The sequence below is a fragment of the Neolamprologus multifasciatus genome, chromosome 18, assembly GCF_963576455.1.
Source record: "Neolamprologus multifasciatus chromosome 18, fNeoMul1.2, whole genome shotgun sequence".
Taxonomy (NCBI): Eukaryota; Metazoa; Chordata; class Actinopteri; order Cichliformes; family Cichlidae; genus Neolamprologus; species Neolamprologus multifasciatus.
The window spans coordinates 22,827,657-22,971,835 of NC_140456.1; the positions used below are offsets into that span (position 1 = coordinate 22,827,657).

The 144,179-nt window shown below is 41.2% G+C and overlaps 1 protein-coding gene across 3 annotated transcripts; it reads left to right on the forward strand.

Annotated features, from left to right (window-relative positions):
- Positions 1-1,646: 1,646 nt before the first annotated feature.
- Positions 1,647-80,049, forward strand: LOC146497926 (ephrin type-A receptor 3-like). Of its 3 annotated transcripts, XM_085139428.1 has the most exons (21): positions 1,647-1,852; positions 5,022-5,027; positions 7,316-7,380; positions 15,565-15,629; positions 21,131-21,331; positions 22,458-22,565; positions 22,681-23,032; positions 40,743-40,898; positions 43,160-43,495; positions 44,291-44,403; positions 45,590-45,752; positions 48,202-48,310; positions 60,967-61,034; positions 61,751-61,876; positions 62,020-62,205; positions 69,732-69,793; positions 72,376-72,585; positions 74,017-74,166; positions 74,358-74,551; positions 75,467-75,607; positions 75,788-80,049. In XM_085139428.1, exons 1-21 carry the CDS (start codon positions 1,734-1,736, stop codon positions 75,885-75,887), a joined length of 3,030 nt encoding a protein of 1,009 aa, XP_084995554.1. In that variant the 5' UTR covers positions 1,647-1,733; the 3' UTR covers positions 75,888-80,049. The 3 variants fall into 3 exon arrangements, with proteins under 3 accessions (XP_084995554.1, XP_084995552.1, XP_084995553.1); XM_085139426.1 differs by lacking the exons at positions 5,022-5,027; positions 7,316-7,380 and having other exon boundaries at positions 1,647-1,848; XM_085139427.1 differs by lacking the exons at positions 5,022-5,027; positions 7,316-7,380 and having other exon boundaries at positions 1,647-1,848; positions 75,470-75,607.
- Positions 80,050-144,179: the final 64,130 nt, after the last annotated feature.

Genomic DNA, 144,179 nt, shown 5'->3' on the forward strand with positions numbered 1-144,179 from the left:
TCACCTGAGATTGCTTTAGTTTTTCTCACTGGGAATTCACAGAGGGAAACGTGCCAAGAATATGTACACAGATACGCTATTTAAGGAATAGTTAGTCTGTTTTGGGGGAAGTGTGGTAATCTGCTTTCTTCGTAAAAGGGTTACATGAGAATACCGATGCGACTCTCCTTTCTGAAATGTAACCAACAGCACTAGCTCAGCACAAAGCCCAAATGTAAGGAAAAACTCTAGCCTTTCACTGTCTGACTCGAATCCATAATTATTAGGAAGTTTTATATTCTGAAAGCTCACATAACAAAGTTAGGTTGATATAATTGAGAGTGCCATCATTCTTATACCTCTTAACAATAAAGTAAATAAGCATTTTTCTTGGGATACTGCATTTAGTAGTTCCAATTAAGCCCTATTGCTAATAATATGATTTGAATGGTTCAGAATAATCACAGGTCTCATTTAACTGTTAGTAACTTTAGCTTTATATGTGCCATATTCTCGTGAAATGATGTCTGGTTTTCAGGGAAATAATTTAAAACCATGATTCAGATTCTGTATATGAATACAAACATAAATGGACACTCTCAGGAGGTGAAATGTCACAGAAAAACTGCTATTTTTTTAACTTCAGGGGCACGTCCCACCAGCTCTGACAGTGGGACGTGCTAAAAAGTGGAAGATAGAAAGGTCGACCTTGCACACTCTCAGCTCTTCCTCAGGTTTCATATGACAGGACAAACACATTATTTATTCATGTTTAAGGACAGCTTGCTCAAGACTTACCAACACATATACCCAGCCCACACATACATGTAATATGGGCTGAATAAATCTCCATAAGGAGATCTGTTGTGCATGACAATGCTGTCTACTGCTGGTTGCTTCCAAAGCAACAATACCAGGAACTGGGCAAAGACACATGGAGAGAAAGAGGCCGAGCTGATACCTGTACAGTAATCACTGTGAGGCCACGACTCTTAACAAAATAGTGACAGCATTTCCTACAATGTTACCCAAACAGTAATGAGATGACTGGCTTTGTAATAGTTTGCTCTGCCAAGGACTATTGTTCTGGCATTTTCCATAAGAAAATGATCTGGCATCATTTTTAATAGGCATAATTCACCCCTTAAACTAGGCCTCTTTGGGGTTTGCCAATTTGCTTCTGTTTTTCAGTGCTTACAGTTCTCATTACCAACATAACCGGTGACAAATGTCAAATTATGCATTGCTATTAATATAAATGAGCTAAACAGTGAGCTAGATAAAAGTGTATTTGCTATAAATACATAATCTTTGAAATGTTCAAGATCTACGAAGTTGGATTTACAGAAATGAATGACGTTTGGTTTTGCTGTGACATTTCAGCCAATAATTATTCTTCAAGCGCAACTATGAAGGGTACTGCGGTCAGTTAGCTTTGAAATTTTACTCTGTCACTCGGCCGCTTGTAATGTTTTTTCATAAAAGTCAACATGAAGCCAAATCACATTATCATATGTTGATTTTTTGCAGTGTAATACAGAGTCTCCACGGGCCTTTTACATCACCCAAAAAGCCAGGCGGCTGATTGACAGAACTTGGCTGACTGTGGACCCTCCTTCCCAGCGTCTCCTCCTCTCTCTCTGTGCTCTCCCGTCCTCTCCTCTGCTCTCTCTCCCTGCCTCAATTGCAAGGCTGCGCTCACCGACTCGACACGGCGAACAGGGATGCAGCGAGGGCGCAGCGCAGCCTGAAAAATGGCATCACCACGCGTACTGTGGATCTATCCATCCCTTTCCCTCCTGTCCTCTCTGCTTCTTTTCCACGCTTTTCCGCCCTGCCGAGCCTTACGGAATTACCCGGAGAATGAAGGTGGGTTTTTGCCCCCGACGTGTTTCGTGGAGCTTTAAAGTCGAGTGAGTTTAGATGACTTGGTCGTGCGCTGAGTTGTTGGTTGGGGAGCCCCATCCCGCGGCTCTCCACTCGCCGGCGAAGGAGCGGAGCGCAGCGGCGGAGACTCCCGTTAAGTGCTGCTTATAAATCATGCATAAAGGAAAGCGGAGAGAGGGAGCAAGAGAGACAAAAATAGTGTTCGTCACGTTTTTTTTTCTTTTCCGAGCATGCTGACATGAAATTTTTATGACATATAAGCGCAGGCAAACCTGTCGTGTATCATCCAGAGAAGGCTGAGGTCGACTTGTCACTTTGTGACATTTTATTAATCAGTGGACTATTTTTCCCTGCGTCAAAGAATACTAACTTATAATGATTATGCCAAAGCAGCATTGGCATCTCTGTCAAAATTCTTCTTAATTATAGATATCTTCATTATTATTACAGACTGATAAATGTTTTCTTCTCTGCCGTGGACTGTTGCCACTGCCTCAGTCTGCAAATGAGGAGCAGCAATTACATTAAATTTGTCACACGCTGCTGCTGAGCCTCTCTCGGTTATTGTATTAACATCGATGCTCAGCCTGAAATTAGCCAATGTATTTACTTACTAACTACTCCTGACTGCTTGCTGGGTTGAAACATGGGGGCTGGCTTGTTTAAAGGGAAGTTGAACTTGCACTAAATGGAGAAAACAGCAGATCAATGTGCTAAAGTCATAGCCAGAAAAACAAAAAACAAAACAATTATTAGTTTATGAAGCAGGTTATTTGGATTCAATTGGAAGTCTGTGGTGTTGTTTTGCTTGTTGGCTGTCAGACAGTCTGGCTGGAGATGATACAGCTGTGACTTGTCATCTTGTGAATCATTTTGTTCAGTGTTCCCCCAAAAGCTCCACTGAGTCTTGTTTTGAAGCTCAACAAAGCTTTTCTGTCACTATGAGTTGCCTTTCATTGATATTATTTTTCTCTGTATTTTCTCAGTCACTATCACACACATACACAGATACGGACAGACCTCAACTCCAGCCTTACATAGATTAAACAGTGAGCTCTGGGACACTCATACAATGACAGGCCCCACTGAGGTTAAATGGGATCTCCTGTCTCCGGCTGACTTAACAGTATAAGCTGCGTGTACATAAATTGCTGCTAAATGTATGTCACAGGCCGGAGGAGTTCACGCAGAACAAAGGCTCTGAAGGACAGAAAGGCAGCGGACGAGAGGGAGAGTAGAGATGGAGTGGAGGAGCAGGAGGGTTTTTTAACTGCAGGAGACAATGCATGTGATGGAGACACTAACACACTGCTGAAATATTCAGTGGAAAGAGCACGAATGATGAAACCATCTGGAAGCCAAAGGAAACTCCTGTTGATTTCGATAAATAAACACAGAAGCATGTGAGCCGCTGTGAATGTTTGCAGGCACATGTGGATCATGTTCATGTGGGGTGACTGATGGGTCAGAGGGTTTTCATTACTTATAAATGCACTTTTTAAATAATGTGCTACAAGTTAGTCATCCTCCAGCCAGTTCCTGCTGTTTCAGACTATTGGCCTAATTGGCACCTTTAAGCCCACTGCTCCATGTGCCGGTATCTGTGTGTGTGGTGTCTGGTCTGTGTGTGTGTATACGTTCACCAGTGGGACAGTAATCCAACGAAGCCACTTTTGTCAGCTACTCTGTGGCTCGCTTTTACCTTTTGGCCTGCCAGTTTTCCTGCTGTGACCGCACGTGCTTAGCTAAGGGATTGTGCTTCTTTGTGCCAGTGTGTGTGCCTATGTGTGCGTGCGTGTGTGTACCCTGTGTTTGCCTATAAGTGTGCATACTCTCCACCCACGCCTCTCGGTAGTCGTGTTATTCCAGGAAATCTTCCCTCTGAGTCTGTCTCGTACTAGAAGCGAGGCTGTCATAAAAGGAGAGATACAGCTCTCAGGGCTCAATTAAGAACACAATCCCTTTGATAGAGATGATAGCGTTAGCAGGAAAAATAGTGTTAAGCTGTCACAAAGCTTAGTTTACCACCAGAGCTATTGATCCGCTCCAAAATTGGTTGGCATTTACAAGAAATTCGGTTGTCGTAACAGAGAGCTTTGGTAAAATTGAAAGAACCGCTTGAAATTGTTGCTGTAATTGCATCTCCATGGGGCCCATAAGACTCTGCAGAAATGGGTTCATTCATAAATTGTGAGATAAAGAGCGAGAAAACCGGTCTGAAGGTCTTTGTTATCACCAGTGAACGGAGGAAAAGGACTTTGTGAGTTATTGCGCACCAGCAGAGGGAGCCCTCCATTCCCTCTGTCTGGACCCCGAGGGCATACTGATGTAACAGCAGGGTGGATGCTCACAGGTTTCCCCCCTTGGTTGCCGTACCATCTCCCACCCTTCTTTGCTCTCAGTCTGTATCCTCTCTTATGCAGAGGTACAACATGTCTTGTTTCTTTTCTCTGTTGCTTTGCACCTAGTTCTCCCTGCGACTTTTTTTTTTCTCTCTCTCATCCTTCTTGTGCCGAATCGTGCTGGGGAAAGGAGCAGACTATCACACCTTTCTATTTTTGTGTCTTTCCTCTCTGCCTCTAAATTTACCTCCTCACTCCTAGAAAATAAGGAACCCCGTGCTTCTTTCCATTCCAACTCTGGATGTTGATTTAATTTCATATTAAAGCGTAAATCCCTGTGCAAGTGGATGCACAGATGAATTAACTAAGGGGTTTTTTTTAGTCTCGAGGTTTACTGTAATCTGTAATTGCTCATGGGAACGCACTTGAATCTTTTTTTAAAAATTGAATTGACCTTAGGGTGCTGCGGGAGATTGCTGTATTGCTTCTTAAGGTTAACACGGGGGTGAGCAGTTAGTGCAGAGGCAAGCATATGTAAAGCATGCCCTCTGCTTCGACACACACACACATCCACATTATGATTCACACAAGATCCTGACTGTGGTATAATGTTGGGTCAAAGGTCTCATCTGGTTTAATTGCTTTAATCTATAATGGCTGCTTGTAGTTATCGGCAGAACCATACCTCACAATGTGCGTGTGTGTGTGTGCACGCGAGAGTCCATGAGATTGTTCTGCTCCCATGTAACAGCCATGACCTTGGACAGAAGAGGATATAGATCTCCTTTCTCATCAGAGAGCAGCAGAGGAAAGCAGCAAGTGCGAGCGCCCTCCTGTTTTTCTTTTCTGCCTCCACTCCGAGCTCGCTCTAATCCCGGTCTTTTATATCTGCCCTTCTCTCCTTTCTATCAGCCTCCCTCGTGGCCTCCATCTCTTTGTCCCTGATTGTTTTTAATCTTTTGTTTTCTTCTCCTCTTCCTTCTCTATTTCTCTGACCTCCAGTGTAACAGTAAGGTGGGAGCTCCCGTACGCCTTCTGTAATCAGGTGGAGCTCCTACAACTGCTTAACAAAGGCTCACGCGCGAGTGCGAATGGATGTGTGTGCACTCGTGCACACACGCGCGTGCACACACTCTCCCACACTCTCCCACACTTATCCTATCTTAATGCATGGCTGGGGGGCAGTTTGGTGGTCTCGGTCCAGAGAATAGTGGCACATATTCCGGGGGCTGGCTGATAGATGGGGTTATAAATACAACTCAGTGACAGAGAATGATTCTGCTGTGCGCGCTTCACCTCATGGACTCATTGTGTGTGAGGCTGTGTGTGTTTAACTGTGTGTGTTTAAGTGTGTACGTGAGTGAGAGAAAGGCTGAGAGACTGGGACTTTTTAAAAAGTGTAAGACAAAGCAAAATGCATAAGGAGAACAAGAAGAAAGACAGATATTATTGTGGAGTTTCAAAGGTGGAGGGGTTAAACATTCTTATTTGCCTTTTTGATGAGAGTCTGACGAGAAGACTGAAATCAGTGTCATGTCTCTGTGCCAGACATGAAGCTCAAGCCAGAAGCTAGCCAGCTTAGCTTAACTCCACTCCGGTCTGACCCCCTAAACTCCCCAAATTAATGCATTACGTCTGTCTGTATTTATTTTGTTTATTTTGTCTGTGTGTGTAAAGTCTAAAAATGGCTATGCATGGTACAGTAGTGTCACTGATGGTCTCGGTCTCTTAGTTAGGTCACTGCCAACATGTAGTCCACCATCATTTTTATTTACTGGGATTTATGTGTGTTGTACAGATGTGAATGTGGCAGATGTTCTTCAATCTATTCCTTTAAAGACAGAAAAATAATATTAAGTATTCATTGAGTTTCCATTCATGTTACAATTCAGAACAATATCACTCCCCCAAAAACAGACATACCTTCTTTTAGCACTCGGGTTAATTCATGTATGAGAAACAAGATATAGATCTTTCAAGCAGCTCTTGAAAAAAAAAGACAAGATAAGGATCTAAATTATGAATGCCATATGCATATTTCCTGTGTATCCATATGTTTATTTTCACTTTTGGAAACGATAAGGGCTGTTTTTGTATTTTATATTCAGAAGTGTTGTGAGACAGGAGTTTATTTTTATCTCAGTTCCCACCACGGGGATGAATATGTGCAAGTCTCAACCAGCTGAGGCTTGAACATGAACAGTTTTTAGGCTTGAATGATTCCCTTCGGATGTCGAGTTCATTAATGTCAAAGGAAACCTTCCTCGGCTTGCGATGTGTGATGGCTGTAGTGAAGTTTGGCTATGTGGCCCCTCCCCCATTTTCTGCCACCACCACATCTGCTGACCCCTTCCCCCTCTCTGATATGAACAAGCCCTTAACTGCTGGTCAAATTACTGATCACTGGGCCTTGACTACCATCTACCCACCACCCTCAAGCTCTCCTTCTTTTCCCTCTAACTGTCCTTCCTCACTCACACACACAGCGCACCCCTGGCGTCCTTCGTCCCGGATATGTTCGTTTTTGCTTATTTATTTATTTTTGGCTAAATTGAATTAGGTTGTTTCCGTGTCTCCTCACTCCTTTCTCTCTCTCATATTCTGTCTTTTTTGTGGTTGTTGCTGCGGCTGTGAAAGCCTACGTTAACCAGCTTTGCAAGCAAACATCTTAGCATTTGGTTCAGTCGTTGATGTAACATCTTTACTGGCCAGTGCTTCAGACTTTTTTCCTTTTTATTTTCTTTTTTGTGCAGAGGAGCGGCTGAGGAGCAAAACACCTGGAATGCTGACAGCTACCCTTGAATTTGAAATGGATCAAATGTAGTTACAGTGTCTTTCCCTGTTTTAAACGTCAAACAACATTTGCTGAAGCATTTTAACTTCAGTCATTTTTTTAGCTCCATCTGATTTTTCTGTTTGTCACATGAAGGCGCTGTAACAGATACGCAATCTGCTGGGCATCTACTGTGCGTGTGGTAAAGACAAACAGTGATGTGTGTGCATGTGCTGATAGTTGGCTGGGTTGCAACATCAGTAGAAAACCTGGGTGAGCACGCTTTAATCTGACATGTGATTTCCTCTGTCTCGACTGCTGAGGATCACCCCAGAGATTCCGGGCCAATTTGCCCTCCTGTGACCAACCACTGTGTGACAGCTGCCTGTCTCTGTGTGTGTGAATGTGTGTGTTTGTGCTCTTGTCTGATCAACAGGAATGTCTTTAAGAACTAACAGGGCACACATACGCAATAAAAAAAAAAAAGATCAGCAAGAAGCAGAAAAGCAAAAAAAGGAGAGAAATAAGCATGGAAGCGTTTGCAGATGTTGTATTTTATCAACAACAAAACAGAAGAAAAAAACGCATTTTTAAATCAGTGCCACAGTGTCAGTGTGTGTGAGACACATGTGGAGGCATACAGCATGTGTGGTTGTTTCTGCTGCAGGTTATTTCTGAATTTTCAGGGTCTCTGGTTTACGTTTGTTTGTGTGTGCACATCACTGTGTGTGTGTGTCTGTGTGTTTGCCGTTCCTTGCCCTTGATGAGTTGTTGGCATACTGGTGGAAGAAGCTTATTAAAGAAAACAAGTGTCTGGATCTGACTGGGTGTCACACTTCAACCCCGTAAGCATTCGACGAGCATGCACAGACGAAGCCGTGCCCTCACGCTTGCACTCCAGAGCCTCTTCAAGCGACAAACTAGGGCAGTGCTCCTGTCATAGTCTGTCAGAATATCATTGTTTCTGTTCTGCTACTGTTTCCAGTTTGTGAAATAGCAGAGTAGGCTAATCTGCCCTCTGCTACAATGTAATTCCAAAAGTGCAAGCTGAACAAGCCGAAGTTTATCACATACTTGAATATTTTAATATTTTGGGGGGATTTTGCACGATATGCCTTTTAGGTTTTTCCCATTCAAATCTCCCCTTTTTAAAAATAAATTAAAAAAAACTCATTGCATTGAATTGGGTTTTCTAAAACATTGTTTGACCTTATTCCTGACCTCCTCATAAAATGTATCTCATGGCTGTCATCTCAACCTGCTGGCTCACTTGTGTTCCCCAGAATTTTCCGAAAGTAGAACAGGAGGCAGAGCCTTCAGGTTTCAGGCCCGTCATGTGGAACCAGCTCCTAGTTTAGATTCAGGAGACAGACACCTTCTCTACTTTTAAGATTAGGCTTACAACTTTCCTTTTCATAAAGCGTATCGTTAGTGCTGGATCGGGCGACCCTGAACCCTCCTTTGGTTATGTTGCAATCGGCTTAGGCTGCTAGGGGCTTCCCATGATGCACTAAGTGTTTCTTCTTCACTCTTTTCTTTTCATTCCTTGTGTATTTATACACTATTACTATATTTCTAATTAACAGTTAGTAAAATTTGGCTCTTCCTCCCATAGTTTGCCTTTTGTCCCATCTTCTCTCTTCTCTTTTCTCCCTCCCATCACTCCCAGCAGCTCGTGGCAGATGGTTGCCCCTTCCTGAGCCTGGTTCTGCTGGACGTTTCTTCCTGTTAAAAGAGAGTTTTTCCTTCTTACTGTCGCCAAGTGCTTGCTGATCGGAGGGTCATGTGATTGTTGGATTTTCTGTGTAATATTGTAGAGTCTTTACTTTGCAATATAAAGCACCTTGGGGCAACTGTTGTTGTGAATTGAAGCTATATAAATAAAATTACATTTAACTGAATACATTTTTACTTGGCAAAAGGTGATTCTGTATTATGAAAAGTTCTCCCTACAAATGATGTAGGTTTTCTGTCCTTTGTCAGGTTTGTTTTTCTACAGATGGCTTGATTTGAATGCAACAAGCCTCTGTGTTTGATTTTGCTGAATCACTTTAATAGAGAAATTGTTGCAGCTTCACGATAAAGACAGAGCGAATGAATGCTTTTGACGACATGGCTTTGATTAAAGCTGACTTAATTTTGCGCCTGTTGAAGTGTAGTAAACCAACATAAGTTATTTGAACAGATGCATAGTGGGAAAGCAGCAAGAAACAGAACTGACTTAATGAAAGATCGGGATTAGAATTTAAATCAAATCAGCTGAATTATTCATAGATCCATTCGGTTTGCAGACAGTTATAAAGAAAATATAACATTCTTCTTCTTAGGATTCTTTCATAAAAGAAATAATTAAACGCCACATCCATAAAGGGCACATAATATTGCCTGAAATGTAGTAAAAACTTTTCCATATGTGACATAATGATGTTCATGTGTCTGAGTTATAAAAGGAAAACTGCTTTTAGCTCATAAGGTTAAAACAGACCATCGAAGCTATGAGGTAATCCATTAAAAATTTATAGTGAACGTCAAGTGACTTAATGTCTTGTCATTGCTGATTATATAATAGAGATATTTTGAACGGCATCCACCACAACAGAGTGCTGCCTTCCCAGCTACAACTTTTATCTTAACATGCTCTGCATCCAGAGTGCTCAGTACAAATAAAGCTATAAATACTTGACTCTATTCACCGTTGCCTCCGTGTGGCATTCAATGGAATCATTAAAACACGGGAAAGGGATGTTGTGTATAACAAAATGCCGGGAAGTCACTGGAGATAAGGATACAAAGGATATACTGTATCACTCAGTTTTAATAAAATGGCATGAGCACAAGGATGAGAGAGCAGATGGAGAGAGAAAAGCACAGGGCTGATTGAGAACCTCTAGTGGTTTGTGAATGACTGGAGAGAGGGCTGATGAAAAGAAAGCAAGGGTGGCAGTCTTGGTGTGGCGCCAGTGTATTCCTAAAGTTCAGGGCTCAAGTCTTCCCACTCCTTCATCCTGCTCTCCATCAGCTCATTTGTTGCCCTGACAACGCTCTTACTCGTTGAACTGCACCCTCAGTGGAGTGGAGCGTGGATAAAGGTGTGTGTGTTTTGTGTGCATGCTCTTTTTTTTTAGCTGTTTGATGTGTTGAGAAATTTGTCCTGCATTCTTAAAGCCTATTGACATTTTGTTGAACTCAAAGGAATGGTCCTACATTCTTGGCTAGCTGTTTCCCTGTTTCCACAATTTTTGTTGAGCTAAGGTATAGTTATTACCCCTTTATAATATAGCTACACGGCAACCGATTATGGAAGTTTTCTACCGGCGAAAACACTATCATTCAGTCATGTGGGAAATATCTAAGGCAGACTATATATAAAAGATGGAATTAGTCAGTTTACTGTTGGTGCTACGACCATACTGTTTGTTTGATTGCTTGTTTTTTAAGCCTGTGATGATCATATTGGATCTGGCTGATTTTATGCAAAATTCTAAAAACTTCATTCAAGTGCAGCCGCTGCTTGCGCTTCGCAGCATCTCATTTATCTCCCTTTAGATTTTTTTTTCTAATTTGCAATTGAATTTATCAGGTATGTTTGAATTTGCAAGTTGTGAATAACATTTTTATTGTAACACAAAACAGAAGCATAAAAGCCTGAGTTTTATATTTATAGAAGGAGAAGACAGTGAGATATCAGCATATTTAATGCAGTGTCAGCAGGACTCTTCAGGATCCGCTAAGCCTACTCATTTCAGTTTAATATGATGTGTTCTGAGATGAAAAGGATCTTATAAACTCATTATGTAGTCACATATTGTCCTGTAGATTGAGTCTGTGTGGTGGTCTTATTGTGCAGTCTCTGTCTTTGTGGCACTGGCACAGTCTTAAGGTGTGTGTGTGTGTGTGTGTGTGTGTGTGTGTGTGTGTGTGTGTGTGTGTGTGTGTGTGTGTGTGTGTGTGTGTGTGTGTGTGTGTGTGTAAGCATCCTGGTCTCTTTGTGCACCAGTCTGGCTGTTGGCAGTGCTGTTTGATTCTTGGCAGGTGGATCACAGCTTCTTGCAGCCCAGCTGAAGCGGTGGATACCATCCAGAGAGCGAGCGGTCGAGAGACCTAAAAAGACAGCGAATAAGAAAGAGAGAGGAAGACAGAGAGAGACAGACACCACAGAGGGAGGAAGCGGGAGTGTGAAGGAAAAATAGACAGACACAGAAGGAGATGAAGAGACAAAGAAACTGAAAAAAAAAAGTTTTTGCACATTCTCCGCATTGTTCTATAAGTAGTTGCAGTTTCAGTGTTTTACTGCTTTTGTACAGGAATTTCTAATTCACAAATTCACACCCTCCACCCCCACCCCCACCTCCTCCTCATTTTTCACTCTCAGAATGTAAACCTCACAGTCTGGTGTTGAAAATCAATACGACAGCTTGTTTCTCTGTAACAAAACAACTCTCACAGTAATCGGGTCACATGTGCACGACTACGGATCTGTGCACTTGTGTCCTCTGACAAAGGCCTCAGGCAATTAAAGTAATGTTTGGGTGTCCGTGAGCGAAATTGTTGGGTCCCCCGGAAGGCGTATTGTTAGCCAGAAAGGTTGGGAAAAACCTTCTTAGAAGATGTCTCTTTGCTTTCACATGGTCTCTCCACACTTGGAAGATGTTCAGCTGTCATGTTTAGCTGCTCACGACCTGGAGATTGCCTGTGCATGTTTGTGTGTGTGTGTATGTGTGTGTGTGTGTGTGAGAGAGAGAGAGACCAGTAATTAGATCAAATATGAACCTGGTCTGAGTGACTGAGTGATGAGCTTTGGGTTTTTATTCTGGGCCAAGGCAGGTCTTGACCAGGCTTAGTTTTCACACTCAAACACAATTCAGGAAATTTCCCCTGAGAAGGGGAAGAAGAGATAAAATGAGACATGATGAAAGTGTTTAGATAGACTGAGGTGTGGCTTTGTGTTTGTTTGGGGAAGACTGGAATGTATTTACATAATTTCTCTGCATCTTTGTCTTTGACACATATCACGTACAGATACACAGCCATGCATACATTATAGTCTGTGCATGCTGGCTGTGTCAGCAGCCAGGAAACTATACCTAATACATTATTGATGTGTCCAGTCAATAATTACAAGTGATAAGCGGTATTGACAGGTGTTGGGAGAAAAGAAAAAGTGTTGATCTGTAGGTTTATGTGGTTGTGTTTTCCCAGTGGGCTGCAAAATGGCTTTAAAGTAGGTCTATGTATTGACCTAGTAATGCTTTAGCTGACTAGACAACAATAAGACATATTTTGCTATAATGAGAAAAAAACAGCAACTACAAAAAACAAAAAATATTTTTTTTGAGCCAAAATCTAAATTGGACATAAAAAAGGATTCGTTACTGCGGATATTTACAAAGACAGAACATTTCAAGAAGTTGGATTTAATTATGTTTGCTACCTGCAATTTAATGCTAACTGCTAATACCAAAAATGCATATCATTTTTTGTGCTTGAAATAAACAGACTCTGGCTGTGTTTAGAAAATAGTGCAACTTCTGTAAGTTGCCTGTAAAACGACCCAACACTATGAGCACTGTTTGGATATTGTGCTTATATGCTATATAAATCTGGCCCCTAAGATGTTAACTGGTAAGTTTTAGCAGTTAGCTGTTTGCTAGGCTAGGCTAATTCCATACACTAGAATAATAAAAGTGTCTTAAACCTGCTGTCTTTTTCAAGGTCACCAGGTTATGGAAGTTTGCTTCCACCTTTAAAACTATTATTCAATGGTCATTATCTCACAATTTCAAACTACATATCTCAAAATTTTGACTTAATAATGCTAACTTTTAAGAAAAAAACTCAAAATTTGGATAATGACATGAACTTTAACTTATCTGTGGCAGAATCAAGTTTTAGACTAGGGAGCTTTTACAGGACAGTTTGGCTGTCAAATTCCACAAATTTCAGGTATATATTCCACAAAATATTATCAACGTTTTTTATTCAGACAGTTCCTTTGGTCGAAAGCAGTTGTGAAAGAAAATTAATACAAAGTGACCTGTATTTTATTCAGACAAAGTAACTTATTTATAGACAGACACGGTGATTCAGAAGTTCAGCTGAGTTAATTTAAAGTTTTAATCTTCCAATCATCTGCACTGTGTTGTGGAGATGAACGTCTTTTTTGTAATTTGGGTGAATTGACCCTTTATAACTGTCAAAGGTACTCAGTTATACTCTCTATGAAATACATGAAACGGTACTAAAAGAAGTGAATCACAGAGAATATCACATAATTCATAATTGCTTGTATTTGAAACAGGCAATTTTGCTAAATTCCTTGTTGATAGGAAGCTTTTATCTTCGCGCAGAGATATGAGAGTGTGGGGGGAAAATAATGTGTGTGCCCGTGTGTGTGTGCATGGATGTGTGCCTCTTTGTTGGATTCTGAAATCATATATTATTATACTATTATGTCCCATTTCTCTGTGCCACTCCAAAGCCCATGAACTGAGCAAAGCAGTCTAAATGGTCTTTAGTTCCTCTAAATACACCATGGGCTGGAGGCTCCGTCTGACCTTTCGCTGCGCAGCACCTCTCCAACACTGTTTCTGTCTCATCCCTCTCATTTAATCTATCTCTCTCACCCCGGCTCCACTGTGCAGCGCCTCTCTCTGCTTCATTATACCATGCGCACTGCTTTCTTTGTGGCTGTTTTCTCACTCGAATACCGCTTTGTGCATGTGCAAGCAGACACACGCAGATATGTGTGCTATGACACGCGCACAGTGCACATATATATACACGCATTATTACAGCATGACACGCCTCCCTGCTGTCACACAGTGTGCTGAGCTGAGGGGAACGGCTGGGTTTCAGTTAGAGCTGATGAGCAGCATGAGCACAAGAAGAAGAGAAGGGAAGGAAAAGAGGAGGCTGGACCAATTTTACAGTCCCTTTGTTATACCTACTAGCAGTATGGATACACAGAGGGCCTTGTAAACAGACACGTTCAGCCCTTTTCAATTGAGCGATTAGCCTCATTTGCATTCAGGGGAGCAAACTTTACAGTAGCGGTAAATAGTTTTTCCAGGTCACTGCTCCTACCTTATAAAAATTGGAGTGAATATGAAAGTGCGCTGCTTAAAAGGGATGCTTCTTGTTTAAATTGTGGCACATCAACGACTCACACAGTTGATCTTGGATCTGTGGACTGAAAGCATACATTCAAACCTTTTCGCAGAGGAAGGATAACCTGTGAAGCACACACAATATGAGAGAGAGAGAAGAAAGAGCAAAGCAGAAGTCTCTGCAGATGGATACTGATTAAATATTGATGGTCAGCAGTGTTGAAGGCTTGATTAGGACCTGAGTGAGCCAAGAATGAACAGTGCCACACATCTATAAATGCACTAGCAAGTACCACGAACATATATCTGTGGTATTAGCAATTTGGCGATACATTGGTATCAGCCAGTATCAGCATTTATAACAGTTGATAAATTAAAATTAGAAACATAAAGAAGAGGCACCCTTCAACCATGTTATGAGCATTGATGTTGCATACTTTGCCTGCAAGAGGGCATGCTGCAACTTCTCTGCAAGTCTGGAAGAGTTTGGCACCGCATAAAAGAGCAATCCATGAAATGTTGTGGCATATTTTCTTAATAGGAACTCCTAAACAACTGCACATTACAAATGTCGGGGAAATCTGCAGGAACGTGTCTAGAAGAAACAAAAATATGATAAAAATGTATCAGACTTTGAAATAATTAAATATCAGTATGAGCCTTAAAAGCCCTATATCGCTCAGGCTCCACTAACAAGTGATAAAACCACACAGGTGCAGAACCGTGCTGTGCAATCTAAACAGGTTTTCATTGTGCCTCCCATAGGTCAGCCTGCCACAGCGTCTTCTCACTTTTCACTCTCACCTTCCTGCATCCCCCCTCTACTTCCTCTTGTTATGCAGAGACCACACACTGGAAACAGCACGTTAAATTCAGAGTAAACCAGGCATGCACACGTCTTCAATCGACAACTAATGTACTTAAAATAGTGCATCAAAAGGCAAGCAGATTATTGTTGTACTATTCCTGCACTTAACAGCACAATAATCTCCTTCTAGCCACCGACTGAACTTAAAAAATGAGCCTTAAAAAAATATATATATATATATAACATGTAACCAGCATTTTCGTCTGACTACTCACTATATTGTCTGAAGCCAATTTTGACTGTAAATACAGTCTTTCTTACGGCTTCATTGAATGACTTTGTGTCCCCTTGAACTGGAACAGCTGCAGCGCAACCACAGTAATCTTGGAGTTTAAATTATAGGTTCACCAGTGCTTCTGATTCCATTGCTGGTGTACTCCAACACAACAAAAGATGCCCTTGTGGAACACATTTTGAAAGTGTCTTTGTGGAAAACTTACAATGCGACATAATGTTATGTTATACATTCAAGAGAGAAACATGCCGCACCATGTCTGAAAAGCATCAGTCGTTCTTTAAGGAGGCAGGGATCAACAAATGCCACAAAAATGTCCTGTATGTGTCTGTTAACATTTTCTCTTTTTTTTTATCTTCCTTGTGTTGTCACAGTTACTTTGCTGGACTCAATGTCAGCTTTGGCCGACCTAGGCTGGGAGGCTTATCCTAATGAGGGGGTGAGTACCTGCAGTGTGCAACACACACACACATGGATATATATGATCTGGCACAAAATAAGATCTGATGGCATGTTATGTTGGCTCGCATTATTTCAGGGGAAGAGGCAAGGACTCAAAGCTAGCAGGAGGACTGGAGTGTGTGTTTTAGAGAGCACTGGGTTCATAAGCAGTCCTTGCTAAATCGGGAGTTTTCAGTGGGAATTTACAAATTATTTCTGCTACGCTGAAAACGCTGTGGTGCTGGAGCCTGCATTTATTACAGGCTGCGATTTTTGGGATGGAGTGAAGGGACACGATGGGGGGAGTAAATATTCCTACATAAGAGGAGATGGCATATGCATCCTAGTGTTTCTGCATTGTGTACATGCGACTGCAGGGTGGGTGTGTTGCATAACTAGACTTTCTTGGTCATGGGGGACCACGGGGGTTTGGAGTGCAGCTATCATGAATCAGAGCAGTGAGAAGAGGAAGAGCATATAGAGGAAGAATGAAGAAGTGCATTCAATAGAGCGGATTCTGTATGTCACTGTAGTGCAGGGGCTGTTGAATGGCACTGAATTAATTCTATTTCCTCTTGAGTCACACTTCTCTCTCGCTCGTCTTCCCTCTCCACTATTCAGCATCAGTGTGTTAAATTGCAGGATGCCACACGCGGTTTCATGGTTGTGTGAAGTGGAGAGGCAGCTGATGTGTGCAGAGCCAGGCAAAGTTGTTTTCTCAGGCAATCAAGGGTTTCGAGTTCGCTTAATTGAAATGCTCTTATTGTGCGGTCATATTGTAGATGTTTGTGGATGTTTTTATTTTTTTTGCGGTCCCTGCAGAAAGAGCAGAATGTGTTCCATCTGTGGCTAAACTAAGCAGGTCAATCTAATTTAAGTTACTTTTATTGAATATGTAGTTCAGGTTGGGGTGAACACGTGTTGTTAGTTTACCCTCAAAGAAATGTGTTGGCTGGAAAGTGAAGCGTACCCCATCCTGAATATCTTTTTTTCATGGACTGTCAGATAGGGAGACGCTGGTCTCCACACAATACCTCTGTGAAATAAATACTATAAATATAGCCTCCTTTTATCCACCCGAGACTTTGCAAAAATAAAAGTGTTTAGAGTCTTTGCTTTTTATCAGCTTCTTTAATCAGATCACGGAAATTAGTTTATAAAATCTTTTGCTTTCATTGCCCATCTCATGCGGTCGTTTGATACACGGAGCCGACGTTATCTCCCACCTGGATCGCTCTTTTTCATCTGGTAATTTAAGAAAATATACAAGTTTCTACAGTGAGCTATGATGTTGCCACAAAACGAAAAATCTATTCTTTATTGACGTTTGAGGGTAATCAGGTACAGAGCAAATAAAAGGGAGTGCAACTGAAGGACTCCTCAAAAATTAAAAAACGAGAGACTTGCGAAGTGTAAAAACTATAAATCACCCGAAATTTAACAGTTTAATTGTGGCAAACTTTTATAATTGATAAAAAGTCATTTTATTTGAAGCCTCTGCCTCACATTACTTTTCATCCCACTTTGTACTTATCCACTTAAGCACTAAGCAAATGAGCTTGAAACATAACTCATGTAAGCTCTTTATGATTTTGTTTTTTGTTACTTGTTTTAATCGGTTTTCTGTTTTTTCTAAATTTGTTTGGTTGAGAAAAACTTTTAAGACAGGCTATGGGCCAAATTACTACTTTAAACCTTTTAGCCCAAAGTTTTACAGTTGCTGAATCTTTACTTTTCTATTTCATTGTGATGGTCCTTGGAGTAAAAAATGCATTTACCTTGCCACCTATCCTCAGGGAAACCAATACGTCAGCACTGTTTAAGTCTTCACAGTAGCTCCTGGCACAGTTTGGCCTTCTACTGGAAGTTTATTAAGATCCAATAAAGCTAAAAATTTCTTGCCACAAGATGTTACTGCTTGCAATTTCTGCACAATTCAAGTCATGGACTGTATCTCTATTTGTAAAGCTGCAAACTATCTATTTAATTTTTTCAGCTGGTGTCATTCAACATTAAAAAAAACAGTATAGAGACCAACAAGGGCTGCCAATCGTGCTGGCAAAAGTGCTGTTTGTTTATGATGATTCTGCATATATCTAAAAATGAATGTCGTAAAGATTTACTAACTTGTGTAGAAGAGAAGAAATAGAGCGATAAGAGACTCAGAGAGAAGAGAAAATGTGCAAGGGTGGTGAGAATGCCTTGTGTTTTATATCAGGGGGATTATCTAGTTGACCTTTAAGCTTTAAACCTGAGGATTATTCTCAGTGAGAGGCAATTCCCACCAATATCAGGCTAACGTCTACCTGAATTAGTCCAAAATCACACTTGACCCTCACGGGTCACGCTTAATCCGAGCCGTGCAGGGCCGGATGTGTCTGAGACTGAGTGGAGCGACCCATTTCTGTCACCACAAAGCAGTGAGGGACACAAAACAGATATGTCTTAATGATGTTTGAAAATGGGAGGCCCAACTGCCTCTCGGCTTCCCCAGAGGCTCCCCAGCCCTCACTGGTCCCCTGCCATTTTTTCTCAACTTTTTATCCCCTACCCTGTCATTTGTCTTTCTTTTTTTTTTCTCCCCCTCGCTAAGCCAGAGCTTGTTCCAGAGTTTGGCGGCCAATTATGTCCTCATAGGTGTACCCATCAGATGATTGCAGAAGGAGGGATGTTATGTTAAGCCAGTGAATGGTTGAACCTAAACTCTGAGCCGACGTCTCTGCTTCACTTCAAAGCAATCAAGCTGGCTCTGCGCTGATTGGCCGAGGTGATTAAGAGTTCAGGGAGGAGGGTTTCGATTTGAGCCAACAAAGCCCTGGCAATAGTTATAAGTTGTGTGTGCATGTGTGTTTGTGTTTGTGCACTTGCGTCTTAAACAAGATAGCTGAAACCCTTGAGCCTATCCCAACGTTTCCTCAGTTGTATTTTTAGGAGACTTTCTCTCAGTTGTGTGACGTATCATTAGCAAATTAGAAAAGCCCGGTTGTTCTCAACTTCCTAAGCACACCTGCGTCTCACACCCGGCAGAAGTGACAACGAGCAGACTTTGCGAGCAGGGAAATAAGTTGCTCAACAGGAAGTGGCAGCAATCCAGCCACTCCAATCTCTGCCTACAAAGAAATAAACAAAGACATTATAAAGCCCTTTTTATCCCTCAATGACTATTCCCATAAATGCTTTAATCACCCCTCCCCGGGGACTCAGCTTTGTGTGTTTGTGTGGGTGGGTATGTGTGACCGTCCTGTGATGTCCGACTGGTCTCCGCTCTGCACAGATGGATCTATTTAGCTGCCAGTCGTGCCTGTTATTTACCAACATTCATTCCTCTCTCTCCCTCTTTCTCTCACCGTCTTTCTTCATTTTTTTTCCTCCCTCAGTCTTACGTTTTTGTTCTTTCAGTTGAATCGAGTGCAGCTGATCAGAGCGAGTCTCAGCCGCTGCGTTTGTAAAATCGGCGAGCAGTAATACGTCCTTTATGCTGTGTATAATCTCCAAACTCTTAACTGCCTGTCAGGGACATTTGTGTCAGCTGACTGTAGCATCTTAAATAATCCTCTGCCTCTTCTTCTTCTTTTTCTTCTTATTCTCTTGTTTTCTTCTTCTTCTTCGAATTTCTCTGTCTGCTGAAGTACTGTTAAGGTTAGGATCAAGAGAGAGCTGGTTTTGTTCAAGCTCCAATTCATACACAGTAGAAGAGGCTGTGGAGATTAAAAGCATCTGAGCGCATAGGAGAGCTGGCGAGTGAGCGCAAATGTGTGTGAGAATGTGTGTTTTTATGTGGCTCTGTTTTAGTGCTCAGGACTTCGAGGTGAAATGCGTCAGGCTTTTGCCGGGTTGTTGGGCTGTCACATCAGATTAACCTCAAGAATTCAACCTCAGCTTGGACTTCGCTTGTCTGAAAGTTTCTCTTTGCATTTTTGCTGCTTACTCGGCTCTTTCCTTGCCCGTCTCTTCTTTATTTCTCTGGACTTTTGGGACATGTCAGAGATAATTGGTGTTTACCTTGGTGGGTCGTGGTCTGGGTCCACTGTTGTTTGATTTTGCACAGGTTAGCGTATTTGTGTATACTGTAGTACGGTGCAACATGGCTGGGTAACGAGAACATGTAAGGAACTCTGTGCTCGTCACTCTGGAGCTTAAAGGCTTCAGCCTTAAGATGATGACAGGAGCTCAGAACAAAGACGGTGGTCTCTTCATTCCCAGCCACAAACTAGAGCCTATCCAGTTTGTGTGTGTGTGTATGTGTGTGTGTGTGTGTGTGTCTGTGTGTGTGTGTGTGTGTGTGCGTGCGTGCGTGCGGGTGTGTGTGTGTGTGTGTGTGTGTGTGTGTGTGCGTGCGGGTGTGTGTGTGTGTGTGTGTGTGTGTGTGTGTGTGTGTGTGCGTGCGTGCGTGCGTGCGGGTGTGTGTGTGTGTGTGTGTGTGTGTATGTGTGTGTGTGTGTGTGTGTGTCTGTGTGTGTGTGTGTGTGTGTGTGTGTGTGTGTGTGTGTGTGTGTGTGTGTGAAAGAAAATTGAGTTAGCGTCCTCTTGAATGGATCAGATATCTTGAGACACTGAAACCACATTGGTTTATTTTCCTTTTCTTTAAGGAATAAAAATGTTCTTTTTCTTTGTGTGTCTGTCTGAGAGTGTTATACGCATGTGGGTGCTTGTCTATGTGTGAGTAGATAGAAATGTTTTCCTGCTCATGCGAGAAGTGTTCTCAATTACAGCCGTAGTCAGAAGTGGAAACAGATGGTAGTAGATGATGGGAGACAAAGTAGCTCTGTCCTACCTACTCCTTCTCTTTCTCCTTCTCTGTCTTTCTCTCTCTCTCTCTGCACGTCTCACACACACGTCTACCTCTTAAGCATTAAATCGCCCGTTCACTTCAGGAAAACATACCCACTTTGCGAACACGTGCAGCATAGACAAAGACAGTCCTTCAGTGATCTTGACACACATCATCACTCATAGTCACCCATACATGAAAACAGAACTTGCAGAGCAGTGTTGCTTTGCACTAAACCACAGTTCATTGAACTTAGACCCAGTTTCCCTGTAACCGGTCTTTAAACTGAGATCCTCTTTGTCCACGCGCTAACGATGAAAGGGAGGGGTGCTGTTGTCAGCCTGGGCCCAGTGCTGCTGAGCGTCACCCTGACTCAGTTTCACGTTCACTTGCTCTTTGATTTGAAATTTATGCTTTAGTTAAAGAGATTTCCCCTTTAACACAAATACTTCTCAGCAGCCCTCATCACTTCTCTTTTCCTTCCTCCATCCCCTCATCACTCATCCACTTACTCCCCCTTTCACTCTCTCTTCCTTTTTTCTTCCCTCCCTCTTCTCTGAAGTTTCATGCAATCTTTCTCCTTTTACCCTAATTCTTTCTTTGCCCCCAAGCTAAATAATTTAATTATTTTAATATACAATGTCCCAAATATGCTTGAAAAAGCTAAACTAGCAAATAAAAACGTCATTATAAATCATCTCTATTTACCTCCTGTTTCTTATTCTCAGTGGGAGGAGATCAGTGTCATGGATGAAAGGAATACCCCGATGAGGACCTACCAGGTGTGTAACGTCATGGAAGCCAACCAAAACAACTGGCTGAGAACGCGCCACATCAGCCGGGAAGAAGCGCAGCGCGTCCACATTGAGATCAAATTCACCCTAAGAGACTGTAACAGTCTACCCGGGGTCCCTGGTACCTGCAAAGAGGTTTGCATCACACAAGCATAATACACAAGCAAGTTTCATAAACACATGATCAGCATGTGGGCTTTTCGGTTAGATAACAAATGCCGATGCAGCTGGTGTGTGTGTTTGTGTTTAAGGCCTCCTGTTGCATTTATGCTGCTCGTTTGCCTACTCGTCCTGAGCAAAACATTGAGTGTTGATAGGCTCCATGGCTTCTGCTGTGTAGCTGTCTGCTCTTTGAAATATTTTTGGTGTGAAGTAAGAAGAAAAAATAATACATTTCCTTAGTGTTTTTTTTTTTTTTTTTTAGATCAATAGCACACGGGTAAGTTATATTTCAAGTTGAGTGGTTTTTTGTTTGCAGTTGTTGTCGCAGAATATTCTCTGACTATCCACTGTGCTCGGCAGCATTTGCAGCATCTTCTTTAACTCCTCAAATGTGTGACTTAGTAGATACATCTTAATTAGACACATTAAATGCAGTTTATTTATTGCTGTGCTGTAAACTTTATGAATGGAAGCACATTTAAGGCATATTTAAGACCATCGCTTTTCCTGTTCTTATATGAAGGTTGTTAACATGTGTATTATCAACAGGTCTGTCAAAAGGAGGTGTGTGTAATCTAGTTACTGTAATGTAGTTAAAAAATACAAAAGAACTTATTTTTCATCTGTTTCCAGTCAGAATACAAAACACAAACAGGGAAACACAGAAAAATAACACGAAGCAATAGCTGGAGAATAAATCAAAGTTTATTCTACAGGCTTTTTTCGTTCTTTTTATTAATCTTTTTCCCGCCCTCCATTCTCTTATAACACTGCCCTGTTCTGTATACATTTCAATTCGTCTGTCCCTTATATGCCTTTCAGTCTTACTACATCTCTAGAATAAATAATGGGCTTAATGTGACAGTTTAGAGCTGCGCTCTCATGAAGCTGCAGACAGCGTTGCTGACTTTCAATCCAGACAGATGCACTGAGATACGGAGACAAGCTGCTGAAGAGCTGCAGAACAGTGGATGGCTTGTTAAAATTTCACATTGGATGGACCCGCTCATACTTTTTATCTGTCTCGGTTAACTGTGCGTCGTTCTGTCTTGTGTGTGATCTTTGATTTTTACTGCCTGAAAACTGTTTGTTTTTGCAGACATTCAACATGTACTACTATGAGTCCAACAATGCAAACCTGTGGTTTATTAAGGAAAGTCAGTACATCAAAATTGACACTATTGCAGCAGATGAGAGCTTTACACAGGTATGGATACTCACACAGAGAGAGCATAAGAACACTTTCAATTGCTTTCAGTTTGCTAAAGATTGCATTATCCCATTCACCAAACTCACATGTAAAATATATCTTTTCTTCACAGGTGGACGTTGGCGACCGTGTCATGAAGCTAAACACGGAAGTGCGGACCATCAACAACTTGAGTAAAAAGGGTTTCTACTTGGCCTTCCAGGACCTGGGCGCCTGCATTGCTCTGGTCTCCGTGAGGGTCTTCTACAAGAAATGTCCACTCACTGTGCTAAATTTGGCCCAGTTTCCTGACACAATAACGGGTGGAGAAACAGCACTGGTTGAGGTGCATGGTGTGTGTGTGAACGCCTCTGAGGAGTTTGAGCCTCCCAAGATGTACTGCAGTGCAGACGGCGGATGGCTGGTTCCCATCGGGAGGTGTGTGTGCAAACCAGGCTTCGAGGAGAACAAGGACATTTGCCAACGTGAGTGGGGCTGGGGTCCTCAGGCATATAGGGGACAAAATGTAAGCATGCAAGTGGTTGTGCATTTGTGTGGGAGAGACAGACAGAGACAGGGCAAATGAGGAAAAGGTGTGGTGCTGACATGTTTTGGTGATTAATTCAATTCAGTTCAATTCAAGTAATTTTTATTTATATAGCAGCAAATCACGACAATGTTTCCTTAAGGTGCTTTATATTGTAAAGTAAAGACCATACAATAATACAAAGAACACCCCGACAATCAGATGACCTCTATGAGCAAGCGCTTTGGCGACAGACGGAATAAAAAAAACTCCCTTTTAGCAGAAAGACACTTCCAGCTGAACCAGCCTCATGGAGGGGCACCTCTGCCATTGGCTGTGAGTGGAGGAAGACAGGACAAAGACACACTGTGAAAGACAGACAGAGATTAATAATAACTAATGATTAAATGCAGAGAGATGTGTCTGTCTCCCGAATCCAAACTGGGAGTTGTTCCACAGAAGAGGAGCCTGAAAGCTGATGGCTCTGCCTCCCGTTCTACTTTTAAATACTCTAGGAATAACAAGTAAGCCTGCAGTCTATGAGTGAAGTGCTCTAAAGGGGGTGATACGGTACTATGAGGTCTTTAAGATAAGATGGGGCCTGATTATTCAAAACCTTGTAAACAATGAGAATTCTACATTTAAAAGAGAGCCAATAAAGAAAAGCCAGTTTGGTAGAAGGATGCTTTCTCTCTTTCTAGTCCCTGTCTGCACTCTCGCTGCACCATTTTGCTGCTACTTTCAGTCCCAACTTTTTTGAGACACGCTGCTGCCATCAAATTCAAAATAAGCTCATATTTTTCCCAAAACACTGAAGTATCTCACTTTCAAAGGTTGTACTGTGAGTAGTTTTAAAAGATTTACAGTTTATTTTATTGTTTTTATTCACATTTTTCACAGTGTCCCCACTTTTTTGGAAGTGGTGTTGTGTATAAAAGTGTGTACATATCTATGTGGCTGCCTCTGCGTGCAGATGCACTGTAGTAAATTTTGCAGTGAAACAGAGGATGGAATGACAATGACTCTATGTATTTAGGTTAGGGACACACTTTGTGTGAATGTGTTTTTTTTTTTAACTGCGTGTGTGTGTGTGTGTCATCCTTCCCAATACAGCAAAAACAGCTTTTGTAGAGGAAAGAGTAGAAGTTGCTTTAAGGCATCTCCTCTTTTGTGTGTGTGAGTGTGTGTGTCTGACAGAGTTGAACGTCTCATTTTCCCTTCTCAAGTAGAGGCGAGTGTGTGTGAGAAACTGCTTATTGATGTGTGTTGTGTTGCAGGAGGGGAGGAAAAGGTATGCCTTAGGAAGCAGATTATTGAGTTGTAAAACTCCCCAGATGGTGTGTGCAGCATGTGTGAGTTTGTGTGTACATACTGTGCATGCATGCGTTTGAGTGAGCAAGCTGTATTAAGCTCATGCTGTCACCTGTCCCTACGGGCTCACTTCCTCGCCGAAAAGAAAATGGAATCGTAGATATTCATCACTGCAGACTTGAAATCGGTGCGCATAATGCAATTTCAGTTGTTTGGGAGAAGCAGCAGCCAAGACGCCCAGAAAACTTGGCAGTTGGGCCTTAGAGACAAGTGAATAAGAACAAGCTGTACTCTGCAGTTTGCAGACTGGTAATGTGCGCAGATTGTGGCAGAACTCGAGCTGCATCTCAATCATGAAACGCAGACTGTTGAGCTACATGCCTGTCTTGTAAACGTACACACTGTAGTTATTAGACAGGCGAGCTTGCTGGCAGATGTTTACACTACGCAGGTCTTTGTCACAGTACTAAAAACTATTTAAAGTCAGTCTGACACAGCAGGGTGCTTGACCTCAGTGATCTCCATGACCTCGTCGGCCAGATTCTTGACTCTTCTCACTCCAGAGAGAATAAATAGAGTAATAAAGGAGCATTTAACAAGCTGGCTTAAACTCTAAAGTCTAAACAGTCTAGTTTTTGTGTGTGCACGTATGTGTGTGTGCTGCAATTGTGTGCAAAGGTAATGATGGAGTCTTATTGGCAGTCTGAGGTCACATGTCAGGAAATATATACAGCCCATGTCTAATAGGTTAGGGTCACCAGAGATGCAGGGAAAACAGGTGTCCACTGTGTTCAACATGGGAAGGAAAGCCAGGTTTCTGTATTCAGTTCATATGTAGCAATTATTCTGGGAACAAAAAGAAATAAATAAATAAATAAACATTTTCAATAGATTTTAATTCCTTTGTGGTGAATTGAATCTTCCCACCCGCAGGGATGTCTGCGCCACCTACTCGGTATTAGGAAAAACATTTTTTGTGGGATCATGGGAAGGATTTGCATAGCAATGAAATTTCCTCATACAGCAGGAGAATTCGCTGTCCCACCAGTGTCAGCCAAACATATCAGCCAAACATAATAATGCCAAAAATTCACTCCCTGGAAACCGGCTTTCTTTTGTTTTGAATAACTTTGTGCCTGTGCTGCATTTGCATGAACACGCTTCTATTTTCATACTATCACCTTACCTTGTCAGAATTCACTTAGCCAGCTAATGCGGCTGCATCCGTAATCAGCCTCATTTTAGCAAGCGGATTCACAAAAGACATGAGAGGACACACAACAACAAAAAAAAGTACATCAACTCAGTACGTTGCACTTTAATGTGTTCCTGAGAGAACAACAGGCAGGCTTTTAAAGGGTCCTCTCAGCGCTCTGCATCAGCTCCAAACAAAAGGTTCCTGGCCTGAAACAGTCTGGAGGTCTGGAGGTCTTCCATAGGGAAAACACACTCTGCTAATGCATTTAAATCATCCGCTCCCGTTTGCTGTCACACAAAGAGATGAAGAGGTGAGGTTTGGGGGGAGAGCTGCAGGAGGGCATTTTGTAATTGTCATTGTAGCACAAGTGAGCGAGCCATTTAATGGATGTCTTCAATTCTCTCCTTCCTTCTTGTTCCTTTTCTTTGCTTGTTTTTTTTTTCTTTTCTACCATTTAGCACCTTTGACATTCACTGTTATCGTCCTATGTTCTCTGTGAATCTTTTCCTTGTCTTTGGCTTCTCTTTCTCTCTCTGTCATTCTTTCCCTCTGCCTTCCTTTCTCTTTGTTTTTCTGTCTTTTCTTTCTCACGGTGCAAAGCGCTAATGGAATCATTACTAGCCCCTCTGTGTTAGACAACCACCAGGCACCTCCAATTACAGCTTTTTTTCACAGTTTCTGTCTCTTTCCCCTCCCCTTGTCGATTTTCTAACCTTTTTTGTGATGTCTCCTTCTATTATGGGACTGTTCTCCACCTCTCGTTTTCGACAAGCCACCCATTTTGCTCCCCACCCGCGTCCTCTGACATTGTCTTCTTTTTTTTTTCTTCCACCTCACCATTTTTCTTTCTGTCTCACTTCTCCTCCTAGCAGCCCTTATCTCCTCTGTCTGCACTTGTTAAACATTTATAGATCATGGGTTCATCTTTCTCTCCTTCCCTTTTCCAACCCAATGCTTCCCGTTCCCCGGACAGAGTGTGAAGCTAAGTGTGTTTAAATGTATGGATATGTGTGTTTTGATCTTGTTAATCGAGGGCACTGTGCTAGATTAAATCCGACGGGTTGTTTCATGACATATAAGGGGAAATACATTGTCCAGGATAAACAGCGCACATATCAACAGACTGTGGAATGGGATACAGCGGTATTCATGGGAAATGTGGTCTTAATTTTGAATAACATAAGCAAAAACAAACCACGAGGTTGAGATGTAAACAGTCTTCTGTCATCTTGATATATTTTTACTGAGTTATCATAATTAATGCGACAGTGATGATATATGACTCCATGTTCTTTTTATTGCCTGGAAATCTCATTAAAGGACCAAAACAAATTAACGGTAATGCTTTTTGGCTTTTGCTAACTTGCCTGTGGCACTCACTCTTATCCAGTCCTATTAAAGACAGTCATTAAAATCAAGGACAAAGATTTATTTGCTTTACTATTACAGGTCGAATAATTTCTTCCTTGACCTTCTGTTTCTGAGAAAGACCCAAAAAAACAATACTTTTAGAGGTATCAACATTTTTTTTTCATAGACTAAATTATTCTATGTTGTGATAACCAATACGATGAATGAAAGTTTAGTCTTGATTGTTCATTCTTGAAGATGCTGTCTTATACCCCCTCTACTTTTTTTTTAAATAAGAAACTTATGGGGCTTTTAATATAAAGTTTAAAAACAGAAGGGACCATCTACCAAGAAGGAACTGACTAACCTTTAGTACTGACCTGGATCACCTTCATTAAAAATTTTGATTCATGCTACTGGCTATGGCAGTAGATGCACTCTGCTAATGCCATTAGTTGTGTTTTCAGCCATGCACTAAAAGCAGTGTTACTGCAATGGCCTTTAACTCCTTTGCTCAGTCTCAAGAAATCATACTCATCTGCTTTGTCACTACTGAAGTTGCATAATCGCCCTCTCTCCCCTTCTCTCCCTCTGTGTAGCTTTTGCACTACCTTGTCAGTTCAACTCCGTCTCTCTTCACCCCATGCAGAAGTCTCTGTCTGCGTAGCCAAAGCCCCGCTCCTCCACTCCCTCCTCTTTCCTTCTCCTGCTTTCTTTATTCTATGTGCCTTTGTCTCTTGTGCATTCTAGTCCTGCTCGTCCTTTCTGTTTCTGTCTGCCACTGTTTTCTTCTATCCCCTCTATTTTCACTGCATACTCCCTTGCCCTCTCCTGTTGTCTCTGTCTTTCATAGCTAGTAGGGGATGTAGTGAATACTCCTCTCAAACCTCTCCTGCTTTAAGCCCTAGGGGTACATGCTGAAGGGCAGGAGCGTGTGTGGGTGTGTATGTATGTAGCTGTGTCACCTACGTGTGCGCTCGTGTGTTCTGTCCTTCTCTGTGGGTCTGACAGCACCAATTAATGCCTCAGATGTGGAGAGATGGAGGAGACGAATTGAAGGAGGGCAGACACATGTCACCTCAACACAAGTTTTCCTCCCTTCCTCTTCTCTCCTTCTTTCTGAGCTGAAAATAATATGGGTCAGCATCACACGTCTGTCCGTCCACTTGTCTGATAGTCCTTTTTTCCCCCTTTTTCTTATTCATTTGCTGTTTCGATGCTGCCATGAAGTAGTTTACAAGAGGAACTTTTCAAAGTAACACCACATTCCTCATACTGATTCCACTCAGCTCTCCTGCTGTTCTTTTCACTTCTCCAATTGGATCGAAACCAAAGCGCGAAATACTGAGGAACGAGACCAATGTGCATCTGATTTGGTGTGAATTATCTGATCGCTTATCACTACAGAGACACTGGGTTGCTACACAGAATATTTTAATAGTTAGACTCATTAATAAAAGAGTATAAACTGTTTAACTTAGCATAAAGACTGAAAAATAATCAAAGATAATAAAATCCCCTACACGAGCTTCTCAAACTCAACAAATAACTTGTTATATCTCTTAATGCACCACTTCAAAGCCTATCCCAGGTGTCCTGGGGGTTACAGTGGATGGATGGATGGATGGATGGATGGATGGATGGATGGATGGATGGATTTCTTACAATCAATGCATAAATAAAATAGTGAAACATACAGAGTGTTATGTAGGTGGTTATATGCAAAGATGTTTGTTGTTGGGGCATTTTTGAATGGAGGTAACCATGTTCGGTATCATTGAGGATGCAAAGAGATCAAAACTGAAATCTTTGCTCAACGACTGAATCCTACAAACAAAAGCTTTTTAGAAGTGCTTGTAATAAAGACAAATTGTTGTTGATCCAATGACAAATTTGTCCTTTCATACATAGTGTACAAAAGTCAGTCAACGTAGAAATAAAAATCCCCCCGACTCAGGCGCTCAGTGAATCAGACAAATCAGGTGTTTGGGGAAACATGGAGATATTCCAAGACTTTTGGACATGCAAAAGTATCAGGAAAACGCATAATGCTCAGAAGCATATGTACAATAGAATTTTACACTTTATATCTCATAAGAGGATTTCAGTCCTCCCTTCATAATGAAAGGTCTAAAGAGGGAGCAGACACAGGGAAAGGCTAATCTTCACACCTATGAAAGAGACTGAGCTTTTGTGTGTGTGTGTTTATGTGTGTGCGCATGTTTATGCTGAAAGCTCAGTAGGAAACCTACCTCTTTTTTTTATTCCCTCTACCCTCAACAGCAGAAGAGTGGGTGTGTGTGCATGTGTGAATGGCTAATGTGGACAGTTGAAGCAGTGGGTAAAGCAAGCATTTTATTTTGATCAGATACAGACTTTTGAAGGTCAAGAGCTCCCTACTGTATGTTATGTCTCACACACATGTACACACACAAACACACGCACACACCTCTTATTTCATTGCTGTTCTTGTGCTGGCAGCTCGGGGAGCTTGAGAGCATGTAGGTGTGGATAGAAAGGTAGTGGGCGGCTAACAGAAGGATTTAGACAGCTAGTCAGAAGATTTTTGTGTGCATACAGTATATGAAGTGTACGTGTGCACGCTGCTGCAGGCACGGGGGCAGCAAGCTACTGAAGTGTTAGGAAGCAGGGTGTTATTACGATCCAGATGTTCTTAAAGGACAAACGGATACATGTGCCAAGTGGAGGCCAGTTTTCTGTCCCTCTACCTGTCTGTGCGAGTGCGTGCCTTTCTGCTGCACTGGCTGTCTGACTTCCCTGTTCATTTATTTGGTTAATGACAGCCACATTTTCCTTCATTACTCCTTTATTCTCCTTTATCTCCTCTCTCTCACATGTCCCTCCTTAACTCCATCCCTTTTCCCCTCTCCCTCTTTCTCATCTCCTCTCTTTTGTGTTTGAATAAATGACACGAAATCACAAAGGCTTAGGCTCTCGCTATATCCTCCATACACACGTAGTCCCCATCTACATACCCACACAACACTGACCCAGATAATGTCTATTCATGCACAGTCACAAAGCTCTTCTTCTGCGATGGCTGATCACTCGCCACACATAAGACGAGCTGCCAAATGCCACCTTAACACCAAGGTGGCGTTTGTGCCTTTTGAAGCAACAAAACCAGAGGACACAAAGGTGGCTTTGAAGTGACGGGACATTGTATGGCTGAGTCTGGTGCAGTGGGTTGAACCGTGTGAACAAACCCTAAGAGGAAAAGAGAAAAAGCAGGCCAAGGACTGAGAAACTGTTAACGCATGTTTCAACTCTTCACGTCCTTATTTAGCACTATTCCCCACAGACTGAAGCAGTGAGAGAGAGAGGAGAGGTATAGAGGGGAGAGTGTGTTTCCTTTGGGTACAGTTCCCATTAATTGGCATCTTCCATATGCCGTTGAGTTCCAGTTAGGGATAAACATGTGTGCACTCATGGGAAAGCTCATAATTTTCACATTTCTATAGTCTCGAATCAGTCTCCAGTTTTCTCAGTTTAAAATCAAAGGCGCCTGAATGTAGCCAGTGGGTTTGTTGAACAGGAAGCACAAGAACAGGAAGGCGGCCATTGACCCTTTCCCCTCATCCCTCCCTCTTTCTCTTTCTAGTTTATGGATTACTTCCAGATGTACGATCAGCCTGTCAGGTTGATAGGTCTGGCACTGCACAGGCCTGGTTGTTCAGCTCCAGTGTACAGATGTAGTTCAATTCGCTGCTGCTTTTCTATTTATTACAGCTGTGCTATTGTTTCACAGCCAGAAGGTAACATTCACAAAGATTCCAAATGACTTTTCAGCTGCAGCGTTAGACGGAACAAAGAGCAAGAACAAAGCGCATAGTTACATCATTAATTTTCTCTTTGTTATAAATATTGCTTTCCAGACCAGCTGCTGTAGTGGTATAGGTAGAATTTTTCAGCGATGCCTGTAGGCTTGAAGGACGCCTTGTCTAGGTAGTAAAAACAGTTTACTGGAAATGATTTGCCTTTTTCTGGGAAGAGATGCGAGGCAAAGAATTTGCAGAGAGAGGTGAATGTTAGTGGTCTGAAAAGGAGAACTCAGTATTTTTTGCCTGCTTGTCAACATTAAGAAAAAAAATACTTTTTCATGGAGTCTTGGCAAAACTGGATACAAAGACATTACTGTCTTATACCATTTACTAGAGTTTCTAAAAGTCAAATAAGAAGTAGAGCCTTCAGCTATCAGGCCACCCTCCTGAAAGAGACACTTTACTTTTAAGATTAGGCATAAAACTATATTTAGTAATACATTCCTTATCGTGATAGTTAGGGCTGGATCCGGTGACCTGAACATCCCTACAAAAGGTTTAGGCTGCACTAGAGGTGTGTGTTTATTACTATGTTTAAACACTCCCTCCCATAGTGTGTCTATTATCCTGTCTCCTTCTGGTCACACCCAACTGGCCGTCACAGCAAATGGGTGTCCGTCCCTGAGTCTGGTCCTTCCACAATCTTTTTTTTCTGTTAAAATGGAGTTTTTCCTTCCCTCTGTCACCATGCACTTGCTCATAGGGGGTCATGTGATCATTGGAGTTTCTTTATAATATTGTAGGGTCTTTACCTAACAATTTAAAGTGCTTTGAGGGGACTGTTGTTGTAAAGTGGTACTACATATTGTAAATGAAGCTGAATTGAACGCTACATGATAGAGTCTCCATAAACCTCTAGAACTTACCCAATAATCACACCTAAATGTTTTTGTCGATATTATAGCTGATCAAGTTTTGAAAAACTTCAGTATATCATGTGCACATAGCAACCTTGCTATGCTAAACTTCTAATGGTGTCTGCTTGTCTATTTTATTTTCCAAGAGCAACAAGGACAACCGAAGGACACTGTTTCGTTGTACTCGTGAATGTATTATAGGTTATAAAGAATTATTGTTGAAGAACAAGAGACTAACATCTCCAAACAAACAAACAAACAAACAAACTGCAAACATACAATTTGAGTCTAAATCATTTAAATTAGGCTGAAAATAGCAGCATGAATCACAGAGTCCTCTCCTTATGGCTTCTTGCCACCCAGCTGCATTCCCATGCTAAAAGGACATCATTTAGGTCTACGAGTGTCATTAGCTTTCAAGGCTGCTTCATTTGTTGATCTGGCCGGAGATCTAATTGTTTTGTCGATATTTATTCAGATAAAAAGCTTCTGCAGGACTGAATTGAGCATTTTTTTGTAATGTAAAACATGCATTGGTATTTTTCCCGTGGCAACCTTGACTTGCTTTACCTTGAGTAAGGGGCATACACATAGTAAGGGGATGTATTTATGGAACACTTTACTCTTAACCAGGCAACTCTTTATCTCTCAGATATAGATTGAAGCACAGACACACACACACAGAGAAATAGAGGTATCATAAATAAGCACACACTTAGAAACTAACTCTAAATACTTTTGATCCAGTGTGACCTTGAGGAAGGCAGGAAGCTTAAACATTGTTTTTCTGCTGCTTTAGTGTTAGCTCTTTCTAAATCCTAACCATGTTGCGGTCTTCAACTTTGAAAGAGATTGAAACATACAAGTGCAAATTTGTGCTATCTCAATTCGATTTGCTGCGAGTTTGGCTGACAAAGTCATCCACTGCCCACACACAGATTAAAGGCAGTGAAAATATGGCGTCCCACATGACAGGTACATCTGGCAGAGTGTGTTTATGACTGACACAGAGAAACAGCCACAGGGCTCTCCTTTCCTTGCCTGCCTCAGAAAATGAATTATTGAGAGTGATGAACTGAAAATAACGTGGATGAGTAAAGGAGGCTCACTGCCCCTCCTACACACACTCTTCTGGTCACGGGGCCGGCCGATGTGGGCACGTTTACTGTCGTGTGTGTGTAATGTTTTAATGAAGATATTTAAGCTGCACGTGGCTACTGAGGCAAAAAGTTGTGTGTTAATAGTAAAAGTTTGTTCTTTGTGTGTGTTTTTGTGTCGGTCTGGTGGGCTTTGTTCAAAAGGAGATGCTGTGTTCCTACAGCCTTTTATCTTGATGGCAAAACAGACAGAAGAATAAGTTATTCAGACTGTGAGTCAAACTCCCAGCAGACTTCTATTGGCCTGTCATGCTTTCTCCCTCTCTTTCTTTCCGTCCCTCGCCCATGACCCCGCTCACACAGAAACACACATGCACCTGGGATCTATTTTATCTGTTTTTAGACGGCAAGATAATCACCCAGGCTCAAAATTAGCGTGCCATCATCTTGGGTTACCACTAGAAAAGTGTGTTTCTGTGTAGATGTGGTTTGCTTTAATTGTACTGAAATTGAGCTCTCTCTTTTTCGCTCTCTTTCCCTGATTTTTTTTTCTTTTTTCTTTTTTTTTTTTGAGCGGTTTGTGTATGTGTGTGTGCCTGTCAGCGAGAGAGTAAATATTTGTGCAAGAGCTCTGGAGAAGGTCAGGGTCAAAGTATGACAGACAGCCCACTGGGAAATAAAGACACACATACATACGCGGCCTTTCTTTTGCTCTCTCACTCTCTCTCTCTGACACACACACACACACACACAATGAGAATCAAATAGAGATGGTGAGAATGGAAGTAAAACATAAGTAGACAGACAGTAGGGGACACAGAAAGTTAGAGAAAAACAGAAACAAAGAAAGGCAGAAAAAAGACAGATATGGAGAGAATTAGGAAGAGAGAGAGGGCTTCATCCTGTAGTTCCCCTTGGCCGCTCTCAGTAATTGGCTGATGTCCAAGGGACAGAGAGTAGATCAGAAATCAGCCTGGGTGTACTCATGTGCTTCATGTACTGGACATCACAAACCATTTCATATCCACTGTGGTCTTGTGCCTTTATGCGCACGCGTGTCAGAGAAGTTGTAAGACGCCATAAATAGAGTAGGGGTCTGTCCAGAGGCATCAATCATAGAGGTCTATGACTTCCATGTGGTCACGGCTCATGCCCGCTCTGCAAACATGTGATCCTAACTTGCCAGAGTCAGTTAAAAGCGACTGCTGCTATACATCATGTGCTTCCAAAGAAAACATCAGAGTTTTAAGAATAACCCCACTGTGAGCTTCACTCACATGTGTTGAGCAGTAGCAGCTGAACTAGGTGTCAGTAATGTAAACTCACTGTACACTAAAACCTCAAGGCCCGTGTCTTTAACAGCAGAGCATTTCCAGAACTGTCACTCACAGAGAACAGATATGCTTCTGATTAATTATGAGGTGTTTTTCTATAAGCCATATCCCTCGTATTCCCGCACAGTCCTACATTTGTAAATAAATGGATTCTATCATAAACATCTTGGCAGTGTATTTTAACACCTTTTCTATGGTGGGATGGACTGTCTATACACATAGATTTTCAAATCAGCAAATATCCCTTGATACTGGCAACGTCTGTTCTGTTTGTTTCCTATTTGCAATATATTGTTTTTTTCAGTAGCCTTTCCTGCTAGAACAAGTAAATCTCTCTGATGTTAAAATATCAGAGTCTACAAATATTCGAATGAGTCATTAAAATGTATTTTTTTAGCGCACTGAATCCCAGTATGCTAGTGAACAAACATTCACATTAGCGTTGCTGTCAGCTTTAGTGTGTTTGCAAATGAGCCTATGCACTCTGCAATGCAACTTGTGGTTTGCCAATAATTTCATATAGATTTGTGTCAAACTTGACTTTAAAATAAGGCACATACCTTCTTTCTTGGGGATATTTCTTAACCCAGAATGCTTGCACAGGAATTGTGTGTTTGTGTGAGCGTGCATGTGTGGGGCAGGATTAGTAGTAATGGGGAATATTATGGTGTTAAATGTTGTTATGAACTCCGATTAAGGATTAGAGGATCTCAGCAGGGGGTTGGACTCTGGATGCTGACATCTCTATCTCACACAGATCTCCTCATTACTACACACACACACATACACAGAGCTCCACACACACTTTACTTGGGTCTCTATAAACAGAGCTCTACACCGCACACAACACCTCTTACGCTACTTCCACTTATTAACGTTTGAAATCACTTACGTCACCGGCACATTTTCAGTTAATAAAGTCACATGGGTTATGCTCCTCTGCCGCTGTTAAAAGGTACACACTCTTTGCTGTGCTCCAGTTAATCAATTAATCAAAATGATGTGTTTATATAGTGAAGCACCATTAAGCGTGTAATGGAACTGTGTATTTTATTCTGTGTATCACACGTTTGGTGTAAACCTGGCTCGATGGCCGCCATTTTTATTCATTTCTTTTTTTTGCGCATAATTTTTTTCACGTATGCTATTTTTGACCATCTTCCTGAGGTTTGTTTTGTGTGACAACAATGTCAGTTCGACCGAAAACACGTTTCACAGGCATGTACGCATGAACACAAACAAACCCACCTACAGATGTGACCCCGGTGGCCATAAAGGACGTCACTTTCAATCTCGTCAGATTTCTCCACTGACGCTTGATGTATCAATTTTTAAGTAGCTGGCTTCAACTCGGGGATGTGTATATATACACACGCACTTACACACAGACACACACTCTCACTCCAACACAGACTGCTCTGTGCTCGGGGAGCTGTGGCACTTGAGGGGTACTCGAAGGGTTCCATCTTGAAAGGCTGTTGCCATGGTGACAATTATGGAGCTCATCTCCCATGGGCCAGCAAGCTTTACACAACTTTCCTCCCAGCTGAACACGGCCTTTCACACACACAGTGTACCCCCCACCTATGCACACACACGCACAATTTTCTCCTCTTTTCTGCCCTTTATGGTAAATCCGGCCGAGAGCCAATATTTGACTTGAACCGAGCGCGACAGTAAGCAAAAGAACGGAGCAATTAGCTCTTAAACTTTTGTAAGGGAAGTGAAGAGGAGGAGAGCGCTCACCGTCATCAAGAGGAAGTGTTTGTGTCGGAAGAATGCAGCGGAGGTGATTTTGCATACATTCAGAGGCGCCTGGTTGAATGCAATTAGCGCGTAATGATTCTGACGGTGAGATATCGGGCTCGCGTTCTTGTGCGTACACTTGCGTCTAAATCTGTAAAGGCCCTATTGAACATTAATGGAACACGTTTCCTGAACTATTGCAGTCAGCAGCTTCTGTTTTTTGTGTAAGCATTTAATCACTGCTGAAGCATAGCGGTTCATAGAGAAACACAGCTAACGTGTTAGAATGTATCCTGAACTGGCTCGAGGGGTCATCAAAGCTGCCAGGAATCATTAATCACGGCATAGGTCAGAGCTTTGCTCACAGACAAAGTTAACCAGCTCCATACATACCTGACCCTTGAACAGAATAATTTAAATAGACTGTACTACGTGTGCAGAAGTGTAGGATGAGATTGTAATATATTCATCCTCGAGGGAAGGAATAAAAAGGCTGTGAACCACTGTTCTAACACAGCACGTTAGTTTTATGCCTACTAAAAGGAGGAAAGAGACTGGGAATAAACGCGCATGTAATTTGTCAGTAAAGAGGACGTTAACTGCTGTTTTGGTGACGATTTGAGTCGTTTGTCAAGAAAAAAAATGGTCACAAACTGTCACAGCTTCTGGCATGTGAACATTAGCAGTTTTCCTTTTTTCTCATGAGATTCAAGGAGCGTTTGCTCAGGTTTAATCATTAATCCTCAAAAATCTGTATGAAAAGAGTCTCATATGCTGAATGCAAACACGAGAAAAAATAATTCAAGAATCTGATCACCTGGTGAACTCTTGTAGCCGAACATTTGCGTTTCTTTTCCCTCCAGCGATTCCTGAGGCAGGTGTTTGCTATTTCATCTGCTAAATGCTTTACTGGCTTTTTTAGCTGCTAACTGTCTGTCATTTGGTGTTGAGCAATGGGTTTATAAAACCCCATTGTTATACACTACCTCGCACTACCTTTTAACTGAAAACAACTGTCTCCTTGGGCTGAAAGTAAGGCTGATGGGTGCTGGGAGTGAACCAGAACTGTCAGACTGTGAGGAAAATAAACCTAAACCATGGGTTAATAGATACTAAAAAACTCAAGAGGATGAAAATTCTTTGTTGATGAATATATATTTTGCTGAGTGCCTATAAACACCATATAGATGATGGACCTGTTTGTTTATTGACTCCTGCGTTTCAAGTCTGAAGTTTTGAGCTTTGGCTATAGTTTGTGAAGCTGTAATTTAAGAGAAGAAGTGGCTCTGACTGAGAAACTGATGACACCACAAGCTCAGATGACAACGGCTTATCGATTGCAAGGTTGCCATCCCATAAAAAACACCCTGTTTAATCACCTATTTTATTCTTGGGCACTTGAGGGGTACTCGAAGGGTTCCATCACTGTGTATATACAAAATGAACACTGTGTATATTCCATAAGATTTGAAACTGGGTACTGGGACCACAAAAAAACTATAAATGTATTTACTGAGGTATTAAATCTGAAGACGTAACGTCATTTTGTCATAGACTTCTCCACAACTGGAAGGGAGTCACTTCCTGTGCATAATTGCAGGTTTAAGGCACTTCGGCAACTCTTTTCAGACCTGGCAGCTAAGAATAGCTTTTCTATGGAGTTTGTGTACACACAGGACTTCAAAGGGCCCTGGGAAGCTGCAATATGTTTATTTTATTTTCTTCTGGCATTTTATAATAGATTTATAGAACTAATCAGTTTTTGCGGTCCTATAAAACAATAAGATGTGGAGTGGAACAGAACTCAATCATCTCTTGTGTACAGTGTTTTTCCCAAAGGAAGAAGTTGTGCTGTTCCCATCTCAATCAGTGCATGGTGACTGAGGGTGTGTCTTGAGTAGCAGTACTATATCATATCTAAGAGCTATCGATTGGCATAAATACACCGACTCTCTCTAGTGACCACATGAATAATTAATAGGACACTGGATCTGAGGCCACTCTTTATCATACGCAGAAATGCATACACAGATCTGAAAAACACGCGCGCGCACACACACACACACAACACCGTCAGCTGAGGAAAATGTTAATTTGGAGTTAGCTCATAGTTCTACGACATAGTTTTTGTGTCTAAACTTTTGCTCTTGTGTGCATCTGCTTTGTGTGTATGTTTATGCGATCACTGTCTTACTGCTTCAGGCTTCTTGTCCCTTTTTTTTTTATATCTGTGGTAAATCATTAATCATAAGGGAACCAACTCAAGTAACATATTTCCCATGGGGCAGACTCTGGGAGTAGCTTGAGAAAAGTAGCGAGAGAAGCAGAGAGAGAGAGGAAGGAGAGAGAGAGAGAAGGAAAAGGGTTACTAAGAAAGTAAAAGAGGTGGGAAAAGGGAGTAGAAAGCAGCACATGAGGAAGCTCTACTCATACTGGCCAAGTCACCATTCTTGAACAAAGTTTTTGATCAGGCAGTTGTATGTGTGCCAAGGCTGGCATAGGGTGCCCTGTCTGTCCTTTACCGCTGAGGCCCTTTGTGCCTCTGTGGCTGGCTAGCGCCTGTAGCCAGGACTCTCCGGATGCAGCGTCCCCCCAGGAGAAAAGACGCTTTTCCACCGTGCTCCTACGGCCCAGCCAACAGGAACACACACAGTCACCAGCACAGCACATAGGCACCCATTACCTTAAAGGCTGACAGGAAGGAGGAAAGAGAGCAGAAACCCTCTGAGAATTACTACTCCCTTTATTTTCCTTTCATTTCTTTCTCGTTTTCTTTCTCTCATTTTTACACCTACACACCCACATCCCCTTTTTTTTCTCTCAGTGTTCTCTCAGGTCTTTTGGGGATTGTGCCAGTGGACTTTGCTCCCCTATGATGAATGATTTACCTAAAAATACTGTCTGTATGTGAGCACACAGCATCCAGGTGGAGGAACTTACCTGCACAGTGAGAAATCAAACTACTTTTAGGCCACTTTTCTATTCCGCTGTCTGCAGGTTAACCGCGGCATTGAATATGCGTGCGTGTGTGTGTTAGCGTGGTAATATACAGCCTTTCTGGGACAAGTGACGCGTAGCTTGATTAAATCCATGACCTTCACCAGCAGCACAAGCAATCAGCAGGCGAACACATGCGTTTGCACACACACACACGCTGCATACTTAACACCTTCTCACACAGGAGCGCTTGGTGCAATCAGCACCTGGTGGAATCGGTCGCATCATTGATCCAACCTGTTCGTAGCTGCATGTATACATATCCACACAAACGTGCACATACACACGCCAAGCACCTATCAAATTGCATTTGAGACACCCTCATTTTCCTTACATAGAGTTTTGTACACTGTAATACTATTTAGCACCGTGGCAGAAAAAGCCTCACAATAACGGGAATACCAGGACTATGAATGTATAAATAAATACATCCGTAATCTATATTCAGATTACCAAAGGGAAAGTCAGGAATTCTATTTTCCTGCCTAGGATGCAAAAGGGAAATCATTCACGTCCCCAGTCTATTACAGTAGGTTGCTCCTGTTGAGTGGTATCACGGTTTTCCCTCCCCAGTTTTATGACTCCACATAATGACTAATGTGCAGCTACTGTAACAGCTCTACCAGTAGTCATATTATATTATTGTAACTATTGCTGTGACTGCGGCTGTATATATTTTTGAGCCCTCGGTTGCCCGAAGATCTAATGCTTATATAACAGGAATGACAGTTGATCTGCTGTTGAACTGTGTTATTGTATCGTACAACTCTGTTGTTACACCAGTCTTTTGGCCTCATGTGAAAGGCGCTCACGTAGACCTATTGTCACAACATATTAAATCAGACTTTGTTTTCCTGTTCTTTGCCACGAGCGCTGCATGGCACATTCTGTGACCCACCTGTATCTGTAGTATCTTATCTTTTGCAAAAAACAAAGAAGAAAAGAAAAATGTTTTACTGCATTGTTTATATTTTTTGGTATGTGTTATAGAATTGTAACCATCTTATCTGAACAAGCAATTATATTGATTTTTAAATGAGATACAAGACCATTTCTACTTCAAAAGGCCAAAAAAGTTTGTATTAAGAAGTCTCAAAGAGATCGTTTTTATTTTCACATGTTTTTGCACTGACACTGAAACTGCTTGGTTACATTTAGGCAAAGCAATTACTTGGTTGAGAGGAAAAAAATGTGATTTGTGTTCATTTGGTCTATGTTAGGAAGCAGAATGTAGTTTTAGTTAAGAATGGCAACACCAGCACTCATGTTACTTTGCAGTTACACACTTGACCATCCTTATGTTTAAAACATAACTAAGAGTCAAAATAAGAACTTAGAAAAAAAAAATCCATTTTTGGAGAAGGGTAGGACACTTGTAAGTTTTTCTCTGACTTCTCTTTATTATGTGCAGGCTTCAAGTATAATTCTGTATACTTTCTGTATTATTTATGTTTTTAAATTATGATAGCAATATTAACTTAAAAGTAAGATTTGGGGACTTGATGACAAAACTTCATGACAGATGAGAGACACGTGCAGACATAAATTCAGATTGTTTGGATTTTTTTGATCGAGAGATAAAAACAAAAGTAGTCATCTGATTGTGTGTATTTCTTGTCTCTCTAGCAACACAACTTTGTTCTAAGAGCTCAGCAATTTCTTTGGCCTGTACAATGTCACATTAACTGACAGTATTATGTCCAAATCAGCCAAATTTAGACAATCACATTGTAGCAAGGCAGGAATTTCTGCTGCAATTGCAACGACTAGCTTTTATCATCACATTACAAACAAGAATATAGTAAATTGGTGTTTAAGTGTTCACAGCAAGTGTTTGGCAACACTTTTCTTTATGGTTAATAAATGCTGACTGTGTATTGTGTTTGTGGCAATTTTACAACTTCTTATTCCATATTCATCTTCTTTCCTCGCTCCAGCATGCAGACCTGGCACCTACAAAGCGTCAGCTACAGATGCCTACTGCACCAAATGCCCCCCTCACAGCTCCTCCCCACAGGAACAAGCCACAGAGTGCATTTGTGAGAAAGGGTTCTACCGTGCTGAGAATGACCCTCGCTCAATGGCTTGCACACGTGAGTGATTCAAACACTGTCAGAAAGTTCAAGCCATCACAGTCACAATATTCACTACAGTTCACTATAATGAAATTATTGTTGGGCTATGAAATTATTTAGTTACTTTTCATTGAATCAGTTTGCAGTGGATACAATTGCTGTAAGAACAGCACACAGATACGTGGTTCAAATGCTCTCTCTTTCGGTTCTCTCTTACACGTAGACACACACACACACACACATACAGCCAGAGAGTTTGGGCTACATAGTCATGGAAAGACACAGAGAAGACGCAAAAAGATGGGGGATGATTGAGTGTGCAGGAGAAACAGAAACAGATAGATTAAGATAGACGGAGGGAAGTGGAGGTGGGAAAGGACATTGTCATGGCAGAGGAGAGAGACGGAACTTGAGAAATATTGAGGAACGCGTGCACATACACACACACACACACACAAGCATGCACACTCATACTCAAACCCATTATCAGGTTATGGTAGATTACACTCATTAATCGTTGTAGCAGGTGAGATGTGACAGGTGTTATCAGCTGGAAATGAGTAACGGTTTGTTCAAATATGTATGGGCAGACACGCGCACGCCATCTCTCTTGAATGGTGAAGAGCACTATGGAGGATTGAGGAAGGAAAATGAGAAAATAAGGAGAAAAGGTGAGAGAGTTAGTCATGGAAAGACGGAGAGTGACACTCGAGACATAAGAAAAGAATAGAACAGTGGGGGAAATCGTTGAGTATCAGAGGCATATAATCTAAGTGTCATAAAGGACCGATCAGTACCAACGGTGATGATGGACAGTTAAGTGCGGCCAAGGGAAGTGAGGATGGAGAAAAGAAAAAAAAGACAGAATTAAAATAAGTCGGCACACTCTTTTAGAAGATTTATAACCAACGGCCTCAATTATACGTAGTAGGGGCTCCGTCGCATGCTGCCGGGTCTCAGCACTGGGAGGGTTAGTCAAGAAAGTCTCAAGCTCTGCTGGTCCCCTCCTGGGGCTCACGGCTCAGCCAGGACCCTGATGAGATGTCAGCATGGAATGTACTGCCAAATTCCATATGGTTGAAATACTGGCACCTTGCTGTGCTGTGGGTATCCACAGTCGGGGATTTCTATATGAGTGGTTCTCATGCTACAGGAATAGCTTACCTTGATGATGTGTTTGTGTTTCAAGGATTCTTCAGATTCAGAACAGACCTTTCCACTGATATATCCGTGGTCTTAAAAGAGTTTAATGGAATCTAAAATATATTTTCCTAAGTTTGGTGTTCTGAATGTTAAACACATAGCTCTGGATATTATATTAATCTGTCTTTCAAGAAGAATGCGCTGCATCTAAAGGTATAATGGAGAGCATTTGCGTGTAACTTTCTTTGGTTTCTTGAGAATGATTACTGACATAGTCTTTGGACTCTGACAATGTGATGAACTAATCATTTCAGCTGAAGCTCAGAGTGATATTAACCACCTAAATCATAAAATGCAACTGACTTGTGAGAATTACTTTGGGCACTTTCCATAGATCATTGTCCTCTTACTATTTATTATCTGCAGTGCACTCTCGGGGTGTGAGTTAATTTCACATGGTAAAAAATCTTTGTGCAGTCAAGTATCGGCTATTTAATATTATACGAATTCTCTTTAAAGGTTTAAGATTGAAATTGGAAAGTGCAATATGATACATTATTCTTCGATGTGACAATCTGCCAAACTCTTTCAATCACTGTCGATTTCAAAGCTAATTAACAAACTGGAAAAATATGCACCTCGCGGTTGAAGTCAGTAATTAAATTTGTAATTTAATCAGCGTGATGTCTGTTCTTTATAGAAATCGCAATTCATTTGGTAATGAGCATGAAGACGATGCACATTGAAAGACTGGATATTTCAAAAAATAATATTTGTCTGTATTTCATGCCATGCTTCTCACCAATTAAAAGCTAGAATAGCTTGGATTAATTAGCAGGGTGCCGCATGTATTGTAATACTATTTTATAGATGACTATATATTTGGAAGTGCATTATTAAATCCAGTTGTAACATGTGAGATTTTGGGCATTTCTAGTCCTTTTTAAGCAACATTTGAAGGCAGTGACAATGATGGTTAACCAATGCTGTGTACAGTTTCACCAAGGTTTCCATTTAGAAACCTTTACACTAGATTTAGTGTTGTTAAAGCAGTTTAAAAGGAACTTGTATGTAATAAATAAATAATGAATAGTAAAAAGATACAGAAGCTGATCAGAGCCTTTGTATTCTCTCAGGTCCTCCATCTGCTCCTGAGAATCCCATCTCAACTGTGAATGAAACCTGCGTCACCTTGGAGTGGGCACCACCCAGAGACACCGGAGGCAGAGGAGACATCATCTACAACCTCAATTGCACAAAGTGCTCTGGTGATGGCAAGAAATGCACAAAATGCGGTAGCAACGTCCATTTTGTTCCCAGGAACTTTGGTCTGTCATCAACAACCGTGTTGGTTACCGACTTGGAGCCAGACTCCAACTACAGCTTCACAATTGAGAGTGAGAATGGAGTGTCGGCCTTAAGTCCAACACCCAAGGGAAAAGTCGTGATAAATGTCACAACATCGCAGACAGGTGAGAACATGTGCAAGTCCTAAACAAAGACATCCCAATTTGCATATGAATGTATTTGTTGATGCCGGGAAGCTCTTTCACAGTATTATTTATTATGTTTCAAGACATTTGGGGATTTAATATGCAGTAAATACTTATAAAAAATATATAAATATAAATATATATATATATAAAAAGCAACATATTATGTGGCCTGAACATCTACTCTTTATAAATAGCATCATGCTTATGTGAGAACTCTAAACACTGATGTGAAGCATCTCTAACACTCTGACTCTAAATGACATCTTTGCACCCTTGCCTGCATGCGCAATCATATTTGCATATGTCACATGGGGGGACTGCGTAACAGAAGTGTAGCAAGGTGACGATCTCTTTCAGGTCTCATACTACTGTGTATGAGAGGTGGGAGGAAGGTGAAAGGGGTGTGGGAGGTTGTTAACCTCATTAAAATCCCCACATGCCTTGATTGTCGCTCTCAACTATGCACACACATACACATATACACACACACTCACATGCACAAGCAAACACACTTTCAAACCGCACAAGCATCTGCTCCGATGTGTGAATGGATCGGAAGTCGTAGGGTTTGGGGTTTGCACTGATCACATCAGCAGATGACATACACGTGAGTGTCACACATCTTCTAAGCTGTTTCATTAACACAATAAAATGTCTGACATATTGCAGCATGGGTCTTCTCATGTCATGGTCCTGCACCAGCCTGTCTTGCAGAGCTCTACTTTCTCTTTTACTCACGCTTTCTCCCTTTGTTTTTTCTATTTTTTATAGTTAGCGTAGTGTTGAAGGAAAGGCGGAGCAAGGACAGTGTGACTTTGGCCTGGCAGGGCCCAGAGAGACCCAATGGAGTGATTGTGGAATATGAGGTTATCTACTATGAGAAGGTGAGAAAGACCTACACATACACCAAAATGCACAAGTGGGGTAAACTGTCTTACCTAAATAAGTATTTCTCCCAAAATGTCATTATGCGCAGCTGAAAATATCTCGAGTACCCCGTAACACTACATATTTTCTAATCTTCTTGTTGTCTGTACTGCAGCCTTTGGGTATATCACTAATGACTTGTTCATTACAAACATCTACAATGCCTGTTTTCAGTTTCTCCCTTTCTATGTTTTCACTGCCTTATCACTAGCGTCTCCTTTACTGTTCATGCCAAGCTAATTAACCAAACATCTGTTGAACAAACCTCGTAAAACCTGGATGAGGTGATGAAATTGAGTCTCTGTATGTGTGGGGGTTTTGAGCTTGTTTTTATATTCTGGTGGGGACTTAAGCCTAAATACTTACCAACGTATGGGGACTTGTGTCACAGTAAGGACAAGCATTCAAACAAGTCCCTATAGGTGTTTTTTTTAGGGTTAAAACTTTATTTTAGAAAAAAGGTTGAGAAATAGATTGGGATTAGGACAAAGCATTGAAATTTGATGTTCTAAGTCAGGGTAAGTGGCTTGGGATTGCATTAGATTAATGAGTGTCCTCGTGTGGACGATGGAACAAGATTGTGTGTCTGTGTGCGTGCACGCTATCTGATCATGTGTGCGTGTGGGCTGGCAGGCATTACCAGTAAAACAGTGTTAATCCGTGTTGTAAAGTGTCTTCCATTAGGTAGAGTATCAGCCTCTCTGCAGGGAATCAGCTTACTGACAGACACACTTATTCTTTATTCATCCTCCTGCACACATGTATATAAGTGCACGCACACTCACAAGGTAGTTGAGGAAGGAAGTGAAGCGGGACTAGTAACCGCATAATGCTTTGGAGTGTGGAGAGGAAAAGATTTGAGAGTTGACAGATGCTCATGTATAAATGCCACCACATGGTCCAGCGATGAACAAATGAAAACTTAGTGAGGTGTATTTGGACCCTGGAGACATTTAAATTCAACAATTTGAGGTTTTTATTATTTTCAGACTATTTTTGTTTATTATATTATATATTATTAGTATATTGCTCTGTATAAACCTGCATAATCCAGACTCATTTAATTTCTTGGGCATTTAATATCATCTATTTTAAGTTTCTCTCCTTTTTCACTCACTGTTTCACTCTTTTTGTCTGCTCCAGAACCAACGAGAACAGAACTATACAGTTCTGAAGACTCGCTCCAACATGATGACAGTGGAAGGGCTCAAACCTGGGACCACTTATGTGTTCAGGGTCCGGGCTCGGACTGATGGGGGGTATGGGAGCTACGGTGGAGAGATTGAGCTGGAAACAAGTCACGAAGGTACAGTAAAACACGGAATAATAGATTTTATGTTTACTTATAGGGAATCGGATATTTCAGTTTCCCCCCCCAGCTGTTTTGTCCCACTTTGTCCAGTTGATTTGTTTCTTTTTCATCTCTTTTCCTCCTACTAAATTTCCATGTGGTCAGCTGAAAATTGGAATAGCAGCCAGTCCATGTTTAATACACGCCTGTTCTTCAAATGCAGTGCGCATTCTCAATATTATAAATCTAAAAGTGCTGGTAAAAAAAAAAAAAAACGGGACAAAGCTTACCTCTAGATCAAAATGTACATCCATATTATATCAAGTGTACTAAGATTTGAAGTCATCCCTGCTGTTTAAATCAATCGACTGTATGGTTATGGAATATCTTACTTTCATCCAAACAGCTTCTTCAGTTCTGCTGTCAGACAGCGACACCTTGGCAGTCTCATAGGTTGTCATCTATGTATCTGAACCAGTGGCTCGAAAGTTTTGTGGAATACTTATCAGGTGAAAGGGAGACAAGCCAGTTTCACAAGGAAGGATGTGCCGTTGGATTGAAAATTTTGATTCAACAATATCCAGTGATATATATATATATATATATATATATATATATATATATATATATATATATATATCCACCAAGTAACCACCTATACATTAAATTACATTTTCTACAAATAACCATTGATATTCAAAAATAAACCGCTAACATCCTACCTGTGGGCCAGACCACCATATATATATATATATATATATATATATATTGTAGCAGATGAAAACTTGATTTGACAGCTAAATACATGGATTATTCCAAGTAAAATGTTGTCTTATACTTAGATTTTAATAGACTAGGAATTTATACCAAAGGCAAATCCATGCCTGGTTAAGTTCAGCGGGGTTGTTCAGGCCTCATAAACAGCTTTGTGTTGCTTCTCTGTCATGTTGTTTTCAAATTCCCCGTGTTCATCCATTCTTTTTATTGTTGTTGTTGATGTTAAGGTTAGGGGTCATTCATTTTCATTATCACCTTATTGTGCGTGCTAGGATTTTCTACTTTAGAGGTTGCGTAATGTGTTCTTCAACGTGATCAATGATTCCAAGACAAAGTGGAGGAAAGTAGAGGGGGATACACGTGTAAATGGTTGGAACTGCACTATACGCTGTCTGGAAGTCTGGAAGGCGTACGAATAGCATACATACGGATGACAGTTCAAGTAATTCAGTAATCAATTAAAGTAATTATAAACTTGGTCCTGCAACAAATGCCTATTGATGTGAAAGATGATTTCTGTCCTTTAAATTGCTCCTACTAATGCAACATATACATCTCAATATTTAGAGCATTTACATAAAACATGAAAAATGAGAACAATTACGCAAGTTGTGCAAATTATGCATTCTTTAAGGGTGACAGTAGAGGGCAAAAAGAAATTAGAGTTTATACAAGTATACGGGAAAATGTACCTACAGTTAAATTCATTTGTAACCTCTTTAAATTTGTGTGCTATTGAGTTTATGGTTTCAATTCCTAGTATCAAATTTTAATTTATACAACAAGGTGTAAATGATCTTTTCTTGGCTGTCACCAAAATACTCAGTACTTTATAGAATGTCAGCTGATGAATCCGCTGAGAATTCTGATCCCACTTCTTCTATTCTCAAAAGTATATAGAGCTGTTGCTGTGCCTTCAAATAAAGGTTCACAGTCAAGTTCAGTGTTCTAAAATACAGGATCTGCCTTATGCAGCTGATCCAATATCTCAGTAATCTAATTAGATCGATTCTATTGATTGTTAAAGAAGGGGTGAGTACGTGTGCACCACAAAATATAACAGGAGATCAATGCTTATCTGTACTTACCTTGGAGCTTTAATTTGCCTCTTCAACACAGGCACAAGCACACACATATATACAGTGCATACACACTCAGTCGCACATGTCTGCCCATGCTTAGCTAAACCAGATAAATGAGGTATTTGTTTTGAGTAATGGCTCGATTGGTGTGGCGTAAAAATCGATGCATCTTTGCAGAAAGTTCTCGGTGGTAGCCTTGTTATGTGCAATGTTAACATATCCATTTGGACAGCACAGAAGAATGGGAATAGCTTTCATGTCTACTCTCATACCCTCGCAGGGAATGTAGAGAGGGAGAGCGCTTTTCATCAAGGACCTTACTTACTATTCCATCCACCTCCCTTTCTCTCCTTTACTCGTTTGCGGCCCTCTCTTTTTTCAGTCTCCCTCAGCCTCTGTCTTTTACCTCTTTTTCTATTGCTATCATATTTCATTCTATCTCTATCCTCCTCCGCCACTTTCTCACTCTCACTTGTTATCTTTTTAACTCCCAGCCTTCTTTAGTATTTTCTTCTGTCAATTTTCCCCTGTAGAAAACATTGCTGACTTTTTTTTCCCATTCTCATTTATGCTTGCTTAAATAACAGTCTTTTTCTCTTTTGTAGATGTTTTGGCCATAGGGGACCCTAATCAGTCTACCATTCTGGCTGTGTCGATCGCAGGGGGAATTGTTCTCCTCATCTTCCTGGTGACTTGCTTCGTTGTCAGCGGAAGGTAGGGCCAGCAGTAAAAAGGGGTTGGCAATTACCTCCCTGTTAATATTATGTCATTTTGTCACCATTCTTAAATGGAAATAATCCCTGTAGCCAAAGCCTGGTACATCTTACTGTCTCGCTGGGCCACAGACCTTTATTGTTGTCCAAAAACTATTAAAAAGCACAGTTATGAGCTACACTGTTGCTGTGGGTGACACGTTCTTTTGATGCACTGAATGTGGCGACTTTATTTGGAGTCAGTTTCACACAGTGCCGCTCAAAGGCACACTTAAACGCAGCTGAAAATGGGCCACAATTTCAAGTTCTTTTCACAATATTTACTTCTTTGGAGTAACAATTGTTAAAATGAACTGTTTTTTTTTTTTTTTTTTTAAATACAATTATATAATATTTCTGATTAAACAGTTCCCCTGTTCAGTATGAACCAGTGGGCTTGCCTGAGGAAAGATATAAAAAGAACATAAAATATCAGAAATTTTACCCTTTAAATTGATGGGATACTGGTTTTTGGCCACTCTAACACAGCGAATGAGCTAAACTCCAGACAGCTATATTCTCAGTAGTTCTACTTTATTGGGTCACCAACAAAAAAGATTTAGGCTGAAATTGACTGAACTTAAATTCAGTGAGCCCTATGAACATGTGCATTCATGCACACACAAGCTAAGCGCTCTTCATATCTCTCTGTCTGTCTCTGAGGGATTACGCACGGGTGTGCCAAAGCAGGCCCTCCAACTTTGACATTTACACAGGCGCCAAAGTCCAACTAAAGGCCGTGTTATTCTGTATATGAAGAGCATGGACTTTCAATGATCACTCTCTTTGAAGGTTAGACTGCTGGTAATGCTCTGGCTCACAGAAGGCCATAGAAGAGAAGGACATGAGAGAAGAAGAAGAAAGGAAAATAAAAGAATGCAGATTGGTTGAGAGGCTAGAAGATGAAAGGATGTAAGTTAAAAGAAGGCTCTTTAGAGAGGACGAAATGGATGAGGGGAGAAAAGTAGGGATGACAGGCATTCGTGACTCAATGTACCTGTAATTAAATGTTTATCCTGTATGAGTTCAAATTACAGGAGACTAGCCACATTTTAAGAACTCTGCTACTATGCATCCATGCAAACATGCACATGCTCTCGCTAAAAAGATTAGTATTGATTCAGGTGATTGCTTATCAAGCTGAGTGCTCTATTCACTATTGAGTAAGAGGAAGGTAATCAGCAAAGAAACACAGATGCACACTGCACTCAAGGCACGTGAACGGGATCGCATCAACATTTTTTTAATCAAGAGCCTGTAATGGGATTGTCCGTCTGCAAAGAAAAACAACCTGTGCAACATTTTGTGCTTTGAACGCGACGCGATGACACAAACACACACTACCGCTTGTCTAATCGGGTTTCACAGGCTGGCGAGGTGTTAACTAGGTTTTACAGAGGGGTCGATGCACTGCCATCAATTTAAGGTCTCCCTTTCTTCCTCTGTTATTCTCTCTCTCTGTATCTGTCTTTCTTTCATTTACTCACAGAGGTATGGATGCCGGGGAGAAGGCAGTGTTGATTACTACTTTCTATTAAACAACATCTGTACACCTGTCAAGAGTGTGTGTGCGTGTGTGTATTTGTGTGCATGCGTGCATAGGTGGAGTGCATTTGTAACTGGGGAAGGAAGCGAGGATCAAAGCTGCATCACTAGAGAGACAAGAGCGGGAGAGAGAGAGCTCAGGGGGGAGAGAGATGGACAGAAGCGAGGTAAAGGAGAGACACAAGTGGAGAATAAACATATTAGATAGGCAGCGAGAATGACAGGCTGCAGCAAAGGGGGGGAGAAGTACATTTGAAGTGTGTTTGAGCCACAAGAGAGCTACATTTTCAGATCGTGTGAGAGATAGAGAGAAAAGAGGAGGTGGGCTTTAAAGAGGAGGAGAGAAAAGTAGATGGAAGGAGAAGGAGAGCCAGGGGAAGAAGGCAGAGGTGCAAGGGGTAAAAGATGAAAAGGCAGATTACAAGCGAGTTTGAAAGAGTAGAGAGACGTGGAGTAAGACTAGGAGAGCTGATGGGTGGGCGATTGCACTTCTGTGTGCAATAAGAGTGTCGTCCTTGAGGTTTCTGAGGAATTGGGAGAACATTTTTATTTTTTCAAATGTCTCCTCGTGTTGTCCATTCTTCTCTCTTTTCACCCGTTCCATCGTATCTGTCAATCAGTCAGATTCTCCCTTCTCTAATTTCACTCTCTCTGCTTCTGCTTTTCTCATTATTTCGAACGTCTTTTGGCTCCTCAGTTTTCATTTCCTGTTCTGTTCTTGATTGATTTTCCACGAGACGTGTGTGGTGCGTTTTTCTCCATAGCTCCCCAACCTTTACTCGCTGTGTAAATAATTTCCCCCAGTAATCACTAAATTGAATGGAAGTGCAGTCAGATCGCAAGTGGGCGGCGCTAAGAACAAATGTAAGCAACTTCAGAAATGCATTTTGAACCAACTTCTTAACATGGTATGAATGCTAATGTGTCCATATGTGGTGGCTGTTTTTCATCTTATCCTGCACCCTGACAAATGGCAGTCTCAGATGCTGAAATAAATCACACCTTCTCAAAACATTGTGTTGTCTTTTATAGCTCGTGCTAAACAAGCCCCTTAACTTGGCTGGCAATAGACAGCAAATGAAGGGATGCACAGGGGCTCTTTGACATATACAGTAAGGAAGTCCTTGGAGGATCATGATGACACAGGTGCAAACGGCACTATTTCCTAACTGTCCACTTCTAAACTTATTGCTAGCAATACATTTTAAAACCATGTGTAAAAAGGGCCTTACTAAACCCAGAATGCTGACAACATTTTGAACCATGTGATCAGCGCTTCCTATCGCTCAACTATAATATAACTTTCACAGCCACAGAAGCACATACAGGCTTCCTGTAGCCTTTCCTGGCTGCGCGCTAAACAGCTCAGCCTCATAAACGGTTTGATTTGCGGCTATTCTATTCTGTCCTGCTCTCGTTTATTAAAGTGCGGTTATGTTATTGTTACCGCAGGAGGGAAAACATGGAAAAACATCGAAAGCTCCTCAGACACAGCGCTGCGCTGACAAATCACACCCGTTATTGCTGTGTGCGTGCCATTATTGCGAGGCGAGTACACGCGTTACAGTGTGTGTTTGTGTGCGAAAGTGTGCAAAATGCGAAGGTGCTTTTGTCCTCCTGAGGGTGCTTTGGCGTGCTGGCAGGTGCGAACGATGGGGAGCTAGAAAGCGACTGGCATAGCCGTGGATTCAGCAGATGGCCTTTCACTCAGAAAACGCTCTCTCCGCTGTTCCTCACTTTCTCTCGTTCTTCTTGTTAAACATGTTGCAGCTTCTGCCTCTCAGCATCAGTGTGCATGCGTGTGTGTGTTTGTGCTTCTGCTTTGTTTGCAGTCTAATGATCCTTCGGCCTCACAACCGTCTCCTTTTCCGAACAGCCGTAGATTTTGGTTATATGCCAGGTTCCTGCGTGCCTTTTTTTTTCTCTTTATTTCTGTTTTCATGTTTTTAAAGTTTTTTAGGAGTTTTGGCGAGAAGTTTGCGTGAAGTTGTTCCATCTATGTCATGCCTGTGTTTTTAAGTTGGTTCGTCTGTAGTCTGTCCCTGCGTGGAGCACATCTGTTGTCAGAGCTGTAGATATCCGGCAGGGAGTCAAGGGTTGCAATCTGTTAAAGAAAACGTCAAAAGAAATATGAAAAAAAGAAACCAACTCAAATCTTACTTCAAAATAAGACGTACTATTATTTACCAAAGCTGTGTTTTTTTGTTATTTTTCCATTGAATTGGGATCTAACAGAAATCTGTTGATCGCCATCTTGCAGTGTTTCAAATCTTATCATCTTCATTGTTATATACTATTCTTATTTCTGAGAAAGGAAACTTTGTTTTTAAAGCGGAGTACGGAATAACAAAAGGTGAAAGGCAGCGAGAAAGAAACACAAAGGAAAGTAAGCTGTCATAGTAGGAGAAAGACTTTTCAGTCTCACTAATAGAGAGCGGTAACAGCTCTACCTCGCAAACACAATAGCATATCCTGTTGATGTGCAATCGTGTCTGTGCGTGTAAGCTCTTTTACCACCACAGCATCTGTTGTGGAGCCCAGGGTTATTCTTAAAAACTTAATGACACAAAAGAGGAGAGGAAGGATGGAAAAAAAACGTGAGGCATGTGCTAATGAAAACACGCTGCTGAGAGAGGAGAGAGCAGAGCGAAGACTCATTGAGAGAAGGAGGCTGAAGATCTACAACGCTAACTGAGTGTAAAACAGCTCGAAAATGTATAAGCGTGCTGGGGGTGAGGGCTGTTTTTGTATTTCAAGGATGCCGTGAGAAAAAGATATTCAGTTTGTATTTCAAAAAAATGAAAAGAATTAGAACCCCCCACCCCAGGAAATAGAAAAAAAATAAAGGTATAAGCAACACACCTGCTATTTCCAAACGGTGAGGTTAAAATCAGCCAATGCAGCTTCCCCTGTGGGTGCTGTTGGTCTGTTTGCTCAATAATAACATTAATAACGGTTTGTTAGCCAGAAGGTTCTGTGTAAAAATCTAAAACAGGCCAGGTTTGGCGACACGCGTGTAGACATATGCAAGGGTGTCATTTGTACGTATTGCTTGGATGGCGGAGCTTTCAGCGAATGCAGCTAAGCTGTAGGGTGTAGCCAAATACAGCTTTGTCTGCAGAATGCCTAGAAAGTAGCGTGCAAACAGTGCAATAACAGCAGCTAGTTGCCGCAGGTGCAAGAATGTATCAGGCAGGATCTATGCAAATGAGCAGATGTTGCAGTGGGACAGATCAAATGCCCTATAAACATCTGAAAAACCTCAAAAACTGTTTTCATCCAGGGTTTTATGGTGCATTTAAAAGCTTTTATCCCCTACACACACACTTATATAAGCGCACATATTACGAACATGACCTAATCAAGTTGCGTCGGTGTAGTAACATCATTAGGGAAATTAGTTTCACACGGATCTCGCTGCAAATACAAAATGCACTTCACTTAATGATACAGATGACATGCTTCTCCCTCTCTTTTTGCATCCTGTACAATTTGACCTTTCACCGTGCTGTTAAAGATTCTGCTACATTACACCCATTACCAAAGCGCGGCTACAGACCTCACTGCTAGGATTCCCTCACGTCCTACCTTTTCTTTCCCCTACCTTCTTTTTCCTTTCCTTCTTCAACTCCACTCTCTTTAATGAGAGACACCGGAATGAAATGTTTCCAAACAGGGTGTTAATGAAACATAGACAGATTTATTAGTCATAACTCTTCAGCTAATCATTTCCCCTTCCTAATAATTAGGCCGAGCTGAGTAAATCTTTTTACACTGTGGTCAGAGAGTGCTGAGCTGGTGCCAGACGCAGCCAAGATGGAGAGTGAAAAGAGCCAGAAGAAGAAATCTTACTCGCTCGTTCTGTTCATCGACGCTCAGTAACTTTTAAAAATCAGTCTGTCTTTGTTTGTTTGTTTTTTATTCCATGCTGCTTTGACTCAATTAATTATCCACAATCACCTCAGTGTTTGTCGGCGCTCAAGCTTTCAGGTTTTCGGTTTTGCTGCGAAAATAATGAGAGTGAATTTAATCCATTGATTTCATTCCCAGTAATTATTTTTTATTTAATAGCTTGATATTAAATGGAATCACCATTATCACGAGTAATGACGAGAGCAGATGCCCACAGCAGGGTGTTTTTTATTTATGTGTGTGGATAGATGTGTCATTTCATTGTGTCACGCTGGAGGGGTGACTAATGATTTACTGATTTCATTTTTCTAGTCATTCTGATTAGCGGTGGGAAAATAATGTGGAGAGACAGGAAATGAAAGAGGAGAGGAGAGGAGATGAGAGGTGACGAGAGGGAAGAGAGGAGGTGACAGGCGAGGAGATGAGGAGGAGAAGAGAGGAAAGGAAATGAATGCAGTTTTTACATGAATGATCCTCTTTGGACTCTTCCGTACCTTCGAGTGTATCCATTTTTTAGTCAACAGCCAACTTCTAACTTCTTATAAAAGATGGCTGGTCATTACCCTCCCGAACATTCAAGTTCAAGCTAAAACTAGTCCAAGGTTACAGCTTTGGCTTCTTCTCTTTGCCTCACATTGCTGCTTTGTTTATGTCTTTGGACCTTCTCTTTATACTTTTTCAAAGAGTGGCCTCTGTCCTGCTCAGTTTCAAGGTTATTCCACCATCTGTATTTGCATCGCTCTCATCCCTTCGAACTTTCTCTGCCTTTTGTGAAAAATCGATGACCTCATACTGTCCGGCCAAAGTTTCCTTTCGTTTGATCAGCCTGTTCGCGTCCCTGTCTGGTTCTTTCTCAAGTGGCACTGTTCTCCACTTTTTCTTTCAACCATCTCAGCCGTGAATCTTTAACTTTGTCTCCAAACTGCTCAACCTGAACTGTGCCTATGATGTACTCCTTTCTAATCCTGTCCCTCCTGGTCACTTCAGATGAAAATCTTAGCATCATCGGCTCTGCCACCTCCAACTCCGCCTCCGGGCTTTTTGTTAGTGCCACCGTTTCCAAACCATACATCATAGCTCACTACCAGCTTGTAAACCTTCCCTTTCACTCTTCCCGCTATTCTGTCACAAATCACCCCTGACACTCATCTCCACCCACTCCACCCTGCCTGCATTCTCACTCTTTCGCTATAACTCGTCTCTCTCATATTTCTGCTGCTCCATACGCTTCCACCTCCAAGCTTTCTTTTTCTTCTCTCTATGCTACACTCAGTGTTTAGCATAGAGAGATGTTAATGTCTCTTTGACAAAATAGCTTTTTACGAGCTGCAGGCTATTGTATCCTCTGAAACAACATATTACAGAACAGAGGACACAATCAATATCTGACAGTGGTCATTGTCCTAATTCCACACTGCACTGATGAGGTTTAGCAGCCCAGTCCAGCCCCGGTCTAATAAAATGACAGCAGAATCACTGACTACTTAATTCAATTATCAGAGGAAGCACAAATCAGCACAGCTCTTTGCTGTCGATGGTGTTGTCTCCCTCTCGCTTTCTCTCAATAGTTTGGCGTCAGACTGAGGGGAAAATGGGAAGCAGCAATGGAACCCGAGGCTAATAGACCAAAAAATGAAGACTTGGCATAACACTGACAATATCAGAGAAAGACGGGGGCTTGCTTTTTCACACTTCCTGCACTCATACACATGTGGCATCTATATTTGGGCTACTGTGAAATACTGATGAAGATTAAAAATAGTTTTTAATTTACTTTATTTATGAACAAAACAGGACAACAACTGAAAAAAGACATATCCAGGACGAGGACAAAATGACTTACAAACACACAGGAAAACAATCATTGGAACAGGGCGCTGCAGGGGTTAGTGTAGTGTGTCTAATGTGTTAGAAACCTCTGTGTAATAACTTTTAACCATATTTTCTCAGTGATCAAGTGACGGCTAAAACAAAATAAATGCTGAGATTCGTTTTTATTTTATTGTAATTAAATAGCTAATTGTATACAAAAATTTAATTGGTTAAAGTATAAATTATAAATTATGTCCCACATGCAAAGCAAAATCCATGTAGGAGGCCAGATGATTTTACAGGTTTTACAATCCTGACCTCCTGAGGAGAGACGTATCACCTAAACTTTAATAGTAAAGACGGATACATGCATCGGAAGGTCTGATATTTTAGCCCACATTAGTGTCAACAGCACAGTCTGATATCGAGCATTCACCTCGTGTCCATGTGAGTTAACCTCTGTGTGCTCTGTTACCTTCCCAGAGTCAAGTGGGCTGACTACCCCAAAGTGTCTGTTTGAGTACATTTCAGTGTGGATATATCTTCTGCTTGTCTTGTAATGAACTGAAAACCTGGCCAGGTTTTTTGGTGTGTTCTTGCCATCATACACTGCAGTAATCTGCAATGATAACAATATGAAATGATCTGGCTTTCTTTCATTTAGAGCATGAATGCGTGGATGAATAAAAACTGAGTGAATATGATGTATTTTATAAGATGAAGTAAACACAGCTGTTATTTGTCCAATCGACTCCTTAATTTCTCCAGTTCTTCTCATCTTCTTTTTTCCTATTACCTTGTGGTTTAGCCAAGACGCATAGATGCTGTTCTTTCTTTCTCAGGACATGTCCTGCAGCCAAACTGGTGCCTGACACTCTTCTTTTTGTCATCTGCTCTCAATCTGTCTATCAAGTCTTTTATTCTTTCTCTCTTTCTTCTCTTTCCTTAAGGGGTGAACAGCAGTTTGCTGATCCCGTTCTTCTTGTCTCCTTGTATCCCCGGTTCATACAGCCTACACTGTTTCCATTCTTCATTGTTTTGCTCATAAAGATTTTACTTCTCCTTGCTGCTTTATCTGTTTAACTTTTCCCCCTTTCGTTTGCATCTCTTCTTTCTCTTCTGCTTTACCTTCAGCTCAGATTGCTGCAGCACAAACGCTGCCCCTGCTCTCCCGCTCTCTGTCCACATCACTTATGTTAACCTTGGAGTTTCTATTCCTACGGCTGCCTTCCTGTCTCGCCTTACTCTTCCCCTCCATCTGATTGCTTGTTAGTTGGTATGCAGGCTTGGACCCCTATTGTGCATTCTTGCCTGTCAGCACTCTCGTTCTCAATCTCCCTTTCCTTCTCCCTATATCTTTCTTTATCCCCCCTTCCAGCTCATAGTGGGGAATCTTGCTCTCTGACAAAGAAAGCAGCACAACTACATAAAGAGCACAAGTCAGGGCCTGTTCAGAGAGGATGAATGGATTGCAACAAAAAGAAGAAAGAGAGGACATGTTGGCAATCTGACACTTAAAGGCAGAATTAGGGAAGAATTTAACACCTCAGAGAGATAAAGTGCAGCGGGGGAAAGGAAGAGGGAAGAAAACGGGGAGGGGCCACGACGAAAATAATATATGGATGGAGTTCTGTGAGGGTAGAAGCTTGCTCGCCGAATGACAAATGGGTCTCGAGTGACAGAGTATTATATTAAAAAGCAAATTGATATGCAAATGTGGAGTGTGTGGCTTTGGAGGACAGGGATAGCCTGTTGTCCTTACTGAAGTGGAACAGTGAGGCAGAGAGAAAGGTGAGAGCCCGGCTTTGATACTGATACAGAAGTCCATTAATGTGTGTTTTTGCGTGATTGGTGGGTGTACTTTAAATCAGACGCAGCAAAGTATAGCCCAGGAGCGTTCACGTCACAGTGCAGTACAGCATGATCGAGGATCTGCTAGTGGAAATCCAGGAGGACTTCCTCATTATAAAGTCTGTTCCTGCACCAGACTCTATGAGTGTTCATAACGTATGGTAAATCCATGCGGCAAGAAACTAGTAATTGAACAAGGGTACGTCACGGGCAACACAGTGTTTTAAGCAGTTGCACTTAGTCGGTTTTTGGTCAGTGTATATATAATTATAAAACATAACACAACTCCTTGACTCCTGTGTCACTTGTAAAGAGAAAGAAGGGTATCTTAACCTACAGCACACAGTATCTGAGACTGATATTCTAAGATTTGGTTAATTAATCCCGAGTGAATGACAAGAAAAGAAGATGGATTCCAAAAGGGATATGAAAAAATTAAAGCCAGAAAGGTGGGTGGATGCAGTGTGTGGATAAATCATTGAAACTGTGTACCACTGTGTTGATGCCTGGAAGGGGAAACAAAATTAACTTAAGTTGTGAAGCCACTAAAGCACCCCAAGCTGTGCTATTCTGTGATGTCGTTCACTGCTCTGCTTATTAGCTCCTGAACTGGGACGTCGAACCCAACACGCTGAGAGCAAACAGACGGGGGGAGGTTGTCACTCTGTTAAAACAGATACTGTTTGGTTAAGATTTTTGTAAATCTTCTCGACTTTAACCAAACCACATCAGATGCTAGGATGAATACTAGCTGTGATCAGTGGATGGAACAGATTAGACTGTATGGGGGGGGGAAATGGCCTTCAACTGGAGGAGCAGATGAACTGTTTAAACTGTTTAAACATGGCAAAGTATCGACAGTGCAATGCTTGTTTTCAGCTGTGCAATTTTTCTACTACTGTTCTTAAATTGTCGTTTAAAAGTCAAACGTGAAAAATCACTAAAATTAGCAAGTAAAAAAAATGGAAAGGTCTTATTGCAGCGTCTTTAGTCGAGCAATCACAGGTCAGCTGCATTTAATTGAAGATATTAAATATCTGTTTTAGACACACACACATAGATACAGCTGTCAGGGGAAAACAAAAGCCACAGCCATGTCAGGTTTTGCACCGTGTTTAAAACTGCAGCGCTAATGATTCATGACACTTCTAACTGGAGAGGAGAAATGAGTTGCTCTGTAATTACTATGGAAATGTGTTCATTTCCCATCAGACACACACACACTCACAGATAAGCAGCATGCACCCATGGTTACAAACTAAAAGAGTGATCTGGAGGTGTTTCAACCGTTGGTTTTGGTGTTTTGCTGATCATATACACACGTATGTGTTTGTGTGTCTGTTTGCGCATCCCCACGAGATTATCACAGTTAGAGTCGAGGTGTGACCCATGTACCCATTCCCCATATGTTTTAAACGCATGCCCCAAAGCTCTTTGTGTGTGGGAGTGTGAGTCAAGGGGGTAATGACAGTCCCTTGGTGCTCAGCTAGCTTGAGCTCAGCTGATAACCAGGTGGGCCCCACCTCCCATTTCATAAGAACATTATGCTCCCCTCCTCTTTATCCTCAAATACCAGTAACCAGTCTCTGCCGTTAAGTGTGTATGTGTCTGTGTGTATTCCCAAGACAGCCTATTGATGTCTGGGTTATGCCATGCATTCAGCTGTGTAAAATCAACACAAGGATTAAACACCAAATGACTGAGATTTTCTGAGCCTAGTGGAACCCCACCTTTCTGCATTTCTGTTGCCGTGTGCTTCATTCTTAGTCAGAGCACATCATATTTCTTCTTCCCTCAGTAGTCCTCTTTTATTATTTTTGTCTTTATCTCATTTCTCCTTTCCTTTGCTTTATCAAATCTTGGCTCGCTGTTTCTTTCGGTCTCCGTTTCTCTTTCGTCCTCCTCTCCACCGCTTTCTTAAATCGCGCGCTGTCTATGCTTCAGATTTCTTACTCCTGGCCCTGAGCCCAAATCAATTTGTCTTCATGATGGACAGACATACTGGCTAAGTCCTCCTTTACCTGTACAAGACTCAAGGAGAATGTGATAAAAGGGAGGAAAGGAGGGGAGACCTATGACCTTTAGCAGTCCTCTTAGATTATAGTAATAAACTAAAGAATACAAAGCAAAGAAAAAACAAATAAATAAACATCCACAAATTCACTTATTGTAAATTACCTTGAAATGAAAGAGGAGAGAAAAATAGAAACCATGTGGTATTTATGTTGTGGTTAGTGAACCATTATATGATACTGCTTTTACATTTTATGTTTTTGTCCTGAAGTTTTGATCTAAATTTAAAGGTGCGGTAAATCTCAGAGACAGTGTTATGGTTGATTATAGCTCTTAAACACTGTTTGAGGCAAACGACCAACAAAGTGGAGAGAAAATACCGTTCTGTCAGGAACACACAAACACACACAGAAACACAAATCCTCCCCCGCGAGGTCTGTAAGACAGAAAAAGTTAACACTTCCACACAGCTGCAGTGCAAGATTGAGCTGATCAATTTGTCGATATTTTGTCTTGATCATTGGGCTGACCCTTGCTGCAATGTGCCCAGAGGGGGCTGGGGAAAGGGCATAAATGTGGGTGTGTGTGTGGCCACAGTTAAAAGCGGTGCTTGATGGCCAGAAGGGTCCAAGGGAAGGTACAGAGGAGTGCATTAGTGCATTGATCTCTGCCTTATACATATACAAACACATTAATTCTCTAACCTCGGGCATAAGAGCTCAGAGAGGACTGCAATGAACGCTGGAAGCAGAGAAATATAAAAAGGGTTGTTTTTATTTTTTTCTCCAGCCTTCTTTTATTCAGAGGAAAGAGGTGTGTGGAGACAAAAGGAAAACTGTCAAAGATGCACAGTTTGAGATTTCCCTGAAAATAACGTTGATTTAAAATAGCAAACGGATATGTGCAAATTACATACATACTCCACAGTCCACTTTAGTAGGTACACCTTACTAGTACTGGATTGGACCCGCTTTTTCCTTCAAAACGGCCTGAAAAACTAGGTGGGCTCTGACATCTGTGGCACCTCCACATATTTTTCCCACGTGTTGTGCATTCAGAGATGCTCTTCTGCATGGCTTGGTTGTAGTGATTGAATATTTGAGTTACTGTTGCTTTCCAGTTAACTCAAAGCAGACCATTCTCCTCTAACCAGTGGCATTATGAAGACATTTTCACCATGAGTAGTCAGTCCATTCCTGCTCAGTTCATAGTTACCTTTCTTCCCTGTTTTGACGCTACATTTAAAGTACCCCAGGTCATCATGATGTTCCAAAGATGCACTGAGTTGCTGCCATGTGATTATCTTATTGCATATTTGCATTAACAAGAAGCTGAACAGGTGTACCTAACAAAGTGGCCAGTGAGTGTGCATGTCCTTCGTTGGTGTAGAAGATGGTGGCGTTGCTGTGGTGGAAGAATAGTCACTATTGTGAGCTTAGAGTTGTTTATTGTACAGCATTAGAACACAAATGATCTCTTTTTCAGGCACTGTGGATATATCAAAGCCAAGCAAGACCCCGATGAAGAAAAGATGCAGTTCCAACATGGGCGAGGTAAAGACACAAGCATGTGCAGATCCAGATAATATTATATTAGATAAATATTATCTGCATGTCATTTGTCTTAAAACCAGACTTCCCACCCACATGTTATGAATCATATCACTGCGTGTATTTATGGCTGTAAACAACAAACAGATGGTGGAATATTTTTCAGTAAATGAACAAAGGCAAGCACTAATGTGACAACGTCCTCAGAATTAACCCCTTATTTTTTCACATGCATGTAATGCAGTCGGGCTTTGTTTGCAAATGAAATGTACAATAAGAACTTTAACAGTTGGAGCCAGAACATAAATCTGTAATTTTTTCACATCCTAACCGAATAAACCACATTGTTTCACAGTTTCTTGCATAAATGTTTGCTGGCAGAGCGAAGCGCCTTATGGGTCCCTGTTAAAATTCTGAGTCATTTTCACACCACTGCTAACAAAGTAGATATGTGTTTATTATTATGTAATCATTTGTAATGTCACTCAGACAAAGCGCTCAAGCTCCCGTCTCAACACGAATTTACGCCGTACAAATATTTGCTTAGACACTGAGTCAGTGTTGAGGAAAGTGTTTCCAAACTACCATAAAAATTCCATGAACTTTCCTAATATTCCATACCATATCTCCAACATGGCCTGATTTTCTTACAGTGCATGTTTTTAAGCTGTAAGCAAATTAAATTTTGTGCCCATTTCCTCACTTTTCCACTTGTGCAGTCAAGCTTCCAGGCAGCAGGACTTACATCCATCCTCACACCTACGAAGACCCCAACCAGGCTGTCAGAGACTTTGCCAAAGAGATAGATGCTTCCAATATTCGCATAGAGAGAGTCATCGGAGCTGGTGAGTTGTCATAAAAAAAAACCCAGCAGTAGACTACTTTAATAAAGGAAAAAGGGATTAAATGATTTCTTAATTTTAAGGATTAAAAGGAGTCAATAAAAGACCATGTTAAACTCAATGTTTGTGTCTGTGCACACGTGTAGGAGAGTTTGGCGAGGTGTGCAGTGGCCGGCTGCGTATGCAGGGGAAAAGAGAGATCTACGTTGCCATCAAGAGTTTGAAAGCAGGATACTCTGACAAACAGAGGCGGGACTTCCTGTCTGAGGCCTCCATTATGGGACAGTTTGACCACGCGAACATCATCAGGCTGGAGGGCGTCGTCACGAGATGTAAGTGAAGGCAACAGCGTGACGAAGCCTTTACGCTATTCTGTTCGTGGCTGGTTCGACGATGTTTTTAAGGAGTCCTTCACTCCCCTCTCCCTTCTCTTGTGTCGATCTTTGTGTGTCGCACACCTGTTTGAGACTTAGCAGAGCTGTCAGTGATGTAAATCGAAGCTGACCCTGGATCAGATAAAAGCTCCATTACCATGGTAACACAGCGGTGACGCATGGCAGTGTGCATGTGATGTAACTATCCTCCTCTTAAATGACCATTTGTTTACTTCACACAATTAGAATGAGTGCGTGTGTTCGTGTTAGATAAGGCAGCGCTGGTACAACGAGATAGTTGATTGGTTATCGCTGAGCCACGCTCTCTCGATCATTCACTCCATCGTTCTCGAAATCTATTCGGCTCTTGTCTCAGACCCCTATCTCGTGCTGCCGCTTTCTCTCTCAGTCAGTGTCCATCCCTCTCTTTCAGTGGCTCCCCTGGTTCGCTCTATTCCATTCTCGCTGTCTGTCTCATTCACTTAATCCCAGTCTCATCTCCTCACCCTCTAGCACTCTCTTTCTCTCACTCTCTTTGTCATTCTCACTCCATGTCTGACAACGTAAATGCTACGTTTACCCAGATAAATGTGAAAATACTACACGGACACCTCCAGCTGACTATCTCTATCAACGTAATGCCTTTGAGCCCAAAGATTGAAAGAAGTGCAAGGATTCATCAAAGCAATTCGAAGGAAATCCTGATTCTTGCTATGTCTGGATATATCTGCCCTTATGACAGGTTCACAACCAAAATCCATAAAGGAAAATGTCAAATATACATGTGACTATGAGCAGACAGCCAACAGATGATTATAAATTTTATTGATTATATGTCACAATTTTTAATTTTAGAAAAAAAAAAGGATCTTTTCTGTTTTTTGTACTATGGTTTGCATTGCGATCAATCAGCGACCCCCTGGCAACCACAGGTTGCTAGGGAAAAATACATATTCTCTAACTGTTGGAAGTGGTTACAGTAGGTTGCTGGCAGTCACTGTGGGTAACTGGTTGCACTGGTTGGTATATGGAGCTTAACTGGACTGACAGATCAATCTCTAGACCTGTGTAACTGGGCTTTAGCCACCGATTTTCCAGAAACTACTTGCCAAACAGTTGGAAAATGTACATTTTTCCTTGTCTCTAGCTCTTTGAGACTGTAGCCTGAGTAATCTACAATATTTTGTTTGTAGTGGTCCCATCATAATTTCAACTTTTGGATTTCTGCAAAACTATTTTACAATAAGTATCATACACACTTGTTAGTGGCTGGAGGCATTAAAGTTAAGAAGATTTTTCATTTCTCAACAATTGCACATTTATAGCTGATTCATCTTCAGTTAATATCTGGATGTTAACAAACAATGAACTAATTCTTATTCATCGTAATCAAATTAGTTAATAATTAGTTTGTAAATCATCTGTAATGAATCAGATATTATTGTAAAACTGCAACTAATGTTTAAAGCACCTTGGAAATTGTTAATAAATACAGTGTAATGCATCTATAAACAGTATTTGGATAGCTAAAGTTAAAAATAATTGTACAGCTTATTCCCTGCTTGTTTCTTTCACTTACAAAATAGACCCATTCACAAACATGACCCTGTGGGATGAGAAATGACACTTAGGTTACCAGTGTGTTAAAATGTGATTTTAAGAGCCCAAGCATCATTATATAAATGAAGATCAATGATGACTGACACCCATCTCACTATTCTCATCACATTGTCCATCTCTCTCGGATGCTGCTTGCTTGTGGCCTATTGACCCTCCCATGGGAATAAAACAAGTCCACATTAACTTTTTACAACAAAACGATAATAATGACTAAAGTATATCATTTTTTGTGTGTGCTGATGTCATCAGAATTTGATTGCTACTTAACATATAGTACAACATAAAGTTTTTAAAATAAATGATTTTTAATTACATAAGAAGTAGCATGAATTACTCATGTTTAATTAACATTATGGATTATTACATATTTAATTAACTGTTAATTTACAAATTACGAGTTGTCATTACAGAAATATTTCTCTTGGCTGTGCAGCACTGGATAACAGTCACGTTATAATGGTTAAGATGCCCAGTTACAAATACTGAAAATGTGTCAACCCTAACAATTAGCTCGCCTGCATTACAGCACAGTATAGGTTCAATCTGAAAGCTTCTTCTGATCTGGCAGATATTTGAGGGTGGTCTATAGACAAGCAAATAAGAGAGAGAATCATCATATTTATAAAGATACAGGCACCAAAATAAGCCTTGGCTTTTGCCCTAATCGGACTCCCTCCTCTTCCTGCTTAGTGACACAAACAAAGATTTTCAGTCCATCACACCGAGCTGTTCAGTGCAACTCAGGCCAACAAAGAGCAAGTGCATATACACGGCCTTTTATTGCAATTATTAATAATTCATAAAGTTAATTGGATGTGTTTTTGGCCCCATGAATATTCAACAGCATGCATATTACAAATGAGACTTCACTGCATTTCTTATTAATTTCTTCTTGTGCTGTCACTCTCTTTGTCTCTCTCTCTCGCTCTGTCTGTGTCTATCTCTCTTGCTCTTTCAGACATGAGAGACATGTAACATGTAAACGTGTAATTATAGCACTCTTTTTTTCTAGTAACTGCCACTATTCTGTTTGAAAAAAACAGAATTAATTGAAGAATTACTGCCAAATCCTTGACGTTTTGGGTCAGAGGACATCAGCGGGGTTGACACGGGAGACGGTTAAAGAGCTGAGCAGCGACTTGACAAGTGATTTGCTTTAACATAATCAAGTACTCATTACTTCGTAGTGTTCTTTGAATGTAAAAATACGTTTATGCGCTTTTAGCAGGTGTATTTAATGAGCGCTCGACTTCTTCTACACGCATTACTTTGTGTCTGCCTTCTCACCTGTCTTCACGGCACATTGAGAAGCTGATAGAGCCCCTCAGAAACAAATCTCACGAGCAAAGCAGTAATTTCACAGGTCACAGCCCCGGGTGTGCATGTGCGAGCGAGGGGGTGAGAGTTGAGAGGGGTCAATAATTCCTTCAGGCCCTTTTCTGCAGCCCCAGCTGGTCCTTTTACACCACCCTCAGTCTAATCAGACAGGCTGACTCCAGCTGATCTAGACTCAGGTGTTGGTGTAAACAGTAGCAGACTGGAGAAGGTGGAGTATTGATTTGAGTAGGAGTAGGTAGGTAGGTGTAAACTTGAAGGGAGTCGTGTTGTACTGCACAATACTTTCTTATACAAATGACAGAATGTACTGCAACAGAACTCCTGATAATACGTATTTCCATTTTCAAGGCTAAAATCTTTTTTTTTTTTTTTTTTCTTGCCGGTAGTCCAGAATTCAAACACTATTAGTTTTCTATGATGTAATATTTTTCTTGAGAAGTCAGTAAATTATCTTAATAACTGCAGCATAATTTTCTTTTGATCTTTAATTGGATAATGGATTACTTGTTTCAACAGTGCAGACAGGAGTAATGTTAACTGTTGGCCGCATTGGGGCTCTTGATCTTGTTGTTACATGAAGTACAATAAGGAGCCTTTGTTGTACTAATTATGTAAATGACTGTGATGTGCCAATAGTAAAAGTACTATAAGTATCTTTAGTAAAATTGTGGCTGATTCAACCAAAGTTGTGGTAGTAGTAACAAATCTGGCACAGTTCTGGCACAATATTCTGTCTATTAGTGTGAGTGTATGTGTGTCTGTGTTCACTGCTTAAAACCTCATAAGCCTTCATCCGCTCCTATGTGCCACACTAATAACCTGCTCTGCTGTCTATCACCTGATTGCTGCTATTGTCATGCTAATTAGAGGGCCACATGCAGAAAAGGAGGGGAAAAAAATGCTCTTTTTTTCTGTCTGTCTCACTGCACATCAGAAAAGTGCAGCAATACCCCCATCCCATCATCCCCTCCTCCCTGCCCCTCTCCATCTCCTTATCTCCTTTTTATCTCCACCGTCCCTCATTTTATCCATCCATCCTCTATGCGTTTTACAATCGCTGCAACAATTGGCCCATTTGGAAAACCCTCAATTACCGAAGTCCTTCTCATCTGACACACACACACACGCACGCACATGCACAAACATTAAAAAGGCTGCTCTACAAAGGTGCTGTTAAACCCTGCAAAACCACATTTTCCTCTCGTCTTCTGTTTGAAGAAACTAGTGATTAGTTTTAACTGTGTACCTTTGTGCGCTGAACAATAGGTGTTTCAATATTTCCTGTCAGACTCTTTGAAAGTATTCTGAATATGCATGTAGCTTTGTAGATTGGACTGCACAGACAACGACACGGGGAAGCGGGAGGGGGACCAAAGAGAAAAGGTGACAACGGGATGTAGGGAAGCAGGGGGCATGGATGGATGAGAGAGGATACAAGAGGGAGGAAATGAAAGAGGATGGGGCTTGGGAATAAATGAGGGTGATGGGGGGAAGATGTGCAAAGAGATTTGAGGAAAGGAGGGAGCAGATAGAGGAGAGGAGAGATGGAGAGGAGACAAACGTGAGGAAATGAGAGGAGATGAGAAAGCAAAGAGGGAGGAGGAGAGGTGAAGAGAGGAGATAAGGTTATTGAGTTTCTGTCTTTCTGTTGCTCCGCTCCCCCACAACCTTGCGTGGCTCTTCCCAGAACAGAGATCTGTCCTGTGTTAAAAGCATTGTATAATTTAGTTCAGACCCTTAACATTAATCAATACAGCAGTTATTTCATTTTCTCGTTTGTACCTTGGGCCGCCTCATTCAATAATGCGGTAATGCGGCCCACTGGCGCACACACAGAGTCTATCACTTTCGTTTACGCTCGCACCAACACGCACAGAAACAGCCTCTCATAATGTAATTTGCCAGATAGAGTGTATATATGTTGTCTCTATCACTTTCATATATACACGGCAATTCACAGATTCACACAAACACACACATCTACGCACACACACACATGCGTGCAACGCCTAAATGATCCCACCTTTATCCCAGAGAGAGAAGAGACAACACTTTCTTCTTTCACTTAATAAAGTGATGTAAAATAAGAGCAAACTCCTTTCTGATCCATTTCATAACACACTAAAGCACACAAAACATCAATACTCAATCTGCAGTCTGCACTAAAATACGCATACACGTATGTGCATACAGTGGGAGGCGCTTTCGGCTCTGCAAACGGATGTGTTATTTCTGAAGCCAATGAAAGGCAATAAATTCAAATGAATATGAATGTGATTAGTTAATTATGTGCTTTCAGGAGGAAATTGAGGAGCGCCTGCGAAGATTTGGCAGAGAGAGCTCCATGACGAGCTGAAGTGAAGTGTGAATGGCATGTGATGAAGTTGCTGCAAGAAGTAAAAGGGATTCATTGTACCGTTGAGTGTGTGTATGTGTGCACATGTGTGTTTGCATGAGCACCTGACAAAAAATAGACAAAATGAGCTAATATATAACATGAGTGTGTGTGTGTGTGTGTGTGTGTGTGGCCGTTGCATTGGTAACCTCTGTTATCTTTTAGAGTTGGAGGGGTAATTCTGTATGGCAGGTGTACAGATGATGGCTAGTGATAGCAGTGTGTGTGTGTGTGTGTGTGTGTGTGTGTGTGTGTGTGTGTGTGTGTGTGAGTACATGCCAGGCTAACACGGCCCACAAGGCAGAGACAAAAGGATGAATGTGTTTCATTGTGCTTCACTCTTGACCGCTTCCAACACTGCAAACCTGAGGGCAGTCTTCACTTGTAGCATACATACATGCTGCTGACACCCATGTAACACACACACACACACACACTCAAACACATAATTGGTTTTTAGGGTTAGTTTTTTACAGCTCTTTTCCATTTCATGGCTGTCTGCTTTGTAGAATACCATATGCACAGATGCTTGTCGCAGAATTACATACATGCATTCACGTTTATGGAGTCCACAAAGTGCAGTTAAGCATTCGAAAAAACTGAAACAAACACATCTCGTGCAGGTAAACAAAACAGTATGAAGAGTCAGCACTTCTTTCAGTCATCATTCAGGATCAGATTATTGCCAGTGCTGCGTTTACATGCGCAGACGCACGCGTACGTTCTCCACCTATGATCTGAGCTGAAATCAAACAGTCATCATTGAGTTGTCTCACCCCTGAGTTCAGTTCTCCTTTTCTCTGTCTCTCTCTCTCACACACCCACGCACGCACACACACACACACCAGCACAGCGACAGGCCACACACAACACAGGCCCCGTGTGGAGATAAATGTGACCAGCAGTCCTCACCCCCAGCAGAAGAAAATCCAATTCTCTTTCACTTTTATCCCTGAGACTAATGTTACTGTCAAAGAAGACACCACCACCAGAGACCGGCCGACTCTGTTTGTGTGTGTGTGTGTTTGCTGTGGTGAGATACTGAATTCATTTAAGGTGATGTATTGCTGTCTTTACCTACAATCTTACTGTAGGCCTCGGTGGTGTTGTTCCTGCCTTTTCACGACATGCTTTTGACCCATCCTCCCACCATCCCTCCGCCTCTCCTCTCGTCTCTTCTCCCCTGCTTTCCCTTTCTTCTTCTTTATCTTTCTCTTCTCTCGCTCATCCATACTTTCCTTTCCTCCTTTTTCCTCCTGTCTCCTCATTGCTTTCAGACCCCACCCTTCCATCATTCCCCATCTTCTCTGATCCAATGGTTTTTGTCTTTCTTGAGCTTACTTGAGCTAATTACTTCGATGCAAGCAAGAAAGAAAGACTCTTTTTAAAATACTTTTTCCCTCATTTATCTTTCCCTTAGGTTTTTTTCCCAGCATCTCTGAGGCCTGATTTGAGAAACGTGACCTATTCATCATGTTTACAAGCTACTCACACACCCACCAACATACACATACGCACAGTCATTTGTAACTGCACATTGTATGTTTGTTTGTGATTGGCAAAGCTCGGCTGTAGGGGGTGGTACCAAGGGAGAACCCCCTTAAAGCACGGACAACTGCAGTTTTTGGTATTCGTGTGTGCGTGCATGGGTGTGTATGTGATTGCAGGTACTTTGTTAATCATTTGTAAGCCGCACCAGATGCCATGCAGGGGACCATAGTGCACAGGGCCTGTCAGTCAACCCACGCCTTCATCACACATACACACTCATGCAGGTGCAGGTGCACAGCGATCCAACCACAACCCCCTTCCCTTGAGGCTGATTAGTATTCATGAGATCTCAGGAGGCCCCCTTAAACTCACTCACACACACACACACACACACACATATTCTGGTGGATTGGTCTATTCTAATTATCTCCTGGCGTTTATGGAGAGGGCTGATTAGAAGCTGTCAGTGTGACTGATGACGACATGCCATGCTATCCCCTAGAGAGAGACAGAGACGAAGGGAACGGCTGGTCACAGCTGTGGACTCTGCCTCCTCTCTGTCCTCGGCTCTTTATAGTTTGTGTATTTCTTCCTTGTAACTCAGCCTTACTAACAGCTGTCTTGTAATGTTCCTCTGTAGGTAAGCCAGTGATGATCATAACGGAGTTCATGGAAAATGGATCTCTGGACACTTTCCTCAAGGTGAGTCACGGCTCAGCTTGAAGGAATACATCTTTTCTTCCAAGGTCAGGGCCACGAGTCTTTACAGATGCCACAAAGAAAATTATGTCCCAGCTGAAAAGACATTGAAAGTTGTTGTTCATCTCTTAAAGCTGAAGAATTCATTCCACCAACACTTTGGTGGAATGAATTATTTTAAGTAGTTTTCAACAAAATATCTACAAAGGCTTTTGTTGTACAGAATCTAAAATTATTATGTTCTTTATTATCAGGTGAAAGGTGGGAAACACCTGACATTTTTTTAATAAAAAAAGACATATTTTCATTTAATGGTACAGTTAAAGGAGGATAATATCACTGTCGTCATGGGTACAATATATAGAGAATTTAAGAAGGGCTTGTAGTCATGTTATGAGCACGAACACAAACACTGTGGGGGGGGGGAAGCAAAGCAAACAGAAACATTGAGATGGGTAATATTTTCCTCACACAGTTTTTGATAATCGGTCAATGAAATGCACTTAGAGTCCATATTCCAGAGGGGAAAACTGCATCCGAATGCTGACTGGTAGGCAATAAAACACAGAAAGTATATTGCTTTTTGTGCATTTTGCTCTGTCAGGATATATATTAAAAACAACAATGAAACTGTAGTGGTGGCTTCTGTTTTAACTTTAAGTAACAGATTTCTGTGTGAATATTTTTATTTAATCGATTGAATACTTGAATGAACTACTCAGACGGCAAAGATAGCATTATGAAAATGTTAAAATGTATCGGTTTAATCGTGATCTACAAGCACAAAGAGTAGTAGTAAAGATTGTGTACTAAATTAGCTGAATCATGGTTTCCATACACCGAGCTGAACAGATTTAGATTCAGTGTCGTTTGTCAGGCAGTAAATTCACTGCAGTGCTCAGAGCCATTAAGGCTGTGATGATAGGCCCATTGCTTAATAGACACCAATCCTGGCAGCAAACTGAAGCAAAACACAGTAAAAGCAAAAAAAAAAAAGGCTCAGGCACAGTGTGACTGCCACACACAGCCACATATTTTGTGTGAGAGCATGTACTGTAGCGAGGGTCCTAAACGTGTCCACAGGGAGCAGTATAAACATGGAGTCATCTTTATAGTTGGTTACAGTTTACGGTCCATTAAGTTCCTAATTTTTTTGTTCTGTTTTTTGAGGTAACAAAAAAAAATATTATTATAAAATAACATGCCCAAATTAGCCTAATATTCCCATTTCTTGCTTCTCTCATCTCTTTCATTCATCTTATTGTCAGCCTCTCTGGCCTGCATTTGTCTCATCTCTCTTTCCCTGTCCTCTCCGCTCTTCCTCCTCTTTACTGGCAATGCAACGTGGTGGGCAGATTGATAGAGGAAGTCTGTAGGTTTGTTAGACAGTCCAATCAATCAGCATCTCACAAAACCACCAGCTAATTAACTTAGTCCACAGCTGCCGAGGGAGGGAGCGAGAGAGAGAGAGAAAAGAAACGATAGAGGAAGAGGGTGTAGGGGAGGCACAGATGCAGAAAGATGAAGGAAGATGGATGGAGAGATCGAGACTGAGTCAAAGTATTACAGAGTTTCTCCCTCTCTGAGACACAGTCTTGAGGAGAGACAAAGATGGATGGAGAGAACAAAGAGACAGAGGAAGGAGAGTTGATATAAAGGAGAGAGGGTGACTGATAACATGAATGGTTTTTTAACGGGGACCATTGGCCCAGGGCAGAAATAATTGGCACAGGAAGGTGAGCTGGACCATCATCGATCAACGGCCTCCACTCTCTGCCAAAGACAGCTCAAATCTGAAATCCAGTGAGCTCTGCATGGGCACACGGTCAGCGTTTGAGAGGAAACTTTTGTCTCCTCTGTCAGGTCCAATCCTCTGCAAGTTGGATTTCTATGTGATCCTCCATTGATCCCTGGAAGGCGACATCCATCTTTTGCTTGCCATGCTCCAAAGGGAGGTTAAACTGTGGGGTTAGCTGGATCTAAAAGAGATTCACAGCCTTACACCAGGACATTTGCTAAGCGTGTATTGCTGACACTGCGGAAGCTGAAATCCTGGGGCTTACTGGTCATTTGGTGACCACAGAATAACATTTTACTCATATATTCTGACAGCAGACGTTTTCCACTTCAGTTGACATTTAAGCCTGTGTGGGGCTGTCATGATTTACAATGAGCAGGTAAGCAATGGAATTTACTGAACACATTGCTCGTATTATGAATAGGATGTATTATTTGAACATGAAGGGATGAATATTAAAAAGTTGCCATTTGTCAAAGTTTGACAAATTGTGTTAAATTTTACTTTTGGGAATATTATCCAAGTATTACGGATCTACCAGTTTTCTGCTGCCCCAAAACAAATGTTTCAGCAAAGCCTACCGATCGAAAGTGGGCTTTTAAAGGCATTAAGAGCTAAAACAGTGGATAAACTGATGGTTGCATAAATGGCCAGTAAAAGAAAAACAAGGATGAATAAAGATACGCTGAACTGCGACTCGTGTAAAGATTCTCTAGTGGAGTCCCAGGACAGAAATACTGGAACTGGGCACAATTCAATCAACCTTTCTCTTTGGTCTTCCTTCCAGAAACATGACGGCCAGTTCACGGTGATCCAACTCGTCGGCATGCTCCGTGGTATCGCTTCAGGTATGAAGTACCTGTCAGACATGAGCTACGTGCACAGAGACCTGGCAGCTCGAAACATCCTGGTGAACAGCAACCTGGTGTGTAAGGTGTCCGACTTTGGCCTGAGCCGAGTTCTGGAGGACGACCCAGAGGCCGCCTACACTACAAGGGTAAGACACACTCTCACAGTGTACTGCTGTCATAACAGCAGCTGGAGCCAGCTAAGGCAAAACACTGTAGACGGAAAAGCTTTCATGCACTTGTCACTATTGAGATTTCCTCTTTCAGGAAGTTCAAATTAGTTTTACTGCATGGTGTACAACCGGAATACAGTCTTAGATGCAAAGTGGGCACTCTGCCTCTCCACATTCCCAGTATTCTCAGCAGTGACCTCACTGGCCCTTTTCTTCAAGGATGCAAGCTCAAGCTTTAATAAGTAAGAAAAAAGACAATGTCTTGAATGTACGGTTTCACACTATACTGCACTGGGCAAGTGTGTTTTGAACATTGTTCTACAAAGGCTTTCACAGCCAATAACATAAACCCATGCTGTCAAGTCAAATCACAGCAGTCTTTGGCAACGAGAGCATCCTCTCACTGAGCTCGGAGAGAATGGAGAAACTTAAATGTCAGTAAGTTAAACCACTGCGGAGTAACTCATCTAAAATGTCCACAAGGAAATGGCATTATTCATATTCATAGGAAGGGTTGGATGTTATTTTTAATATGGCATTAGCATTGCCCTGGGAGGAGTGTATCAGCCGCTGACTGCTCTATTGCAATCACACACAAACTCCTACTGATGTCAGGAGACGTAGATGGAGAGCTGCAGGCACTGAGGGGTGCAGGGGGGAGTAGGTGGGGGTTGCAGAGCCCGAAAACGAAGATGATCCAGGAAGAGAACAGAGAGCGAGAGAAAGGGGGGAAGGCGGCAGAAGGATGGAGTAAGCGTTGTTAGGAGGGGGGAGATAAAGGGGTGCGGTAGGTGTGTACAGAGGTGGAGGAAACAAAAGTACAGTGCAGAGTGACTTGGAAGCTTTGCCTTTTATTTGACTTTGACCGAGCAGAGATGGGGGATGCTAGGTGGTGCAGAGGCAGCTGCCGCATGTTAAAAAGCTGAACGGAGCCTATAGAGGTACAATGTGTCTGTGTGTGTGTGTCAGAGTGAAAGAGAGCAAGAGCTTTTGCTGCCTATTGTGTGTATACAGTGGGCTATATGAATCCTTTTGATCTGAGGATCGACGACAAAGGCAGGGGCGGCAGTGCAGGGAAAAAAAAGATAACAGAAGAAAGACAAGTATAAGAACAAACACTGGAGCAAACATTAACCCCTGTTGTCATATTAAAGCAGAGCGCTGCTTAGTGTATAACCTCTCCTGCTCTGTTCCTAAAAACAGCACTGCACCAGGCTTCTTTGCAGCAACCATTTTATAATTTGTTTTCTCTCCTCTACAGTACTCTGCTGTATCTTGATTTATTACAGCGCTAATACAACAGCCTTGAAGTGTTCACTCTATTATTGGCAGCACAATGCAGTGGGCCCAGAGCGGCTGATATTCAGTATGTGAATAAATGCTGACTGCCTCTGGGACCATTTACAGGGAGGGAAGATTCCCATCAGATGGACAGCTCCAGAGGCAATAGCCTACAGGAAGTTTACCTCAGCAAGTGATGTGTGGAGTTACGGCATTGTCATGTGGGAGGTGATTTCATACGGAGAGAGACCCTACTGGGAGATGTCCAACCAGGATGTGAGTCACACATAAACACACGGTCTCAGGTTCGATGTTAATCAAATTAGTGCACTTACACAGTGCTGCCAGCGATAAAGAGCTTCTTTTTCAGTCTTCAGTAAAATTCCTATCTATAACAACAAGTTTGCACATTTTACATTTTTCCTGTATAGTACTGATCACAGAACTCGATACCTCTCTCCATGCAGGTGATCAAAGCAATAGACGAAGGCTACCGTCTTCCTGCTCCTATGGATTGTCCTGTGGTGTTGCACCAGCTCATGCTGGATTGCTGGGAGAAGGGGCGAAGCGACAGGCCAAAGTTTGCACAGATTGTCACAATCCTGGACAAGCTCATCAGAAACCCAGCCAGTCTCAGAGAGCTGGCAAACAGCTCAGTATGGTCAGTGAGAGAAAGATGTGAATTATGACTGCAATGACTGCAAATTTCACTGATAAATCTTGGCATGCCTGGATTAAATTGTAGGAGAGTAGAGGTACAAAGTGCAAAGCAGTAAATGAGGTGACACGAAAGAACATTATTTGTCTTTTATAAACAAAGCCGTATTTATGAAATGGAAATTTATTGATACAGACTTGCGTGCTTGTTTCACATTCAGTGTAGATGCCCCTAATCCCCAGTTATATTGCACTCATCCACTGAATATAATTATTTGTGCATTTGCATTTTGTAACTTCAGGCATTTAGCTAACCCTCAGACTGAAAACAGCATGCAGACGTTCCAATCCCTTTCCACTCCGACATACTCAACAGAAAAAAACAAATGCAGGCCCCTCTAAAAAAGGCAGAACACAGCAGACTCAGAGAACTATGTAACAAGACGAAAAGACTTAAACAGGCTTACAAAAAAGCATATACTGCACTATGTAAGTGAATATTGTAAGTTCTTTTAGCAAAAATGATGGTGTTACCTTTGAGTGTGCAATGACAAATAGATCATTTCTAACAATTTATAAGAAAAAAAAAGCAAGCAAACAAGTCAAGGGTTTTATAAGTAATACCACATAAGCTTGCTCTGGGGTGAGGGCAGCATTAATCATACTTACCCGCTAATGGTTGGGTTTAAAGTTTATGTTTTTGTTTTCAGCGGGGATTTGAGGCTGTATTGCTGCGGTCATTGAAGAATTATAATGATTCTGTCGGCAGAACCAAGATTGATGCGAATAGTTTTTATTTTTACGAATCTGTGTCCAAGCAAAAATTATTGACTTCGGCAGTAACAACAAACTGTTTTTCTAGCCATAAACCGGCCAAAGCTTCATTGAATTTGTATTTGTTTGTTTTTTTTAATCCCAGCAGGGAGGACCCGTCCACGCCAGAGTTCAGTGTTAATACAGTGGATGAGTGGTTAGATGCTATCAAGATGGGCCACTACAAGGAGAACTTTTCCAGTGCTGGATATGTCAGCTTGGACTCTATCCTTTACATCAGTGTCAGGTGCAGACTTACAGGATTTTCAGCATGAGTAATAACACAATCTACTTTGGTGTCATTTGAATGTGAAGACAGTGAATTGGACATGAAACTTGGTATTTTAAATGTAAAACAAATGCATTTTCTTCGTAACAAAATAGCTTCGTAATACTTTGCCTGTATCTTTTTGTGTTTTCCATCTAGTGAACTGGCTAAGATGGGAGTGTCCCTGGCTGGCCACCAGAAGAAGATTTTGTCCAGTGTGCAGAGCCTGCAGACCCAGGGGACGCACGTCCAAGTATAACACTTTCAACATTAGAGAAACACGAGGAGACAAAGTCAAACTGGATGCTCCTGTTAAGAGTTTCCCCACAGCAACAGAGTTGTGATGTAAGCTCTGTGCTTGGGCCTTCTTGGATTTTGAGACACATTAAGATGGAGACGACATGGACGCTTGCCTCCTTCACCTTCTCGCAGCTTCCCCATTTGTACCATCCTTGGTGGGCACTTCTGGCTTTAGCTCTCAGAGTCCCAGCAATACGGTCACCATTATGGAGCATCAAAGAGACACATTTCCAACTGCAAGGCTGCACCTGAAGCATCCCTGATCATTTCACACCGTGTCAACTCAACAAAACAGGAGGGAAAAAGACTTTAAACAAAAGAAATGACAAAAAAACAAATTAGAATATAATATCACTGTCTGTTAGGTGTACAGTTGTTTTTTCTGTCATTTTGTTGGCTTTGAGTTTTCACCTTGAAGAGTTTAAAAAGGGTCAGATGGTATGTACATGTGTAGATATATGTTTATATGGGCTGTGTGTCTCACAACCATAGAGATGGACCTAAAGTTTGTATTGTTGGTGAGGTTTATAGGCTCAACCTTAACAGACGTAATTACTTAGTACGTGTGTGGCCCCTTGCATTGCTCTCTGTACACAGAAAGCCAGTGCATGAGGCCAAGATTTTGAATGAAATGAATGTTTGGGTTTGGGGAGAGGGGAACTGAAAAACTGGACCTTTAGGGATAGAGAGGGATATAGATTTGCTAGCTCACATAGGATGGAACTATGATTCGTTTTTAAATAGTGTATTGGACCAAGACCAGGGCTTCCTTAGTGACTGCTCCCAGACACACTTCCATAAAAACTATTCCCAGTGCATGTTTGCAAGTACTCTTGCATTTACAGTACAACCTAACTAACAGCAGAGAATACAGCAGAAACAGCTACGGTGCAGTTAACACAGAGAAAATGTTACTCTTCCGCCGTCTTTTCCAAACAGCAGTCTCTCACAGGTGTTATAGTATTGTGTTGTTGCAAACACTTCAGCCCAGACGTTTGCCTTCCAGTATTTCAGGTATGTTAAGAAGTTTATAGTGTTTTGTGAAGAGCAAAGTTGATGCAGACAGATGTCAGGACAGATGTCGTGACAGACTTGACACTGTTAAGGACGTATGACTTGTTTTTCCAGTGTTGTGCCATGTACAGTAACTTTGAAATGTTCATCTAAATAACGACCCACCATTCCAACTCTATGATTTTCTTTCATCAGTTCCCGTGGCTGGATGGTTACACAAGGCCAGTTAGAATAATTACAGTGGTTTGTGTTTTCCAAATAGTCTGCTTGATGAAAAGAAGCATTGGACCCTTTTTCAGCAAAATGAAATAGAAGCAGTGTTGACTTTCAGCGGTGCCACCACAAGAGGGTAAATTTGACTTAAAAAAAGAAAGATGATTTGTGCGTGTTGTACTCTATCACTTCCCTGGTATCTGTCATTTTGAACACCCTTATTTAAAAAAAAAACTACCCATAACCTAAAGAAGCATTTTTTTCTGTATTAGAAGGAAACTGCAGCTTATCACAATAACTATCACAATAATTATACAGTAATATATGAAGGGACCCTCTTTGTGTACACTGTAATAATGGCACTGAACCCGCTTTTAGTGTATTTCTGCACCCAGTTTTAATATTTGTGGTACTCCATAGGACCAACAGTGGCATAAAGTACAGAATATATGATTGTATCATAGTGTAAAATATGTACAGTGTTGATTTCCAATGTTAGAATGTTTGTAATGATAACAATGATGATGACTATGATGTACTTTTATTGTGAAAAAGAGATTTCTGAAGTTCTCGTTCAGGGGTGGGTCATACAGAGGTGAAGGTGATACGTTGGTCTGAACAAAGGAATGTAGCATGGTGCAAAGCTTCAGCTTTTATTGACAGGTGAGAGTGACTGCAGTTTCTACTATAGCGTTAGGATGAGTAGAATGGACTTTCTTTATTGATACACTGGCTTCATTTGCATATCCACCTTAAAGAGTCGTTACATGCACTTTTTTGACCTTGGACTGCATACAACACAATTTTAAAAAGATGCTTGTTCAGGAGAGGGTAGGACGAAAAGTCTAACACGATAAATCCTCCATTTAAACTTGGATCTGATATCACAGATTGAACATTTGCTCTCTCCTTACCCTAGAAATGATAGCTGAGCTTAGCAGACTTGTCAAGCATTGCATTTCTATACATGCTGCAGTAGTTTGCATGGTATAAGAGTATTTTTAGAGGGTGAAGAGTATGAAGGGTAATGCTGCTTCCCTAAAGTCAAGAGCAAAAGAGTAAAAGTGTAAGAAATGGTTTCTGCAGCATGTTTGTCGGAACTAATGTAAGTGAGCTGTGACCGTTAGCTTATCTATTAGCTTTGTAACAAGACTTTACTTCAAAGGCTAACAAGTACATCTTTTACTTACTAAATTGCTTTATTTTCTGGAGTTACAGGGTATTTTAAATCCAGTACATGTATATGTCCAATCAGTACATGTGGCTTTGGAAGTCACCTGGAAACTCAGTTAGCCAAGAGAGACCTTAGCTAAGGCGATAGACGGTATAAAAGATGGACGTAGCCAATGTGCTCTTAAATACTTTTGTGCGTGAAGTTCTGCTTTGAAGCCCCAAGGTGTGTGTTTACCTCATCATCATCTTGGCATTTTTAAACTGGATTTAATGAGGGAAAACCACACTCTCATTTGCTAATGGCTTGTCAATCACATGTCATTAGCCAGTGATCATATTCTGAATAATAATAATGAATCATGCTATTCATTGTATTCAGTATGCCTTCAAATGAGTCACCGTTCCTCATACTGAGGAAACTGTCCCCTGAGGTTAGAGCAGAGTGACATTTTTCTATCAACTCCTACAAGACTGGAAGTATTTTTGCAACCACCACTATCAACCCCAGTGGCCAAAAACTAAAATCAGATTTAAAGTCCTTTTCGGACCCAGAAGCTATCTTCATTTTTTGTACCGCCTCTGGCTAAACCTGTAAATTTAATTGATTAGTTATCTACAACAGATAAAATGTGCCCCTGGTGGTTGTGATTCAGCATATTGTTATTCTGATGTAGAAACCTACGTTTGTCTAACATTTCAAAAATACAATTAGTAACATGCACCATGCTAGAAGGGAAATCCAGACAGGCCTGATAGTTATAAAATCTGAGCCACTCTGCTGCCAGCGAAAAGTTGCTTTTTTAATTGTGTTGTTCGGCCCCAATGTTTTAGAACTAGTAAAATAGAGGCGTGACAAACTGTTCTGCTTTTTTCAGCATAAGCCGCAGACGAAACGCAAATTCAGAGTTTGAAACTGTTCATTCTACTCTTGCTAACTCTATGATTTCACTCTAGCGGACTACCCGTGACCGCTGGCCTTTTAGATGCCTTATTTTCTGAGCTATTTTTCTGTTTTGTTGCCCTATACAGGGGATATTGAGAGTAAAGTGTATTTATCTGTGTTCTTAAGGTGACCTCACATTAACACCCTGGTTTTATAACATCCCAGAGGCCCCCTCAAACTGTACCATCATAACTTCCATACCTTTAAGTAGATACTATTAGAACCGTCATACCTGAAGACCTGTAAAAGTGGACGGGGAAAATCACAGTGTTGTTATTTATTTGCAAATTATGAATATGATTGTCTTTCAGTTCTTTTCTTTATAAGTGCCAAATTCCTCTTGCATTTTTAACATTATGTTACTGCCTGCAAAATAATGGTGAATTGTTGACATTGTCCTCTTTTTGACTCACTTATTCATCAGCACTCTCACTTTAGAAGAAACCATTTTGGTTTCTACTCTGAACTCCCTGGTTTCTATCACTTTTCACCATGTCAAGGTTAGCTACGTGGGCTGGTTTGCTTGAACTTAAATACAGTGTTTGTATCCATTCTCCACAAAGTCTGTATCGTAAATGTTAATGAGTGATTCTCATCTGAGACTTTTAGCACTCTCTCTATCTCCCTCTTTGTCCTTCTCTCTCTCTTTGTTTGGCCATCATACAAGGCTTATTTGTCCCCATGCCAATTTCCTCTGCGTTGCTTGTTGTAAAGGGTGTAGGCATTTTAATGTCTTTCATGTCGCTGTAATAAATATGCTAATATTTCTAATTTCTCACCTGAAGCCTGCAGTGTCTTTTTCTTCAACACATTTCCTGCTTGTCTTGCTCCCTCAGAGAGAAGATCCCAGAGAAGATTGAAAAAAACTTACAAATATTATATATACAAAAAAAAAAATGCAGTCCCAGCATCCATCTAACGTTTTATTTTACTTATTGAACTGAGCTACTAGGTGCTTCTGGGCAGGTGTAGATGATGGCTTTATAGTTGTCACGTATTACATAAAACGCATCTCACTGGGTAGGCTGGTATTCCATTAATTCCATATTCTCAGCCTTGGCCTTGTACAGTATGTGTTGACAGTAACGACAGTAATGTTGCTACCACTACACTATCGAGGCTGATATATATACTGATAGTGAGTCCCATTACAGTAGATGCTTGCTGATGTGAACACTGCTCTACACACCATCCCCACTGTCAGTAACACTGAAACCAATGAGCCCATATATATTGCCACAGTAATCCTAGCTGCACTTGGATATAATATAAAGCATGCATGTAGAGAAAGTTCCCCATGGAGAAGAAGGCTGGAAGCCACTATTAAGGAAGAAGATGGGCACATGAGAGATAGGTCCTGGATGAAAAGGAAGGACAATAAAATATCTACAACAGTGATGGCAAACAACACCAGTGCCAAGTGGCTGGTGGACCTAGGATCCAATCACAGCACCTTCCATGAGTCGGAGTGACATTAAAAAGGCAGACATCCAACAATGAGTCTCCGTATTGAAGGTCTGGACAGCACCGGGACCTAACATGATTCATGTCTACTGGCTAAAGTAGTTAACAGAAGTCAGTGGTCACCTAGCACCACAAATAAGGAAACTACTAACAGCAGCTAGTCATCCAGACTGGTTAACACAGGGCAAAACAATCTTGATCACGGCAGCCGATTACCTCTCTCACAACAACATAGAAGCTCGTCTCAGATATTGGAAATAACACCAAGCCATATCCTGGTTGATAAAGCAGTACAACAGGGCTCTAACATCAATTGGACCAACTTGACCCCCGCCTATATTGATTACACAAAAGTATATGACAAACAGTATGTCTGTGAAGGGTCTCAGTCATCCAGGTCATGGTAGTCTAAGGAGCCTTGAGAGAAAAGTGACTTCTTTAAGTTGCTTCTTTAAGTTGCTTGAATCAACTTAAAGAAGTCCAGATGCTTTTCTCTCCAAGCTCCTTAGACTATATGAGATCAGATATGATATCAGAAACCCAATTGGACTGCTAAGGACTGGACGCCAATTCCAAGGCAACTGCACAAATCATCAACAAATGAAGACAAATGAAGGTGATGCACTGTCCCCACTATTACATAAACAGATTCAGGAGTGATGCAACCATCAGCCACCTTCTATACATGAATGACATCGAACTGTATGCTGGGAGTGAACAAGATATTGACTGATTCACCTCACCAGGATCTACAGCAAGGTCATCGGGATGTCATTTGGACTCATAGGTGTGGACAAATGTTTGGCAAGATAGGGAAGGTGATCTGGACTGAAAGGGTGGAATTACCAGAAGGTAGAATAGCAAACATATAAGACAACGTCAAGTACTTAGGTTTCCCACAACAGGTACCATGATAAAGATGCACAAATCTTATCCATAGTCAAATACTTCCAGAAGGGGCTGAGAAACCAGTTGAATGGTAAAAATAAGAGCCAAAATCCAGGATGAAACACTGAGCATCCCCAAACACATCATTAAGATGGCCCCCTGATATGAGCTGTTTCAAGAAAGCCTCAAACAGCTGAAGACTGACGGTGAGCAACAGGAGGAGGAACTATCATGGATGACCAAGCCCCTGCATGGGATGTAGCATTGACAGACAGAAGAAGTGGCTGATGTCAAGAAATCCTACAAGTAGCTAGAAAAAACCATTGTAAAGGATAGTACAGAGGCTCTGATCATGGCAGCACTAGAATAGGCCTTAAACATCAGACCCATAGAGGCAGCTACCAAGAAAAAACCCACCACATAGTAGCAACATGTAAAAAGCTAGTTGGGAAAGCATACACCAGGGGTAGGCAACTCCAGGCCTCGAGTGCCGGTGTCCTGGAGGTTTTAGATGTGTCCATGATCCATCACAGCTGATTTAAAGGGCTAAATGACTCCTCAGCATTTCTTGAAGTTCTCCAGAGGTCTGGTAATGAACTAATCATTTGATTCAGGTGTGTTAACCCAGGGTGGGATCTAAAACCTGCAGGACACCGGCACTCAAGGCCTGGAGTTGCCTACCCCTGGCATACACTGAGGGGTACAACCAAGCGGGTGGCATAGTGTACAGGAACATTGGTGCCACATACAGACTAGATGTCCCCAAACACCCCTGGTGAGTTCCAGACAGGCAAGCAACTGCTGGCCAACCAACAAGAAATAGTGTTGGGCAATAAGGAGCAGAAAACTGCATTTATGATAGACATGGGAATGGCAACCACAAAAGCCAGAAAAATTGTCAAAACTATAAGAGTGACTCCAACAGCTCCAGGCCAATCAGAGGTTTCTGTCCAGAAGCGTGCAATCATAGGAAGAGCTAAGATACTGCACAGAACCCTCAAACACCAAGGCCTCAGGTAGAGGAACCATGCTTGAAGAACAAACATATATTACCCCAGAGGGGGCGAGAGAGAGATTTTTATATAAAATGCATTCTGTGAGAACAACCAAGGCAAGCAGTGCTTGTTAGTAAAATTTCAAAACAAACATCAATTAAAAACAAACTTAAAGCAATATTTCTACTGGTATCTCAATCAGTTCTCATAGTATGATTCATAAAACATTGATTCATGTTTTATGAATCGTACTAATACAAGTATGATTTATAATAATAAGTGTATTGTTTGGATAAACGAACATGGCAAACTATGTTTTCCATATATCCATTTTAATTAAATTCTCAATTAGTAGTAAATGGTAAATGCACTGCGCTTATATCAGTGCTCTACGGTGTTTTTGCCCATTCTCTTTCTCACTCTCTCTCAAACACACAAACACACACACACACACACATACACACACTCGCGCAGCCGCAGCGAGAGCGAGAGCAATAGTAGCTTCAAGGGAAGGTGCTTGCCTGCCACTGGGAGACACTTTGGGTTCAGTGGTTTCACTGTCTGGCCAAAAGATTTGGCTCAGGGATTAAACCTCCAGTACTGATTAGTGGACAACTCACTCTACCACCTGAGCCAAAGCCACAGTGATGAGGTGAAGTTTTTATATGTTATATTCAGATGTAACCTACAACTCATTATCTCATTATTGTTCATTTTGAATATTTTATTATTGGTTTCTAACACATGATTACTGATGTTGTTGTCTTGGGGGACTTTTTTTTAACAATCTTTGCCTAAATCACATTTAATATAACAGTTTAAAATCATATATAAGGAAACTAACTTAAAGTAACGTCCAGGTATATTATTATATTAGAAGAAATACTGAGGATTTCGTCTGTGTTTTGTCTGTCACATACTACTTACAGGTTTCAGATAAAAGAAATTCAGTCAGCTTTATTATTTTTTTTCCCATATAAGACTTCAGTGGAACAAGAAAAAATACAAATGATGTGTAGATGAAAGTATTGTGAAGGGTTATTTTTCTGTATGTGTACCAAAGGGTGCAGTACAAAATTTTGTTTTGGTGAGTATCTCACCAGCCTACCATAAAATCCATGCATGGCTGGCAAATCCAAAGGTGGTTTTTTTTGTGTGTGTGTGTCCCTAGCTCTGCTCTAATGGTGATAGCACTGGTGAAATTCCCATCATAACATTCTTGAATGGCAAAATAAAGCAGCCCAGCAACCACATCTTCATTATCAATGTGTGTGTGCTGTGTGTGTGTTCCTTACTGAGAGATAATTCTGTCTCAGGGGAAAGGGAAGGTCAGTGACTTCTGGCCTTGGTTAACCCCTTAATGCACTGGCCCAGTTGCTGTCACTCTATGTTACCACCATTACACCTCATTTAGCCCATCATATTGGGCTTCATATCCCCCTATCGCTCGCACACACCGTCTCCCTCTTTCAACCATCGCTACACACACGGGCACACACACACACACTCACACAAGGCGTGACATGCAAAAAATGCAGGCCCTGTTCGCCATTTCCTCAGTATCTATCTCCTCCCACTGCCCTCTTCTTAATCTTCCTGCTGCCCTTGTGCATCCCCATTTTTTCCTCCCCCTTCCAATCCATCCTGTGCAGACAGATGGAAAGGTTGTGGCCAGTTCTCTGACCTCGACTACCCCATTATCTTCCTCTCCTTGCTTTTTCCTCTTCTCATAGCTTTTTAATTCCCCTCACCTCCATCCATCTACACAACCACCCATCCATCCAAAACTTTTCTCCACATGGAGCTCTCTCTTTGAGGTTCATTGCCTCTTTCTGTCTTACTGCTATCACCATGGGTTTCCTCTCACCATTGAAGGCAGATCCATAACTTTGGGCTTTAGTCTCCAGGTGTCTCTGCAGGCGGAATGTCATCTCACATATTTACTCTGGATAACAGAGGCTACCAGGAGCCAAAGGTTTACATGATTGATTCATCATGCAGCTGCTATTGGCATCATGTGAAAAGGTCAGATGTCCCTATGGAGAACACTTTAAAAGGCCATTGGTGACTGATGAGCCTGTCATATTTGTATCACATACATGCACAAGCACTCTATCTCTCATCTCCAGTCTTTGCCTTTGTTTCTGTCCCTCTCTGTCTTTTTTTTTTGTGATCCACAGACACACATGAACACATGGAAACACATTCCCCTGTGAATGGTAATTGGGCTCCTCTGTCATGATGTCAGGTGTGGGTTAGAGTGTCCCCTCATGTGCAACAGCAGCCATTAATATAACACAGAGGAGCAAACATCGATAGATCCACCACCTCGGCCAAGGGTCAGGCAAAGAGATCAATTTTATATATAATATTATCAGTTATAAGACTTTTTTTTACTTCACCAATGGGACTAAGTCATTCTTTAACAATGCATTGTGAGCTTTTCTTTTCCAAAAAGCAAATTTTTTATTCTGCACATGTCAAATTCTGTGCTAACACGATTCTCATCAACCCACTAACCCACTGAAGTAATAGTGTCACAGCTCTGCTATAATGTGAAGTGAAATAAAGCACAAATTGAGCAACTGAGATTCAACCATAATGGCACAAAAGCAGAACGCGTCATTATTGCAACATGAGCATAATATTTGCCACCGTCCTTAATTTGCTCCTGCAAATCCAGAACTTCCCCAATACACCTACTCAGGATGCTACAAAAAAACAAAGGGCAAGTGCAGATTTTAGCAGACATATGGCAGAAATAAGTGGAAAAATATTATTCTGTTCCACAAAATGGGCCACATTTTTATTTTGTTTAATTTAAAAAGGTGGTTAGATGAACTCAAACAGTAAAAAAAATCTCACAGGAACTAAAAATATTCAGTAAAGCTATTAGACTTTTTACAAATTTCATTTAACATTATTTATTTACTTTGAGTTTTTGAGTTTGTGCAGCCAAAATGAGAGAAGTAGGTAAAATCTGATCCACGAGAAAGATTTCATCAGTCATTGGCAAAAATCACAGGAGTTCCTGCTTTGCAGCTCTTGATTGCATTGCGTGTGTTCGCTCTAATCAAATATGGCCAAGTTCAGACAGGCTCAGTATTCCCCGGGTCTGAACACACATGCACACATCAGTGCTCTTCTGTCTCATGAGGTTTTAGTTTGCTATCAAAGCGATTTCCTGTCTCAAATTTTCATCAGTAATCAAAGTTCCTGATTGAATTTGAAAAGTGAGCCCGGCTCTATAAATCTCATTACATGCCTCACTCCCATCATGCCTGCTCTCATCAGCCACAGGAACGAGACGCCAACCCGGGTGTATGTCTGCGTCATGGTCTGAGTGTGTGTACAAGTTCTTGTGAATGCAGTAGAACAAGAAAATGGATGCTGCCAGGGCTGTGATTTCAGCTTTTTTCCTTCATATTAGAGCTGCACAGCAAATAGTAGAGTTTCACTGATAAAGCAATGAAAATCATTTAACAGAGAAACACTGAGATAAAAACTACACGGAGGCAAAGGCTCTGCAGTGACAGGAAGACTTGTCGTGGCCACCACTCTCAGTCTTCTCCCCCTCTTTTTGTCTCCTGTCTCTGTGAATTTAGGTGTGAACAATCGATCTCTTGTAGTAGTGGGTGTGGTCTCAGGAAACCCCTGCCAGGTTCACCTGTTTTCCATCATCAGTCGATGCAGTATTTAAACCCAGTCTCCACCAATCCACCACAGATTGTTATCCTGCTCATGTGGTAGTGTAGCTCAAGCATTTTACTTTGCTTACCTGTTTGATCAGTGTTCATCAGCCTAGTTCTTACCTGTTTGTGTCCTTTTACTACCCAGAGAACCTCCTAGACATGCCTGCATCACACTTACCTGCAAAACTTAAATATTGCAATACTGTAATATAGCAAGATCTAAATGAATAAAAAGGCATAACGATGGTGACAACTAGGCACTACCCCCCTAAGAAGAGAGACCGTGCCCTGAAGTTGACTGCCTTGTAATCTATCCATGATTATCACAAATAAAACAAAAAACTGAAGAATTTTCTAATGCTGTTTATTTTGATTCAAGCCAAACGGCTAACAAGAAACACAAAATCAGCACGAATTCTGCCTTATTGAACCCCGTTCTCCAAATCAGTAACAGATTTTGAAATGGAGCAGAGGCAGATATAAATAAATAACATTTGAGTTTGGGAAAAGAAAAAAGGTGAAGAAAAACTTGGAGGGGTTTGGAAGGACTGAGATAATATTGACCACATAATCCCTTACAGATGTGGAAATCACTGTTTAATGCACGGCAGACCTGACATGCTGAACTGCTGTTGGCTGACTCAAACAGGAGTCGAACCAAAGGTGAGCTTGTTCTCGCTCAGATCGTGCTCTCTATCGACACAGAAAAACGATGAAAATCGCAATTTAATCCTAGTGTAGCAAGATGACATGTTCTGATCTATGAAATATAAACACACACGAGCCATGGAGTGATCCAGTGACTCATGCGGGGTGATGGTGTTTCTAGAGGCCTTATTTATTTAAACATAAACATACGTCTAACATCTTCCTAGTCAGAAATGCACAAGCCTGCTTCTGCCTTCCTGCAAAATCATTTCGTAAACTCTGTGTGTGTGTGTGTGTGTCTGACGGCTGATTGCAGTACATTGCATGATTTCCTACGTCTGATGCCTGCGTGTGTACATGTGTTTGTGGGGTGCAGAGACATCAGAGTTCTTTTGCACACACCACGTATTTATGTGTTTCTCCTATCCCGTATAATCAAACACAGCTCTTCAAGTGCCATCAATCAAGCTTTGGTGTTACAGGGAGGAGCAACCCCCTCCTTGTGCTGGGGCTGGGCCAGGGGAAGCAGTTTTACTGCTGGAGCATCCAAAGGTATTGTTTTCTAAATTAAATGGATTTGCAGAACCTGTGGGGCCAACAAATGACTATTTGCATAGTCATTTGTTGGCCCCTCTGTAATGTCTTAACTGCAAAATAGGCATTAAAACAATATGGTTGTGTTCTGTGCATTAGCCTGGATATACACGCTGCTTTTATTTTATTGTTTCATCTTCATCAACTGCTACAATAATTTTTCTTCCCCATCTGGAATAATTATGGAGTAACGGTGTTGCAGAAGCAGCTGTTGCAGCGTTGCTGTTTTGCTTTCGATTGTGTCATAGCACACCAGAATCCCAATTAAATAAGTATCAGAGCCAACATAAAGTACTTCTTTGTAACAGTTGTGATCCTTTGAAGAAAGTTGGGTAGCTACCACAATATGATATTCCAGACATGCGGAGTGGTCTGTCAAATTTTCCAAAGTTTTAAATGGAACGCTCTCAACATTTTACTGTCAGTTTGGAAACACTTGAAGCTCAGAGACATCATTAGGCTGGGAAAGCTGCCTTTGTTACACAATTGTCTCCATGCTGTGGTATTACTCTTACCCTGTCAGGAGCTATGATTGATTACATGAAGGATTTGGTGAAGTTAAGGTGATGCATGGCTGCATTTTTTCTTCATATAAATCACTACCTTGATTTGGTTGCTTTCCTCTTTCATATCTCCTCTTCTTCCTACTCCCTACAGTTTGTCATCAACATAACAGCCATCACTGACAGGTGGGCATGTCTACTTTTTGATTGATTGGTGATGGCTCTGGGAATTTACGAAGTGCCTTAAAAGGAAAGCATGGCTGAGAGGTGCTGCTAATCAGAGCTCATCAAAATGGTGTTGGAAATGTAAATTTTGAGTATAAAAAGTACCTAAACTGACTTCCCTGCAAACAAAAAATACATAAATAAAGGATTTTTTTTTTTTTTAAAATGTTTTATTCATTTATTTGTTTATATTATAACTTTTTTAAAATGTCACTTGTCACAAAGTAGTTATTGCGAGCATTAAACCTAAGTAGAATTTAAATCTTCAGATTCTTGCATATAAAATGATTACAGGTTGGAAGAAGAAGGAAACTGTTAAAACAACATAACATCTACAAACTGGCATCTTGCTGGTTTTGAGTTTTCCTGTCTCAGGTGAGAATCCTAATTTTTAGCTGGCCCCAGATCTGCTGCTCTGGTTCTGACTGCGGCATGCCCTGACTTTCCCATCTGGTGCCACAGTCAGGTCAAAATTTTGAATACTTTGGTAAATACCTGCTAACCTTTATTGGAAACGACCAGAATAGACAGGATTAGAAGCCGGTATATCAAAGGGACAGCTCGGGTTGGTTGATTTAGAGACAAAGTTAGAGAGACAAGGCTGAGACGGTTTGGATATGAGCGGAGGAGGGATAGTGCACATAAAGGACAAAGGGTGTTGAAGATGGAGCTGCCAGGCAGGAGGAAAAGAGGAAGACCACAGAGAAGATTTATGGATGTTGTGAAGGAGGACATGTAGAGATGGAGGTAGATGATCCTGTGGTGACTCTTAATAGGAACGGTCAACAGAAGAAGAAGACATGCTAACCTTTTGTTTAGGGCTAATTATTAACATGGCAAACTAGTGATTAATATTACAAACATTATACCTGGTAAAAACCAGCATTCATAAACATGTTCCAACCTTAATGTTAAAATCAGTAAGATATACTAATGAATTTACCTGTACACACAGGTGGCATAATAATTTCCTGTATCCAAAAAGTCATTTTAAAATGCACATTTTACCCTGACTATGTATTGCTCTCTGACATCCTACAACTCAGTGCTGCACCCGAAAGCTGTCTGTGTACTGCAGCTATGGCAACATGATGTTAACAGCCTTCTGGTTAAGTTTTTTTTTTTAATAGATAGTGACTAACAATGTTTAAGTTATAAACCAATGTAGCTTTCAGACAACCTATTCAGTTAAATCATCCCATTCATTTCATAGCAGTACGCACACAATCACAGAGCAGCTTGAATTGAAGAAAATGAGGTATAAAGAAAAAAAACAGCAGGACAGTCAAATTATAAGTTTGAGAGAGGAATAACTCTCGGTGGGTTTTTGAAGTGTAAAACCACAAGCATGGGGTTTGTAAAATGTCATGGAAAACTAACAGCGACTTTGGAGGCCCACCAACATACGCGCGCACACACACACCATCCATAACCACATGGACTGAGCTCACACGCTGGGATAGTTGATGTTTGACCACACAAGATGGGTTCCTAAAACATTGTGCAACTGCTGACTCCAACTCCTCTTGTGGTCTGCTCACAAACACAAAAAAAAACATTTAAACTGTTCTCCCCGTCTGTTTCTTGCTGCTGAACTGTGTGTGACATGAATGAATGTTCATTGTTTATATCATTACAACAGTGCATTCTTTTTGTGCATGCATGTGTGTGTGTGTGGAGTAACATGGTTATACACACATGCAGCTCAAATTTTCAGCTAAGGGTAGGCAGTTGAGGCTCTAAATCTGCCACGTGCTTACTAACAGAGGTTTGACCCAAATAACAGTGTAATTTATGAAGGCTTTTAGGCTCCCAGGCAGCCATGGAAATAGAACAGAGAATAATGTGAGTCTGACCGTGGCTACATCACTTCAGTTTATGTCCTAGTCTTTTACTAGGACACACGTCTGTGGTCCTTAATGATACAGAGACAGTAAATGCAATGTTAATGGACACTGAGGTTTACAAAGATGTGTTCAGCTGCAAATGGGAGGCTGTGCACGTAATTACAGACATGCTCACAAACAAGAATATTGAACAGGTGCGGCCAGTGACGGGCAGTGTTATAAACAAATGCTATGAAAGTACAGTAACTGAGAGACAGTATAGTATGAGGGGTAAATATGATAGATAAATAGTAATCCGGTCGTTAAGTGATGACGTGACGAATCCTACTTCTGGGCCTAAAGTAGTCTGCGTTTAATATGGCTTTTGTGTTGTTAACATGTTTAATGTTATGTATTTTCTTCTATTTAATCGCAAAAAGCTCCTAAAACAGTCAGTGATCACTGTTGACCTCCCTCGGCTTTTATTACCGCTAATCATTTATTTAAGCTCAGTTTTTAAAACCTTAGGATGTAACTACAGCCCAGCCCATGCAGCAGTATATGAATGACTAACCTCGTATTGTGGATGGATTATCTCAGTTGTTCTCCTGGCTGAAGTTTGGTCCATTTACAGCATCCTGCCATGCGATTACATTTGTTCCTGACCACCGAGAACACTCACGTTAACTTTTATTGAGTGGAAAAACTGTTAGCTTGTTTATATTATGCTAACATAGCTGTGTCGCTAGCGGTCACGTAGCACATCATTATATACCAGCTAGCCAAACTTCAGTAACCCTACAAACGTCACTGCTGTTTAGTTTTCTGTTTTCATTTATGTTGGAAGTGATAACAGAGCTGTACGTTTTAATTTGTTTCCAAAACCCCGCAGTCAGGACATGCTATATTGTATTTAGATAGAAGCTAGAGAGCTAACTTCCTGCTAACTTCTAACTCTGTTAAATGTCATAAATTCCGTTTTCATGGATGCCTGGATGTTAAACTCAATTGTTACGCCTGGTAGAGCAGAATGCTGATCATTTTATTAAAGATGAAAGACTTTAGACAGTTTTTCAACTCTCAGTAATGCCATAGTGATCGTTTGATATATGGACCTGCAGCGGAGTTTAGGCCCAGACACGGCTAGTGACGTCACACTTTATGACCGGATAAAGGCAGTGAGAAATAGAGGGAGTAAAACGTAGACATAAAGAAGGCATCATTAGTACTCTATTCAAAGGTGTTGGCCCCAGGCAGGGTTAGAGGCTGAAATAGACTGCTTAGCAACTGCCTGCTGGAGGAGATGACATCTCGGGGCAGACCCCAAGGACGAGTTAAGACCTCGCAAGCCCTCTTATAGTTTTATGCGCAAGTGTGCCTGCATGTGCTTGCATGCATATAATCCTCTGTCCTACCCTCCTGCCCCATAGCGGGTCATTTGCCTCAGCACTTGAAGTGGAGATGCAGCTCTGAGGATCAGGGTCCTGTCACTGCTCCACAGATCAGAGTGCATAGCGACAAGCTGCCACGAGAGAGGAGGAGAGTGCAAAGACGGACAAATGAGTGCTTTCATACATGAGGGGCTCTTTTGCTTTCTTTTTCATGTCTGCGGTGTATCTTAAAAACAGTTTAGACCTCATGTGTCCACACATTTAAAAAAAAAAAAATTCTAGTCACCTCGATCTGCACTGAAAACTGACGATGAAAAGGTTAAGTAAACATAAACACGAGTAACAACAGCTAAACTCTTCCCCTGTCAGGATGCCCGACCACAGTGTTTATCCCAACTGAAATCTGTGTTAATGTTAACTGGTTAAGCCTCCATTGTGTCCTTTGTTATTGTTGCTACAACTACAGCCAAACTCTGTTTTGGTTCTGCTGTGCGGTTTTGTTCTTGGAATACTGAACAAACATTAAAATCATGTCGTAATCCCACTTGGAGCAGCTGCACTGCATTCTCAACATGACTTCCAGAACTGATTTCATGCACCCAAACCAATGTTTTGGGGGTTGTGTTCTTTTTTTAATTCCACCAGAAGAGGCTCTTTTCTTCACGTTGTTAAAAATATGTGCTAAGCCTACTTGTGAAGAAAGGTACTGAGCAAATGAGGAGAGCAGGAAGGTATACGCAGGAATGGTTTAGGGACCCTGTGCAAACTAAATGCTCTGCAGGTGTGCAAAATCTCATTAGAGATGCAACATTCAGCATATTCCCATGCTGCAACTGCTAGTTTTTAACCTTGTGCAGTTGCAGATAGACATCAGCTAAATTGCTGTTAGAAAAGAACTCTTAATGCATACAACGATAACAGCTGAATTTGATCAGTGATATTGGCATTTGCGATGACTAATCAGAGAAAGGCTGCAAGTGACATGAGGAGAATTGCTGCACAGCATCCGAAAAACTCAATTTTCTTCTCATTCGCATTAAACTCAAGAGCAGTACTTTAAAAGCCAGTATACCCTACACATACACAGAGAGACGAGACAGTCCAAAGGAGTCTCTCTTTTTCTTCTCTTCTACAGAGACCCTATTGATAGAGAGCCATGAGAATCACGGAAGCAAACAGCATGTCAGTAATGACATTATGCTCTTCTTTTTTTCTTTTGATACACAGTCAGATGATTTACATAATACCGTCCTCATACTCAGGATGGACAGAGACCGGAGGAAGAAAGGAGAGAAAAAGAGGGAAAACCAGGAGAGGAAAAGAGAGAGAGGGGACAGCCAATTTGTGCGTTCAGATATTTTTCTCAGACTTATCATCACACAAATTAGGTCCTGCTTTCTGCTGATAAGGTCAGCTGTCAGTCGAGATGTATTTAAAGGAGTCGATATGCACAAGCAGACACATACGCAGCTATACGCACAAACTGTTTTTTTTAAACTGGTGTTGCGTCATTAGGACACTTACAGCACATACCCACACACACAGACACAAAGTGCATGTTATACAGTGTTTTTACTGAATTTACCAATAAAGCAAATAATGACAGCATACTCTCACTCTCTTCTCTCTCTCCCTTAGTCTGTATTTTGTCCTGACTCCCTTTGCGCTCTTTTTTTCTCTTCTATTTCTTCTTTTCTCTTTCCCCAACCAGTCGAAGCAGATGGCCGCTCCTCCCTGAGCCTGCTTCTGCTGGATTCTTCCTGTTAAAAGGGAGTTTTTCCTTTCCACTGTCGCAAAGTGCTTGCTCACAGGGGATCGTTTGATGGCTGGGGTTTTATCCAGAATATTATTTGGTTTTTACCTTACAATATAACTTAACTGTTGTTGGGATTGGGCGCTAAAGGACTGAATTGAATTGAACGCCCTGCAGACACAAAAAAATCTATTTGGATTTGCTGCATAGTAATTCATTATAAAAAAGCAAAACTATTGTAATGTAATATACTGTTCATATGCTCATAAGTCATAAACTGTAAATTAAATTGCATGTTGCTTGCATGAATTGTTTAATGCAATAATGAAACCAACAGTCAAGTGTTGTTCTGTGAAGAAATGCTCCCATATGCAGGTGCCAGGAACTGTCATTTTGACATATTCATTCTAACTGTGGCAGGGAGGGTGCATAAAAGGTATTGCCAAAAGCTGAGCGTTTGTTAAATGAAGATGAATGGGATGGTTTGCATTGAAGGTGATATTTTATTTAGGATCAGACGCTCTCTGTTTGGTAATGCAACAGCCACTCTCGCAACAACATGACAGCCCGGGGAAATGGATATTGATTAGAAAAGGTTGATGCTTTTTTTTTTTCCCCCACTCCTCAATTTTTTTCCTCCACCCACCCCTCCACACACACACACATTCCCTTGCTGTTTTGCTCCTTTTAATCCTCTCCCTCCCACCATAGCTGTTTCAGAATTTCCCTGCCTCTCTTAGGTGCTCCCATATTGTTATAATGTGTGATGTGCTGTAAAGTGTGATGGATGGTAAGAGCCGATTTTAAGGCCACACAGTTGAAGCTGGAGAGGACACCTGATCGAATTTAGGGAATGCATGTTATTTCTATGCATGATTGTTGGGCAGAATGGGAATAAAGCAAAGACAATGAATTATGTGGAAAGATTACAGATTTGGAACAAGAAAAAATATTTAGAATATGCTGACTCTGCTGAAAACCCATCTAACAGCCCAACCTGAAGTAAAAAAAAAAAAAAGCATCAACGTTCTGTTTCACAAAGCAGGTAATTTAATACATTTTGAGCTTATAAGCTATGTTTCATTTGATGACAGCAAAAAAAAAGAAAAAAGAAAGAGAGGTTTTGGTCATTGTGTTGTGTCGATCCATAACAGCAAACAGCAGCTGCAAACAAATCAATGCGTTGTGTGTGCATGTTTCCTCTGACTTTTATTGTAAATGTGTGTGGTAGCAATGTACCCTTCCCACCGCCCTCGCATCACTGATGTTATAGACTCACACAGTCAGCACTCAGCAAAACTCTATGCACTAAGGCTTTACCCCTACATCATACGTTCAGGCTTTATACCATATTGCATACTGCAATCTAATGATTCCACTCACCCATGATTAAGTAATTTAGCAAGAAATTAAAAGTCCTTGTGATAAGGTGATCTTCATTATTTTCTGGTTTCTCAATATAACATAACTTATGGATGGGAGGGGTTAACCCAAACTGTGCAGCTGGAGTAACAGATTTGTCTCCAAGAAGGCAAAACTTTATGTGTGAAATGCAGAGACTAACCCAGCAATTCTTCAATTGACACAAGGTTGTTTTGGCACATGGCACATTTTTATTGGCTCTTAATCATTTCCTGGAGTCTGACTTATCCCAATCACACCCATTGATACCAAAACTCATCACTCGTGACCTGAAATAAATATTAACCTGTAACCTTACCCTAAATCTGCAATGCAGTGAATTGAGTCCTCGTATGTAAGTCTACGTAAGTCACCTTAATTTGTGGAGTTTATCTTCTCCAGATTCATTAGATTGCATTATCATCTGTGAAGTGCCATGTTCATGTTTTTCTACTGATGCTGACGACAGTCCTGAAGCCAGTGTTGGCATTATGCTTCAGTGAATACACACAGAAAGGTAAGCTGCTGACCCAGTCTTGGGTTAATGAGATCTGCAGACCTTTTTCTCCATGCATTTCTCTACATTCAACCTCCACTCTTTTTGACCAGTTTTGCTGTTCCTGCTGCTCAGAAGTCCCTCCAGAGCAAAGTTTTATCTTCCCCAGACAAGAGAATGTTTTTCTCGTGATCTCGGAATTCTTTAATCAACTGAGCAGGCTGTCAGGTACCTTGAAGTCAAAAGAGACTTGTGCATGGGCACTGTACCATAAAGTCCTGATTGATGTCTGCTGCTGAGACGGTTGTCCTTCAAGCAGGTTCTTCAGCCTATGCACACAATCTCTGTCTTATTAATCAGTAGATTCTTAGCCACCTAAAGCCCTTGCTGTTCATTCATTAAGTTTGTCCAACTCTAGAACTCATGGACTCTTGGTAATTAAATGTACAAAATCTGTCTATTTTATTCTGTCTATCCAATTAATGAGTGGACTTTACAAAAGACAAAAATAAGTTTTGCAAACTCTTTGGTACACCATGGAAAGCTCCCTGGAATTTGCACCTAGTCATTTCAGTTTATCACACTCCAATCAGGCTCTAGATGTAGCTCAAGGATAAGTAAAACAAATTATGTATCTGGCCATGAACATGTAAAACATTTATTTTCAGTGTCTTCACTTAAATATTGTGGGTTGCTGATGAGCAAAAATGGGAATTTCCTGTGTACTAAAATGCACAGAAAATTAATCCACTTTTTTAAGCTTTTGTAAGCTTGAATTGATAGCAAGCAGTTACCTATTTACACATCTGACAGATATAAATTACTTCTTAAGCGTATGTTTCTTTTCAGTTAGTCTTCAGCAACTCTTGAGATAAATTCACAGGTTTTTAGCAGCTAAATCCTTCACTATGTTCAGCAGGTAGTTGTAACTACACTATTAGCATTTGGAGCCAGACAGCATGTGTACAGTTCGTTTATCAGTGCCTTTTCACTGCAAACAGCTGGCCGATGCTCCCAGTCACATGAATAACAGCATTACACATTAATCAGTGTAAAATAGCAGGAGCTCTGTGTTTTAATCACCACGAGCTGTTTCCCATATTTTACACGTAGCTGTGTATAGCTATGTTGATTAGACCAAAGAAAAAGTTGTATTTTTTGTGGAGGAGCGTTTTGCCCACAAAATAAGCGCTAACAATCATTATTGTGACAATGTGAACAGATTTGTGTTTCCATGATGGGATTAAAACAAATACATAAACACACTCAAAGAGGGGGAGGAAAAAGGAAAACGTGAAGGGACTGTATTATGCTTGTGAACAATAGTGTACTCCGCAGTAGGTGGTGTCATCATTTAAATTCCAAACACACACAGACACACAGCCTCCAGTGTACCTCTGCAACACGCATGCACCCACAAAGACAACAAAACAGTCTCTCTTTCTCATACATACGTGTCTCTGGGTTTATCTCTCCTGCCCATGCAGTCTCATTACCATTACCAGCTCTGATCCCTGGCGATAACCTCTCCTGGGATGCAGATGCAGGCTCACGGTGACCAAATTACGGCTTTTGACGAGTCCAATTAATACAGTCCTAACAACATCGTTCAGTGGCATTGGTCAAACATGACAGGGCAGTTCATAATTGCCTAAAGCTAAAGGTTAAATGACTTATACACAATCTTAATACAGAGTTAAACACTCGCTCTTCCTTTATGTTCACTTCAATGGATAATTGACCCTGAACACACCACCTGCAATTACTGGAGTCTTTTTTTTGATGTTTTAAGTGTAGGGCTCAAAGTTCTAGCGCATTCATCAATGGCTACTGATGGCATGATTTGGTTGGTGCTGTTGCAGATAACACGCAATACAAACTAGACAGGCTAAAAACATACAGTAATACAAAGACTGTAAAAAGAAGTGGTACTGATTAGTTATCTTCATCTGAATGAGATCAATATATTCCTTAGTGTTAAGGTCCTTGACCTCATTATTTTCCTTCTTTTTTAACTGGTTGAGGATTGTTTTGTGTTTGTGTGTTTCTGTTTTTTTCTTTAGTATTTCCTATTAAACAAAGCCCAGTGTTGGTGGAGGCAGTTACATTGTGTAAGGACGACTAAGTAAAGTCATGCTGAGTGCCTGATTGTCTGATTTAACACTCATTTAAGTCCAGTAATATTTCTGATTTTAGTTTGTGCATTTTGTGCTTCTTGACAGATTTTGAACTGTTGTGATCGCATTTTGGCTAACCATACTGATAGCCTACAGTGCTGCGGAGTATCCACCCCCTTCCTGAGTTAACACATGTTTCAGATCATCAAATTTTAATATTAAAGAAAGACAACCTGAAAAAAAAGTGGTTTTTAAATGACTTATTAAGGGAAAAAAAGATATCCTCTACACCTAATATGTCACGGTCCTGGGTCAGTGACCCAGTGTTTTGAGTTTCTTGTGCCTCTGAGTTTTTTGTATTATGTTCTTAGTTCACTTTGTTGTCCCAGCTTATTCTTTAGTGTAGTGTCTTTGTTTGGTTTTCTTGTATTCTGTTTAGTTCTCTTAGTATTTAGTAGCTCCCCTCTGTGTCTCTTTGTTGTTGGTATTGTCTATTCAATTCAATTCAATTCAATTTTATTTATATAGCGCCAAATCACAACAAATGTCGCCTCAAGGCGCTTCATAGATACAGAGAAAAGCCCAACAATCATATGACCCCCTATGAGCAAGCACTTTGGCGACAGTGGAAAGGAAAAACTCCCTTTTAACAGGAAGAAACCTCCGGCAGAACCAGGCTCAGGGAGGGGCGGCCATCTGCTGCGACCGGTTGGGGTGAGAGAAGGAAGACAGGATAAAGACATGCTGTGGAAGAGAGACAGAGATTAATAACAGATACGATTCAATACAGAGAGGTCAGTTAATACATAGTGAGTGAGAAAGGTGACTGGAAAGGAAAAACTCAATGCATCATGGGAATCCCCCGGCAGCCTACATCTATTGCAGCATAACTAAGGGAGGATTCAGGGTCACCTGGTCCAGCCCTAACTATATGCTTTAGCAAAAAGGAAGGTTTTAAGCCTAATCTTAAAAGTAGAGATAGTGTCTGTCTCCTGAATCCAAACTGGAAGCTGGTTCCACAGAAGAGGGGCCTGAAAACTGAAGGCTCTCCCTCCCATTCTACTTTTAAATACTCTAGGAACAACAAGTAGGCCTGCAGAGCGAGAGCGAAGTGCTCTAATAGGGTGATATGGTACTACAAGGTCATTAAGATAAGATGGGGCCTGATTATTTAAGACCTTGTATGTGAGGAGCAGGATTTTGAATTCAATTCTGGATTTAACAGGAAGCCAATGAAGGGAAGCCAAAACAGGAGAAATATGCTCTCTCTTTCTAGTCCCTGTCAGTACTCTTGCTGCAGCATTTTGGATTAACTGAAGGCTTTTCAGTGAGTTTTTTGGACATCCTGATAATAATGAATTGCAGTAGTCTAGCCTGGAAGTAATAAATGCATGAACTAGTTTTTCAGCGTCACTCTGAGACAGGATATTTCTAATTTTAGAGATGTTGCGCAAATGGAAGAACGCAGTCTTACATATTTGTTTAATATGTGCGTTGAAGGACATATCCTGGTCAAAAATGACTCCAAGGTTCCTCACAGTGTTACTGGAGGCCAAGGTAATGCCATCCAGAGTAAGAATCTGGTTAGATACCATATTTCTAAGCTTTTCAGCGCCGAGTACAATGACCTCAGTTTTATCTGAGTTAAGAAGCAGAAAGTTAGTGGCCATCCAAGTCTTTATGTCTTTAAGACATTCCTGCAGTTTAACTAATTGGTGTGTGTTATCTGGCTTCATGGACAGATAGAGCTGGGTGTCATCTGCATAGCAGTGAAAATGTATGCTATGTCTTCTAATGATGCTACCTAGGGGAAGCATGTATAATGTAAACAGAATTGGTCCTAGCACCGAACCCTGTGGAACTCCATAATTAACCTCAGTGTGTGAAGAGGACTCTCCATTTACATGCACAAATTGGAGTCTATTAGATAGATATGATACAAACCACTGCAGTGCAATACCTGTAATACCTACAGCATGTTCTAATCGCTCTAATAGGATATTATGGTCAACAGTATCGAATGCTGCACTAAGGTCAAGAAGGACAAGCACAGAGATGAGTCCACTGTCAGAGGCCATAAGAAGATCATTTGTAACCTTCAATAAAGCTGTTTCTGTGCTGTGATGAACTCTGAAACCTGACTGAAACTCTTCAAATAAACCATTCCTCTGCAGATGATCTGTTAGCTGTTTGACAACTACTCTTTCAAGGATTTTTGATATGAAAGGAAGGTTGGAGATTGGCCTATAATTAGCTAGCTGTGTTTCTTAGTTGCTCTGTCTCCCCTAGTCTAGTTTGCGTCTTCCTGTTTTACTTTGAAGGTCTGTGTCTCATGTGAGTGTATCCTACTTTGCTCCCTGTCTCGTCAGTTCTGATTTCTCCCAGCTGTGCTCTCCTTCTGTGTCTCATTCTCCTCGTTACTTCCCAGTGTATTTAAACCCTGTTTCTCTGAGTCAGTGTCGCGTTGTCCCTCTTGCTGTGTGGATCTCCCTGTGAGTTTAGTTTGTGAGTTTAGTTTGTGAGTTTAGTTTGTGAGTTTAGTTTGTGAGTTTAGTTTGTGAGTTTAGTTTGTGAGTTTAGTTTGTGAGTTTAGTTTGTGAGTTTAGTTTGTGAGTTTAGTTTGTGAGTTTAGTTTGTGAGTTTAGTTTAGTTTACTTTGTGTGACTTTCTCCTGCCAGCAAATAAAGCTGAGTTCTTTGTGTTTAAACCTCGTGCCTGAGTGTCTGCATTTTGGGTCCAACTCCTGCCTGCCGCACAGCGATTCATGACATAATAACTGGTTGTGACACCCGTAACTGCAAGAACTACAATCAAGTGTTTGTGATAACTGGCAATAAATCTTTCACATCATTGTGAAGGCAATTTGGCCCACTTTTCTTTGCAGAATTGTTTTAATTCAGCGACATTGGAGGGTTTTCGAGCATCTCAATTAGACTTTGACTAGGCCACTCCAAAACCTTCATTTTGGGTTTTTTGTGGGCCATTAAGAGGACTTGCTGGTGTGTTTCGTATCACTGTTCTGCTGCATAACCTGAGCACTCAAGAGCAGTCAAGAGCAGAATTCATGGTTACAGCAAGTCATCCAGGTTCTGAAGCAGCAAAGCAGCCCCAGACGGTCACACTACCAGCACCATGTTTCACTGGTGGCATAATGTACTTTTTATTAAATGCTGCGTTAGTTTTATGTCAGATGCAATGAGACTCAAACCTTCCAAATTGTTTGTTTTTTCTCCTGAGCACTCTTTTCCCAAACACTACTTCATGTGTTTGGGAAATGTGAGACGAGCCTTTGTGTTCTCTTCAGCCAAAAGCGATTTTCACCTTTAAAATCTCGTTCTTATTGTTGGATCATGAACTCTGACTTTAACTGAGATCTTTAGATGTTGTTCTAGATTCTTTTGTTAGCAGTGCATGACTTGTTGATGCACTGTTGGAGTAATTTTAGCAGGTCGACCAATCCTGGGAAGGTTCACCACTGTTCCATGTTTTCTCCATTTGTGGATAATGGCTCTCAGCCTTAGACACAGCTTTGTAACCCTTCTTAATTTTCTTTACAATAGATTGTAGCATAATGTGTTGCTTTTTGAGATATTTTAACCTGCTTCACTTTGTCAGACAGATTCTATTTAAGTGATTTCTTAAATCAACAGGCCTGTGGCTGGTGAAATTAAACTCAGCTTTCCAAAAATTGCGGTTAATCAAAGCTAATTCATGATTCAACAAAGGTGAGGAATTGCTTTTTCACACAGGGTCAATTAGCTTTTTCCCCTCTTAATGAATGAAACAATGAAATAACTGTGTTTACTCAGGTTGTCTTTGTTTATTTATTTGATGATCTAAATCATGGAAGTTTAAAAAATATCCAAAAAACCAGAAAGAAATCAGAAAGAGAGCAAATACTTTTTCATCCAATGTAGGCTGCATATTATCAGTGTCTCTTTGCATGCACTGTGATCAATCTCCAGCAGTTAATTTACAACCTGTAGGAAAATCTAGCGAGATTTTGCCAGAGCAAATGGACCGACATTTACGTCAGGTTGTTGTACGTTGTGTCGACTCTGTAACTCTCAGCCATGCCACTATTTCGTATCTCTGATGGCTTTGTGAAAACATCAGCTAATTCCAGACAGGCATATTTTGGAAGGGCACTGAACTGTTGCATAGGGGATCAGCGCAACAAGAAAAAGGTTCAGTAAACATGTGCCAAACACCATGTCTTTATCTTTCAACACCACAGTGCTGTTAAGACAAGCTATTGTTTCCACAACTCTCAGATTCTTCCAGCTTTCTGCCTACATACCTACAACGCTTTAACTACTGATCTCTAAATCCTCTCATCAGCTGAACTACAGTCTACTGCTGCACAGCGGGGTTTTCCCCACAGCTCTCTTGTCTTATATACTCTCCTCTGAGGAGCAGCTTCTCTACAGAGATGAACAACATGGAAGGCAAGAGCCAGACTGCTGTAAGGGCATGCTGGCGAGCAGCCAGGCTTGGTCAGCTCAGAGTCAAACAACTCCCTTTAGCAACCAGCGGGGGTCAAAGCTGCCTCACACTCCTCCTTCAGCCCAATTATTTTGAGCAGCAAAAAACTACTTCAGTGCCAACAATGCTACAAAAAAGAAATTTAAACGTATCTAAATTTTAAAAAACTGATTCACACGAGGCATTATATTGCAATAACTTCACAAAAATGAAAAGCCCTGTTGAGGTATGGATTTATGGATTTATATACACTATCTAGAAAACTGCTTTGTAGAGTTACCACTTTATGAAAATACATAATCAGAGCTAAAAATATATATAGTTTTATTTACAGTTTTGAATAGCTCTCTGCACATGAAGATCAGAGCACGGGATCTATTACTTCCTGCTGATGCTGTTGTGGGAGTTTTCCCCCTTGTTGTCACTGCCACTCTAACATCAGCGATGTCGTTTTCATTTACTGTTATCAGACTGTGGGCGTTCTTGCAAAGCTCTTGGAGCCTGTAAGCATAGCAAAGGGCTACACAAATAAGAAGGCATAATATAGGCAGGAAAGGCTTATCCAACAACAAAACATACATTCTATTCATTTTTCTTTCTAAACCGACTAACAGAAAACGTGTTTTATCATTTTCGTTTTGATGTGTCAAATTAATCTTATTAATCATGCTGAATTACTAATTTTTTATGTGTTATTATAAAAATATGATTTATGTCGACAGTAAAATACTTAATTGGATTTAGTTACGCTGAAATAGGCTCAGGCTGCTGAGGGACTTCCCATTTCTCCTCCACTCATGTTGTTCCCTTGTTTTCACTCACCTCCTACAGTTTGTGTTTTGTCCTTGTCTCTCCTTTCTTCACTTTTATTTTGCCTGACTGCTCAGCTGATCACAGCAGATGGCCTGAACCTGCTTCTGCTGGAGATCTCTTCTTCTTAAAAAGGAGTTCTTCTTTCCCACTGTTGCCAAGTGCTTGCTCATAGTCAGATTGTTGGGTTTTTCTCATTACTATTGTAGGATTTTTACCTTAAAACAGTGAATCCTGAAGGGCCACAGTAATAACAGAAATTCAGTATAGCTACATATTTGTGTAAATTATTTTGTTTATATAAAAAGTAAATTAAAAATAGTAAAAAGACATGGTTAGTTTTTGTTATTACACAGTGCTCTTACCCACATTTACCTCTCTGTTTTTGTTCCTGTGGCAGGTGGTTCACACATTGGCCTTAACACTTTGCACATGAGTATTTATTTGAATTTAATTGAAGTGTTTACATTTCTTGAGTCTTCCATGGCAATAAAATGTTTTTACAACAGATTATACTGTAAACTGTTACAGGAAGGATACTGAAAGCATCGCGATAACATGGCACATCAATACCATGGTGCTAATAGCCAGCTACAGTAAGAAGCAGTATTTAGGTTTGTCTTTAGTCAGATCTTTGTTGCGGTCATAACACTTTCCAGGTAACTTCAATGATCAACTAGAGCGCTAAGATCATCAGGTCAATTACTCTTGGTGCAGCCTAAGTCTCAGCTGAGGACCAGAGGCAATCGTGCTTTTGTCTCAGGTGCGCCTAACCTCTGGAACAGCCTTCCTGCTACTATTCATGCCTCGGACTCTATCCAATCTTTCAAATCACGGTTGAAAACTTACCTATTTAATCTGGCATTCCTGACTAGCCAGTGCTCTCATCTCATCTATTTTAATCCTATTATTGGATCTTTGTTTAGCCTCCTAGTTGATATTTATATGTATAAATTGACCCTATCTCCGAATTGAGGTCTGATACCTACTTTATTGAGCCCACACTTCTGGTCTAATTAGTGCTTCCCATCTGCTAGTGTTAGTGCTACTGCTTGTTTTGTATTTTGTTAATGTCTTTTATATAAATTTATTTTTGATCTATTGTATTATTGTGAAGCACTTTGATGTACCTTTGCTTTTAAATGTGCTATATAAATAAAGTTGTATTGTATTGTATAGTACACAGCAAATTTAAAAGTGTTAAACGTTTTGGTGTTAGTAGACTTTGTGGAAAAGTAGAGTTAACTTTACTCTAAGTAGAGCCACATTCTTTTCATGAAAGTATGAGGTGTAAAATAATATTATTTAAAATCGTGTTAAAAACGAGCGATTCTATATCATATCTGGAGGTGTTACAATGGAAATATTAACTCCTGGCCTCTTAACTCTGAACTCCTACAGGGGCTACAACACTAGCAGAGTAAGTTCACAGACGCAACCCCCAGTATCACAGGTTCCGACTGCAGCTAAAGCAAGACGAACGTGTTACTCTCCATATTTCTGAGTTGTTTGTCACGCTTGGTAAGTTGTTTTTTTCCGAGATTGTTTTAATCATTATTATCAGCTTTTACTTCTGTGGCTTTTTTTTTTGAGCTGAAGTAAAGCTGTGTGAAAGGCATTAGCCATGTTGCTCGGTGATAGCATAATAATCTAAAAGTTTGCATATGAATATTCAGTCAAACTCAAACTCAAAGCTAAAACAATGTTTAAATCATGAAATGTTGGCATAATGTTTATTTCAGCATTAACTGTTGTCTGTGTTCTTCAGTTGTTTCAGCACCATTTTAACAAATGTGTTCTGGGTATAATGTTGCCTTTAAATATGGGCAATGAAAGCTGGAATCTAGAATTATCTTTTACTTTACACAAGTTACGGCTCAAAATGATTCTTTTTTACTGTGCTGCAGTTGTTGATTATTTGTGCAATTTACTACTGCACAACAAATTTTTATTGAATCTCCACACAGTATATGCTTGCAAAGGTGGAATATGGGGTAGTGCAGAAATATGTTAAAGTTCCACAAAGTGATTAATGGAGGACATAAATATCGTATTGAAGAAAAGAGTAATGAGCATGCTGTTATTTGCATTGAGCAATCTCACCTACGTCAGACCCTTTGATGAATTCAATTCAATTTCATTTATATAGAGCCAAATCAGAACAACAGTCGTCTCAAGGCGCTTTATATTGTAAGGTAGACACTACAATAATACACAATATTCTAATGAAAGCAAGAGCATGTACATTGTTCCATATTGTTACATGTTTTAGAAAATGTTTGAAATTGTGCTGCACAGTTCAAAATAAATGTTTTTCAGAAAAATGTTGTCAAATTTACACCTTTTAGAATTAATTAGAAGATAACTCGTATGTAGTTAAGATAAAATGCTCTATGAGAGTTAATATATAAATTCTAGTTAGTGTTAATAAGTGTTAAATTATCAACTCCAGACAAATTTGGTATTTAACACTAAATCAGAGCTAATATACCAACTCTCCAAAAAGAGTTAAATTAACACTCTCTGGTGTGGACCCATATAGACACGACAGTAGTGTTTAAATCAAATCTGACAGTGTTAATTTGGCCATGCTGGATTTGTTGTGTAGGTAGGTTGTGTCAAAGCGATTCGCTGTCGGAGTGTGAAGTAGATTTACCACAGGCACAACGCGCTACATCGTAGGTGTCATCTAGTATGGTAATATGTGTGTATCTGTGTATTTTTTCATCAGTGAGTCTGTATGCCCATGTGCAAAAGTACGTGTGTGTGTGTGTGCGTGTGTGCGTGTGTGTGTGTGTGTATACCATGTTCATCAGGATTCCTTGTCAGAGAAAGGGCATGGAGGGTCCCAGAGGTGTCAAAGTGGACAGCAGGAAACAGACAGAGGTGACACAGGGAGAGGGCTCTGGTGACATTTGCACAGTGGGAACTGACCGCCACAGCATAATGACGATTTACTAATGAGAAAAACAAGGAAGAAAGCAGGCAGAGAGATGGCCTTACATCTGTATGTTCGCACACAGAGAAACGAACACATGCGTAACAAAACACCCTTTTTGGTCTATAAAAACAGCGTCTTTGCTTGTTTGACTCAGATGTGACTAATAAAATGTTTCTTGAGTACCAGGAGTGCATGCTGACACACCTGTGCTTACGCACACATACACCTAGCAAAATCCAAAAAGCCTCAGGTCAAACAGAGCTCTAATGTAGCATATTCGGAGTATCGATGCACACATGACCAGAGGCTACTGTGAAGCAGTGGAGCACAGCCTCAGTTTAAACTAACCATTGGCAGTCTCTCTGCATCTCAATAACAGACGTCCCAGGGCTGTCGATGACTCACACTAGCTGGTCAGGAATTAATGAAAAATGTGTGTTCTTCTGTACTGCAAATGTAAGTCTCTTATTAAATGACATCTGTCTTCTTTAATTATGTTTTTGTCTCATCCTTGCTGTATATTTTATTTTTATTTTTTATTTTTTTTAGCAGGCAACTGGCTGGCTAGCACTGCACCATATCTACAAATATCTGTATCAACATATCAAGCTAACTCTTTTTGGCCGTTACAGGATGAATCTAAAAATCTGATCTGATAATGGCGCTCAATGCAAAAAGTTATATGACAAGCCAGCTATTAGATTTCATCCTGGGGGTGGCATTAAATGTGTGTACAAAATTTCATGGCAAATCCAACTGCTGTCAGGACTATAAAACTACCAAAATGCTTCTAAAGGTTTCCAAGTCCTACCCGATACCAGATGTCACAACAGCAATTATATAAAGCCTTTTTCTGTCTTGAATTGGGTACAGACTGGAATCCCAAATGTGCACTGCCATTGTTATACCAAACTGCCATAGAGAAGAGCAGAACTGGCATGTATTTAAATGGAATCGAAATATGGCAAATCGTTGCTTGGCAGTCATTGGAAAGATGGTTACTTTGTTGGGAAATGGATAAACAAGCAGTAAATGAGCAAAGGTGGTGTGGATGTTGAGGGAACCAGGGAATGCAAAGATAAAGAGACTGTTTGAGTGGGTTTCAAGTGCTGTGAGAGACAAACAGACAGACAGTGGCATACAAAGGAGCCACTGGCTACAGGCTTTACAGGACTCAGACCAGAGAGATGAGCTGGGTATTGATCTGCAGAGTTTGAGTTTCTTTGTGAAACAGGATCTGAGGACACAAGCGAGAGCCTTATTTAAAAGTCTCCCTATTCACATCCATATCTATTGATCCATGCACACTTTCATCCAGCTTTAAGTAACTCTCTGGTTGCTGTTTTCCCTTTTCTCTGCATCTCCTCTTCTCATTCTTTTTTCCCCCCTCATTCTGTTTGGCTGTCCAGGCTCCAAAAGTATCCCGTATTTTCTCTTGCGCGCTCATATTTCTTTCTTTTTTCCATCTCCCATGCCCCCTCTTTAGGACTTAGGTGAACTTTTAAGAGCATACTGCATTTCCCGATCATGTTTCCATTCAATTTATCTCTGAGTGATTGAAACCGGCTCTTTTATGGGTGTTTATTTTTCTAATGTGTTTCCCATAAAAGTCTCCTTATCCTCAGGATCCCTTATCTCTGACAGCAATAAATTGAGCGGATCAACTCAGCGTGGCACAATCACATTTAGCAATGACAAGCAGTTTTCAACACCCAAACACATGCATGCATGCATGCTCACACACACACACGCACGCACGCATACACCCATCAGTGATAACAACTTTGGTTTTGTGGTAGTTTTGATTGGCCACGGATGCTGTTGTCAGACAGCAGGAGTAAAATATGGCTGCCGTTATTGTATGCTGTCATAACTCGGCTTGTAAATCTCTCCCTGAGTGGAAGCAGAGAGGAGGGAGGAGTGAATTGATTCTCTTGTTGTACTTCATCTTTAGCCCCTCTGCTCTTGGTGCGGAGCCAAAGGCCTTGGAAGCCATCTTCATTATGTGTGCATCTACAGAAGGAGACAGTGTTAGTGGCCCCGCCGTCTGATGTCATTTTAATTACTCTGCACTCATATCTAACATGCCATAGCTCTCCCTTCATTTTCCATTTCATACCTGCCTTCACCCTTTTTCTTTTTTTCCCCCACTTCTACCCATTTGCTTTGTGCCTACATCTTCTCCGTCGCCTCCCAGCCTCACTGTCTTTTGCCATTTGACACCTACCCAGCAGCAGTTCTGATCAGACCTCCACCGTTAAGCGCAGTACAACTGATAAAGTCAACCATGCTGTCTGTGACTGACAGCTGCGTAAAATGGCTGTGGCAGCACACAGAGGCATGGAGAATCCTTTTTCAGGCTGCACCAGAGTCGGTCCCTGCGCCCATCTGTCAGCCGAAAACAGGAGCGCAGACTATCAGTCACAGCTGACCCCCAGTCAGCCACGCAGGGGACTAGCTGGGAGGGGAAAGGCTCAGAGCAACACAAATAAGCATGAAGATCAACAGATGGCTCGCTGTCAATCATCCTGGGGTTCTATTTTTTTTCTTAATCTCACCACACCTCTCTCTGTTCTCCACCTTTATTTACGCATTCTTATCCTGACAATCCAATAAAGCCTAATGTTATATTCCCCCCTGAATCCTTCTTTTTCCTCTGGCTCTCCGTTTGTCCCCAGGTGGCACAGCAACAAATGTGACATGAGCTCAGTAAGATGTGCCGCTCCACTCCCCACACACGGCTTAGATTGCTGTCATTACACTCACTCTGTGCTATTTCATTCCCACTGTAATTGGAGGTGCTGTGAATGAAAGTAGGGTCCTTGATTTCATACTTTGAAGAGACTGATAGCCAGCCGTGCACTTGCCAAGGGGAGGTGTGCGTGTGTGTGTGTGTGTGTGTAAGAGCAGGTGTCGGTGTGTGTAAGTCTACGTGTATGTATGTGTGGGTGGCTGGTGTGAAATCTAAGACTACATAGAGTGAAAAGGGGAGGACATGCAGTTTTAAGTACTGCAGATGTTTGGATAATTATGGCAAGAAACTGTTCATTCTCACTGGTACTCCCTGCCTAGTTTTAGCGAGGCCGTGACACAGGTTCCCTGCATGGTGTCTCTTTTCCCAGCTCCTTATCATAAAGTACAGAGTATAAAACCTTGTTAATGATCTGCGAGTTGAACCCCCGAGACACGATGAGATACAAACTGATGGATGTAGAAAGTCTTCTCTCGTTTTTTTTTTTTGGCTCACAGATAAATTCACATTAAAAACCATAATTCTGCTGAAAAAGGACAAAAAAGTGCTTTAAGTAAGGGGAGGGGAAAAAAATCAATGTGGCAATTTAATTTAGTGTAGAATGAACACTTTTACATATTACTGTACAAGATGCAAATGAGATTTCTCCCCTTGAATAATCATCTATCTAAAAGGCTGAAACACACTGGGAGGTAATTACACTGCTCTGATCATTAAATAACCCCTGTTCTCTTTCACACACGCGCACACTTTCTCTCTCACATTTCCCCCTGTCTCCTCGCAAACCCCCAGCACTTTTCTTTTATACACATCGAAAGTATACCGCTGGGGCATTTTTACACCGGTATCAGTTTGCTCACACAAACATTAGCCCACACAGACACAAAAAGCACGATGGTGCATGAATCATACACCTTCAGACCACTGAAGGATACAGCAGGAGCCACGCTCGCTTTTACACTATCATTTTTTACACACCTCATCTATTACGATGTACCCGTTGCAGAAAAAAAAAAACCTTGTTTAACCACTGAAGCTGTCTGCATTGTGATTAACATTCTCTTCTGTTCTATTTAAGAAGTAATGAGATCATCTATTTTGCATTAAACAATGGCAAGTTATCAGACCCTACCATCTACAGTATAAGCTTTTTTTTTATTATTCCACTGATACTTATCAGTAGTTCATGTTTTGTGTTGATGCTTTGCTAAATGTCAAAGTAGATTAATAAGTGTAACATAGACTTCATATCGCCTCATATAACAGGATAACATTACTAGAATAATTCCTTCAATAAGTGATTTAATTGCACTTCCTGTTGTGTAATGAAATGTAAACTTTATATATATATATATATATATATATATATATATATATATATATTAGGGGTGCAACGATACTCGTATCGATATCGAACCGTTCGATACAGTGCTTTCGGTTCGGTACGCATATGTATCGAACAATACAACATTTTTAATTTATTTTATCAACTTTCCTTCTGACGGTGCTGTCTGTGTTGAGCGCTCAGTGGATCTGCGCTCGACAGTGCAGCCTAGGTGGAGTAGTCGAACACAGATTCACTGAGCGCAGGGCAAGCTAGCAAGACAGAAGTTAAGCTTGTTGCAACATGGCAAATTGAACCTCCCCCACCCTCATTCAGATCTGGCGTCTGGAACTATTTTGGTCTTCATGTGACGTATGACCCTGAAGGTAAGCGAGTCATGGACTAAAGTAAAACAGTATGTTGGATGTGCCAGGCAATGCTCAATTACATGGGTGGGAACTAGTGTGTTAGCGCAGTTAGCTCGTTAATGTGTTGACGCTGTCCAGCCCCACACACGGGGCAATCCGCGGTAGCTCGTTAACGGAGATTTGCCGTGTTGTGGCGTTAACCTCATTTCAGATTAAGGCTGACAGCACTAGTGGGAACACAACGAATATGACTGCACATTTACTCTGACAGCATCCTAGTGCAAAGACAAGTGGAAGCAGACAAAAACAACAAGCACGCATACAAACTTTACCGAGTCATTTAGACAGCCGTTAGCACATGATTCTCCTTATGGGGACCTGATATGTTTAATATGCTGCTGAGAATATAGCCCAGAAGAAGCGTATAGTATAGCTTTTATTTTGGAAAGAGACATTTCTCTGTAATAAACTCTCTTTTCCAAAGATGAGTGATTCCTCAATCAGATACAGGGCTCGCAAAATCGCTAGCGATTTTTCCAGTGCCCTGCTCTGCTCGTCGGCCTAGCGTAGGAAGGAAAAATATATGTCAATGCTTTTGCATTCTTTCGGAAATGTAGCTGGGTAATTATGTCATTGGCATCGGTGAGCCACTGTCAATATGTGACATATTGAAATCGCGTTGGAATTTGCGCTTGTTTTTTGCTTTCACTTTGCAATCGCGCGAACTGTGTATAGAGAGCGAAAGTACTGATCGGTGAGTGATGATAATTTGCGCACCAATTCCTCTGGCATCGTCTTATCAATCGTTAGCTTACTATGCAAACATGACAAGTGAAATCTCCCGCAGCAAGCTTAAACATGTGAGAGGTTGATCGTGCAGAGAATCGCTGAGCGTTATGCGAGTGCGTGTGTAAAAGCAGCAGGATATATATTTTAGTTCTGCTGAGCCAAATAAGACAGGTCAGGGTGAAGAAGTGACAGCCAAAGAAAAGCTTACCACAAAACGGAAAAGTTATGACAAATCAGACTATAAGGCAAAAAGAAAGTGCAGCTTTATGGTTTCATGGACAAAAGAATTTCTGTGGCTGCAATATGACGAGCTAAATAACCAGGTCTACACATAAGTGGTCCGCAGGTGCGCATTCGCTGTCAAAATAAAAAATGAGCACAAGATAAGAAGTTGCAACGCGTGTTTGCATACATAAGATTTTCAGGAGGAGGACAGACATTTGTTTAGAACTCTTAAAGATGTCAAAGAAGCTCCTTTAAGCAATTACTGTGATGTTCCTCCACCTCCAAAGAAATGTCAGGAGTCCGAACCACAAAAGAAGCGCGTATTCTCGGAAAAGTGGTTGCAGGAGGTGAGCTGGCTTCAAACAAATGATGAACGCACAGAGAGGTGGTGCAGAATGTGCCGTGAAAATTTAATAAATGACAAATTAATAAAAAGGCATGAACATTTTTTTTGTATCGAAAAAATATCGAACCGTGACACCAAAGTATCGAACCGAACCGAACCGTGAATTTTGTGTATCGTTGCACCCCTAATATATATATATATGTATATGTATATTTCTAAACCACATTTACCTGAATTTAGATCCATCATTAAAACAGCTGACACAAATCCCAAACTATGAAGACCATCACGCTGATATTTATATATGCAAAACAAGGAATTATCAACAGCATTTTTAAAGGCAGTTGCATACAGCAGGTGCATGTAGCAGTAAAGTGACTTTCAGCTGGGTGTCCCTTTGAAGAAGCAGAAATGAATGCTGGATTAATTCCTGATGACAGCCATCTAAACTTCCCTCAGCTTAAAAGACATTAAAATTCAAAGCACACGATGAAAAAACCGAGGCTAAACTGTCTTTAGTTGTTTGTAGACAACAAATGCAAATAATGAAATTACTGAAATGTGACTCAAACTAGCAAACATTTTATGGGATTATTAACCTGATGGGTCAGATTTAACAAAGGCTGTGCATGTGATAATAGTTTAGATGGGCTTTAAGTGATTAAGACATCAGTGTAATTTCTACTGTAATTGTTGTACGTGAACAAAACATTGCAACCGAATACAACAATTGTAAAAAAAATTTACTAATTCAAACCATTGAATTGAACCTCTTGACGGTGTTTGCTGCAGTCTGAAGCATTTTAAATATTCAATAAATTCAATTCCAATCCAACTTTATTTATAGAGCACTTAAAAGACAACATAGTTGACCAATTTGCTTTCCAGTCTATGCTTTCCCATAGATTTTTACAGGACCTTTTAAAGTCCTTTTGCCACCACAGCTATCGCCATTCGGTGGTCTCCAGATTAGATGCAGGTTTAACAAACGTTTTTCTGCCCCAGAAGCCACATTTATGTTTTATGCTATCTATACAGTATCTATGCACCTTGTTAAGCCAGTTAGCTCATAATGTTGCACGTTCCCCCCTTATGGTCATTTCTGGCTGCAAAATATGTGTTGCCATCTTGGCCAAACTTGAGGCTTCTAAGTCTAATAAAATAACCAATGGGTGGCATCAAGGTCACAGCATACATATTTTGTATACAGTCAGTGACCAGTCACATTTCCATCTGTCACAGCTCCGTGAAAGCTGTCCTGCTACAAACTGTAGAGTAGCAACATATTGCAGCCAAGGAAAAAAGTGGATTATTTGTGGCTTTATTTCCACTGTCTCTGACTGACTTCACCTGTCTCTCCATTGTAACACTACCAAACACTTCAACCTGGCACAGCTGACAGTTTGCTTCACTCAGATCAAAGAATCACCAAAACTGCAGGCATTTTTGCTCCACTGGAAAAGCACCATGTTGTGTCAAAGCACAGCTGTACAAGTACAGGTGGATACAAAATGAATGGCAGGAAAACTCTATTTACAGCTCCCTTTACAACTTGACAGATGGATTGGAGCTGATTTTGATGCCACGGATCAGAGCAAAATGGGACACATCACTTTTCCTCGACTGGCATGCTGCTGCTTTTGTTTGTGCACTTTTTTTTTTTCAAAGTCCTTGATCTCGCTTAACTTCTGTGATTAGAAAATACGGTTAAAGGGGAAGTGAAGTTTCTGCTTTTTTCAATTGTCTCAGCCGAACTTGGCTCTAGAGGATATAGAGAGGCAGAGGTTTCCTGGATGGTTGAAATCAAAGCCTTAGGTGTAGGGACTTCAAAGTAATAACCTAAATAGCAACCTTGTTCATTCATGAAAGATGCTGCTATTCCAAAACTCATTATGCTAGTTGTCAGGAGAAGGTCAGGACTATGACACAGACCTCTAAGCTGCCTAAAGGAATTTAGTGTGGATCACCTTCTGCAGCACGCAGTGCTCAATTCCAGCTGTCATCAGGCTAGAGGAGGCAGGAATACATTACCAGCCAGGATAATACTCTTTATTATATAGCTTATATGCCAGCTCACGGTGCCTCTGGGCAATGAGAAGAGCAATTACAAGGACAGGGATGTCTGGTGAGTGTGTCTCTGCACGTCTGTATATACACACACACACAAGCACACCTGCCAGCGTTTACCTCTCAAAGCCAATAAACTCCTAATACTTTATTTTCAAAGTTGCATCAATGTTTAATATGTCATCAGCCCTCTGATATGCACCACTGCTTACAGATGATCTCCAGTACAAGGACATGATCCTTATCCTGCAGTAATTTCAACCCAGTAATGCACACGTAGTGTAATAAATCCCTTCTAAATCAGTACCATAGTTTACATTGGTTTATCTTCTAAATTTTCTAAGTATTGCTCACACTGACACTAGTTATATATGTGTGTGTGAAGCTACAGCAACAATGTGGTAGTTCAGAAGGTTCAGCACTAAGTGCCTCAAACGCCCCAAAGGCTTTATTTGATTCAAAAGGGAACAAACACTGAAATCTCTGTTAGATGAAACACAATTTCACCATGACACCACCAACAGAGCCTCTCCGGTGCCCCAGTAACATTCAAAATTGCTGATTTTTAAATGTTCTATCTAACAATAATCCTCTGCGTCTGCATTGAACCTCCCCGCGCTGCTTGTTCTTAACACACCAATATAACAACGTTATGTGTTTCCAGATGGGAAAACATCACAAAAAGGTTGAATCAAATATTCATCCTGTGTTACCCGTCGATCGGTAATCTCCTATTTTCATTTCGGCACAGTCGCTCTTTCTATCCCCTTTCCCTCTGCTCTTTTGCTCCACGGTTTCATCTGCCGGCTTTTTTCGATGTAATCTCTTTACGGATAAGGAATAAAAGAGAACGAGAAATGATGATACCTTAACAACGACACAAAAGCTATTTGCTTTTACCGCTGGAGGTACTGATGATGTTCATCTCCCCCGTGTTTGCAGGCAAATGTGTTTGTGTGCTTGTGTATGCAAGTCCATTTGCGTGAATACCCCTGAAATGAGCATCGTCACTTCGCAAGACACACCGAATCAGCTCTCACCTTTATCTATTGGAATTGGATCAGTTCAAATTTGAACGTTGTGCTGTTGACAGAAAAAGACACGTTAAAGCAGACATGCACGAAGAAGAAGAAAACAATAACAGAGGCCTTAAACAATTTTCCAAAGCCTGCAACTCTGCTGGGAGCTCACTGTACCCCTGTTCTTGTTAGCACTGATAACTCAAAAGCGTGTGTGTGAGTGTGTTTGTTTCTGGCCTTTACCCTGCACAAGGATGTCAGATGTTGATTGGATCGCAGCACACACACACAAACTTACACACACTGAGCTGCTTTCCTATTGGTAGCTTAACAACTTCTGAGAAAGTGGCCTGAACTCCAATCTGTGGCACAAACAAAATAAAAACACTCGCTACCTTTATTCTAGACATACAGACCGTGCACTTCCTGTTCCGCTCATCCAGTTCAAGGCTGTGGAGGGCTGGAGCCTATCCCAGCTGTCATTAGACACACTGAACAGTGTGTTGCAGGGCTTCTGCAGAATATTTAGAAGTCATGTTTTCTTTCTTTTTTTCAAAGAAATTTAAATTTTATTTATATTTATATTTTTACCCATACCCAACTGGAAAAAGTATTAAAACATTTCAAAGGTAGTAATTGATTTACCAAGTGATGGCCTGTTGAGTTTTGAGCTTTTCTTTCACAGTGGGGATCAGTGTATTCTTTCAGTCAGACAAACAAATGGGCAACAAACCCATCTGCTCCCAAGAATCTCTGAAACCTCTTACTGCCATGAGATGAGCCTCACATGTGTGTGCTTTGCACATATTTGCTCTCACTCTGCCTCCTACTCCCGTCATCATTGCCAGTGCTCCCAGAGGTAATTATAAAAAGTTTCAGACCGTGATTCTGAAGACCTCGGACTATTCACCAATCATTACTCTGCAGATCAATTGCTTTGGACTGAACACACACTCTCAGAAGCACTGAACAATTAAAAGTCAGCATGAGGGAAAAATTTATACACACATTAGGTATTTGCCCCCTTCCTTTTTTCTGCATATACTTACAAGATCTTTTTGAGGCGTGTGTGTGTGTGTGCATGTGTGTGTGTGCATGTGTGTGTGTGTGGCATGCACTAATATTACTAATCTATTACTAATCTATTCAGCAAATACTCAAGTGCAAATGCAGTCTTACAGAGGACATTCAAGGAGAACAGACTTAGACGAATGAACACATCACCACAAAGCGTATGTACATAAAAGTGGAAGATGATTCAATAGAGCTTAACGCCAATCTGCTGCTAGAGAAAAGCAGAAGCTGTGAAATCTTTATTTGATAAGAGCTTCAAAAACAGCCCACAACTGGGAGGGCCCAAATGAGCCAAATCCAGTGACAGCTACAAACAAACCTTTTGCTCCAAGCAAAACAAACATTTTTATGTTTTCTCTTCAAAGAATCATAAAGTTAATACGCTCCACAGTCTGGCTTATCAAAGGCCTCGGAGTGGGTGTGTATGAACGCATACACGTCGGTCAGTATGTGTGTATATCCGTGTTGCATGGTGTATGTTCATATGTTTTTCTCATTTTCCCATGATCCACACGCGCACACAGCCCTTGCACACAGACCCATGAGTATAAAAGGAAAAGGTAGCTTGTTAATTGCAGTAAACCCCCAAAGATGTGTTGATGTTTCAAAAGCTTTACAAAGTCTACTGAAAGACATTTTGTGTTCATCACATAATATAAATCTCACAGATAAATTTAAAAAAAAGCAAACAAACAGGAGAAAGAACTTTAAAAACTGCGAAAGGCTTGTTTTAGGGGAAAAAATGCTGTTTTTTTAATGCATGTGAAGCTGCATGTATGTGCACACAAGGCACACGGAGACGGCACCACAGAGCTGTGAGGGTCGCAGATGAAATACCTGAGAGAATAATGTATTACTGAGACTTGTGTATGCACAGTTGGATGCCGGGAACAGTCTCTTATATGGACCTAAATATAGGAACTCTGCTCTTGCTGCCTGTGGACTCTCACTTAGTCTCCCTGTTTCTGTCTGACTGGCTTGAACGCACACACACGCGCACAAGCACACACCCCTCAACAAACACTCAAGGTTATCACAACTTTTGTCTCGCACACAAACTTGCACATTTGTGTGTGTGTGTGTGTCTCATGAGGACTCTGGTGAAGTAGGGCAGGCTGGAGGAAAGTGGGGCAACAGGGGGGCGGGAAGTGAGCCCAGTCAGAATATCAATAATGGATAAACATGTTACCATCAGGAGGGAGTGAAGGAGAAGGAGTCATGGAGAGAAATAGAGGACCTGGGAGAAAGGGTAAAGAGTTGCAACAAAGGACAAGCGCATAGAAGAGGTTAGTGAAAACGAGGAGGTGAGAACGACAAAAACACTCCCACAGACGCAGGTGAGGGGAAGATGACTAAGGAAGACGATAAAGGTTTTTTCTAAACATTAACTTAAAGTCACCTTCACTGCACTGCGGTGAAGCTCAGAGACAAACATGTTAGACTCCAAATAAATCAGCAAAAACCAACACATCCCTAAAAAAAATTATTTCATTAATTCGGGTAAAAAAACATTTTAATGCGGTGTTACTGCAAACAACTTTTTTTTTACGAGTAACCATGAAACTAGGAAAAAAATACTTTTTTTGCCACTTTTGTCACTTTGTAACAGTTAATGCCGTTTCTACTCTATTTGCAAGTGAAATGTGTGCACATCAACCACCTCCGTCGGCGCGAATGCATATTACTTTAGTGATAATACCTCGGCAATTTTTTTTGGTCATCTTTTTTTCTTCCCAAAGAGTCCTTGAATCGGTGGTAGTAAGTGCTGGAGCGGAGGCGAGTGAGAGAATGGGGGGAAAATGAAAGGAAGTGAGGCTGAGTTTGGAACTGTACCATTTTTCACATTTAAGCAGGCAAACCGATGTGAGAGGTGAGCCATCCAACGGTGTTCCAAATCCATTTAGCCTGAGGTAAATGATGAAAATAGGATGCACAGGGCTCCACTCTGCACGCCATTGTCACCCCTGATTCATATTTATGCAGCCTTTAGCATAAAATCAGCAGTGTGTGTGTGTGTGAGAGAGAGAGAGAGACGCTCTGTTTTTTCATGTCTGCCTCTATGAAAGTATGAACGGGGAGGAAAAAGAAAGAGGAGGGCGTTCAGAGGTTTTTCTGCTACAAGGCATCTTACTTTTTGTATAAATTTTGCCTCTTGTAACCCCAGGTGTGTGTGTGTGTGTGTGTGTGTGTGCATGTATTCGTGTGTACTTTTGTGCAGTCTGAACTGTATATTTGCATTTGGAAACCATCTTACTGATTGGCTCCTTGGCGCTTGAGTTCAACAGTCCACGAGGCATTTTGGGGCAATTGAAAAATTCAGCTGTGTCCACTTTTGTCTGCTCTGGTCCGACACAAAAGAGGCACGATGGTGAACAATGGAGTGAAAAAAAAAAAGACTTGTGGCTTCTCAAATGTGTTACACAGTGCATTATTGATTCAACACGGGTAAACACCAGCAAACAAATTGATGCACTATTTATTCTTAAGGGCATCAATAAAAAAGAAAAGTCATGTAGGAGAGATGGGGATTTGTGTCCTAGCATGTCTGCGTGTGTGTGTGTGTGTGTGTGTGTGTGTGTGTAAACACACTGACAGCCTGCCTCTGTACTTATCCCCATGTACAAGCCTCTCTATTATTCCTTCCTTAATGGCACTAATTAGACTGTTCCCTTTAATTAATCTGCCTTTGACTGAGCGAGTGTTTGTCCGTGTGTGTGAGCGCACAGTGTGCTTGTGTACTTGTGTGGGCGACTTTGTATGTAGGCAACACTGCAAATGTGACCCAGTGATCCCAGTGCTCTGGAAATAAATGGCAGGATTTATGCAGCATGTGGAGCTCCTTGAATTCTCAGAGCAGGGCAAAACTGCACACCTATGAGGTGTCAAGGTGGAGAGACTACAAGTGAAGTCCACTATGGTCTCCTAATTTCCTGCAAAGGGTGCAATTAACAAAAGCAGTGCTCTTGGTTTGCACGAGGAAGTACGGAGGAGCAGTGGGGGGGGGGATTGCAGATGGAGTTTGCACCAGTTCTCCTGTTTCTTTAATAAATACGATCCCGCATAGTTCTTCCTCTTTTCTCGGTTTCCTCTTGACTGTTTCTTATTTTGGTTTGCCTCGGGTCCCGTGGAAAACCCAGTCCACCTCAGCAGAGAAAATGAGACAGTGTTTCTGCCTATTGACTTACTGTTTTCTTTCCATAATTGTTGCCATAAAGCATAATTAAACTTCATTGTTCATTCCTCCATCCTCCCCCTGCCTCTTTGCCACTCTCTTTCTCTGCTTTTCACGAGTTAGAAAGTAATTATATCTCAGTATGCCTCCAAGACGGCACACTCCTGATCCACTGATGAGAGCAGGCTGGGAGGTTGAATATAATGAAAAGGAATACATTACAGGATGCTGGAACACCATAAGCCTGTCCTTACAGATACCTGCTGCTTCGACATAGCATACCAATAGATTCTCACAAAATCCCACCACAGCTACAAGACAGAATTGAGTTGTTCTTTTTCTTCTTTTTCTTCTTCTTTTTTTGTAAGTCAAAGTAACATGAGTGCATAAGGGTTGATATTGCATACGGGCTAATCATATTGCACTATTTTTCTACTCCCGGGAGTAACCACTGGGGAAAATTTCAACTTGTTTTTCCACGTTTGCTCCAGCTATTGATAGCTACGTAACGCGCTGTCGGCCTCAAGATAATTAAAATCAAAATCTTTGCAATCAGAGCTTGAGGTAAAGTGACATCCTCCCCTATATTTGCATTTACATCTTTGCTTTTCTTTCATGTGAAAAAAGGCAGAAAGGGTGGGAAACAGACAACAACAATAACGCAACCTCGCACCTCTCCTGGATTTTCAAAACAGCAAAAATCTCCAGAGTACCTTCTGCATTGTGAGGTGTTTACTTTGTCTGACTAACATGCAGTATTCCCTGCTCAAATGTAACAGTCACAGTACTGAAAACAAAGTGAGTACAAACAGAATACAGCACCTGCTTACTTTGAACAGTAGTTTACTATAAATTTAATCACTGGGTGGTATTCATATTAATATCGGAGAGCTTTAAAATATGTTTTTGATGATTGATTTTTGTTTGTGCTTTAATATCAATGCATCATGTAAAGGAAAAAAACACAATCCAATGCTCCAGTGGATCTAATTATCAAGAACAATTCAGCTCTCTTCTTTCTCTTTAAAGTAGACAACACACTCTTATTGCATACTACACTAGTATATATTAGTATATAATACAATATTGTTATATACTACACTGATGTAGCAATATCACTGTTTCATTTGACTCCTTTTCAAGCATCTTTGGTCTTAGAGAACCTAAAATCTTCAGCATATATTCGCTAATGCATTCTCATCAAACTTCAATGCAATTTTTCTGTGAAGAAGAAAAAAACTACAACCCAACCACGAGACAAGATTTCAAAACCTGCCTGGCAAAGCTTTTTTATGTTAATAAGGTTAGGTTTAGGAATATAAACATGTTTTTGGTTAAAAAGCCTTTATGTCCCACGACCTTTGTGGTTAAAGCTAAAACAAACATACCAACCAGTTGTTATTGAACCTCTACAGCAGAAATAATAATGTACAAAGACTGTTATAGAAGAGCTGTAGGACAAACAGAACAGGAGCAGCATGTGTCAAAGGTCAAAAGTAGAACTTTTCTTTCTTCCCAGAGGTTATTTTTCCCATAAACTAGCTCTGTTTGTGTGTACATGTGTGTCTGTGTGTGCGTGCGTGTGACCATCCGAGCATATCAGGTAATAATTAAGGCATATAAGGCAAGAGTGAAGAATATTGTGGGAAATGAAGTGTTAAAATTTACAGAAGAGGGAGGAAAAAAAGCCTAAAGAGGGGATAAATGACAAAATATGCAATAGCTTAGGGAGGTGCCACCTCTGCAGCCACTTTTCTGTCACAGAGCGAAGAAACCAGCATCACAGCATCAGCATACAAACACCTCAGTAATGAAGCGCCAGCAGTCCTGGGCTCTAACCACACAGACCTATCCATCTCCCCCATGCATTATTCACCACACACAGCCATTTTACCGCCCAGCGCACCCGGCAAAGATTGGTTCCACTTTTTATTTATCTGTTTTTCATCCCCACCCTCCTTTCCCTCCTCCTTCCTTTCCGCAGCTTTTCAATTAAATTAAGGCAAGCGCGACACTAAATCCATGCAGCAGAGGCTGCCCACATGACAATTAGACTGTCAGCTAGACAGAGAAAAAGGAAGAGACGAGATAGTGAGGAAAGCCTAGGTAGGCTGGCAGCGCCGAAATGCTCATTTAGAGAAGTCAACTAGAGCCCAGACAATATGTCCGAGATAGTGCATTGTAGTTCTTTGAGAACACATTCTGCTAAGACTACAAGTACAATCTTAAAGGCCAGCTTTAAATATCTAATAAAATCAACCAGTTAATTAAGCACAAATGTAAACATTAAACAATTTATACAAATAAACTACAGATTTAGATCATACTTCATCTGATTAATGTCTTTCAGATGAACCCTATAATCTACCTGCGCCATTATTTCCCAGCTTTGTGGAGTGCTTTGGTTTGAATGCTGGCAACTGTGCCAAGAGCTGGAGTTAGTACGCTACAGGTGCACCTAACAAGGTTAATAAAGTGCAAGCTGATTAGTCTACCGTGTGTGCTAAGAGGGAGAAGCAGTGGTTTTAGATTCACTTTATTAGATGATGGGATCGAGGAAACAGTTGCCTCTTCAATTTGAAGCAAACAGAATAACATCGAGAAACAAGACAATCTCAAATTTTTCTTTTCACAGCTCACTAAACTGACCATAGCACTTGGCCCATATCAGTCTGCCATTTTCAAACTATCTCTTCTACTAGCCTGAAAATGTGTCCTTATTAGAGTATACACATTCATTCTTGTAGTGTCTGAGCAGTTAAAGAGATTACTACTTTTTCAAAGAAAAAACAAGTCTCCTAGATCTTGTGCAAAAATGGTAAATGGCCTGTATTTGTATAGCGCTTTTACTAGTCCCCCCTAAGGACCCCAAAGCGCTTTACACACCCAGTCATCCACCCATTCACACACTGGTGGAGGCAAGCTACAGTTGTAGCCACAGCTGCCCTGGGGCAGACTGACAGAAGCGAGACTGCCATATCGCGCCATCGGCCCTTCTGGCCAACACCAGTAGGCAGTAGGTGAAGTGTCTTGCCCAAGGACACAACGACCGAGACTGTCCGAGCCGTGGCTCGAACCGGCAACCTTCCGATTACAAGGCAAACTCCCAACTCTTGAGCCACGATCACCCCACAAGATTCAGCAAATGGCAAGATTCAGCAGAACGCTCACCCAAATATCTCAAAGATTTGAATAATGAAAAACTGCACTCAGTTAATCACCTCCAGATAAACTTTGCCTGTTTAGTCTATGCTGCCCTTTAATTGCACCACATTTTATGCATTGATGCTAAATTAAACTAACTGATTAGAATTAGATTTTTAACGTTGCTCTCCCGGCATTGATTAAACTCTTAAAAGCACATCTCATTTGCCTTTGTTTAGTATGCATGAATCTATAAATTCCATCGCCAATGCCAATGCAAATTCAGCATTGACTACCTGCAAAAACACCGCACAGGTTGTAAAACATGAGTAACTCAAATGCATTAAAACCAGAAATTAGCTCTGAAAAAGAGAAAGAAGACGAAGACTATCTGTGATTTTGTAGTACGAGATCATTAACAATCAAATCTCCTCATATTTGGAAAACATGGACCATCCAGCTTATTATGAGCGCTCTGTTTCAAAGCCTGTATCTCTGGTGGTATGGGGGTGCGTTAGTGCCTATGGAATTCGCATCTTGCACATCTGAAAAAGCACCATCAATGCTGAAATGTATATACAAGTTTTAAATCATATTTTTCGGGGAATGACAGTACTAAACTGCATACTCCATGGCTTCATAGTAGAAGACTCCAGATCAGACCTTAGTCCAGACCTTCCACCAACTGAAAACATTTGAATCATTAACTAAAAATACAACAAAGAAAACCCAGAACTATTGAGCAGCTGGAATCCTACAGCAGAGAAGAGTGGACAACAACAGTCGAGCAGCTGCAATCAAATTCAATGACTGACCTCCAGATGCCAGTCCCAAGCTTGGATATATCGGGAGGGCTGAAACAGGAAGGGTATCTTGGGTAAAATCTTTGACAAATCAAACATGCAGATCACCACTAAGACTTCCGTACCAAGGCTAGGGCCCAGGTTCATGACTGGCAGTGGTGCTGTTAACCATTAAGACGCCAGTGCAAACTACTACTGTTGGCCAAAGACAAAGGAACAGAAGAGGATGAAGGCAGGTTCAGAGGTGGCAAGATGATGAAGAGGGTGAGGAAAACAGGAAAACAGGAAGACCACAGAGAAGATTCATGGATGTAGTGAGGGAGGTCATGCAGAGGGTTGGTGTGACTGAGGAAGATACTGGGGATCTGTTATGGTGACCCCTTAAAGGAGCATACAAAAGAGGGATAATAAGAAAATAGTCCACGTACGAATGACAAAGCATAGATACTGAAGGTGTACTAGCTACTGAAACATAATGAAACATAAAGAAGGATGCAGATATGACATAAAACTCTACAACCCCCATTCTCCATGATCGATACTTTCAAATGACCTTGAGTGACAGTGAAAACAAATTGCCTTACTTTCCCGGTTTTCCCGGTGTACATGTGTGCCTTTGTATCTCTGCTCAAACCTGGGTCTGTGGGATGTCTCCTGCAACAGGTAAAGTGAGGTTTTGCCAGAGACAATTGGGAGTCAGAAGTCATTTTAGGGAGGCCGCTGTTCCTGAAATGAGCTGCGACAGAACCCAAACTAAGCAATTAAGGAAAAGGTCAGGCTGAATAGATAGTCTCCACTTTCGTGAAGGAGGAGAAGCACACGCGCACGCACACACACATACGCATATTGTCGTGTAATAAGTAGTGTTAGCTTTAGTGTGAGAATGAATAAATGAACACACAGGCATGCCGACGCAGAGCAACAGACAGTATGAAAGTGTGCAGATTCCATGACATGCATGGGAGGACACTTAGATGCACAAAGACACCCATCGGTCCAGATTCTGAAATCAGTGCCCCACGTCAAAGGGTAGTTGAGATGGTGACATTTCACCAAAGGGCCTTTTAATAAAATGTGACTGGTATAAGTGAAACAGCTGAGGGGACCACGCTTAATGTTGCAATATTAGTTCAAATGAGATAGGGCTGGGAGGGGGTGCCAGGATGCAGGAGATGCATGTTTGGGATAGTTAGAAAGTGAGCTAGCTGGTGATACAGGAAAAATGAGAAAATAAGAGTCCCTGAAACGGAGGAGAGTGGGAGGGAGACAGACAGAAAGGGAAAATTGGAGAGACGCTCAGCTGAGTAAGAACACAGAAAAGTCATAGCCCAGATTCAATTAACGTCTGATTGCCGTTCTATTGCTGTAATATTATACAGCTGAGAGCGGTTTCATTTTTCAAACAAAGGCCACGTGTCTGCCTCACTTATGATCTCCCCCACACATACACTTATTTTTCCACACATGCATGTGCAGAATGTTGGGTTTCTCTCACTCCAGAGGAACAGAGATCATGAAAACAAAAGTGATGGTTTGGGAGAAAGAAAAAAAAAGGTGTCTACCTGCAAGATTCACTGCAAGAGTTTTTGCAGGAATGAGCGACAGCCGATTTGTTTGGGATGATGAAGATATTTCCATCCAAGCAGCCATTTGTGGCGTTAGTGCTGTGGACAGCCTGTCAAATCTGCTTTAGCTCTCCGTCCTGTTTGCACACTGCTACCGTCACATGAACATCAACACACAACTGCCTTCTTCCCCACAGACCACAACAAGTGCGCATCGCTGTGACTGTGGTGATGTGTGTTTTCCTGAAAGGAAGAGAAAGACGGGCTCACTTTGGGCGCACCATTACCAGCACACCACGTCTGGGCTGAATTATTTAAGCCAGATACACACATGTGTGCACACAGAGTAAATGCATCATACTCATCTTTCCTGGCTGGCTCACAATCACCCAGTGGCAAAGCATTACACGAACGACAGGACAGAAGTTGGACGATTGCTTTGTAGTAAGCACGTGAAACTCTTCTGGAGGAGTATTAAAAGAAGCTAATGTAATTCGTCAAACACCGCACATCCGTCAGCTGTGTAATAGAGGGAAATAGAGCTGAAACCATAATGTCATAGTGAGCAATAAAACAGACGCTCAGGGGCAACAATATCGCAGAACCTCAGGTCTTCAGAGACTGGACATCTGTCACAAACGCCGGCACGCACTCCTGGGCAGGACATAAACACAACAGTGAACACACGTACACACGCTAATTGTCTCTTTCCACACAGTTATAACTTTGTGAGCTCGTAAGTGGCTTTTGGGGAGACTCGAGGCATGAATGGAAGACAGACGCAGACACAGTATCTCCGTGTCTCCCTTTCTCTTCCTCAGCACACACATTAAGTGGCGTAGGGGAGACTGTGAACTCTGGTTGAACTCGGGGTAGAAGAGAGGTGAGAGGCAGTGCCACTCACGTGCACGGGCAGATACTCACATAAACACCCAGTGGTGTTATGACAAATAGTGTGTGGCCAACTGCAGGTCGGTGCAATGTGCTTGGACACATACAGATTATGTTTTTAATCTTAAATTATGGGGTTTTAACTTTAATGTACATCCGGGGAAGCCGGGAACACACACACTCAATTTAACCCTGCATGTGTGTGCATGTGCATGCCTGTAGTCAGAATCCCATTAACCTTTACAAACCTCCTCCCTTAAATACAGCTGAGTGATTGAGTGTTATTGAAATCCCCCATCAATTATGGATTGGAGAAAAGCACCGCCATATTCCCCTTGCACATCAGACACACAAGGGATGATCACAGCGAACATATATTTACTCCCTGAAAAAAAAGTTTTTAAAAAACACATAAAATTGTTTTCTTTTAATTTGCATAGTTTTAAGGTTATGATTATTATCTTTTATTTTAGCTTTTCACCTGCAGGTATGAGCAGGGTTAAGGTAGACGGTGCTGGGGATCTCTTGTGCGGTAAAGCTGTGGTGCACTCTGGTGATGGTGGTGCCAAGTTTTCCTCTAAAAGATTAATGTGTAACTTTGTGTGACCCTGGCTCAGTGCCTCACTAAGTCTCATTGGCAACCTTGGCCTGGAGTGCTCACCAAGTGCTGTGAGGCATGGCTCATCACACACATGCACACATGTGTGTGATGAATTGGGGTGGCTGTAGCTCAGGTGGTAGAGCAGGTCATCTACTGATCGGAAGGTTGGTGGTTCGATCCCTGGCTTCCCCTTGCCTTGGGCAAGATACTAACCCCAAATTGCTCTCCGATGCATCCATCGGAGTATGAATGTGTGTGAATGTTACTTAGAAAGCACTTAGAAAAATGTGCTTGTGCGAATGGGTCTTTGAGTGCTCAGAAAGAGTAGAAAAGCGCTATATAAGAACCAGTCCATTTACCATTTACCATGTGCACATACACACAAAAACCAATCACCCGCTGTGCAATATATAAGCAAAAGTTGTCGCACAAAGGTGTGCAGACACGCGTTGACACATAAACACACACACATGCACACAAAACAGAGCAGCCTATGCATTTTCATATGTGCTGGTGCACACATTCATAGATGCCAACACACATAGACGCACACACACACAGTGGCTAACTGGTGGTTGATCAGGCCAATCTAAATGCTAAACAAGATTCTGTCTCAGTGGTAAGGTGGTAGCCAGCTACAGACTGTCTCTTCTCTGGAGGTTCCAAACAAGGGGAGATAAAATTCTTATGTGTGTGTGTGTGTATTTGTGCGTGCACTGGAGTTCATTTTCAAGACAATCAAACACAGCGAGGTCTCTGAGGCACATGCAAGAAAAAAAGTACTTTATATTCTCCCAAATTAATTGCTAAGTAGCCAATAGTAATGAAATAAACACATACACATGCACACAAACACAGCACAAACACAAAGACACTGTTCTACAGGTAACTCAGCCTCAAAACAATGCGTGTATAAAGATACAGTCTTTGAAATCATCTCCCTGATTCAACAATAAGCCTCCACGATGATGCTTCATTGCAAACAGAAAACAACGAGAAGTGTAAATATGCATGTACCCATACTTGGTATTCTGTGTGGCAGCTTTGCTCTCCCACAAGCCCACTGCAGATAAGCAAGACAGCAACTACAACTTAATGGGTTTCAGGGAAAAGACAACATATTCCACAATATATATTATAATATGTGCGATGTCTCACTGCTTATTCTAGTATGAGCCGCCCTGTTAAGGTGTGTTCGCACACGAACTTTGGACAATTTCTCAGACAACTGTCAGACATTTCCCACATATTCTGATGTGCACTATTGTAAATACTTCATTGTGTAGAAAAAGGAGCAGGGCACATGACACCCGCTTACTAGCAGTGAATACACGGGATTATTATTTGTGCTATTCATACATTGGTGCAATCAGAAATCCTGTAGTTTGTTCCATGGAGCCAGCAGGCCAAAGACTGTTAAATGTGGGATCTGACTGCAGACACGCACACACACACACGCACACACTCTCTTCTTCTTTTCTTCTTCTTGCAGTTCACCTGGATTCATCTGTTTGGGACTATGTGCGTTTGAGCTAATGAGAGCACACAAAGGACACTCTGATTAAGATTGGCTTGCTGAGTAATGAAAACCCACTGTAGTCCTCCTGTGAGAGACACTGGGAAGCAGAGGAATGAAAGAGTGAAGTAATGAAGTAATGAAGGAGCAAACAGCTTGCAGTTTGGAGAAAGCAGTGTGTCTGGAGCACAGAGGAATGGAAACAAACAGGGAGCTAAAGAAATGAGAGGAGATTGTACAGGTTAGAGAGCACTGGGGGCAGGGGATATGAGTCACGCATGGAAATACATTTGCATGCATTTGACATTAAGAGCAGAGGTGAAGAACAAGCTACCTGGAGAGTCACTGGAAAAGGATACATTGTTTGAAAGTCATGTGGTCATCTCAGCACTTTGCTATGAAACAGGTTGCCTCAAAGTTGTTGCCACTTGCTTCAAATTAGACGACAGGGCTCAGGTGTGTGACTGGGAGACTCTTCGGCCTTTATCGTAAATCCAACGGCTACCCTGATCTATAATTCATACCGACAAATGGAGGCAACACCAGCAGTCGTATGCACACACACTTTCAAAGCCTCAAAACCCACCGCCACACACACAATCTCATTCTTTCAGGCAATCTGCGGAATGACTATGTCTCTTGGGATGTAGGCTAAACACCCATTGCTATGGTGATGGAGCTTGGGCTCTATCCAAAGAGACAGAGATGATATATAGAGAGGTTCATCCTCCTTGGATGGCCATGAGGGGAAAACAGCAGCCAAATAACACCAGTGCCCAAAGGGCCTCAGGGCCTTTCAATTTGGGGGAAATTGTTGCTCGCAGCAGCATACAGGGATATTTGTCACGTCACTGGACAATCCAGAGCAACATATCACTATCGATTGAACTGCTCGGGTTTTACGTGACATGCTTCACAGGAAAAGGTCTGCTGCGTGAAGTCGGTATGTCAGCACGAATGTGTGTGTGTGTGTGTGTGTGTGTGTGTGTGTGTGTGTGTTTTAGAGAGAGAGAGGAGAAACTAGAGTATATCAACCTACGTGTAGATGATGATTTTTCATTAGTGTCAATACTGTCTGATGCCAGATTCCCTGACACAGGCAAGAGAAAGTGCACTGAACGTGTTGGTATAAAAATGTGTACATAAGTTTTGTTCATTTATGTGCATCTGCAAGCACATGTCTAAAACTTAAGCAGTTTGGAGCATGCAGTTAGATGCCTATCAAGGATCTGAGCAACACAAGTAGGTATTAGGTTCTCTGAAGTCTCAGGATTACCATGTAGCATCTTTTATTCCGTGCCTCTCTTCAGGGTGAGACAGGAGCCAAGGAAGGGGAAGGAGGGGTAAAGGAAGGAGGGGAGGAATATGATTTATCCCTCACGCTACTTGATGAATCTGCTCTGGGTGGCTAAACTATTTATGAGCCTCATAGCTAAATTCCTCCATGCGTCTCTTCCTTTTCTCGCCTCGAAACCCAAATCTAATTCGGCCTGGGTGAAATACACACATACATGTGCATACACGTACGCGTACACATACTTAACACAAAGTCACTAGCATTTACGCATGTGCACAAAGAGACACACACTTACACACTTGCCCAGTGATTAGCATTTGTGCCCGCCTGTACACAAATCCATATTTCATGAAGGGAGAATTCAGAAGTGTTTAGTGCGGCAGGTTTGGCTCTTGCAAAGACCAAAACCAACACAGAGACAAGCAGATATCCTATTATTTTAGTATGCCAGGGCCTCTCCTTTGGGTGATTTCCATCTCTCTTTGACAGACAGAAAAAGACTTGGAAAGGCTTTGTTTACTGAAGAACGCAAGTCTCCAAAACATTTGAAATGTGTTCCTTCATCTGTGCACAAAAACCCTAAATGGCACTTGCTCTCTGTGAAATTAAAATCGGTGAGAGTGTGCAATATTTATGAGCTGACTGCTCCAAAATTTGAGGATATTCATCCCCGTAAAGCTTGCATACCAAAGTTATTTTGGGCAAGGTGGCTAAGCAAAAATCCTGGCGATAGATAAAGGAGCAGAAGACAAGAATTTCAAGTTTTTGTGGCTGGTAATTCTTTCTAGAAAACTTAGGACTGTGTTTCGGTTTTACTGGGTTTTATTGGGCGAGGCTTCCTACCTTTTGAGATAATTTACCTGAATTTCAGGAGCAGGACCACACCTCATACACACCACCTTCTGGTTCCCTGCCTATATATGACACCCCTGCATTAAAAACTGTTTGTTCTTATTTTCGAGCCCCACCCTACCTCCCTTTTTCAATTCATTCACCTCTCATTAGTCCGTGGGGAGCCAAATCCAGTCCCCTGTGAGGGCTTCCGCAAACCACAGCCTTAATTAATGCTCAAGCCATCTGCCATTATCTACTAGAAATGCTGTCAAACCTCAATGAGGATGTGGTCATGGCTGGCGAAACTTTGTAAACCTCACGCAGATGTACTACACTGCAGGTTGAAGTGAATCAAATGGATAATCGGATTACAATGCAATGTTTGTTGGGAAGACAGGCATTCTTTTGGACGTCATAGAAGCAGACACCCCAGCAGGACAATTCACTCTGCCATCCTGTGAAAAGTATTGGATCAACCCAAGAAAAATGACAAAGAGCCTAAGACTCAACCTCAAAATTCCCAATACTCAAATATGATTGAGTATCCAACCCACGATAGCCTGACCCAGCAAGCCAAATAATTCACTGCCCCAAATAATCCAAATAATCCACTGTCTGCCAGTTTCCTGTTGTCAGACACCATAGGACCCATGGTCCTGTCTCCACATGGTGCCCATATCTTGCAAAATCACGCATGAGTAGAACTACCTCGTATCATCCAGGTGTTTTTTTATGCTGTGACTCATTAGTATATAAACTGTTGCGAAATCAGTTTTACCCCAGTTCTTTTTATTCCTCGAGCATCCAGAGACGGCACCGGACTCAGTAGTCATTTTCACAAAATCTTTATTCATCTTTATTTATCCTCATATAAGCATGCATTCTTCTAGAAGGGAAGACTTGCCAGGCCGGTGCCGCTCTGCAAAATCGTCACTCCTTTGTCTGTGAAACACAGTTTTGTAGGGGCGACCCTATCATAAAACCCGCCACGGTGTGCTGCAAACTCTGTGTCTGTGTCTATGTGCACGAGCACGTGAGTGCCTGTGTGTGCGCGTACCCGTATGCCTATGTGAGTGCACATGAGTGAATGTATGTGCGTACCTGTATGTATGTGTGAGTGCACATGAGTGAGTGTGCGTATGGATGTGTGAGTGTAACAGTTAAAGCACTGTGTGTGTGTGTCTCTGTGTATGTGACTCCCTGCCGGTCATAAAAGTCCATCTCACTTCCAGACCACAGTTATCCAGTTACAAATGTTGAGACCCCCACCCAGGTATCCTCTGGGGAATTTCCACTCAGCATTAACTCCTCTTTGTCTTACTTTCACAGTTCAACTGGGGAGGGTCTCCTACAATCTACTCCTAAGTTCATGACACAGTCAGGCCTTTATTTATATCCAGGGCAGTGTCAGTGTCTCACAATTCTATATCCTATCTAACACATTCCTAAACTCTAAAATAAGCTAAACATTCCTACAGTACAGATGCAGTGGCCAATGTGCTATTAACCATCCATCTTCGTAATTCACATGTGTACACTTCATGCTGGTACTGCAGTGTTAAACATCACTGAACTGCACTCAGAGAAGCTCTGATGCTGTTTGACTTCCATAACTGTAAATCAGCTGGAGGTTGACTTGGTAGATTTTCCCACGCCCTTGGGCTTGTAGATAAGCAGCGGCTCTAATGCAGCATGCAGCCAGCACTAAAGATCAATGTGTAGTAATAAAACATACCAAAGAGCTTCAACATCCATTTCATAATCTCCTAATCAGCTCAAAATCAAAAGCATGCTGTGAAAATCCAACAAGACTATGAATATGCTTGTGATTGAGATTATTTTTGCTTATCTTGTACTAAATAAATTCACAAAGCAAAGGAGCAAAAGGAGATCTGAGAGCTGAGGCTCGGTCGCTGCTGTGCGAGGTACAATTGCAATCTTTTTTTTTTTACAATAAGGGCAGTTCAGGCGGAGCACAGCTTTGCACTTGTTGCTTTAGCCTAGAATTTCTATAAATGAGTTAATACTATGAAAAAAATAAAAATGTGTGGGTCGGTGTGCTTGCATACTCAAAATCAACAACACACTTATTAAAGAAACAATTCCACGTTGCTGGTGTCAGATTTTGTTATCTTTGGTCAGATACACGCTCAGTACATGACTTCATTTTCTTAGATAAGAGAAAGTCAAGTACTCCTTAATGGGGTTCATAAACTGTTGGTGGATTCAAACAATTTATTCATTCATATAAAAGAGAAAATCCTAATTTGAGCAGCTCTGTAAATTATCTCATGTTGGAGGAACAGACGTTTTTAATCATAAATCACAATACAACGACACTATGAGAACTTTGGTGGCATCGCTTGTTTTTGTCTTCTTGTGCAGTTTTGTATGCTTTCCAGTATTTAAGGAAATAATACATTGATTCTCTTAAAGAGCCAGAAAACACTTGCCAAATAAAAACTCGAATTTTCTTAAATTTACTTTCTGGAGACAATGGTTTTATTGTTTTTGTTTGTTTGTTTGTTTTTGTTTCCCTACATCACCCACAGCTGATTTTATTAATAATTGGACAAACGATCATAATTTTAAATATAAGGGCTGTTTTTAAATAATTGAATTAACTTTTACAGTCAATGACCTCCTGAAATGTAGAAGCCATGAGGGCTTTACTGCAAACATGTTCAGCTTCTGGTGTGTTAAAAGCTTAGAAAAGCTTGATCTATTGAGCTGACACCAGGTGATTCATCCCATTACTTTGCCTTCAGAAACTGTTGAGTTGCTTTGACTCATTAACCATTTGCACCGTCTGAATCTGAGCAGTGAGTATAACCCTGTGCACTTCATCCTGCTACTTCATTCAGGAATCACATCAATAAACACTAGTAACCCAGTTCCACTGGCAGCTATACATACCTATACCGCAACACTGCTTCCATAGTGGCTGACAGATGGTGTGTTACACTTCGTTTCATGAGCTGTTTCATTTCTCATACTTTTTTTCTGCCTGTCATTCTGGCACAAGTTCATCTTGGTTTAGTTTGATATTTTCAAAACTCTTCAGGCTCTGTTAGATGTTTTCTGACAAAGTACGTACTGGCCTTCTTGTTCTTGAGGGTTTCCACTGATAAAGGTGATATTCCTACCTAATCATGAGAGTTCTTGACTTGCTTAGATATTGTGAAGGGATTTTTCTTAACCAAGGAAAGAATTTTATTTCTACTTTCAGGCCTTTTGGTGTTGTTGATCTGGCCAATGCATTTATTCTTCTTAAGAATGTACCGCATTGTAGATATGTCCACTCCAAAAGATTTTGCTATCTTGCTGATATGTTTATTTGAGTTTTTCAGTCTTTGGACCTCATACTGCCTGCCCGTGAAAAGATACGAAAAGCAAGTTTAACACTTGGAGTCATTTCCAGATCTTTTGTTTCCCTTAATTTGCCACAAAATAAAACAGGCCAGATCACACTGGGTCATAAAATTGCTGCCCAATTATTTTTTAAACGTTGAAAATGGGGAAGAGTGTATATAAATGTCTGTCGTTCCTACACACATATTAAAACACTTTGAATATCCCATGAACTAAAGCTTTAATTGCATCTTGAGTGCTTGATTTAAAATCAACTCTGATGGTGTACAGAAGCAAAATTACAAAACTGTGTCATCATCCAAAAACACATAGACCTAACTTTACATGTAAAGGATTTTTTTTCACTCTTTTGTGTGTGTGTGTATATATATATTGCAAGATGGCTACAGACTGGTAGAGCATCGTGTGAAATTAAAGAGATAGAAGAAAATTACAGAGATTCTGAGATGTAATATGGCCAACCAAGTAACTCAGACATAAAATAAGACAGAAAAAAAGAAACTAGATTAAATCGTTACAGCAGAGTGAGATTTACAGAAAAAAGGGAGTAACTTAGAAGTGGCAGCCAGAAAGAAAATGACAGTGCCAGGAGAAGGTGAATAGCTATTCTTTGAGGTGCGCTGATCATGTGGAGAGGTCATTATGACCAAAGGAGATAGACAGACACACAGGCAGGAGACTAGACAGGCAGAAAAACCGATTGGTCCCTCTCATCATTGTCTCTGTTTCCCTTATCTCAATGTGTGTGTCTGTGCGCGTGTGTATGTATGTGTGTCTTCATCTGCACTCCACTCTGAACAAGGTTTCCAGGGACACTTGGCAGGTTGCAGGGCATGGTGCTGAATTTCAATCAGGATCATTTTAGTTAATACACAAGAACAGTGGGTAAAAATCGAGCAAATCATCCAACCAGAGTTCAATTTCTACTGCTCAGGCCTTGTTTGTTCACATTTACAGTTCTGAAGGGGGGGGGAGAGAGAAGGTTTAAGCAATAGATGAGCGAGGTGAAGAGAGTAGAAGTTGTTATGGCAGAGACAGAGAGCGGACTGAGATGGGGAGAGGGATGGAGAGAAGAAAATGATGAAAAAGGATGGAGGAATGATTTGTCAAAGTAGTGGGTTTGAGAAGATGAAAGAGCGGTAAGAGAAGGAGAGGAGAAGCCACAGAAGAATCGGGAGGAGGGGGTGAAATGCAGAGAGAGGCGTGTATACCATCACACACAGGCAAACTTCCCTTTAAAACAGCTGCCATCAAAGAACAATCTGATGAGGAAAGTGTTTTGCTCTTTCCCATTCCTCGCTGGCTGTGTCCCTGTCATCGTGTCTTCCTCTTCATCAACCTCACACCATCTCGATGCCTGTTTGCTTCTTCCTCTCCTCATCCTGTGTCTGTTTTGGTCTGTCTGTCTTCATCATTTTCTTTCAGCCTGTCTCACCCCCTCTCCCAATGGAGCATTTGTTTGTTTGCATCGCAGATATTCTAAATGAAAGGGTGTTGCTTTACTCGGCAGGTCGAGATTGCTCGTGGGCACGCTGAGCGTCTGCACTGTGCACGTCTTCCACGTGTGTCTGTATGTGCACGCGTGCGCGCGAGCTACAGCGGTGCATTGCAAGGCGGTAATGAATTCCTCAGCGAAGCAGCGACACACAACAGCTTGAAGATCAATTTTTAATAAGAACTCTGCAGTTCACAAGCAGCGCAAAAAAACTCTGTTTGTGTGTGTGCGTGTGTGTTTGTGTGTGTGTTTGATAAGAGCTCTGCAGTTGGCTTGTAGAGCAATAAACATATTGTAATCAGTGGCTTCTGACCAAAAAAAACTAATCCCCGTGTCTGAATCTGTGTGCGTGTCTGTGTGCCTGCCTGCGTGTGTGTGCATGTGTATTTACTAAGATAGGGGGATCCGCTTGCTGCTTCATGTTTTTGTGATATATGAGTCTAATTTTTGAAAACAGAAACTGTTCATTACCAAAAAGTAAGTGAAGTCATCGGTTTGAGAGTGAAGAAAAAGTTTCTGAAAGTGAGCCAACTCTGAGCTCCTGAAACACAACTAAAAACACAGCAACAAAGAAAAACAACCACAGACGGTATAAAAAATGGACGTAGTCACAGCTGACATCATCCGAAGTACCTAAAGCCTCCTAGAGCCTTGAGATGAGAATTTCCTTTTCCATCTTGGTTTGGAAAAAAAGAAAACTGTGGTATGAAACTTTATTCTCACTGGCCAATGGCTGTGACATTTCATACCACAACATCATATATGCAAGATCGACAAAAAAAAGACTTGATTTCTTATTCAATATAAAATGAAAAACGATTGTCTGAGACCAGAAACTCAGCAGGAAAGTGTTTGGATAGGTCAAGTCAGAAAACTGTTTTCCTGTAGAGTTCAATGAGTCCACAACTACAGCCATCACCATCTGGTGGCCTTCTGGGGCGATTGTGGCTCAAGAGTTGGGAGTTTGCCTTGTAATTGACAGTCTCGGTTGTTGTGTCCTTGGGCAAGACACTTCACCCGTTGCCTACTGGTGGTGGTCAGAGGGCCCGGTGGCGCCAGTGTCCGGCAGCCTTGCTTCTGTCAGTGCGCCCCAGGGTGGCTGTGGCTACAATGTAGCTTGCCATCACCTATGGGTGGATGACTGGATATGTAAATCGCTTTGGGGTCCTTAGGGACTAGTAAAGTGCTATATAAATACAGGCCATTTACTATATATATATGGTATATTGTAAACCATTATTTTTTAACCAGAACCACTGGACAAAAATATTAAAAAAAAAACATTCACAACCTGCTCTGCTTCAGCAGTTCAATGCAGGGTATGCTCTGATATATTAAAATATCAGTTGCAAGTGCCATTTTTTCTCCAGAACACCTAACAGCACCTAGGAGTAGTCTTCCACAGCAAGTCACCTATAATAAGTTATCAGAACAGGTGTAATGACCTCCTACTAGAAAGAGAGAGTTAACATTCAAAGCACCTCCCTGAGGTGTAAGTATGAGCACTGATCTAACCAGGTGACTGCAGGGGAGGCCATTCATATTCAAGTCTTACACAGAACCTTTGCTTCTATCCATAATTCATGAGAGAGTTCCTCCTGCATGCCTCATCCTGGCCTCCTGGTCTTACCTTCTCCGCCTCCTACACTGTATCATACCCAAACTAGCAGTAAAAGCAGTTATTCAGTGAACATTATACTGTAGGGAATGGATGTGGGCTAATGTGATAGGGGAGGGAAGAAGGGAAAGGCGTTCAAGGTTATTAAATATGGAGCCCCGTTTTGAGGTGTTCAACTCATGAATCACCCCGAGCAAAGAGAGCAAGAGAGCGATGACCCTGATTTATTTGTCTGATTTCCTCTCCTTCTCATTTTTTCTCTCCCTCTTTCTAGAAACAGATGCAAACTATCATTTCTTTCAGTTTACACACACTTCATCTCTATTAGACTTTTAACACATCTTGCCTCGTTGTGTTTTATTCTCACAAAGACTGAGAAATGTTGACCTTGGCTACAAACAGCATGACAGTCTGCTGGGAGTCTTTTGACCTTATCATCTTCATGTTCCATTTTGAGGGCATGACATGAGTGCAAATGGACACTTGTCCTTGAAAGAGGCATTTTCCAAAGGTGTTCAACGCCTTGGGGGGGAAAATAACCCCAGCACACATCATGAGTATTACGCTTTGTATCATCCACATCAGAAGACTCATTACTTTGTTTGCATGCGTATCAGCTTTTAGGCGTGAACACTGCAACTACAAACACTTCATCAATGAGGCAGAAAAATACACCAAGGCTCCTTCATCAAGTCCCAACGGATAACGAAGAACACCGATGGTCACTTTATGCAGAAACAGTTCAGTATTAAGCTATCAAAAAAAGCACATCACACAAATAAATGCAGGGAGGGCACTCTGATGCACAGCTAATCACGTAGAGCAACAAGGATAATTAGCCAGCATTGATTGTGCTTATCTGGCTCGCCATATACTCAGCTACAAAATGTGATGTGTGTGTGTGTTTATTACTTGGGAGGACATGTTTGCACAGTTTATACTCAAACTTACTTATGCTTCCTCTTGCCTCTACTTTTAGTTTGAAGATATGGTTTGTCGCTGTAGGGTGAAGGAATGAACGCAAGTAGTATGAAGACAAAAATGATCTAGACAGTACCTGACAGAGGTGCATGTGAAAATCATGGGGGATATGGTCTGTCTTTTATTTGCCAGCTCTCTGTGAGAAAGCTGATGCCACATCCAGTTGAGAACTCCGGGCAGGTGAATTCACCTGGCATAGTAAGAAAGAGTTAATTTCTGTTTGTTATATTATATTGTCTTATTAGAGAGACTATGCACATTCAATTGTCTGAAAAAAAGACCGATTCCAAGCAAACATTTGAAACATTACAAATGGTCTTGAGAAGTTCCTTTTAAGTGCTTTGAAACCTGCTTTTTAGGATTTTTTTGTCCAATCAACTGGACATGCCTATTTTTCTCAACTCAAAAGCATCATCAAGCTCTAAAATTGTCACCAGCTGACAATTAATGCCCCGCCAGCCAATTATGTCCTAAGGCTAGCCAAGTAAATGGTGTGTTTTCTGCACGTTGCCACCTCCACTGTTTAATTTCTTTTTTGTTCTTTTTCATGAAATAAAGAGTTGCAGTGCATTACTGTAAACAACTGCTCATTTTCTGCTGGGGTTTGGCTTAGCTGTACACTAAAAAAACACAACTGTATAAACACAGTAACTTTGGGGTTTTCATTTATGAACCCAAACAAATGGCAAGGGACATTTTTCAGATGCAGTTTAGAGGGTTGTTGCTAAGGATGGGAGTCAAAGGTGAAGTGAATTTGCAAAAACGTAATGGATGTAAGCAAAAGAGCTGTGAAATGGCATGACTTAAACATGAACTAAGAGTGTGATAACAGTGTGTGTGCATTTTGCTGTACAAGAAGCTATTTCAGCGCTTTTCATTTTGAGCTGAGAAAGAAAGCCGTTACCCATTACAGCAAACTTTTCCCCTAAGAAATCTATCTCCATATCTCACTTCCTAACTGGGTCAGTAGTAGTAGAGTAGTTGGAGCCTCTATTGCTGGTTTCAAATGTAAACACAGAAGGAACACACGTCTCTCTTGGCCAAAACAACCAGCGTCATTCTCTCTAATTCAGTGGTAACAGCAGGAAAATGCATCAGGGCTGTGAGTTAACTCTACACTAATCTAACAGGGAACCGTCTGCATTTCACTGTAAAAAAGAAAAAGAAAAAGAGTTGTGTAATTATCTTAAGCTGTGGATAAGAAGGAAGCACCCCTCTAACTACTGTGTGCTTTCCTGCCCCTGCACAAGGAGGAGCTTAACAAGGTGAGTGGTATAGCTTCACCATTATGCCATAACTGTGCTGCTAAATATATCTTAAGTACCTAAAGACATCAGGTTAAGAACCTCCAGTGGGACTATTATATGTAGACTGGGGTAGCTAGAGTATAGACCATGATTATATTACACAAAATAAATAATTAATAGCAAGTACAGTTGGGGTGTGATTCTTAGTTTAACCCTGTAATGCCTCTCTAGAATAAAAATAGTGTGAAATCAGGAAAAACATAGCGTTTCACTTCAAGGAGGGTCTGATAAAGAGAGAGAGCAAGAGTTAGAAATAACAAAGAGTATCAAAATAAAATGACAGGAACAAACAAATGTGCCTACATGTCACACTGGCGAGAGGAGAGAGGCCGGTTACTGAAAGAGGGCAGGATGGACAGACAAGATGGCAGCGGAGGGAGGGCAGCCAGGTGAGTGGATAAGCCAGGTGTATGAAAAGTGCAGGGTGCGGGGTGAAGTTCTTCTGGAAAGTCAAATACAATTCCACGAATCAGGAGAGAGCAGGGTGACTGAAATATCACAGGAAAAAACAAGGTTAGAACTAGAAACAGAGGCGTTAGAGCAAAGACTAGAGTGATCTAATGTTACCAGGAAGGGTGATGCCAAGAATGATCTGGCGAAATTATATATAGACCAAATGAAAACAACAGTTGCTTTAAGGCGCTTTGCATTGTAAGGTACGCACCCTACAATAATACAAAGAAAACAAAGAAAACTCCAACAATCATATGACCCCTTATGAGCAAGCGCTTTGGTGACAGTGGGAAGGAAAAACTTCTTTTTAACAGGAAGAAACCACCGGCAGAACCAGGCTCAGGAAGTGGCCGCCATCTGTCACAGCTGGTTGGGGGTGAGCGGCTCTGCCTCCCATTCTACTTTGAAATACTCCATGCCTCAAGGCCAGTGTCCTGCAGGTTTTAGATGTGTCCTTGATCCAACACAGCTGATTTAAATGGCTAAATTACCTCCTCAACATGTCTTGCAGTTCTCCAGAGGCCTGGTAACGAACTAATCATTTGATTCAGGTGTGCTGACCCAGGATGAGATCTAAAACCTTCAGGACACCGGCCCTCGAGGCCTGGAGTTCGACACCCCTGCTCTAGGATAATAAAGAATAACAGTAGCCCAGCCTAAAAGCAATAAACACATGAACTAGTTTTTCAGAATCACTGTGAGAGAGGATGTTTCTAAATTCGAAGATATTGGACTAATGGAAGAAAGCAGTCCTACATATTTGTTCAGTACATGTATTGAAGAACACATCCTGGTAAAAATGACTCCATGATTCCTCACAATGTTTCTTGGGATCAGGGTAAATCCATCCAGAGTAAGCATCTGTCGAGATACTGCATTTCTATTTCTAAAAGCACACCACTTTGATGAGGGAGATCAGGCACAGCTGAGTGAAACACCTCAGCTGGGCAGCTCGGCCCAAGCACACCTGCTCACAGACAAAAAGAAAAGGGAAAAAACAACAGAACCAGCTCCAGTCCGTCCTGACCCTCACACTCTCTATGAATGCCAATCCTTTTTCACTCATCTTCAGTCCAGCCCTTGCACCTGACCATTTTTGGCTAAATGTTTGGTAAGCCCACTTCACACTGACCTATGAATCATTCAAGGACAAAAGAGATGCCTCACGCGAGGGATGAACAGATGTTGCGTCTACAATTTTAAATTGTATCTTCAGCACTTTGTTACTGTCACAAAAACAGATCATTTGTTTTTATTTTTTTAGTTGAATCTATGAAGAGTGCCAAAGATAACAGTTTAACAGGCATAAAATTGTGTTTTTGCACCAACAAGGTGATTCCTAAAAAGCTATTAGCCGAGAACTTGTCATTGAATTTCTGTGCGTGTCCTTAAAAATTCAAAGAAACTTGACAAAGACATGTAAACAAAAAACTATCTACAGCAGATGAACAAGATTTCAAAATTAATTTTCTTAAGAAACAGGCAGGCAGAAAGTTAGTAAAGATCTGACACAGGAGCTAAGAGATGCATCTGGCTCTTTAGAATAGAATAGAATAGAATAGAATAGAATAGCTCTTTATTGTCACTGTTACAAGAACAATGAAAGGCAGTTTGGCATCTCTCCATGTGTGTGAAGTACACAATAGCATAAGTATTTACACAATAACATAGACAAATTTACATTTACACAAGAAAGACATTACTTCCATTCATCGCGTTTTCTGTAGAAAAACTTTGAATATCCTTCAACAAGTCTGGCACTGTTTTTGCCTCATTTACTTCCATGCATGTTTGCACATGTTTCAATTAATCACTGCATCTATTTCCCATTTCCCAGAAAATTATAAAGAAGTAAAGGTTGGCTCGAGTATGTATGAAGATATCTTTTTACTTTGAAGGCTGTGTTGTTACATCTTCTCTCTTTACGGTGATGTCCTCATTTGAAGAAATATTTACACCATCCTGCACACACAAACAGACACTAATAGTCATCTGCCACCAGAAGTCAGTCACCATGAGCACCATGGGAATTCGTTGCACAGCTGGCTCAAAGGGCAACATGCATCTATATGCCTCCAAAAATGCTACACTGTACACATTGCTATCCTTCTAGCCTCTCTTTTCAAGACACATACAGCGCATGAATCTTTCCAACCAAGTGAACACATGAAGTGAGAGTCTAATTTTCTATGTGGGGAGCCATTTGCAAAACCCTTCATCCCGCATGTGCATTTCTAATGCAGTCACATTGCAAGCTGAAAAGCTTAGCAGGGCTACTGTCTCCACTGCCTTCATCTTGGCATAATTATCATCTAATGTGACAGGTGACATTTTCTACCACGCTGGGCCAGGCTCTTGTTGAGGATTCAAATGCATGATAATAGATTGTAACTGAAAAAGACCATTTATTTCTGTCTCACTCAAAAACACATTACATGTGGACATCTTTTCACCGCCTCCATGAATGCCATGTATATTTGTATGGAAAATGAGGGAGCAATGGAAGGCACGGTTAAGAAGCAGGAATTATTTTACATGGGTTTGAATGAGGTAATTGAAAGAAGAGAAAAATATGTTTCTTTAAGAGGACAACCTTCAGTTCATTTGAAAAAAAAAAAACCCAACAAAAAATGGAAAACAAAAATAATTTATTTGCTGTAAAGCAAAGTATTATATGCCCATTTTTTCAATACATCACAGATAGGAAGATACCTTAATGTAAATGACTGATCAAAACTTGTCCATTCATGTGTTTCTGTTGTTATAATGTTTTGTCCAACTTTATTCTAAAAAGCTTCTGTGCAGCCAGGATTTTTCCATTTTTGCATATTAGTTACACTTAAATGTTTCAGATACTCAAAATTGTAAAATTAGGCAAAGATAACCTAAATACAAAATGCAGTTTTCAAAGTATAATCTCATTTATTCAAGGAAAAAACAAAGGTTATAACTGGTTGTGCCACTCTTGGCACCAACCACTGCAACTGAGCATTTCAAGCATCGCTCTGGAGGAATTTTGGCCCACTCGTCTTTGCAAAAATTTTTTAATTTGAATGTGAACAGCCTGTTTAAGGTCATGCCAAAGCTTCTTAATAAACTTAAGTTGACTTCAAAACCTTTTTTTTTGTCAAACACTCAGAGGTGGGCTTGCTGGTATTTTTCAGATCGTTGTCCTGCTGCATAACCCAAATATGCTTGAGCTTTAGGACACAAACTGATGGCCAGAGATACTCCTCAAGGATTTTCTGGTACTGAGCAGAATTCATGATAACATCAGTAACAGCAACCACCACCACACTACCACCACCTTGTTTAAATGTCAGTTTGATGTTCTTTCATGAAATGCTGCATTAGTTTTTCACCAGATATAACAGGACTTGAAGCTTCCAAAATGTTCAACTTTTGTCTCGTCAGTCCACAGGATATTTTCCCCAAAGTCTTGGAGATTATCAGGATGTTGTTTTGATGAGCCTTTGTGTTCTTGGTACTCTCGCATGGATACCATTTTATCCCAATCTTATTGTTGGACAAAGAGCACTGACTTTAAGTGAGGCAACTGAGGTTGTTCCTGGATGAGCGATGCACTCTTGGAGTAATTTTGGTACTGTAGTCTAGGCACTCTTGAGAAGCTTCACCATTGTTCCAGGTTTTCTTCACCTATGGATTATGTCTCTTACTGGAGTCCCAGTTAACTTTGTAACCCTTTAAAGACTGATAGATGTCAATTACTTAGTTTCTCAGCTGCTTCTTTAGATCGTGACATGATGTGTTGTTTAGCCTAAATCAAGTGATTTCTCGATTCAACAAGTCTGGTCAGACTGGCAAGAGAAAAAGTGTGACAAATATCCAAAAAAGTAGAAAATCAGGAAGATGGCCAATACTTGTGTGTTGTAAAGCACAGTATGCTTTACAACACACTATATACACACATAAACAGAGAGTCATCTCTAATAAAAATTGTAATAGGCTAATTTCTTGCCATCCCTCGCATACTCAGTCATGTAAAAATCCACAATGACTTAAAAATACATTTGAGCACAAACCAGTTGAAACAGGCCTTGAGGTCTCTCTGTTCACATTAACACCCAGGTCACCTCTGGCCCACACACACAACCACGTACACTTGTAATTAATGAAACAGGAGGAAGGCAGATGGAGAGGACAGAGTGAGAGAGTGACGACATGCGAGAGAGAGACAGAGAGCAAAAGAAGCAGGGTTAGGAAGGCCTTGCTCTACAAACAAGACACCCTCATTACCACATAATCCCTGACACAAAGTGAAAACAGAGAGAGACAGCTAAGACACGAGAGTTTTGGGAAGATTTGGTTTGCGCTGACGAAGGGTAAGCGGTGCTCAAGGCTAGTGTTTGAGTTTGCATGTGCGGTTGGGCAGCGGAGAAGTGGGAAGAAGTAACAGAAGGATGAGGCACGAGATTAGAGGTGGAAAGGGGCAGAGAAGAAAGCGACAGACAAGAGTAGAGAGAAAAAGGGCAAAAGGTCTGAAAAACAGTGGTCATTAGCAGGCAGAACAGTAGCCCCGAGAAAGGCACACATGTACACACCCCGGGGCTTCTCAGTAGGCCAAGCACATAGTCTTGATAGTGCATCATAATTAATATTTCATAGGCTGTCTCCTGCAGGTGAAAGAAAAAGAAGACTCGATGGAGAGATGAAAATAAGAAAAGAAAAAGAAGAGACAAACAAACAAAGGAATATTCAAATTGTGTAAATATGTAAATTTCTATGTGCTAACATGCGCTACATGTGATTATGTGTACATATCAGAGTGCTTGTGAATAATCTGCAGGATTCACTTCAAGTATTGCTTCTTTTGCTTTTTTAAATAAAGATGGCATTTCCCAAAACAGCTGAAATTAGTCATATAAAGGATTAAATGCATTGTTTGTTGGGTGAGATCTTCTTGAAGTATGAAATCAAATGCTGACTGACATTATCCAGCAGGACAGCAACACAATCACTTTTTTTTTATTTACCTCCATTATTATGCAACGTCTTTAGTGCAGGCATTTTGTAGCATTCATTCAGTCAAGTGGAAAACAGCGGTGTAAATAAGCATATAATGAAAAACAAGTTGGCCATGCAGCCCCTTAAGGGTCGGGCCTTTCCTTCTGCTGAGTTTTAAGCCTTTGTTTTAAGCGTATTGTCTGCTGCAGTTCCCCAGCAGCCACTTTCCTCCACCTCCATGAAAGACTGACACGGTAGAAACTGCCTGAGTGGCACAAAATCTCTGGGGTTGCTTAGATCAGTGGGTTCCTTTGAGCTTTCCTCCATTTCGAGAAGCACAACAACCAGACAGGGAGGGGATCCCAGATTACCATAGCATTAATAAAACACACTGTAATCTGAAACAAGAGCAAAAACAAAAGGCTGTATCCTTGTTTTCCCCCAGGAAGACTCTCTGCGACTGTGTGTGCGCCGTTTGTCATGTACACACAAGCTTACCCAGCGACACGCGTTTGCAGACACACATACACATGCATAGTGGGATGCACCCATGCTTGTAATGGCATTGTTCCTCAGAAAGGTTAATTCATCACAGTTCAGCATGCTGTGATGGAGAGAGGGAGGAAAAGAGGTGAAGGAAAGGCCAGAAAAAAATGCCCCAAGGAAGTACAGGAATATATACGTTGGGAAGGAAATATATA

Coding starts and splice junctions, on each gene's coding strand:
- LOC146497926 (XM_085139428.1), top strand. CDS start 1,734: ATGGCATCACCACGCGTACTGTGGATCTATCCATCCCTTTCCCTCCTG. Junction 62,206..69,731: donor GGAGGGCGTCGTCACGAGAT/GTAAGTGAAGGC, acceptor GTTCCTCTGTAG/GTAAGCCAGTGATGATCATA. Junction 74,552..75,466: donor CTGGCAAACAGCTCAGTATG/GTCAGTGAGAGA, acceptor TTTTAATCCCAG/CAGGGAGGACCCGTCCACGC.